The sequence below is a fragment of the Bicyclus anynana genome, chromosome 23 (genome assembly GCF_947172395.1).
Source record: "Bicyclus anynana chromosome 23, ilBicAnyn1.1, whole genome shotgun sequence".
NCBI lineage: Eukaryota > Metazoa > Arthropoda > Insecta > Lepidoptera > Nymphalidae > Bicyclus > Bicyclus anynana.
Genome location: NC_069105.1, coordinates 5,305,816 through 5,449,994, shown reverse-complemented (window position 1 = coordinate 5,449,994; position 144,179 = coordinate 5,305,816). Strand labels below are relative to the sequence as shown.

General features: G+C 38.1%; 6 protein-coding genes across 10 annotated transcripts; all 6 read right to left on the bottom strand.

The window, feature by feature from the left end:
• Positions 1-25,827: 25,827 nt before the first annotated feature.
• On the bottom strand, positions 25,828-70,503 carry LOC112056294 (neuropeptides capa receptor-like). Of its 2 annotated transcripts, none has more exons than XM_052888695.1 (7): positions 69,726-70,503; positions 54,559-54,649; positions 44,199-44,398; positions 39,714-39,873; positions 29,600-29,712; positions 28,248-28,431; positions 25,828-26,746 (listed from the first exon to the last, which is right to left on the bottom strand). In XM_052888695.1, exons 1-7 carry the CDS (start codon positions 70,018-70,020, stop codon positions 26,356-26,358), a joined length of 1,434 nt encoding a protein of 477 aa, XP_052744655.1. In that variant the 5' UTR covers positions 70,021-70,503; the 3' UTR covers positions 25,828-26,355. The 2 variants fall into 2 exon arrangements, with proteins under 2 accessions (XP_052744655.1, XP_052744656.1); XM_052888696.1 differs by having other exon boundaries at positions 39,726-39,873.
• Positions 49,226-49,553, bottom strand: LOC112056667 (histone H4-like). The gene is given in 1 exon segment (XM_052888697.1): positions 49,226-49,553. A coding segment is annotated over 1 exon segment (312 nt). The 3' UTR covers positions 49,226-49,241.
• A 14,090-nt stretch (positions 70,504-84,593) lies between the features above and the next one.
• On the bottom strand, positions 84,594-99,109 carry LOC112047002 (chymotrypsin-like elastase family member 2A). Its single transcript, XM_052888740.1, has 8 exons — positions 98,314-99,109; positions 96,046-96,219; positions 95,002-95,209; positions 93,673-93,782; positions 91,801-91,968; positions 91,162-91,318; positions 90,285-90,325; positions 84,594-86,131 (listed from the first exon to the last, which is right to left on the bottom strand). Exons 1-8 carry the CDS (start codon positions 98,575-98,577, stop codon positions 85,949-85,951), a joined length of 1,305 nt encoding a protein of 434 aa, XP_052744700.1. The 5' UTR covers positions 98,578-99,109; the 3' UTR covers positions 84,594-85,948.
• A 9,643-nt stretch (positions 99,110-108,752) lies between these two features.
• Positions 108,753-124,756, bottom strand: LOC112047013 (chymotrypsin-like elastase family member 2A). Of its 4 annotated transcripts, XM_052888741.1 has the most exons (11): positions 118,274-118,299; positions 117,426-117,478; positions 115,046-115,384; positions 114,070-114,243; positions 113,181-113,240; positions 112,665-112,869; positions 111,804-111,913; positions 111,162-111,329; positions 110,562-110,724; positions 109,956-109,996; positions 108,753-109,182 (listed from the first exon to the last, which is right to left on the bottom strand). In XM_052888741.1, exons 3-11 carry the CDS (start codon positions 115,307-115,309, stop codon positions 108,997-108,999), a joined length of 1,371 nt encoding a protein of 456 aa, XP_052744701.1. In that variant the 5' UTR covers positions 115,310-115,384; positions 117,426-117,478; positions 118,274-118,299; the 3' UTR covers positions 108,753-108,996. The 4 variants fall into 4 exon arrangements, with proteins under 4 accessions (XP_052744701.1, XP_023939703.2, XP_052744702.1 ...); XM_024083935.2 differs by lacking the exons at positions 117,426-117,478; positions 118,274-118,299 and adding an exon at positions 116,220-116,489; XM_052888742.1 differs by lacking the exons at positions 108,753-109,182; positions 109,956-109,996; positions 110,562-110,724; ... (3 more) ...; positions 113,181-113,240; positions 114,070-114,243 and adding exons at positions 118,971-119,130; positions 120,228-120,392; positions 121,571-121,686; ... (2 more) ...; positions 123,016-123,186; positions 124,029-124,756 and having other exon boundaries at positions 115,248-115,384; positions 118,274-118,314.
• A 947-nt stretch (positions 124,757-125,703) lies between these two features.
• LOC112047028 (plasminogen) lies at positions 125,704-132,775 on the bottom strand. Its single transcript, XM_024083931.2, has 9 exons — positions 132,522-132,775; positions 131,183-131,480; positions 130,879-130,938; positions 130,347-130,542; positions 129,467-129,582; positions 128,843-129,007; positions 127,170-127,329; positions 126,326-126,366; positions 125,704-125,956 (listed from the first exon to the last, which is right to left on the bottom strand). The coding sequence occupies exons 1-9, from the start codon at positions 132,773-132,775 to the stop codon at positions 125,774-125,776; spliced, it is 1,473 nt and encodes a 490-aa protein (XP_023939699.2). The 3' UTR covers positions 125,704-125,773.
• Positions 132,776-135,491: 2,716 nt separating this feature from the next.
• LOC112047025 (ovochymase-2) lies at positions 135,492-143,581 on the bottom strand. Its single transcript, XM_024083926.2, has 9 exons — positions 142,711-143,581; positions 141,112-141,297; positions 140,687-140,743; positions 139,256-139,454; positions 138,654-138,760; positions 137,935-138,090; positions 137,126-137,279; positions 136,118-136,158; positions 135,492-135,970 (listed from the first exon to the last, which is right to left on the bottom strand). Exons 1-9 carry the CDS (start codon positions 142,969-142,971, stop codon positions 135,767-135,769), a joined length of 1,365 nt encoding a protein of 454 aa, XP_023939694.2. The 5' UTR covers positions 142,972-143,581; the 3' UTR covers positions 135,492-135,766.
• Positions 143,582-144,179: the final 598 nt, after the last annotated feature.

The window sequence follows — 144,179 nt, the reverse complement described above, 5'->3', positions numbered from 1 at the left end:
GGAGTGTTACGAACGTATTTGCCAAGCTCTATCGTATTTAGGCGTATAAGAAGATACAAAATAGTATAAAATATTGGAAACCTTTCTTGTTATCTTGTTTCATGACAAATGGAAATAGAAAATCAATTTTCTGCTCGCAAATTGGGTCTCCATGCCATGCATAATGTCATTATTGTTGACAAAGACAGTTTGAAATTAGAACGCTAATTTTCAAAGTGGATAGTTTTATGCAACAAAGTCGCGTTGAGACAAATAATAATAATTAATTATTGATCAAGAAAATATTAAAAAAATTAAAATTATTTTTAGCGTTTTTGTAGTATATAAAAAATAATGTTTATAACAACATATTTTGGATGGTTTTGAAATTAAACTGATTTTTATGGTCACATATTTTTTTCATTACATGAACTTCTTTTCTGACTGAATTTGTAAGATTGTTTTTCAGAAGGGTTGCGATTACATTGGCGTAACTATATAAAAGACTAATTGCAAAACGAGTGTTTTAATGCGAGTTAGTTATTAAAGTCAGAAGTATTTTAGTAATACTTATTTATAAAATCATGTATTAAAAATAAATACGTGCATAAAATGATTTACAAAAAAAATGGACCGCCTTCGATTTAAATACCTACTTTTCGCGTGAAATATGCTTTAATAAAACGAAAACCTCATCCAAATCGCATAAGTTGTTTTGAGAAAATCATGAACAAACAAATAAACATACGCCTTGAATATGGAACTCTGAAACTTTCTATTGAAAAGTCTTTTTAAAATAAATACAGGCATTCTTCTATCGTCAAGTTGAACATTTCCGATGTCTACTTAGTTCGTCTGTCGGTACAAAATAACATTAATTAAATGCAGCCTCCGACCTCGAGTTGGTAACTTTTAACAACTTCCCATCTTTACAATACACACATACCTGAATTTTAATGGCGTCTTTCCACCGACGGATTGCGATGTCGCATAAGTGACCAGAATAATTTACTTCCAGTCTAGCTACTGACAGTTGAGTTTTTGGGCAATTTTGCCAAATTCTCAAAGAATAGACCAATATTATTTTATCATAAAAAATATTAATACCTATATCGAAGTGAATCTATTGGCTCGCAATTAAGTAAACAAGGAATACAAAAAAAACAGGTGAGGACTGAGCCGTATTGCACGCGACTTTAAGTCGTGCTAAGTAAAACATGGTTAAGCGAATGTAGAAACTAGGTTCATCATCATCATCATCATCATATCAGCCAATGGACGTCCACTGCTGGATCTTCGTCCTCGACCACCGCGATCTTGAGCCGCCTGCATCCAGCAAATACCTTGACGTCGTCAGTCCATCTGTGGGGGGTCGACCAACACTGCGCTTTTGCTATACGTCCGCTGCCTTATATTTTCTTATCTCGCTGACTGGCTTTGAACTTACTAACATAGTATAAAACAAAGAACCTAGCTTCCTACTTTTAGATCGTTAGACCACGAAACGGATTTTCATACGGTTTTCAAAAATAAAGTGATTCAAGAGGATCGTTTATACGTAAGTAATGTATATATGAAAATAATGTTGTGATGCAAAGTTTCCACGCGCTACCAATTAAATACATAATATGCTTGTATATAGAGAGATAGCTTTGCTGAAGTAAGTGGTACGCATTTAGCTTCGCTTGGCTGAGGAGAGGCAGCCCAAAAGCCCGCTTACAAATAAACTGCTAGACTATTCAGACAGCTCCGGAAACTTTGTTTTCAATAATGTTACTTTCTCGTTCCTTTACCAGGAACCAGGAACTTTGTTGTGTCGGTATGTCTGTCTGTAGCGACAGAATATTATATAGGTACGTACTAGTAGATGCCTGAACTATGTTCGGTTAAAATTTTGATTTTTGTTTTTAAAAAAAATTTTTTTTTTTTTATTCTTTACAAGTTAGCCCTTGACTACAATCTCACCTGATGGTAAGTGATGATGCAGTCTAAGATGGAAGCGGGCTAACTTGTCAAGGAGGAGGATGAAAATCCACACCCCTTTCGGTTTCTACACGGCATCGTACCGGAACGCTAAATCGCTTGGCGGTACGTCTTTTGCCGGTAGAGTGGTAACTAGCCACGGCCGAAGCCTCCCACCAGCCAGACCTGGACAAATTAAGAAAATCTCAATCTGCCCAGCCGGAGATCGAACCCAGGACCTCCGTCTTGTAAATCCATCGCGCATACCACTGCGCCACGGAGGCCGCGTGTTTTTCCAAGTTGATAAAGTGGTTATGTTCTTCCAAGTACAATTTGTAAATGAATTAGATATTTTTCAAAATAGGTACTAAGAAATTGAACAACTATAGACCTGTGTATAATCGACCATTCGACGCGATGTGCCGATAGATGGCAGTGTATGTGAAGTCCGCAACTTTGTATCGCGATATCGAGTGGTTCGTACGAAAGATATATAAAATCTCAATCTCTAAAATATAGTTCAAAACATTGTGTTTTCTCTTCTCGGACGCGACGTTAGAAATGTCGTCTAACGAAAATGGGGAATTTTTTTTTATTGTCATCAGTGGACGAAGCGAGCTGATTAAAAATAGTATAAAACTACCACCAGAGACACGTGTATGAATTACCATTTTATTCATGAGTAAATCCAGTTTATTCCGTAGCCTTCAAAGTTCTTTAACAGCCCTAAAAACAGTTACGTAAACCCGATTCTAATTAAAACTTGTTCAATTATTACAAAAAAACAATACGAAACGTATTCCTTCAGTGTACCTGCCGCTAACTAGGTTCTAGTGGTATGTTGTACAACTTTACCTTATTACTGTGCACGAAAAGTTTCCCTTCACTGCATTCTTTCAAAGTGAAACCTTTTACTTTGTGTTTTCCACTGCAATTATTTATTTTAGCGTGTGTTTAATAAACTAATGAAATTATTGCTATAAAGCATACATTTATTTTACTTCCAAGGAAGTCTCAGTAGCACTAGCAGCCTAGAGTTGGAAAGTTGTTGGTATACGTCCACACATCGGGGAGCACGTTAATAAAATAATGACGCACATCAATAAGCCGTTGTTTCCAGTAATTATCATTAACAAACAATCAAAATTCGCTAAAAATTTACAAGCGCTTTTGAAACGAGTTTGACTTTACTTTGTACAGAATCTACCATCGGCAGGTTCTGCTTAAAAGAGCAGAAATTAAACAGTTGCTTTTTTAAAATCATCAATCTATACAATAACGATAGTTAATTCTACTTCTTGTGGGAAAATGAAAGACGATTTTTTTTCTGAAAATCTGTCATTCACAGTGTTTACTTATCCATAATATAATAAATTAGTTTAAACACTTATTCCATTTTAACCCCCGTTACACTTTACATTAGTAGTTGAAGTTTATGTAACACTACTAAAGTGGATTTGAGGGTACAAGTATCTAAACATATCTATAACAACTGGTATGCAATGAAATTTCTCAAAAGACATTCCGTACAAGTAGCCGCTGGATGCTGGAGGTTCGAAACCGTGGCAACCCAAGCATGTGGCCAATGTCTAGCAGTGGACGTTTATCGATTTTGATGACTGAATGACGAAAGTTTTCATAATTTTCGTGTATAAATGAAGGTAAACATTGAGAAAATCTTCATTAATAATTGACTTGGTTATTAGTTTTTTTTAGGGCGTAAGAAAAATTACCGAATAATAAACTGATTCCATGCTGTTGAAGCGATAGCCGGTGTTCACGTGTGTAATATATTTTTTCAAGTAAGTGTTGTCCCGTACCTTGGAAAGCCTATCAAGTTTTGACTGGAAGAATTGCTTTTAATTTTAAAAAAAAACTTGCTAGCAATACGTACCATCGAAAATAACCTTTGGCTATTAGAAGCAATTTGTCAACGTCAGCCGACCGGTCACAATTCAAATAAAAAAATATATTTTATGATCCCACAAATTGGCGGAGGACCTTTCTGCCGCTTACGAGAATCTTGTGGAGACGACTGTCACTAACATTAATCTACTTGTACATAATTCTTTAAGTGACCAACTGACAGATAATAAAATCAAATATTTTTATAGTCCAGTTTTTGAACCTAGAACCTCGTGATCCGTAGCAGAACAAGTTAACCATTGGAACAACGAGGTAATTTACAGTTTGTTATGTTTTTTCTTTAATTCAAAAATTGCTCAACCGATTTAAAAAAAATTCTTTCACCAATTCAAAGCTTTTTGATATTCAGACTATTTTACTTCCAAGTAATTCTCAGTAGCACGTAGCACTAGCAGCCCAGAGTTGGTAAGTTGTGGATATACGTCCATACATCGGGGACCGACAAAGACGTACCGCCAAGCGATTTAGCGTTCCGGTACGATGTCGTGTAGAAACCGAAAGGGGTGTGGATTTTCTTCCTCCTCTTAACAAGTTAGCCCGCTTCCATCTTAGACTGCATCATCACTTACCATCAGGTGAGATTGTAGTCAAGGGCTAACTTGTAAAGAATAAAAAGAAAACATCGGGAGCACGTTATTAAAATAATGTCGCACATCAATAAACCGTAATTTTTAGTAATTATCATTAACAAACAATCAAAATTCGCTAAAAATTTACAAGCGCTTTTGAAACGAGTTTGACTTTACTTTGTAAAGAATCTACCACTGATTCGGAAGAAAGGTTCTACTGAGAAGAACCGAAATAAAACTTAACAGTTGCTTTTTTAAAATCAACAATATTTACAATAACGATAGTTAATTCTACTTCTTATGGGAAAACGATTTTTTTTTCTGAAAATCTGTCATTCACAGTGTTTACTTATCCATAATATAACAAATTAGTTTAAACACTTATTCCATTTTTAACCCCCGTTACACTTTACATTAGTAGTTGAAGTTTATGTAACACTACTAAAGTGGACTTGGGGGTTGTAGAAGTATCTAAACATATCTGTAACAACTGGTATGCAATGAAATTTCTCAAAAGACATTCCACATGAAAAGTATTAGAAAATGGTTTTTCTATATACCTACATTTCTTTTTCTCGAATTTTTCCAATGTCTTGTATTCTGCTTTCTTCGTGATATGCCTCTATTTGTTTTGTTTATGTAACTTTGATGTACAGATAAATGTTGTAATTTTTATTATGCCAAGACAAATTTCAACAATCAAGGAGCACAAAAATCAGTCCAGCTGTTCCTCAGTATGTTGTTAATAACCGAATTTGTTTTAATTATAAGTATAGATTTCGTTTCATTTCATTACGCTAAGCCCCTTGTTAATGTAATTAATTTGTAAGCTTGTTAGTCGTTTGGTCCTTTTTGTTGTATTAGGATTTTCTGTAGCTTGCCGTATAATAAACAAAACTTCGGGTTGTATTGACTAATGTACAAAGTCTGTTACCCGGATCTCATATTATACATTATAGGTATCTCTAATATTGTACTCAGGTTTAAATAGGCTCCATTAACAATTTAACACCGTACGCGGTTTTGCCTGTGTAAAATTTAGCTTTTCACAATTTTCTCCTAAAATATGGGTTTTACAAATAAGAATGTGGTAACCCAGAGTATAACCTATCTCCAATCCTCCTCTCCAATATATTCCAAATTTCGGCAAAATCGATTCTGTAGTTTCGACGTAAAATATTACCAAACATTCACGTTTTTAGATAGTTTGACAGGATGGGATGGGACGTAGAAGGAAGCCTTATTTAATTTATTAAATATTATGTACATCACTGTTTGTATCAGAATAATATGATATTACTTTTGTCTGTAATATAAACGTGTACCTAATAACGAAATAATTTTTGATGCAAACATTCTGTTCATACAACATTTATTACTAGTTCCCCGAAGGTACGGTTTGATCGAATCAAATCAAATACACTAAACTTATATTCAATAAACAGTTGAACTGTAATAAAATGCTCCTATCCTAATAAAAACCTCCTACTGACTGACAATAGACAAATATTTTTTTTGTTTTACTTTTTGTACGTTTGATTTGAAATTCTTATCTAGGAAACTCGGTACCTAATCTATTTTACGGGCCCTCTGTAGGTCTAGATCTTTCTATAGAAGAGGGTGGGAGGGGGATAGCTTAGACCCACAATGCTGCTTAAGTCTCTAATGCGGGATGGCGATTCACTTGGAGTTTCTCTGCGTGATCGAATTAGAAATAAGAAGAACCACAGAAGTACCGGCGTTTGTGTTTCCTGACACTTATAATTTAAACATCTTCAAAGCAAGAGTGAATAGGCATCTTATAAGAAAGCACGCTCCAAGTTATTTAATGCTTCCCATCAGGCTTAATTTGTGGTCAAGCGCAAGCCTATATTGCATAAAAAAATAAACCAAACTTACCGACATAACTCAGTGAAGTGTCAAGACATTTATAGTTCAAAAAGCCAATGGACATTGGGGTCTCAAAGTGCTGGAATAGCGACTCTGGAAAGCGCTCTGATGACCCCTCCATTAGGTGGACTGATTACATCAAATGGGTTGAAGGTAGCCGCTGGATGCTGGAGGTTCGAAACCGTGGAAGCCCAAGCCCGGTTTTGATGACTAAATGACGAAAGTTTTCATGATTTTCGTATATAAATGAAGGTAAACATTGAGCAATAATTGGTTCTTAGGGCGTAAGAAAAATTAACGAATAATAAACTGATTCCATGCAGTTGAAGTAGTGTGAAAAAAAAAAGTGAGGCCGATGTTCACTTCCCATGTTTTTTTTTTTTTAAGTAAGTGTTGTCCCGTACCTTGGAAAGCCTATCAAGTTTTGACTGGAATCATTGCTTTTAATTTTAAAAAAAATTCGCTAGCAATACGTACCATCGAAAATAACCTTTGGCTATTAGAAGCAATTTGTCAACGTCAGCCGACCGGTCACAATTCAAATAAAAAAATATATTTTATGATCCCACAAATTGGCGGAGGACCTTTCTGCCGCTTACGAGAATCTTGTGGAGATGACTGTCACAACATTAATCTTTGTACAATTTTTTTTAAGTGACCGACTGACAGATAATAAAACCAAATATTTTTATAGTCCAGTTTTTGAACCAAGAACCTCGTGATCCGTAGCAGAACAAGTTAACCATTGGAACAACGAGGTAATTTACAGTTTGTTATGTTTTTTCTTTAATTCAAAAATTGCTCAACCGATTTAAAAAAAATTCTTTCACCAATTCAAAGCTACACTAGGACTAAGACAATATTGTGTCGAGTTAATTTAAATTCAGAAAAACCCTCGTTTCTCTTGAATTTTGCTATAATAACGAACTGTATCGCAGAGTTATTTCTGTCATAATTCCTTGACGTCCAAAGTAACCTGTTTTCAGGAAAGTCCAGGTTATAATCTATTTCCATTTACAATATTAGCTAATTCGGTTCAAAAGTACATCATAACAGTTTTTCACAAATCTCGGGAAACCACGGATTTTACAGCACAAAGAGTAGCCTATATGTTAATCCAGGTTATTATGTATCTTCATTTTAAATTTCAGCCAAATCGGTTAAGTACTTCCGGCGTTAAAGAGTAACAAATATCGATATAAACTTTCGCGTTTAGAATATTAGTAGGACAGGATAATAGGATAGGATTTGGTGGATAGACAATGATGCTCGAGTTTGCTGCGTCCTTTTCACATAGGGACCGAAGGTTGTAGGGCATGGTTTCCCAACCTGTGGCCCGCGTCCTGAGGGTCCGCGAGTATATGTATGGGGGTCCACGGTGTCATCTCTGGACCATACTAATTATAATGTCTCGTATTTGAAATACTAATTTGAATATTTAGAGGGTCTGACCTTTTAACACGGATCTTACTGATAAGAATAAGAATAAGAATCATTTATTTGCAAGAAACATTACATTTAGTTATACAAAGATGTTCTTATGTATTAGGTAACAATGTTTCACCATCAATAGGTATACAAATGTTTATTGTTTAATTAATTAAATTAAAAATTAATGACATTAGGTTTAAAAGAAATATAATTAATACTATTTTTTGAAGCATCAGCAAAGTACTCTTCTATGGAGTAGTAACATTTTTCTATTACTTTTTAAGATTTTCTTTAAGTGTAGGTTTGCTTATGCTTCTGATATTAAAGGCTTAACAGCGACACAGGAAAGCCAATTAATAGAAATATCCTGTGATTCAGCATTGAAATAAATTTCAAAGAATCTTCGATATCAAGTTTCTGGGTGTATGTAAATTCAGATTTTAAGGAGATATCGAACGAAGTACTGAAACATTTACTTTTTTCATTTCAACCACATACTATGTGAAAAGCATTCTCTACTCTTGTATATAAAAAAAAAACAAATACAGAAACAGATTACAAGAAGAATGTGATTTGAGGTTATAACTTAGAAGCAACACCAGCCTTCATATTATATTTTTTTCACATTTTTCATAATAAACAGCTAATAAGTATAAATAAGCACCTATTTTGTATCTGTCATAACGAAAATATCATATTTATCAAATACCCAGTCGGATGTTTTTGTTACTGTTAATATTATTAAGGGGTCCGTGAAAACTGTGCTTGATTTCCTAGGGCTGAAAAAGTTTGGGAAACGCTGTTGTAGGGCAAGGTCGCATTATCTCGAGCAGTAAACCACGGTCGAGTTGTTCCAGAGATGGTTACCCGATACCCCGGGCGAGGCATCGCACGTTTCAATTGCTTCAAAATAAATAGACATTTGGTGACCTTCTTTATTGTCGCAAAAGACTGGGATAGGTTTGTCGTGTATATTTGTTTAGAATCAGAGCCTGTGAAAGCTTATGAAAGATGAAAATTTCTCAGTTCATGCTCTTAATATGTTCTATGTCGACCTTTGAGTTTGATCTCTAACGCTGTTTTTTGTAGGAGTCGCGAAGTGACTGGCGACTGGAAATTTGACATCTCATATCATGCCGAATCATGCCGAAGAAAATGTCTAAAGTTAAAATTAAAAATTTTGACAAGCCCCCGAAGTTCACAGAGTTAGATTAACGACTTTTATGCCACAGATTCTCATCACCATATCAGAAAAAATTAAATGGTGCTGCATACGTGAGCTGGATTTAAGAAAATTATTTAATTATAATATAAATTAGAGATATTGACAGTGCTCTTTTTAATTGGACGGTTAGGGTTTTTGATCTTTGAAACCTACCACCTTTCAAAACCACCACCAGTCTAAACTTCATAATTGTCTACGGTATACTTACCTATGGTAGGAGCATCAGCTGTTTAATAAGGTGTGACTATCGCAGGCGTTCAGTATAAAAAAGTTAGGAACTCTCTACTTGAAGCAACCGTAATCTTGAGACGGTGAATATTTGATAACTTTTATCATATTACTGGAGACATTCGTCATGATACCCGGCTATGAGTCGACATTGTAAAGGAAAACGCGCTCAACTGTGCCTCTGGAGAAACGGCCGGAAAACATTGTCATTCCGCGAGACATAATCATATTCCGCGATGATTGTTGTCAGAGTAAAATATAAGCTTCAGAGTGACAGCCTGAAAGATCTAGACATACTTTATTTTATGATCGTATACATAAGTAAGTCATCAAACCATCATCATCACCATCACGACCCTGAGCCGCCTGCATCCAGCGAATCTCTGCGACTCGTTTGATGTCGTCAGTCCACCTGGTGGGGAATCGACCAATACTGCGTTTTCTAGTGAGGAATAAGTAAGTATGGTAGCCAAAAATGGAGTTTGTGCCTTAATGGCTTTGAAATATAGCAGGTTTCAAGTGTCAATCATATCAAAGGTTAAGGTATAAAGTGTTTTTGTTTTTCATTTTCCTCGGTTATATATTAATAAAAAAGAGTTTTAAGCAAAGGGTTGCCACGAAGATACCTATCTCCTTTGGATAGGCTTGTAGGTTTAAAGGTCCCAATCTTTAATTATTATCGCCCAAGTAGAATACGTAACTTCTACAGGATATGAAGAATCATGTTCTGACCCAAAGGGTCTGACCCTTCGCTAGAGTTTAAAGTTTTCTTCAAACAATTCTTCAACAGTGTTTCAACAGTGAAGCTAAGTAATTGCAAATTGCGTATACATGATTCGACATGATATATTTGTAAAAAATATAAAAATAAAACCTTTTGTACATGATCATACTGAGAAATAAAAAAAACCGCCCTATAATTGGACGATTGAGGCTTGGGATACTTGAAACCTGTTACCTTCCAAAGCCACCACAGTCCAAGCTTCTTAATGGGCTTCATTTCAAATAGAAGAAATGGGCTGACACATTTACAATCTTCCTACAATAAGGTATGTCTGGCTTTGCAAGCTCTCATTCTATAGTCATATCCCGCGATGATTGTAGTCAAAGTAAAGTTATATAAGCTTGTGTTTCGCTTCAACACTAAAAAGGGTATCTCTGAAACTTCAGTTTGAACTTGTTTGGAGTTCTTCAACAATAATAAACGCCCACAATTTCGTATCTACGTATGTTTGGAATTCAATTGGTAAAAATCTTTTTATAAGAGTACGGCGACGAAGGGTTATGATTTTAGTAGTGTATTTTTAGTATTTAGCGCATTTTCATGAATAACGTGCCAACCAATTTGTTATTATGACCAGCTGGCCTAGTCACTAGCTTTGGTCTATTAAATTATTAGTATTAGAAAACTTTTTTATTTAAAAACTTAAACATACTGTCTCTGGCTGTTTGTTGCCATGTTTTACCTGCAACCCTGTCTATATCGTCACTCCATCTTCTTAATGGTCTATCTCGTTTGCGTTTTGAGTCTCGTGGGTACCAGTTTGTAACAATTTGGGACCATCTATCGTCTGATGTTCGCAGTATGTGGCCTGCCCATTTCCATTTAAGGCGGAGAACATGTCGACCAGCATCTATCTCTTTGTACATTTGACGGAACAAGTAGGTTCATAGTCGTGGAAAACCATCTTCTAGCTGGACACGCTAAGTATACGTTGTATTTATCTTCTCAACTTTCTTCATTCTGAGGTAACTTTCTAGGTAGGTATAGATTTATTATCTGTATTTTCTCCGGAATCCATACATTCTAAACAAAAAATTTTAATAAAAAAAATTCAACCGACTTCCAACTCAAAAATTAACCTAAACTAAAAAGCAAAAAATAACATCTTACCTATGTGCTACCTTCTGATCAGTTTGAAGGCGGTGCCAAGCCAGTGATGTTTTAATTCAAGCCGTTTAAATTACACAATTTCTGCGGTTCTTTCAGAAACGGCTTTAATTAAAACATGACACTGGATTGGCACCGCCTTCAAACTGATCAGAAGGTAGCACATAGGTAAGATGTTATTTTTTGCTTTTTAGTTTAGGTTAATTTTTGAGTTGGAAGTCGGTTGAATTTTTTTTATTAAAATTTTTATTTTTTAATTTTTAGTGTTAGCACACCTAACTGAGTGTGAACAAAAATGAATGAGCAATTAGTTGAAACGTTATTTTCTTATGATAAGTATCTAACTCCTACAATCCCAATTTTAAAAATACTACCTTAACTCATATACAAAATTTCACCCCCCCCCCCCCCTTTATGCACACGTAATATGAATATTCAGAAAAACGTGAAAGGTGACTATCCTCCGTCTTTATCATCAGACCCCCTGTGCAGTCACAGTCCATATGGGTGGAAAGTTCTCATCAATACATATAAAATGTATCAAGTTCAAACACAAGGTAGCTACTGTGAACCGTCGAGGAGTTCCCTTAACTCTCCTTCATCTTCATCACCAGACCTCTAATACAGTCACAACCTATCCAGGTGGAAAGTTCTCATCAATACAAAATTATCAAGTCAAAACTTAAGGTAGCTACTGTGAACCGTCGAGGAGTTCCCTTAACTATCCTTCGTCTTCATCACCAGACCCCTAATACAGTCACAACCCATCTAGGTGGAAAGTTCTCATCAATACAAATTCATCAAGTCCAAACACAAGGTAGCTACTGTGAACCGTCGAGGAGTTCTCTTCACTGTCCTTTGTCTTCATCATCAGACCCTTAATACAGTCACAACCTATCTAGGTGGAAAGTTCTCATCAATACAAATAAATCAAGCCCAAACAAAAGGTACCTGCTATAAATCGTTGACGAGTTCCATCGTCTGTGTATCAGCTCCATCATCAGACCAACTCCAAACCTTCATAAAATTGTAGTGGTTTAAAATCCCTTATGGAAACACTAACAAACGCACTAGCCGTCTCTACGATTTTCGAAAGTTCCTCTCGATTTCTCCAGGATGCCATCATCAGATCCTGACATGAAAAAAATGGGACCACCCTGGAATCAAACCCTTTAAAACAAAAAAAGAATTTTCTAAATCGGTCCACAAATGACGGAATTATCGCTGGACATACATAAAAAAAAAAAAAAAAAAAAAAAAACATACATACAGCCGAACGTAGAACCTCCTCCTTTTTGGAAGTCGGTTAAAAAGACAGCGATACTGTTTAGCAGCAGCAGAAATAAGCATATTATCTTAGGTAAATATAAACAAATGTTTATTTAAATATCAATTTACTTATATGATGGATTATTTAATGTAAAGAAACTAATGATTGGAATATCTATTACTTTACTGAGGATTCTATAGCACACATATTGCAAATAAAGAACACACCTGTGAAATTTAACTCATTTATTACAAATTAGAGGGTAGGGTAGGGGTAGGGTAGGGGTAGGTAGGGGTAGGGTAAGGGTAGATTGGGGTAGGGTAGGGGTAGAGTAGAGGTAGGGTAGGGGTAGGGTAGGGTAGGGTAGGTAGGGATAGGGTAGGGATAGGGTAGGGGTAGGGTAGGAGTAGGAGTAGGGGTAGGGTAGGGGTAGGATTAGTTGAAAGTTTACATCCAATTTCACGCGGACGAAGTCGCGGGTGTCCGCTAGTTATAAGTATAGATAGATAAATATAAATTAAACGTAGGTATTAGATGTAGCAACTCAAGGTTACAATCTTAGTGAAACGGTTTTATGAGATGATAAATTTATGTAAAAATATATTATTTACCTACAATTTAGGTAGAAACTTTTCTCAGTATTTCACAACTTATTAAAAACATTTTACTTAATAAAACGCCCAACAACATTAATCACAGCAGCTAAATTTAATCTCCATTCAAGATAATTCTAGTAAATTGTATTAATTTTCCTAATCATGTTCATCTGGCTACTGTTAATTAAGAAATTCTACATTTAAATCTTTTTATTACTTTTAATAATAACTCTGATACTTTTGATAATAGTAAAAAATGTACAATTCAAATTAATTAACTATTGAAATAATTAAATAAAACCTTGACAAATTATAAGTCTAAAACGTTCTCATAAATCACTCTATCTTAATATATAATTGCGAAAGGTACAAAGATGAAATTTGGCAGGGAGGTTAGTCTATAGTTAGTAGGTATCCGCTAAGAACAGATTTTGCGATAGGGCAGGATTAAAGAGGTCTAAAGGCAGACGAAGTCGCGGGCAGCCGCTAGTCTATTCATAACTGCGTGACAATTCCTTTCTTTAGCTATTCAGTTTATCGTTAACCAATAGACATATAAACATGCCCAAGGACTTATGTATCATCATTAAAATCCAAACTCGGCTTACTGTTGAGCACGAGTCTCCACGCGGAATGAATGGAGTTAGGCTAACAGTCCACCACGCTGGCCCAATTCGGATTGGCAGACTTCACACACGTACAGGATTAAGAAAATTCTCTGGTATGCAAGTTTTGTCATGAACTTTTTATTCAAGATCAAATTAAAAAAAAAAAACTGTAAAGTTAGAGGTGCTTACCCTGGACCAGATTCAAACCTACACCCTCCAAATTTAAGGCGGTGGTCTTTTGACAAAGAATATTTAGCTCCAGTAATATGTAGGATCCCTAAAACATTTAATAAAATCATGGTCGCCGCGAGGCAACGCCGTCCACACAAAAATGGAAAAATATAAAATAAGATTTTCAATTTTGAATTTCATAAAGTAATGCCTTTCTCGTTCCAGCAAACAGCTTTATGTAGAAGCAATATAAATGTTAAGCAGTCGTATGAGGAACCATTTTTGCGTGAAATTACATTAAATATAATATGTACTAGGTATCTGAGTATGTAATAAGAACTCTTCATAGAGTAAATATGTATGGAAATAGAAACATCTAATAAACATTCTGTTAGTGAAATACTTAAATTAAAGATGATATTTTATTGTAATATTAGATGGAAACTCGGCTTTGCTCGGGTGAAATGTGTCTCAAAATACACCATGTAGTTAGGTATATTATAGGACTCTAAAGGTGATTACAAATATAAGGAAACTATTGTTGAACAAAGGTTATGATTCACAACACTTGTCAGGATAACTTAATTAACAAATCAAACTGTAACCAAAATAAGTCTCTAGAATGGCAGAGAATGATCTTGAGTGGAGTCACGTACTTGTGGACGATGTGTGTAGGGTTAAAGGATCCTTTGACTGTATACAAACACTCCCCTTTTCCACTCAAGTCACTCTCCCCGCCTATCCCAAGTAACCCATAAAGAATTACACAACAAGAGATGTGGACGGCTCGAACGCCACGAGCACACTGAAGCCAACACGAGATCGAGCGACGTCATATCCGTCACAGACTACTATTTCTAACACTAAACGGCGATAACAGGTATATTTCTATAGTGATCAGTTCTCAAGGAATATTAAAGGCAAACCAAGGAATAAATTCTTAAAGCACGATAGTTATGTTTAATAAATATTGTAAATGAAAACTGCAAAGTTTTAACATCAATAATTTTAATATTAAATAAACTAACTGTAAGCTTAAAATACAGTCTTATTGTACCTATAAAATTTATAGTCAGTATTAACCACAATACAAAAAACGCAAAAACTAACGCTTGTGGTAGTATACTCTTTTACATATTTTATTTCCGCAATCCTACAAATTAAAGCGGGTGAAACCGCGGGGCCTCAGCTAGTTATTGAAGTACTCGTAAAGTTCTTTTCATGAAAGAAGTCCCCCAGATGCGGCGCTAATATCTTAATGGCGCTCATTATCATTTGGTAATGGCGGTCTTATTGACATTTGTGTAAGGCGCTGTCAATTTTAGTTCAGGTTTTAGCCGCGGGACTTCTTCCATGAAAAGGACTCTACACGTGATCTCACGTGAAACAGACAACACCGCAGTTTAGAAACCACATATGAACGTAATGTGATTCACTTAGCGCTGAATTCTTCAAAGGGTTCGCTCTATTTGCATTCGGGGGTAGTTTTAAATTCAATTTGCAGGAGGTTCAGTTCTTTGGATACACGTTTAAATGTTTTATTCTTGTTAGCGGGGCTCAGGTTGTAGTGAATAAATATACGTATTTAATTAACTGTAGCAGGTTATTTCATATTTAACTTTCAGTACTTCAGTTACTCGTACAAGTTTAATTGTTTTAAATGCTCTTGTTAGCAAGTTCATAGTGTTAACGTGTAGTTTATTTGATACCATCCGACGTCCACGGTTTCAGTCGTATATTTCCCGTTCCAGTGAGTATATGGGGATAAAATATAGCCTATGACACTCACAAATAATGTAGCTTTCTATTGGTAACATAATTTTCAAAATCGGTTCAGTAGATCCAGAGTACAATTACAATAAATAATTAAAGTAATTGAGCTGGGCAGTCTTGTTGATTCAGAGGTTAGCTTATTTAGATAATGAGGTATTGGAATTTGAATCCCGGACCGATCTATAAAGTATCTATAGGCCAATAGTCCACCGCGCTGGCCCAATATGGCGGATAGACAGACTTCACACACGCGGAGAATTAAGATAATTCTCTGATAAGCAGATTTCCTCAGGATGTTTTTCCTTCACCGTTTAAGACGCGTGCTATTTGATTTCTTAAAATGCACACAACTACATTCCCGGACCGTATTCGAACTAACACCCTCCGGGATCGGAGGCAGAGGTCATATCCACTGGGCTATCACAGCTCTGACTTAGGAAGTAGGATTACATTTTGATTGAACGGCAAGTTATTGCTCACTGCTTCAAGAGTAAGCGCCAGTCGTGCGTGTCCCACAATTTCTCCCCACTATACAATATTGTTTCGCCAATTCGCTGAAATAAAAGCAATTTGGTAAACTGCCTCAATCAGCCGCGTGCGAGCGGGTCCCCGTCGTTATTTGCAGCGCACGTCCGTATACACCATCGCTGTTCATCGTAACAGTTGTAACATACCGAGAGGATCACCAATAAACCATTTGTTAAAATAGGACAAACAAACTAGAGAAAATTCTTTAGATTTTTGGCCTTATTGCACGTCGCAGCTACGAAGTTTGAAGTCCTGGAATCTAGTGTCAGGAAGGGCTATAAGATATTGGTATATCCTAAGTCTTCTTATCATCATCATCACCGATAGACGTCCACTGCACACAACGACATTCCATTGTGCCTATGCATTTACGTCGTTGGCTGGACAAAGGCCTCTTTCATGGACTTCCAAGCACAACGGTCTCGAGCTGCCAGCATCTAGCAGCTTCATGCAACCCGCTTGATATCTTTGGTCCATCTAGTAGTGGGTCGATCAACACTGCACTTTCCGGGGTGCGGGGTCGCCATTTCAGCACCTTGGGACCCCAACGTCCGTCGGTTCTTCGAACTATGTGGCCTGCCCATTGCCACTTCAACAGAGCTATGTATAAGCAAAGTTTTTCAAGATCCTAAAATTGGTATTCCTTTCATACCGTTCATGATGATGTAACTGTAGAGAAGATTGACGAGGACCATTGTAATGGCTGTGAACACAATTCGTGGATAGACTATTTTCAGATATTTTGATTTTAAAACCAAACCTACTTATATGTGAATATTTTATAGGTCATATGTGAATATTTAATAGGTCATATCTGAATATTTTATAGGACATATGTGAAAGTTCTTTTTAAAAAAAAACAATTAAATTAGTCAATAAATAACGTAGTTATGACGTAATATCAACCAATTAAGTTCAGAGTGAGAGTTGAGAATTGAAAAGACACCTTACATTTTAATTTGGTTCAAAATGTTAATTTAAACTCGACTGGAATATTCCTGCAACAGAACAAAACATCATGGTATCCCTACCGCAGTTTTATTGCGCGTTCAAGGATTTAACGTGGCTGTCATTTTGCACGATCGTTGGATTAGAATGAACGACAGCTGGAAAATGTGTGAATGTACACAATTACAGACATTTTCTCTCCCAAGAAAAGCCTTATTTTAGAGTAGCTTTGATTTGAATTACTTTTTCTGTTTTTTTTTTCGTATCTGCCGGTCAATACGGAACCGCAGAGCATTTCTTCGTACTGACTTTCTATTTTTACATTTCTCTTTCTCTTTCTTTTCGGCCCGTTCTCTCCTTATCGTGATAGCTCTCAGCATCTGCGAGTACTTTCTCCATTCCTCGTCTGCTAGCATGCGTGCAATGAGGTTTTGCGCCGATTTGAATTAGTAGTAGAGCTTTTAGTGACAGGACTGATCCGGGGAAGCACTACTGCCTTGGTTACTTGCGCTGCCAAACAGCATTGCTGTGTACCGCTGTGAAGGGGATTACGGGTGTAATTGAGGCTTAAAATTTACGAGTGCACCTTTTTTTAGTTTCTACAAGTTACCCCTTGACTACAATCCTAATTCCTACTTGATGGTAAGTGATGATGCAATCTAAGATGGAAGCGGGCTAACTTTTTAGCAGTAGGATGAAAATCTACACCCCTTTCGGTTTCTACATCGTACAAACGCCTTTTTAACCCTGCAGGGGTAGAATTAAAAAAAAAAAATTTTTAGTACTTTTCTGGTAGTACACATTACATTTGAATTCATTCAGTAGTTTCAGCGTAATGCCCGGTCAACAAACGTACGGACAGACAGGCAAAAAATATATTTTTGGCTTTATTACCGATATTACGAGTATGCCCTCAAACTAAAATTTTCAAAATATCTTCAATGTACAGAATTTGACCTGTTACAGTTTTATTTTATGTAGGTATAGATATATATAGATTAGTAAAGGTATGTGATTTCGTTTGATGACTTTACGATTGATTACGTTATACCCACAGAAAAAAGAATGATCCAGAATGAGTCTTTACAAGCAGCGTGGTTAAGACGGTCACGCGTCTCCTTGACGTCCACATAATACAAACTTTTTTCATAATTTGTATTTCAAAATCTAACACTAACAACAATTACGTAAATTAATATAATAATCAATAATTACCAATAAAAAATACTCCATCTTTTTTCTTTAATTTTTCTGAACTGTTTTAAAGTATTTAAAACCATATTGTTCGCGCCAAGCTCACGCTTCCCTCTCCTACTCCAACGCATCCTCTATTTACCTCTCTGTCCCGCATAAACTCCCGTTATCTTCGTCCACGCCGCTGAACACTTGTCAAAATTATAGTCGCAATTAAACCACCAACTTACGTATGCGCGCGCGCACCGCGACAATTCGCCTGTTCGCTTAAATTATGTGTTTTTATGGTGAAAAGTGAAGAGAAGAAAAAGAAAGAAAAGCAGTGTCAGTAAGTCCTGTTCTATTTTTTCCCTTCCTTAGCAAAGCCGAACGCGAACATATTTTTGGTCCTTCGAGCCGGATTGAACCCCCTTTTTTCTCTTTATATAAACGCTAATTTCATTATTTCAACGCTTATTTTATTATTTCGCAAGGTCCTTCGAGTATACGCTATATTCCTATTCATATTATTTCCATATATTTCTTATATTACGCACTTTTTCTTCGCTGACGTGTTACGGTGAATTGAATGTACCATTAAATCATAGTTACGTTTAGGTATTATACCTATTTCAAACGCATTTTTAGAATATATACGCTATTATCAACTTATTATTACAAGATTTACGCTTAAACTCGCTATTATTTTAAAGCTGATGCAATAAAATAGTTGTCGGTGCAACTCGTAAATCGACATCTTTTTTCTTTGTCTCGACCACCAGCTGATGTGGCAAATAGTATTAAATTGAAAATATTTGGTGCCTATTACTTACGCTTGACTTTTATTTGAACATTTTACGCTTATACGCATATTAAATATTATTTCAAAATGCCACGTCGTACGCCTGAATCATTACCTGAGGTAGGCCAGGAAGTTTTAATTTTAGAGGCTCAGGTTCGCGCTTATTTTGCTAATATGCAAGCTATATATAACGCTTCTACAAACACAGGCGAAAACCCAGAGGGCTTTTTAAGCAAGGCAGCTAATATAAATACCTTACGTACGGAGTATTTAAGCTTAGTTAAACAGCTCAATGTAGCTCGTTTACAGGAAGATACGAATTACGAACCAAACTTTCAATCTTTAATCGCCTTTGAAGAATTGTTCTCAGCAGTTCAATATAGAATGAATGAACTATCACCTTCGTCATCCAATAGTCCGAGAAGCCCGGCTAAATTTCAAACCCCGGTACAATCTAAGTCACGAATTAAGCTCCCTGCTATAAATTTGCAAAAATTTGATGGAAACGCCAGGGATTGGACGGCTTTCTATGAATGTTATAATAACGTCATTCATTATAACAAAGATTTGTCAAACACCGAGAAGCTACAATACCTATTAGGGCAAATTTCAGGCACCGCTCAGACGGCCATCGCGGGTATCGAACCCACGGGTGACAATTATCAGTTAATTTATTCAACTCTTGAAGACAAATATCAAGACGTACGAAATTTAGGATGTTTTTATTTAGATCAAATTTATAATTTCAAACCGCTAATAAATTCGCAGAACCTAAATTCATTTTTAGACACATGCGCCACTTCTATTGCCGCATTTGAAAAGTTAAAAATTAAAGACAAAACCGATTTTATTTACCTGTATCTGTCATTAAAGAAAATAGATCAAGAAACCGCTCGCTTATACGAATCGTCAATTCGGTCCGAAAAACTACCTTCATTTGAAAATTTTATTACATTTATTAAAGAGCAAGCGAAAATTAATGAGCGCATTCCGTCTAGTTCATATACTAACGTCACAGATAATCGGCCACGAATGCGTAGGATTCCTGTACCTAAAGAAATGCCACCTAGGACGAAGTCTTTCGTGACGTCAGATACATATGAATGCCCTCTGTGTAACAATAAGCATCATAATCATTTTTATCAATGTTCGGAATTTTTAAAGTTAACGCCGCGAGACAGATATGCTGCAATAAAAGCGAATAACGCATGCACTGCATGTTTGTCTGTTTATCACACAAAGGTTTCTTGTAACAGCTTAAAAAGTTGCAACTTTTGCAATTCTCAGGTTCATCATTCTCTGTTATGTTTTTCACACAAATCTGGGACCGATAATGCATCTACCTATAAAATAGATAAGAATAAAGCTACCTCGGCGCGGGATATTGGTGATACGCAAAACCATACGGCAGCCGCTGTATCTTTATGCTCAATAGAAAAAACGAGGCAAACGACTCGCACGTCTGTTTTGCTTGCTACTGCTTGTGTACGCACTTTAAATAAATCGGGAATTGAATTTACGCTTAGATGCTTAATTGATAACGCTTCGCAACATAATTTTATAACGAACGAATGTGCTACCCGTCTTAATTTAGATATAAACCAGCCGACATACCCGATGTCGGTCGATGGGTTTGGAGGTAATTCTAGTAAAATAAAGGGTGTTACACATTTAACCATTTTTTCGAAATTTAACAGTAACAACTCGTATACATTTAACTCGTTGATAGTAGACAAGATAACACATCAATTACCGACATCGCACATAGATAAATCGTCGATCACTCATTTGACAGGCGTGCCGCTAGCGGACGAGACTTATTACCTACCTGGCCGAATAGATATGATATTAGGCGCACAGATGTTCACGCAAATAATTCGGACGGGTCGCATATACTCGCCGCCAGGGGCGCCACAAGCCTTCGAAACAACACTAGGATTTGTTCTGATGGGTGAAGCACCGATATCACAAAGTTCATATAACTCGCAGATTCAAATCTTTTGTGCTATTACTAACGAGAGACTGGATAGTTCTTTACGCAAGTTTTTTGAAGTAGAAGAAATACCAAAACCAAAAAATAAATTTCTTAGCCCCGAAGAGCAAGAGTGCGAAGAAATTTATAAAAATACAACGCAACGCGATTCGCAGGGTAGGTATATAGTAGCTTTGCCTTTTAAGTCAGATCCTAATATGTTAGGTGACGCATCACAGCATGCACTAACTAGATTTAGAATTTTAGAACGGAAATTGGAGTTGTCCCCTAATTTACGCACCGAATATAATAGTATTTTTAAAGAATATATTCAACAAAACTACTTAGCTCCAATCAAACATAAATCAAATATTCAATACGTTATTCCGCACTTATGTGTAAGACGGGAGGATAAGGTCTCTTCGAAAATAAGACTGGTCCTTGACGCTTCTAGTAAGAGTGTAGAAAATAATATCAGCCTAAATCAGTTGTTACATAAGGGCCCTAATCTACAATCAGATTTATTTATAGTACTTTTAAATTTTAGATTATTTAAAATCGCAATATCTGCCGACATAAAGCAAATGTATTTGCAGTTAAAAGTTCATCCAGAATTCTGGAAGTTTCAACGCATTTTCTATCGCTTCGCTAAAACTGAACCCTTGCAATTATTTGAATTTAACCGTGTTTGCTTCGGTCTGAGTTGTAGTCCGTTTTTAGCACTTAGAACGCTTAAGAAACTGGCAGAAGATGAAGGTAGAAACTACCCTTTAGCAAAAAAAATTATAGACGAAGGGCAATATTATATGGATGATGTTCTATATACAACGCATACAGTAGGCGAAGCCATTAATTTAGCAAATCAATTATCCAGCATGTTATCACTAGGCGGATTTAAACTTTTAAAATGGTCGAGTAACTCTTCATTATTTTTACAAAATTATCCTAAAGAAATATTGCATCCTTCGATTTTGGACCCAAAAACAATTAATTTCAGTACCGCCGCGGGTCAAAAGGTATTAGGTATTGAATGGGAACCTGCGCACGATACATTTACCTTCAACTTCACACCTAACGAACTCAAATGTACTAAAAGGAATATGTTGTCAATTATAGCACAATTATTTGACGTATTGGGTTTGATCGCACCTGTCATTTTATACGCTAAGCTATTAATTAAAGAGCTTTGGTTGAAAAAAATAGATTGGGATGATGACCCACCTCATCAAATCACGCAGTCTTGGTCGAGATTTCAATCGGAGTTATCATGCTTATCCCAGCTTTCGATACCACGGCACATAGGTATTACAGACAGCTGTGAAATAAGTCTAGTGGCCTTTGCTGACGCAAGTGAGAAAGCTTATGGTACAGTCTTATATATTCACACTAAGACTCCAACCACGACTACGGTTAAACTACTTTGCGCCAAATCGAAAGTAGCACCGGTTAAAATAATCACGCTTGCAAAATTAGAATTTTGTGCGGCTTATTTACTGTCCAAATTAGTTAGCGTCGTATTATCAAGTTATTGTTCACGTATAACGGTGAAACGCATTTATGCCTTTTCCGATTCTACTGTAACACTAAATTGGATAAACACTAGCCCACATAAACTTAAAACATTCGTCGCTAATAGAGTTTCAAAAATTCAAACCAATGTAAAACCGGAAAACTTTTTTCACATCGCTGGTAAAGAAAATCCAAGTGACTGTTTGTCTCGAGGACTGACACCAGCACAATTAATATCTCATCCTTTATGGTTTAGCGGCCCATCTTGGTTGCAATCAGATTGTAACGAATGGCCTATTAAACCATTCGCTCCTACGCTAGATAACTTACCGGAAGTTAAATTAATCGCACTACCCGCTGTCACTGAAAAACAGCCACTCATAAATACTATCGCACAACGCACGTCTAATTGGAACAAATTATTACGCATATTTACGTATCTACTACGTTTTTCTAAACGCATAAATACAAGCGGATCGATAACCGCAGACGATTTAAATACATCCGAAATGTTTATTGTTCGCGTACTGCAACAAACCTATTTTTCTGAATACATAAACGCAATAAAAAATAACCACGCAATACCACGGCTGCTTAATAAACTTAGACCCATACTTATAAACGGAATCCTACGTGTTGGCGGACGTATATCTGCAAGCTCAGAGATCTCCTTTGACCATAAGCACCCAGTATTACTACCTCGCAAAGATCACATTGTTAACTTAATAATAGACCATGTTCATAGTATGAGTTGTCACGCCGGCCCACAACTAACTTTGTCATTATTACGAAAGAAGTATTGGATTTTATCCGCTCGGACAGTAGTACGTGCACGCATTCATGCTTGTATTCCGTGTTTTAAAACCCGTCCTAAACCATGCCAAACGCCATTAATGGCAGATTTACCCACTTGTAGATTAGATATATCTAAAGCCTTTTCTAATACAGGAATCGACTATTGTGGGCCCTTTTACACGACGCTCGCAAGAGGGCGTGGCATAAAAAGTCAAAAGGCTTACGTCTGCATATTTATTTGTCTAACCACACGGGCAGTACACGTAGAAGTAGCCCCAGACTTAACTACACACTCCTTTTTAAACGCTTGGAAAAGGTTCGTAAGCAGGCGAGGGCATGTGAATTCAGTCCGAACCGACCAGGGGTCCAATTTTAAAGGTGCTAAGGCATACCTCAGTGAATTATACGAGTTTTTAAATTCAGAGTACGATGAGGCATTTAAAAAAGAACTTGCAAATAGTCGAATTTCCTGGGTTATGAACCCACCTAATGCTCCCCATTTTGGAGGCAGCTGGGAGTCCGCCGTAAAATCTTTTAAAACTCACTTGCTAAGAGTGATAGGCAATCAAATCTTAACTTACGAGGAATTATTAACAGTATTGTGTCAAATTGAGGCTGTTCTGAACTCTCGCCCGCTGGGATTGCTTAGCGAAGATCCCGCAGAACCAAGTCCTATTACGCCCGCGCATTTTTTAAATACAACCCCTCTCAAATTATTACCCGCTGCCGACGTTCTTAGCGAGAAATCCAGTTTACTATCTAGGTTCTCGCTCTTAGATAAACTAGTTCAATCATATTGGAAACGTTGGCGCGACGAATACCTACACACTTTACAAGTTCGAGAAAAATGGAATACCGAATCACGCCCAATTCAGATTAACACGGTCGTACTAATAATGCAGGATAACGCACCGCCACTACACTGGCCTTTAGGCATAATAGAGAAACTATATCCAGGTATAGATGGTCGCTCACGCGTCGCTTTAGTTAAAACAAAGAATGGTACATTCAAACGTCCTGTAATGCGTTTATGCCCACTTCCTATTCAGTACTAATTTTAATTTAGTTTAATATTTAAGTCTAGTTTATTTTTTTGTTTTAATATTTCATTTTTATTATTATTGTTATATACTTCGCTATATTCGCTTCCTCTTTTGAAAGCTTTTCAAAGCTTTCAAAGCTGGGCAGTATGTTCGCGCCAAGCTCACGCTTCCCTCTCCTACTCCAACGCATCCTCCATTTACCTCTCTGTCCCGCATAAACTCCCGTTATCTTCGTCCACGCCGCTGAACACTTGTCAAAATTATAGTCGCAATTAAACCACCAACTTACGTATGCGCGCGCGCACCGCGACAATTCGCCTGTTCGCTTAAATTATGTGTTTTTATGGTGAAAAGTGAAGAGAAGAAAAAGAAAGAAAAGCAGTGTCAGTAAGTCCTGTTCTATTTTTTCCCTTCCTTAGCAAAGCCGAACGCGAACACATATGACGACATTTTTCTTGATTAGTCTTGATAATTACTCATGCAACGCTTCGTGTCGTACTTACTGAATTTTGTATTTGGAACGGCTACGATATCGTCGTGTTTTGTGCGCTCTATCTGCCTATTATTCCTTAATCTATGGTTATACCGTAAATGATCATTTTCGGTTGAACAAGTCAACGACAAGAGCAAAGTGTATAAACAAAATGAGTGTATTGCGTGTTTCCAGTTTCTTGGCGAGTTCGGTAAATTAAGTCAAGTAATTAATCACTTTATGTATAAGAATGTAACCCGTACAATTTGCTGCCGACACTTCAAAGTATTCTTTATTATTAATGATCCTCTAGGGTACGAGCTCGGAATAGCGAGCACGAAGGCTGTCTCGTCACTCTGTAGACACTTTGTGACATAAATACATTAATGTTTTGTGGAGTGAAGATTACTGAGGTGATAGTTTTATATATTTTTTTTTATACTCTACAAGTTAGCCCTTGACTACAATCTCACCTGATGTTAAGTGAGGATGCAATCTAAGATGAAAGCGGACTAACTTGATAGGAGTAGGATGAAATCCATTTATGTATCATCACTTACCATCAGGTGAGATTGTAATCAAGGGCTAACTTGTAGAGAAAAAAAAATTAACACAAAATAAAAAACGACGGCCTCCGTGGTGCAGTGGTGTGCGCGGTGGATTTACAAGACGGAGGTCCTGGGTTCGATCTCCGGCTGGGCAGATTGAGATTTACTTAATTTATCCAGATCTGGCTGGTGGGAGGCTTCAGCCGTAGTTACCACCCTACCGGCAAAGACGTACCGCCAAGCGATATAGCGTTCCGGTACGATGCCGTGTAGAAACTGAAAGGGGTGTGGATTTTTATCCTCCTCCTAACAAGTTAGCCCGCTTCCATCTTAGACTGCATCATCACACTTACCATCAGGTGAGATTGTAGTCAAGGGCTAACTTGTAAAGAATAAAAAAAAAAAATTAAAAATTTGTGATTAAAGAATTTCACTAATAAAATATAGTTTATAATAAAAACTTTATTTTATTCAAAAATTATTTGACAAATACAATTTTTATAAATAATTTACTTCATACAGTTAGGAGTTTCTATGTACAATGTTCATTACGTAATACGTTATATATACAAAATGTATGTTATACATATAGACGTAAATAATTAATTTTTAGTTAAATAACTTACAGAACATTACTTAATTGTAGATACATTTGAACAATAACCCAGTATTTAGATACAAAATCAAGTTGAATGGAACTACAAGTCAGATAAAAGCCTTTTAAATCTTCATGCTTATTACTTGTTGAATTGTGACTTTGTTTTTGTGCGAAACCTTAACTTTAACAATTGTGTTTTAACATAATATTTAAGAGTAAAATAATTATAAGCTATTTTTTAAATTGTACCTATCTGCTTGTCCGTTACTACAATTACATTCGAAGATACACATTTTTATGCGATTCATTCAGGAATATATAAAAAGTGAAGAAACATAACTTTGTTTCTTCTAAATAAAACAAAAAAAATATCTATCACATAGTCTCAAAGAACAATTGCAATTATTAAGGACTAAGAATTAAGTAGACAAGAAGTTTTATCTAATTTTTACAACTCACAGTCATATTTTCTAGTATAACCTCTCAACATCAGCTGACTGGCTTCAGTATTATTTTGGCGCCAAACGCCATTCTCCCGTCTGTTGTATTCGCGCCATCTTTCGCTGTAAATGACGCGTGTGTCATTGGCATTGTCTCTGGCACAGCTTTCTCTGGCACAGCTATTTCTGGCACAGTTTTCTCTGGCACAGAAGCTGTTTCTTCTTGCACGCTCGGTCCGGCTCCTACGCTCGTGGCTGTGTGACCGGATCCGCACCGAATGGGAACCGTCTGAAGTATGGTTGATCGTGGTCTCCCTGATGCTGGACTGGTCCCTGTAGCGGCTCTTCTTTCTGCGGACCTTCTTGCAGCACAAAGTTTCTTTGAAGGCTATTCTGTACCTGTGAAAAGCGTTTTATCAACGGTATTTTTCATAAATTTAATAAACATGTATTGGTTTTAGTGCTTATAAACTATAATCAGTTTTGGTCCATTAGTGTGACCAATAAAGACCAGTGCCGTCTATAAAATGGATAAAGTTTAAAAATAAGAGTGACCACTCAACCCGCAGGCGACGTCCGGGATGCGACGAATTCTACAAAATTGGCTGTATCTTAGACCAGGCACTCTTTGAGAAGTTTTACTCTCATAAATCCCTTATCAGGACGTACAGATCTATGTACTGTACTTTAAGTAACGCTATTGCCTCGGGCTTTCTCGCAAAGTAGATTTCGCTTGCAACTTTGTGCTTACAGAAAACAAAATGCAACATATTAAAATTTGATATATATTTTTTTATTTTTAAGTAAACTCGTGTTTGTTATGCAGTTTTTCAAAGGTACTTAATGTTACCAATGAATACAATACAATACAAGTCGAAAGCTATTATCAATAACTAGTGGACGCTCGCGACTTTGTCTGCGTGGAATCCAGTATTTATCACAAATCCCACGGGAACCATAGACTTTTCCGAGATGAGAGTAGAGTACCCTATGTGTGAAATCTATTTCCATTCCCAATTTCAGCCAAATCGCTTCAGTAGCCGCAACACAAAGGAGGAACAAACATACAAACTTATTATTATATAATATTAGTGTAATAATTATTCTACGAAATTGCTGAAAATCCTAAATCTTTGACTTATTGGCAACGAAAAGAAAAATAATGAACAATATTTCTACATTTAGTGTATGCCAGCCATATCACACATACTCAGAGGAGACGCCCTTAGAGACAAGAGATTCGCTAATCTCTTCTGCTTCTGCCTTCGGGCTCCGTCAGGCGATGCTTCTGAGCTCGCCCAAAACCCCAGGTGACGCTGCTGAGGTACCATTAAAGAGCTCACGGCACTTCAACAACGAGAGTTCAGAGGTACGAGATAAAACCCAGCGCCCTGGCCCATTGGCATATCTAGGATTACTTACTGGGGTGGGCCTGGGGTGGGCTCATATATTACTGAACACTTTAATTTTTATATTGAGTGTCGAGTCGACACTCAATATAAAAATTTCGTTAACAATATTTGTGGACGCAGAACTCTGATGAATCGACTTATTTTATTATTTTTTCTTTGTATCTAGGGTAGGTATCCGAAAAAGTCTTAATATATTTTTCAAAATCTTTATTATAGGTTTTTCTTTATTATAAGTTGTAATGGTTATTATTTGATACTTTATCGTCTATCAAAGAATTTCAAATCGGTAGCCCAGTACCTAGGGTGGGCACTGGACCATTTTCCCGACCCACCCGGCCCAGCCGCTATACATATATCTATGCCCTGGCCCTTGATCGACTACAAAATGTCGCTGACTTTTCGGGATCGAAACGTTCTGCAGATGTTCTGATGATCTAGATGTCGAAAGAGAGCTGGGAAAAATGAAATTAGAAAAACCAAAGTGATACCTGTGGCTCATGATGTTGTAGAGGATAGGGTTGACGGTGGCGGAGATGTAGTAGAGCACGCCGGCGGCCAGGAACAGGTACTCGTTGATGGTGTGGTAGTGCCGCACGCCGCTGCCGTAGATGAAGAACAGCCGCTGGAAGTGGAAGGGCGCCCAGCACACGAAGAAAGCCACCACCACTGCCGCTGTGCAAACAACGAATTGTTTATTCAACAATTAAGCCAACTCTTTACTGATATCTCACCTTTAGGCTGATCATACGACCAACGATATATCTAGTGAAGAGAAATAGACACATGTTGCGCAGCTGTTTTCCATTTCTTATAACGGAGTATGTCGTTAATCGCATGCTTGCGTATTGTGCCTAAGATAATTTGTCAACATTTGTTTTCATACCGCTGTCTCTTTTTCGTACTATCGCAATTATGATAGCTAACATTACGTGTCAAATACGCAAAAGTCACAATGCAATTGAAGATGGCAGATACTAAGAAGAGTTACTCTCAGTAACATTATCATCAGCATATCTTTAAGCAAGCTTTTTTATTTAAGGAAAGAAAGTTGCAGCTTAACTAACAACACTTCAAATGTGGTGTGGCGGGCTCGGGATAATATTTAACGATGTTGATGCTAATGTTAATACTAATATTACGGAGCAAACTGCTTAACAATTAAACAACGTAAAAGCTACACCTACACGCGTAGACTTTATTATATTCACTATCGTGTTTCATCACGTTTCGAATATAATAAAATCGAATTACTTTGCCAGCGTAGGCAGTGTAGAGTGTCCATAGTAATATGAAATCATAAACCAGTTGAACAGTTAACAATGATCGATAAACAAGCTTTTCTTTGCTCCCTTAACATTTTTAAGCAAGTGAGATGATTATATTGTAGGGAATAGTATTCTGAGACGGATATGACGTCGCTTAATCTCGTGTTGGCTCGTGCCTACGCTAGGTGGCGCTACGTGTTTGCGCGAACACGTAAAGTAGGGACTATTAAGTGGGGGCTGTTGGGCGGGAACGGATTATGATATAAGGCGCTCGCCGTACGGTCGGCTTCAGTGATCTCGTGGTGTTCTACTAGTCCACAACTTTTGTTGTGTAATCCTTCATGGGTTACTTGGGATAGGCGGGAGGAAAGGCTTGAGGAGTCACAAGCCTCTGGGACTGCTCAAAGCATCCTCTGCCATTCTAGGGTTTGTTGTGGTTACAGTTTGATTTGTTATTTAAGTTGTCCTGACAAATATTGTAAATCAGACTTTGTTGAACATAGGTATTCTTATTTTTTTTAATCCACACCTGAGTTTTATTGGTAAAAATATCATTATTTATGAGTATGTATTACCCAACATCCTGATGATATTCTTCCTTGATTGTGCCTGCCGTGCCTCGCCATGCACGCTGCCGTTGACTCCATTCAGAGTCCCGGGGCTGCCCGGCGTGTGAGTGTGCGTTGACCTGGACACAGATCATTCACATAAATCTGACCAGTTAAATCACAGCCCAGCCTTGGATCGAACCCAGGACCTCCGTCTTGTAAATCCACCACTGCGCGTCAAAAACATATTTTCAAAAGAGAGAACACTGGGGCAAAATGTATTAACCTCATTCTATGTAATTGGACGGAGAGAATAAAGTTATTTAGAACTCGAATTTAACTCTACGTGTAAAATAAAAAATAATAAATCTCCAAAGAAAGCTTAGTTTTGATTAACGCTTGAAAAGTTTGAAGTAATAAATTTCAACACAAAAAATGTAGCCCAACTGACAGCTGTAATAACAAGTTTTAACGTCTATAGTAGGGGAGTCCATGAAGCGAAAAGTGTATCTATTTGAGCGTCGCAATTTTCGCTTTCAGTGGTGGGAAAGTCAGTCTTTATAGACATTTTTATTGCCTCGTCATGCCAAAATCGTTAGTAATTATCAGGGATTATAATATCTTTAAAACAAAACCGAGCTTGTAACTGGAGCTGGGAACAGAGAACAGAATACAAGGGTTTTTGAAGTGATAACTAACTAATGGGAGGGTAAACCGTAACGTAACGCGTTACTGCACCACCCTATCTAGCTTTCCTTTTTATTATGCACGTATCAGCAAGTTTAAGTTATCACTTATGTCAAACGTTCTTTTTGCAACTTTGTGACCCTCAGACTTCCTTAGATAACGCTCATATTTCCAAAACGCACTCTAAACTCTCTCTGACATGATGGTGTAGGTTGTTTTAAACATAACTACCAGTAGTAAGGACTCATACGTGGGGAAATACTCAACAACATACAAGGTATCCTCCCGTTATCTGCCGCGCTCAAGTAAATCCAAAAATCCCTTGTTCGGCTCCCGACTTATACATTTCACGAATTAGATTTTTTCTTCTATAACATTCTTTAATCTTCTTTTTACTTCTACCCCTCCGCCCGCTAACTCCATAATTCATGAACTTCCATTACATTCCGGAATACATTTGCATCAGATCTCGACGCCTTTTCCCCTTTCGTTTTTCAGCCATTTTTCTTTTTTTAATAAAACAGTATTTAATAAATTAGAATTGCTCGGATATTAATTGCTCGAGACGGGTAAGCCTAAAATTGAGTTAAATAAGATTGAGTTTTATTTATTTAATATATTGCGTTGCTTCATTATTAATGACTAACGGAAATCAATTTTTTACAAATCCCATGGGAACTTTCAAATTATCCGGGATAAAATGTATCATATATTTTACTCTACAACCTTCTCTTTATTCCAATGAAAGTTACATTAAAATCAGTTCAACCGTTCCACAGATTAGCCCGAAAAAACTGACAGACAAAAATCTGTTTCTAATATTCTTGTCTACAGGATTTTCATAAGGTTTTTACAATTATATAAAGTTGACCAAGTTAACTGAACAAAATAAGTATTATTGCTTATGCCAATAAGATTTGACGTAAGAAAAAAAATTATACAAACTCAAACTAATTTCAATTAATAATTTAAGACTATAATGTCTTAAAATAAAATGATTATTTTTCGAAAGCTTGTTTTAAATAACGACTGATGAAAAAAAGTGCCATTATACATGAGATTGAAAGTATATAGATAACTTAAATGTCTCAATGTACAGTTCAACAAAAATAAAAACTTAAGAATTAAAATAAATTTTCATTATATTTAATATGAAATATAGGTAGGTCCCGCAAACCCACGACTATATAAGTGTGATTATTTATCACCACTACAATTAAATTAAATTTAATAAAACTACAGCTATGAAAATGAAAACAAAAACGGACGCGGATAAAAGGTCTGTAAGTTCTAAATAATTGACTTCAAAGAGTTGTGAGTAACAAGCCTGAAGCGCGTGGTTCAGCCTTTAGAGCAGTGGGGTAACAAGCTTTGTATACAGTGAGGGGTTTTGCACGTTTATTTCGCGTTCTCTGTTGTGACGGTTGACAGTTAGACACACGACACAGTGTCAGCCTTGTTAAAAACAGGGTTACGCACTATTTTTAGGGTTCACTACCATTCAATATTCGAAACGAAATGAACGGAATATATATATAGGATTACTTTGTTCTCCGTCTGTATCCGAAGAGGTACTTATGCCGACCTTTGCTTTCTAAAGCTCTACCAGTCCAAAACTGAACCAATTGAGAAAACGTTAATTCCTACACTTAACTAGTGAACTTAAGAGTGAACGTAGCCCGATGCGTTAGACAGATCAAGTCAACGCCACTGTCGACACCAAGGTACACGAGGTTCTGCAAGTCGCGAACAGCCAAGCTACATGGCGCGTCATCGTCTAGAAGCAAAATTTGTGTTAGAGGTCACGACCCTCAATGTAATGAAGAATACGACGTATATACAGGAATTCGTAGACTGTAAAAGTCAGTCATAGACTAATAAGTAAACAAAGAGTCTATAAATGCAGTCCATGCATGGATTTAATAAGACTAATAAAATCCTTGAGTCCATGTCAAAGAGATAATGGAATCCAAAGATGGCCGCCGGATGCATCACGTGACAAATACGTAGCCAAGGGTAATATGTTGTACAGACTACTTTAGTATTTTTAGGTAAAACCAAAAATTGTTCGTGCTCGACTAAAACACTAAAGTAGTCCGAACTAGGCCTAAAAAACTGACACCCAGCGAGGCCAGGGGGAGTCTGAGTTCCTACATTGACCCAAACTGAGAACCGAACCCAGGACAAACTCGTATCTGTTGAATACTGCACCAGAGAGATCAAAGTTTATATTACACTCGATCGATGATTACACTCACATTTTTGAACCATTTTCAACTCCTCTGTCAATAAGTCAGGAACTATTAGAAACAAACCAATTTACAATTCAACTTGTCTATAAAACCCAAAGTTTCATGAATAAACTTACCATAGTTCCTGCCGTTAACGCAAATTTGATTGAAATATTCATTATTCTTTATCATCAGCTTGTTTGAATAGCTCATTGAGGCCAGACCTTGTAGGAATTATAACTCGACGTTTCTTCCTTCTGTTGTTTTTTATTGAGAAAGAATACAATAAGGTACTTAAGCTAACTTATCCTAATAACTGTACAAATCATGCCCACGTGGAGTGATGGCAAAAATACTGGCTGCATTTCCGCAAAAAATGAGCCAGCCCTTCTGTCTTTCTTTCAGTTGTTTTTATATATTGGAATAATATGTAACTCCTTCAGAAGAAACTACCCGTATAATTAGGATAGAACTTTATTTCAGGTAAGTTCATTTAATCTTAAAATATATCGAGCTAAAGATACCCGATAACGGTCTAACATTTTTGACAAACTTGCTAGTCAAACTTTGCTTTTTATCATCATTATCAACCCATGTTCGGGTCACTGCTGAGCTCGAGTCTCCTCTCAGAATAAGAGGAGTTAGGCCAGTAGTCCACCTGGCTGGCCCAATGCGGATTGGCAGACTTCACACACGCAAAGAATTAAAAAAAATCTCTGGTATGCAGGTTTTCACAATGCAATTTTTGAAACGGAGGCAAACGTTATATCCACTGGGCTATCTTTGTTTTTATGCGATGGAAATTTTTATGTAGCTATCTAACTAACACTTTCGCTGCGGCACTGATTTTTCTGTACTTTCCTCTGGTGTGGTACGAGGTCCATTGACCTCGTAACTCTTGTACACGCTAGACGTACAAAGTCAATTGACCTCATACCGTAGCGAACGTGTTAAACGGAGCACAATTAGGTATAAAAACACTGAATACGGCAAATGTAAAGGTACAGTAATAGTAATACAACATATTTGCAAAGCGTATCTCTGCAGACGACAGCAGCGACCGCTAATATGTCATGCCGTCATGTCATGACCTGTCCGGGCGAGTGTCCGCATGTCCACGTGATGACTAAATTACCCCTGCAATTTGCCAACTATTTGACCTTGGTTTGACTAACTTGAACAAAGTAAAGTGAGAAATGAGTCCAAGCAATGCTTTACATTGCATGGACTTATTTCTCACTTTACTTTGTGTATATCTATACTTATACTTATAATAAGACCGGTCGAATTCTATACACTGAAGCTAAAAATATTTTTATTTCGATTTTTTGTCTGTCTGTCTGTCGATCTGTTTGTCCGTGTTTTTTTGTTATTCGGGCATCACGCTGAAACTACTGAATGAATTCAAATGAAATTTGGCACGATTTAAGACCATAATACGAAAAAGGTTATAACATACTTTTTTTGCGAAAATAAAATGAAAAGGGGGTGAAATAGGGGTTGAAAGTTTGTATGGAAAGTCCTTCATTTTTAGAGTTTCAGTTTCAAAAATTTGTTCATAAATCATAAAAAAAATACGAAATATAATATAATTCAAAAATTCTTAAAATTCAACCCCTAAAGTGGTGAAATAGGGCTTCAAAGTTTTACATACAAGTCGCGGGCGTCCGTTAGTTTAATCATATTTTTTAATGACCCAATGATGTTAGAAAAAAAGATAGGTTATACGTGGACCGCAAGTGGCACGTTAAAACTATGCTAATTAGCAAACCTGAGTTCAGTCACCGCACTGTCATCGCGCCGACAACGTCGCTGAAATAATTTTTGTGTGCCAGTTGTAAACATCGAATGGGGTGTTACCTATCTACCTTTTTTTCTTCTAACATCATTGTAATGACCCAAGCTAAGCCTATCTGTGTAATATAAAAAAATCGAGCTGAGACCCATCATACTGCACCGATGTGGATTGGCGGACTAGCTGTGATAATGTTTGATTCCTATCAAGTGTTATTTTATAATAATAATAACTAGAGATGGCTTAAAACACTCTCCGAAGCATGAAGGGTGACACAACTAATTCCAGATTGATAAAACATTTTTTTAATGTAAAATACCTACAGTATTACACGCCACAAATCATAACCCAGAACCTAATGATCCCAAGCCGCAAAGGTTTACCACTGAACGAGGCAAATTGTTGTCGGGTCACCAATTGTTCCATCTATTTGGGAACTAGGATGTCATAGAAAAACAGGCAAACGCACAGATACACCCTGAAAACTTACGTTACGTTGCATAATGCAAAGGACTCAAAACTATTGTACGTATTTGACTAGTCATGGTTTTAACAGTCATTCACACGAGAGGTTTTTTAACGGACGTTAAAAAGCGTCCATATTTAAACGCTTTTTTTTTAGTATGAAGTTAAATGAAGGTCTATTTGCAACGCTCAAAATTGAAAATGCTACACTGCTCGAAAAAACTTAAATCGCTGTCGTGTAAACAATAATTATACTTGGGAATGCATTTGTTGTATTTGAACGTTTTTTTAACATCCGTTAAAAACCTCTCGTGCGAATGAGGGCTAAAACCATGGCTGGTCAAATACGTACAATAGTTTTTGACAAGTCATTAAGCCCTCATTCGCCCTCATTTCAAGATCCGGGAGGGTGTGGGTTCGAATCCGGTCCGGGGCATGCACCTTCAACATTTCAGTTATGTGTATTTTAAGAAATAAAATATCACGTGTCCCAACCGGTGAAGGAAAACATCGTAAGGAAACCTGCATACCAGATAATTTTCTTAATTTTCTGCGTGTGTGAAGTCTGCCAATCCGCATTGGGTCAGCGTGGTGGATTATTGGTATAACCCCTCTCATTTTAAGAGGAAACTCGAACTCAGCAATGAGTCGAATATGTCATTAAGGTTTTGTTATAATAAGATTTTTCAATTAACCAGAATAAACCCTAACCATAAATTAAAAATGGAACTACGCTTTCTCAAAAATAACTGCGAGCGAGCAAACGCAATACAATATCATTCTATCAAAGCAAAAGACTTTTATTTTAAACCACAGGCTCTAGCTCATTGTTGAATAATTTAAAACAACTTTACGACTGTAATGTAATGAAGCTGCACGTCTTTAATACAATTAAAGTATAAACGTTTAACTTTTGACTTCCTACAAAACGAACGGTTCGAACGATCTAAAGTCTTCTTTGTAAGTATTGTTGGACGAAGAGTCTGCTACTGCCAGATACACCCCATTTTAAAATCTATACTAATATAATAAAGCTGAAGAGTTTGTTTGTTTGTTTGTTTGTTTGATTGAACGCGCTAATCTCTGGAACTACTGGTCCGATTTGAAAAATTCTTTCAGTGTTAGATAGCCCATTTATCGAGGAAGGCTATAGGCTATATATTATCCCTGTATTCCTACGGGAACGGGAACCACGCGGGTGAAACCGCGCGGCGTCAGCTAGTAATTAATAAAATCTGTTTATTTAGTTGCTGACCTATTATGTTAAACGTAAAAGTGTGTTTAGAAAATAATCATCATGACTTATTATGCTAGTACCGTAAGAGATACAAAAAAAATCTATACTAATATTATTATAAAGTTTGTTTCTTTGCTTGAACGCGCTAATCTCAGGAACTACTGGTCCGATTTGAAAAATTATTTGAGTGTTAGATAGCTCATTTATCGAGGAAGACTATACAATATATATTATTTCCGTATTCTTACAGGAACAAGCACCATGCGGGTGAAACCACGCAGCGTCAGGTAGTACATACATTAATTTAGGCACATACTTAGATTTATTTGTGTCTACCCAGTGCTTCAATATAGGCGTATTTTCAAAATACTTTCTTAAAAGTAAAATGAAATCAGAGAGAGCCGTGATAGCTCACATCTACCTTCGAGTCGGAGGCATGCATCTCCAACTTTTCAGTTAGGTATGTGTATTTTAAGAAATTAAACATCACGTATCTCAAAGAACGAAGGAAACACATTTTGAGGAAGACTGCACGCCTGAGAATTTTCCCTGATTCTCGAGTGTGTGAAGTCTGCCAATCCGCATTGGTCTGGCGTGGTGGACTCTTAGCCTTAATTCCAAGAGAATACTCATGCTCAACAGTGAGCTCAATGTGGGTATTGCTGATAATGAGACTCTTAGTTCAACAGTTTAGCGAAAACTCAAGACCCAATCTTCATAATTGGTTATCGTACTTACAGGGCTTTCAAAATTTTATTTAATATAATTTAATGTAATATAACTAATTTGATTTTATTGTAATAAAATATTTACATTTTTACAGAACATCTTTGTATATAAATTTTGACAGCCTCTGTGTCATAGTTACAAGACGGAGCTCCTGGGTTCCATCCCCGGCTGGGCCGATAGAGGTTTCTTTAATTGGTCCAGGTCTGGTTGGTGGGAAGCTTCAGCCGTGGCTAGTTACGACCCTACCGGTAAAGACGTTCCGCCAAGCGATTTAGCGTAAGTTAACCCGATTTCACCTTAGATTACATCATCAGTTACCATCAGGTGAAATTGTAGTCAAGGAATAACATGTAAAGAAAAAACAAAAAAAAAATTTGATTCTGAGTCTGAGTCTCCGTCATAAAATAAAGCATGTCTGGTCACGGCAGGCTGTCGTTCTATGCATTGCAACACTCCTCCAAACTATCCTATTGTGTTCCGTGCCGCTCAAACTTTGCTATCAAAAGAGGTAATTAAATTAAATGACACAAAAGTGTCTCAGTCGCTAGCTTTGAACAACTGTTGTTATTGTTTTCAATTCGAAGTATTGGAAATATACCCTTACTTACAAACACGTGTTGGTTTTCGTTTGATTCCGAACGTTTTATTTATTGGTTTGGTCCAATTTTCAGTACATTATAGCGAGCTTACCTTGTCATAGTAGGTAAAGCTGTAATAAGGTAAACTTGTGTAGCTTGTTTCTGTAAAGAGTGGGGAGTTAGAGAGGGGTTCGATATCGGTTGGCGGGACTAACTTGCGATATAAGGCGGTCGTCGTGCGGTCGGCTACAGTATACTCGTGGCGTTCGAGCCGTCCACATCTCTTGTTGTGTAACTTTTTATGGGTTACTTGGCGGGGAGAGTGACTTGAGTGGAAAAGAGGGTGTGGGTAACTGTCATTGCGCTCTTAATTCTACACACAACGTTCACAAGTGCGTGACTTCACTCATGGTCATTCTCTGCAATTCTAGAATCTTATTTTGGTTACAGTTTGATTTGTTAATTAAGTTGTCCTGACAAATGAATGAATTTTGTTTTCTTATTTATGTAATCCACTTCTGAGTCTGCCAAAACTTGTGATTTTAAAGTTTGTGAATTTTTGAGGTTGTAGGGGATAATCTCTGAAAATACGCGGGTAAAATCGTGGAACGTCGTCTAGTCCATACTAATATTATAAATGTGAAAGAAAGTGTGTGTGTCTGTCTGTCTGTTTGTTTGTCCAGCTTTCACGACAAAACGGAGAGACGAATTGACGTGATTCTTTAAGGCTACTTTCTGTGTCTTTCTAACCCCCCACTATTTATGACTAAAAAAAACAGAGTATAATTAAAAAAAAAAAGTGAAATTTTATTTGGGACTTTTCACAGTTTTAAAGGTAGGGTAGGAGTAGAGTAGGAGTATATAAATGCGAAAGGTCATACATACGAAATCTCGAAAATCGTTTGACGTAGAAAGATAATTTGACAGGGAGGTAATCTATAGTTAGTAGGTATCCGATAAGAACGGATTTTGTGATAGGGCCGGATTAAAGAGGTCTAAGGGCGGACGAAGTCGCGGACGTCCGCTAGCATTTACATAATAATAAGCGATTGATACTGTTCGTAGTCCAATGTACCTAAACGAGGTCGAGATCGAGTTCTGGATTCGAGTCCTGACTGTCATAAAATACTGAGCTGATGATTCTTTTTAGAAAAAACTAGCTTTTGACGGCCTCCGTGGCGCAGTGGTATGCGCGGTGGATTTACAAAACGGAGGTCCTGGGTTCGATCCCTGGCTGGGCAGATTGAGATTTTCTTAATTAGTCCAGGTCTGGCTGGTGGGAGGCTTCGGCCGTGGTTAGTTACCAAAGACCGGCAAAGACGTACCGCCAAGCGATTTAGCGTTCCGGTACGATGCCGTGTAGAAGCCGAAAAGGGTGTGGATTTTCATCCTCCTCCTAACAAGTTAGCCCGCTTCCATCTTAGATTGCATTATCACTTACCATCAGGTGAGATTGTAGTCAAGGGCTAACTTGTAAAGAATTAAAAAAAAAACTAAAGTGTGTCACTAATTTGTAACTAAAAATAAATACTATAATATATTTACGAGTACCTTTTACGAGTTCTTTAGCTTAATCTTTGCTCTGCCTTAGCACTACGAGTCATAGCTTTTATATCTACAGGCCCAGTCTCTATAAAAAACTCTAAACGTGGACCCACGAGAAACGTTTTCTCAGAATAAACGTTTGTTTATTCTGAGAAAACGTTTCTCGTGTTGTTTATACTCAAACGTCTGCAATTTCCGTCTACATAGACTTACTTTGGATGTCCGCAAATTATATACACAAACTGTGCATTTGCTAAGACCTTTACCGTGTAAGTTTTGCAATAGTCTAAGAGCTAATGAAAGCTATAAGTCCACCATTTTATAAAAGCTGAAAATTTTATTGACCCTTGCTCATAATTCTTAATTTAAAAAAATGTCTGAGGGTCATATTTATAAACATGGTTTTTTTATATTTTTTATATTCTTTATAAGTTAGCCCTTGACTACAATCTCACCTGATGGTAAGTGATGGTGTAATCTAAGATGGAAGCAGGCTAATTTATTAGGAGGAGGATGAAAATCCACACTCCTTTCGGTTTCTACATGATATCGTAATGGAACGCTAAATCGGTTGGCTGTACTTTTTTCTCGGTAGGATGGTAACTAGCCACGGCCGAAGCCTCTCACCAGCTAGGTTGAAGATTTAAATTCTCTTTACTTTGAAACAAATTCTCAATTTGTTTCTTTACTTGTTTATAAACATGCCGTGACAGTTTATCAATTTATTCTTCTAACAAGTTAGTTAGATGTATATGGTGTACAATACGAACGACGACAACTACAAATACAACGACGTTGCCATGGCAACGAGCGATGTCCCATCGCTGTAACTATACAGAATGCAGGGGCAGGAGTTGGTACATAAGATACGTACCCCATGACGTACCTGATGCGCAAGCCCATGCGCACGTAGAGGCAGAGGATGACCACGCCGGGCAGGATGAAGAAGAAGAAGCTGCTCAGCTCGCAGATGTGCCACGACGGCAGCTCCAGCATGGCGCAGAAGGCTGACTCCAGCGACGCGTTGCCGGATGCTGCAAGCACAAACGTCTTAGTAATCTGTATCTATACAGGTATATTGTAAAATCTGAACAGATTTTTTGTTTACTGTTTGGAGTTATTAAGGAGGGTAAACCACTGTATCTTCTTGATAAACTCACTTGGGCGGCTGATGATGAAACCGTGCGTCGCAGCTGCCGACATCAATTTCGGGTTCCCCCTTACCGTACTGCCGCGTTTAGAGGGTCATTTACATACTCCGCTACTAAATGCTGGAATAATATTCCCCCACCAATAAAAAAATTCAAGTCTAAATTTAAATTTAAAAAATTATTGAACCGATTTCTCCTCGACAAACAGATGGAATTCCAGCATCATGTGACGGAGTTTTCTTTCTTATAGCAAATATTTATATATTATACTATGTGTAACTTATATGTGTAATCAATATTATATTTAATAATATACAAATTTAGTAATTATTCATTCATATTACATTTTTATATAAATATTCTTTTTCTTTATTATTTATTATGTAGTTATAGTAAGTAAATATAATAATAATAGTATAGTAGATGAATTTAAACTTGGGAATAAATTTGATTGTTGGTTTTAATACTGTAGGTACTTTAATGTTATATAATTTTTCTTTTTGTTCTTTTTTATATTTTTTAAACTAGTTACAAGTTTTAATATGGTTTTGCTTTTAATATAGGTTTATGTTGCCTGTTTTCGTGGTGGCACTTAGAATTGGGTCCTAGCTGAAAATCAGCGCTGTATGTTCTTTGTTTATGGGGAGCATACAGCAATATGCTGAGCTAGGACCTTTTTCTAGGTTATGCCACATATCGCAGGGTATTATTCTTAAATAATTGTGATGTGTGGCATAATGTAGTAATAAATATATTTTCTTTCTTTCTTTCTTTCTATTTTCACGCGGTTTTCACCAATCGATGGAGTGATTTTGAAGAACGTCTCTGTGTACAATTTGTCAAAATTTCGTGTAAATTGAATGAAATATGACGACCATTGTCGGAAAAGTCAAGTCACTTCCTTTAGAAATGTAAAGAATATAATATAAACATTAAACATGCATGGTAAAATTTTCGTGTTTTGTAAAAGTACAAAAAGTGCTTGATAGCATAAAAACTATCTTTGAATGATGTGCTATAAAACATTTTACCTTTTCAAATTGGTCACGTGCAATAAAAGTTTACATACATCTCAAGAACATTGATAGATATTTTTATATTTATAGAATACGGGGTTAAAATATAGCCTACCACACTCACAAATAACGTGGCTTTGTAGTGGTAAAAGAATTATCCAAATTGGTTCTGTAGATCCAGGGATTACTCTAACAACACAGCCTTACATCTCTAAAATATTAGTTTAGATTTAGATAATAATCACCGAATTAGGTAGGTATAAGTTTGAATTAACAATCTTCCAAAATTGCCTTAAATGGTGTCACCCTACCAGCTTGCTCCGATTTTCGGTACCTCGGGTCGATTTTTTCAAAACGATGCCAATGTGGACCGAGACGTAAAAAGTAGAATGAATGCGGGATGGATGAAATGGTGACAGGTGACAGGTGACCCGCGAATGCCTCTTAGACTTAAGGGTAAAATATACAAAACGGTTGTAAGACCTGTCGTGCTGTATGGATCAGACTGTTGGGCGGTGAAAGGGACGAATAGTAAACGAATGCATGTGAACGAAATGCGTATGTTGAGATGGATGTGTGGTGTGACAAGAATAGATAAAATAAGGAATGAGTATATAAGAGGAAGTCTGAAGGTGGCGCCAATGACAGAAAAATTGAGGAGTAGAAGGTTAGCTTGGTATGGACATGTAATGCGTAGAGAGGAAAGTCATATTACTAGAAAAATGTTGAATGTGCAAGTGGAAGGACATAAGAGGAGAGGAAGGCCAAAGAAGAGATGGTTGGATTGTGTGAGAGAGGACATGTGTGTAAAAGGAGTGGATGATGAGTTGACGAGTAATAGAGACGAATGGAAAAGATTGAAATATTTTTCCGACCCCACTTAAGTGGGATAAGGGTAAGGAGATGATGATGAAGAATTAACAAACTCTAACTTATTTGATGAGCAATTTCTTCAACTGCATTCCGAATTTTAAACTAAATTTCAATCTCAACATCTGAACAGCTCCTGAGATTTTGAACTAAATCAAATTGAATACGCGCTTTGGAAATGTAATACTGTTTCGTGGAAGATGTCATTATAGGAAGCACTGTATCAATGAGATACAGACAGTTAAATTGACAAGGTATATATTAGTACAGCGACTACGTACAGTTTGTTTGGAAGGTCATTATCTCAGCTTCCAGCGTCGCTTTCTGACGATATTGGAATAGTTGGTATTGAAGTTGTATTTATTGAGATGGGTTGGAAGACTACCTATACTAAACATCAAAATGAAGGTAGAAGACGCATGTAATTTTATATCTAATTAATTTGAAATTATTTATTGTTTTTTTTTATAATGTTATAAAAAAATAGTAATAATTTTTATTACGGAAATTATTTTATTTAATTTACTGATCGTTGTAAATAATTTTCTATCTTTCTTTTTTTCTACTTATATAATAAACGCGAAAGTTTGTGTGGATGTATGTTTGTTTGGACATTTGTTACTCTTTAACGCCGCTACTACTGAAACAATTTGGCTGAAATTTGGAATGAAAATGGATTTTACTCTGGATTTGCGAAAACCTGATGATTTTGATGGTATGAATATTTGTTACACTTTCACGCCTCGGCTACTGAACCGAATCACCTGTAATTTGAGGTAGAGAGAGATTATAGTCTGGATTAACACATAGGCTACTTTTTATCGCGGAAAATCCATGGTTCCCGAGGTATTTGTGAAAAACTAAATTCCACGTGGACGAACTCGCGGGCGTCTGCTAGTTATTTTTAATATTAGTATGGATTCGTTTCGATTAAACTCAATAGCGCATTCTGCGTGAAATTAACTAACTTTCCTTGGTGACGAAAGTTTTCCCCAAAATTGTTTTAATAATATTTGAGGTACCTAATTTTGCAAGAAGTTCCAAGTCTCAGTTCATAAAACTTTACTACTTTAGTCATATAAACTTCAGTCGATTAAACTAATCTAGGATTAGAAAGCGTCTTATCATCGTTCAATGCCTGTCGTCGATGGTTTAAATATTAAAGTTTTTAGGGTACCGTAAATTTTAATACAAAAACGGAACCCTTATTGGATCGCTCGTGTGTCATAGTAAATTTTTTAAATGAAATAGTAGTGACTTCCAGGCATCACGATTCTGAACCACCTGCATCCACACTGCGTTTTCTAGTGCTGTATCGCTATTCCAGCACCTTGGGACCCCAACGACCATTGCCACTTTAACTTAGTGACTCGTTGAGCTATGTTGGTGACTTTAATACAAAATTGTACATGTGTGAGCTCAGTGAAGTAGCTAAATTACAATCACTTTTTGCGGTGATTTTGTACACAACATATCTAATAGTAATAAAATCGTTGGTTATTGATATATTATAGACAAACGTATTTCCTTACACGCCCGCTAGGCAGATTGAATGTATTAACATCAATACAATGAATCGTCAAAAGCCCGCACCTGTCGGCCGTCGTAAGACGGATCTATCCAATTAGTGGCTCCAAGCGTTAGCAGCCAGCGATGCGGGAATCCATTGTAATATTACACCTATGTCGGTAGCTTTCAATGTTGTACAATCACATGCAGATAACTATTGATGTTGATTGTTCTACTGCCACAACACGATTTGACTATGGCTGTAGCCTGTAGAATATTGAAGAACACATTGATATCTGTAATTATTATTAACATCTGCAGGCGTTTAATATAGGTGAATACTATAGCAGACAGTTATCAGGCTGGTTGTATTGGCAGATATCAGGCAGTTACCAGGCAGGTAGTATCGGTAGATAGCAAGCAGTAACTGGGTAGGTAGTACCGGTAGATAGTGGGTAGTTACCAGGCAGGTAGTATCTGTAGATAGAAGACAGTTACCGGGCGGGTTGTATTGACACATAGCAAGCAGTTATCGGGCGGGTGGTATTGACACATAGCAAGCAGTTATCGGGCGGGTTGTATTGGCAGATAGCAAGCAGTTACCGGGCGGATAGTATCGGTAAATAGAAGACAGTTACCGGGCGGGTTGTATTGTTACATAGAAAGCAGTTACCGGGCGGGTAGTATCGGTAGACAGCAAGCATTTACCGGGCGGTTAGTATCGGCAAATAGCAGGCAGTTACCAGGCAGGTAGTATCGGTAGATAGCAGGCAGTTACCGGGGGGGTAGTATCGGTAGATAGCAGGCAGTTACCGGGCGGGTAGTCGTGGTAGTTGACGGTGGTGTAGTGCGCAAAGGGCGACGCGGCCAGCAGCGACAGCGCCCACAGCGCCAGCACGATGCGCAGGGCGCGCCGCAGCCCCGCCACCGCGTAGATGTGCAGCGGGTGGCAGATGGCGAGGTAGCGCTCCAGAGTGAACGCCACGATGGTCAGCACCGACACGTATGATGCCCTGTTGGACAAAATGCACTATGAATGCATGTCATCCTCATAACAAAGTTTGGGGGTCAGTATGCTAAAAGCTTTTAAGGTATCGTTCACAATACGCTTTAGTTTTAGGTAGTCAAGTCCTGTCCACATTAATGAGTTTGTAATCCAACCATGAGCCATGTGGATATGACCTCTGCCTGCGATTCCGGAGTGTGTGTGTCGAATCCGGTCCTGGGCACGCACCTCCAACTTTTCAGTTGTGTGCATTTTAAGAAATTAAATATCACATGTCTCAAACGGTGAAGGAAAACATCGTGAGGAAACCTGAATACCAGAGTATTTTCTTAATTCTCTGCGTGCGTGAAGTTTGGCAATCCGCATTTTGTCAGCGTGGTGCACTATTGGCCTAACTCCTCTCATTCTGAGAGGAGACTCGAGCCGAATATGGCTTGATAATGATGAATCCAAACTTTTTACCAACATTGGTAGAACAATTACCAAACGGGAGCCCTCTATATAACGAATTTCTTGCAAGTCCTGCAGGCATTGGCGCTTATGACAAATGCAAGCGCGAGATTCCAACAACCGGATTTATCGGATAAAAATGCCACACTTAGATTTGACAACACAGCTTACACTGTTAAGCTGTGTTGTGGTTTTAGCCCCCATTCGCACGAGCGCTTTTTTAACGGTCATTTGAAAAAGCGTTCAAATAGCAAAAAAATGCATTTCCAAGTATATGTTCACACGTCAGCGTTTAAAAACGCGACGCTTTTTTTCGAGCAGTGTTGCATTTTCAATTTTAGGCGTTGGAAATAGACCTTCATTTAACTTCATACTATATTTGAACTCATTTTTAACGTCCGTTAAATAAAACGCTCGTGAGAATGTGGGCTTAACCTTTGAAGGTCATGGATTCTTACACCGGAAATGTTAAGTCTTCCCGAGAGGATTTGCCCAGACAAGAAAACAATTCTCGAAAACCGTTCCCCCACCCAGCCTAGTGCTATATAATAACTATAATAACTTAAATAATAACTTTATAGTAGTATATAATAACTTGCTGTCGTCAATTTCGGGTCTCCCACTGGACACTTTACCCTTTAACTACGTAAGCGTTCTAGCTACACTTTTCCTAATGACTGTAGTATAGTTTAATACAAAATAAAGTATCATAAAGATAAGAATCACCCTTTTGTAAGCTGGTTAAATTGTCAAAGCATATTAAGCATACAGATTGACAGAGAGTTAATTAACATAGCTTAATTGTATAACTTAAGGACCGCATGACGGTATCCGATGGGAAATTGCGCGGCGCATTCAAAGGACAATGGTCTATTCCCAAACAAATTTTTGCTGACATTTTTTTCAAGCGTCTATGAATGAAAAAGATATAAAATGATAGATAATTATTTTCTTAACAATTTATTCTTAAGGTTTAGTATTATGTCAAGCCTGGAATTAAAGATATTTATGTTTGAAGTTTTAGAGGTTATGTTTTGTCAACAACAAATTGATACCTACTTTTTAAATAAAAGTCTTTAATTATTCCATGATTATGAAGCCGGGTATTTAGGTTCGATCAAAGAACATAAAAAGTAGGTTTGATCCCCATTTTTCTCTTAGACATTGATAATATACATACTTTATAAAAATTAATCTTCCTAATTAAATCTAAAAACCAACGTGGAATTTAAATACATTAATATTTTAAGTCAGTAGTTAAGCGGGAGAATCGGTGTCCATAAACAGAAGCGGTCGTTAAAAAGGATGTATGTAAGTACGGAAAATCAGTTGATATCGGAAAAATACAAGATTTACAAGAAGCATAGGTAGGCAAACAACGAAAATACGACGCGATGTGACATCTGAACTGACAGTTCATAGTGGAATTGTTAGTGCATGTACCTTTATTTAAAATCATGTTGAATATACTTAAACAATAAATTCGTTTGTATACACTTGTTCCCTTCCTTTCATTATTAAAATATATCATATGGCTTAATGTTGGTAATAATTGTTATTAACATGTTTGACTATTATATTTTGTTTATTTTATTAGTTAAATGTAAAATGCCGTCAAGTAAGAGTGAACTTTAGCTGTATTTTGTCATGATTAGAAATAAGTAATTTAAATGCAATAGGTATGTACATACTCGCTTGAAAATCAAAATATTTATTAATATTTCAAAATGATTATATTAACTAGTTATAAATATTAGTTTATATGTTTGTTCTACTGAAATTAAACTGATGTCATTGAATATTTACGTGTAGTTCGATTCGATACTGGCTTTTCGATACCGTGCGCGTCCCTAGTTGTCCAATAGATGTAATATTGGTATAAATAGTGTGGTTGCCATACTCAATTATTTAAATGTAATTGATGTGATTATATTTTACTTTATCGACATAATTAGACATTGTGCACTTTTTAAAAAAATTAAATAAATTATTTTCTACGAACTGTAATAGTTTACATTAGTAGACGCTTATGAATTCTTTCAACAAACACCAGACCATTGTCCTTTGGCGTGATTGTCTGTTAATTTAATAGTATATATTCATAGGTGACGAATTTACGTTTATATACCTATATTATCAATGTATATCTAAATACAATTTAAATGTCTGTCTGTGATTTCAAAACAACATAGTTTACTCAAGTGCTTATATTTATTTACACTATAATAATACACAAACAAACCATTACAATTTTTGTCTGTCTGTCTGTTTGTGCGGGTTTATCTCTGGTATGGTAAGGCTGGACGAATTTCACTGGAATATACTATAACAATAATATAATATAGTTATATTATACCTTTGGTGGCTTCATTTCAGGTGCTAGTAATGTTTTTTTTTGAACAGACAACATGAGTAGGTATATTTACCTAAAGAATAATTAGTATTAAATAAATGTAAAGTAAAAAAATCTTTTTAACAAAAAAAAATTCCCGACTTCAGAATCACAAAAATAACTAAAAAGCAAAAATAACATCGTACGTACTACCTTCTGATCACTTTGAAGGCGGTGCCAACACAATGATCAAGCCTATTCAATCTTAAGGTTTTAGGATTCAAAGAGAGTTCTCTCCCGTGGTTCTTTCAGAAACAGCTTTAATTAATACGTCATTATTTTACACGAGTTGTGAACCTCCCCCTTTTTATTGAAGTCGGTTAAAAATTAAATGCAGAACATGCATTGCGATTAAATAAGACACTATTTTAAAATAAAGATTAATTGCAATTCAATAAGATTCTATCACAAGAGTTATTATCTGTAACCATAAATATAATAGGGTCTACCCAGTAGATACCCAATTGAAATTCGCTCACCCAGAAAATTAATAAGGAAACTTATATCCAAAAGACACCGCGAAGGAACTTTGCCTACTGACGAGTATAATCTACTAAAGATTTCAATAAAGATATTTTATACTCACATGAAATAAAATAGGTACGAATACTTTTTATATTTTGATCCAATGTCCCATTTATCCCTATATCAAAATATCGAAATTCATATAAATCGGTTCAGCAGCTTAGCTGTGAAAATGTAACAGACAGATGGAATTACTTGCGCATTAACAGTAAGTATTAAGTATATAGATTACTACCACTGTTTCACAGCGTAGCTCCAATTTCCGTGGTAACAAAATATAGCCCATAACACTCACAAATAACGTGACTTTGTACTGGTAAAATAAATTCCAAAATTGGTACAGTAGATCCCCTCGCTAACTTATACCTTACAACCTCAATAAATAGACCTCTTTATAATACTAGTATAGATTTGGAGTTTTAAAAGCAACCTAGAAGTGGTGACTATCGTGAAATAAACAACTCATGGGTATATTTGTTTGTCACTCCATCTACCTATTAATTAAGAAACTAATACCTTTAAATTTAAAAATAACTAAATCAAAAGCTTTTTGACCCAAAGCAAAGAATAAGAGTGCAGATAAATTATAAAGAATAAAAGAGCGATCAAGGTCAAGCTTCGATTTGACTCATTTCCTACCCCTATTCTTTTCTACTCCCACCCTACACCTACCCTACCCCCAACTACCCAAGCTACCCCTACCCAACCCTACCCCTTCTCTACACCTACCCTACCCGATTTTCAGACTTAATATGCATAAAACATTTCATAAGAATCGATCAAGCCGTTTCGGAGAAGTATGGGAGCGAACAATGTAACATAATTTTATATGTTAAATATTATGTACAGGAGGGCTCCTATGTGTTTAATTATTTACTTAAAATGCTTGCGAATCTGTACAATTATAACTTTAAAAAACCTTTGCGGAAGCTCATGTATAAAACACAGTCTGACATGGAAGCGTGCCTACTTGGAAATGGTCATACTGAAACACAACAAGTCGAGGAATCTCAGAGAAATCTGCGTACACGTTAAATAAAAACACACGAAGACATTTTTCTCATATGCGTAAGCGACAGTTGAGAAAATTGTACATCATTATACGATACTTTGGCTTAAAATCTTTCATAAACGATTAAGATTAGCGAGACAAGACCGTTTGATCAAGCGAGTTGAACACTTGAGCAGTCTTCATTGAGCTGCAAAATTGTATGAAGAAATAATGGTACTGCGACTGAGTGCTTTTACCCTATACCTACTTATATCTCAAACTGCCTTAATGTCTCACACGTTAGCCAGTTTTACTACAAGTAATAAAGACCAGGTTCATTATTAAAGGACGGTTTCATAATATTAATTGGTAACTTTTAACTAATTAACTATAGCGAGCTTCCATTATATTGTAATTACTATAATAAAATAAATTTCTAATGTTTTTTTTGTTTTTTCATTTTATTTCTGTTTTTTTTTTCGTATGGAGTCATCATCCTCCTAATCCATAAAGAGTGCGGCCTAGACGCTTCAGGGCATAGACAGCGTCAATAGCTGTCACGGTTTTCCTTTTAGCGTGCTCTGTGTATGTGACCGCATCCCGGATGACGTTTTCCAAAAATATCTTCAAAACACCACGGGTTTCTTCGTAAATCAGACCGGAGATCCTTTTTACTCCACCTCTCCTGGCCAATCTACGAATGGCAGGATTGGTTTACCCTTGAATGTTATCTCGCAGGACTTTCCTGTGGCGTTTCGCGCCTCCTTTCCCCAAGCCTTTTGCGCCTTTTCCACGACCTGTCATTTTGAACGTCGAATGTAGACTGACATAATAGGAGTTATCACAACTACTAGGCTATTCTGTAACGACATTTTTATAACTCGCAAGTGCGAGTTTCAAATTCTCCTCTATCTCTCTCTGTATAACACGATACTTTAAAATGAGAAATAAAGCGGTGACTTCGAAACTCGCACTGGCGAGTTATACAAAACATTGTTGGAGAACAGCCGTGCTGTGCATTTTATAAAACGAACGAAGTGAGTTTTATGACACATGAGAGTTTTTACTTAGTTATTATGCGCCGTCTTCATTATCTCATAACAAAAGAACTTTAGAAGATTTTGTATAAATCTTGACAATATATTTTCATTTCATAATAAAATTTTATTATATGTAAAAATAGTTTTAGTTTGCAAAAATACTACTAAAATCTTATCTATACTAATATATAAAACTGAAGAGTTTGTTTGTTTGTTTGTTTGATTGAACGCGCTAATCTCAGGAACTACTGGTCCGACTAAAAAAATTCTTTGTGTTAGATATTCCATTTATCGAGGAAGACTATACGCTATATATAACCCCCGTATTCCTACGGGAACGAGAACCACGCGGGTGAAACATCGCGGCTTCAGCTAGTAGCAGCATAAAGTTGTTATATCCATGACTCAGAGAGTACGTTAAGTCCTGCATCTAATCTTTCTCCAATTTTGACGGCCGCCGTGGCGCAGTGGTATGCGCGGTGGATTTACAAGACAGGTACTGGGTTCGATCCCGTCTGGGTCGATTGAGGTTTTCTTGAAGGTCTAGGTCCGGCCGGTGGGAGACTTCGACCGTGGCTAGTTACCACCCTACCAGCAAAGACGTACCGCCAGGCGATTTAACGGTCCGGTACGATGTCGTGAAGAAACCGAAAGGTGCATGGATTTTTATCCCCATGCATCATGGCTTACCATCAAGTGGTAAATGTAAAAGAAATAAAATATACGAGTAAGTAATAAATCTTATGTAGATAGTCTCACGATAAGATAGGTCACCAGGGGATGAAACTCAATCGGGAGGACATTATTTATGTAACCTAAGTATGATACGCGGTTAGAGCTAATTAGCTACGTCAACCGCAATAAATAATAGCAATTCTCATTTACTTTGTTTTATGGTACTCGTAATCATTGATATACCAAACAGATGGCCCACCTGATGGTAACCAATCATCTAAACTGATATTATATTTAGGAAAGATTCAATTATTTGTATGTTACGAATCAACTAAACTGATTTTAGAAATTATTTTGCCAATGGAAAACTACATTATCAGCAAGTAACATAGACTATTTATTGATTATGAAACAAGGCTAAAACTCACGTGATATTAGGTGGGGCATATTAAACTATTCGGGCATACTCCGACGTAATATCACGTGAGTTTTAGCCGTGTTTCATAATCAATTAATATGAATAACACTCACGATAGTTTAAATTCTAAAATTACATAGACTATATTAATTACCGCTTCAAAGTGTAGGTGGCTTAAAGTAAAATGCGAATTACTAATTCCAATCGGCAGCGAGATGCGTGTCTACAATATAGAAAATTGTTTACTATTAATACTACTACTACTAGACTACGTCATATAATTACATTTACTAAAGGCTGACTTACATGTTTAATTAATCCTATATGTACATGTTACAAGTTATATCCTGGTATTCCCACACCACAGGAATGGAACCTGCGCGGATAAAACCGCGGGGGTCCATAAACGGAGCGACACTTCACACATCATGCAAGTAACACTTCCTACAAAATGCCTTAGTGTCCATCAAGCTGAGGAGGTTTTCAGCCTCATGTGTCTTTAATTAAACCGGCAACCATTTTCTTCAGCCTGGAACACAGCAATACTTCTTGGCAGCAATTAAGCATTATAAGCAATACATCCCCAGACGACTACTAAAATATGCCTTGTAAGACTCAAACGCGCGGTATGCATCGAAGCTTAATATTTCATAGGTCGACTTAGGACTCGAATCCAGGACCTAGTGCAACCACATAGGCTACCCACTAGTCCGATGAGGTTTTTATCGTTTTCAATACCATAAATCGGTATTTAGATGCACAATATTGTCAACATTGAGATTTGAGATCGTAATAAAATGGATATTGAATGGAATGTAAATAGAAGAGTAGGTATTCTACATATCATTCTTCAGACGTAAGCAGATCCGAACGTAGCCCCTACATTTCATGCATCGCCTGAAGGACTAATCGAACGAAATAGCTGAGTAGGGTCACATCATGTTGAGTTTATTTTGGGACATTCTTATTCTTTTTCTCTATGTTGAATAAAAAAAGTACTAGCGGACGCTCGCGACTTCGTCACCCCTTAGACCTCCTTAATCCGGCCCTATCGCAAAATCCTTTTTTAGCGGATCTCCTAACTACAAGCTACGTCCCTGTCAAACTTAATCTTTGTACCTAAAGCGGTTTTCGAGTTTTCTTGATGAATAACTTAAAAAAAAATTCATTTATTTCAAGTAGGCTCAGTATACAAGCACTTTTGATACGTCAGTTCACTATTTGTAAAGATTTTACCACCGGTTCGGAAGGCAGATTCTACTGAGAAGAAACTGGCGAGAAACTCAATAGTTGCTCTTTTTTAAAAAAAACATACAATAATATTATAATTACAATTGATGACAACATTACAATTTCTTATAGTTTTACTTCCTGAGTAAAGGTGGAAGCTGATCCAACGGCCTCCAAGCAACTTTATCATTAAGGAACTCATCGATGGTGTAGTATCGTCAACTAAGCAAATGTTTTTTAACACATTGCTTAAAGCTATGCATTGGCAGGTCCATCACACACACACATCACACCTTCCGCATTTGTATATTAAGATTTTCAACTACGCCTAGCAGCAAAACGTTTGTTATTGGAAGTTTTCTTTTTGGAAAATACCCTCTAATCCGAGTCGGGCGTAAAATTGGTGCTCTCTCGAACGATCGCCGATTCAAATAAAGTGAAATATTTACGTATTCTGCATGCCGCCATCATAACATTCCAGTGTCGCATTCCAGAGAAAAATCTTATAGGTTTTCCGATTGAACATGAAAAAGCAATAAATTTTCAAGTGCCATTCTGTTACGTACTTACATCATAATATAAAAACATTTTATTTGATTTGGATTTTTAATTCAAAGTGTTTTTGAAAGTTAACCCTATCAGTGAGTAGAACAATCAACGGAGAAAAGCCAACATTTAACAGTAAAAAGCTTTTTTTGTACTTTAAATGTTACAATTTATAATTCACAATTTTAATATAGTTTCTGATCCTATAATTAGAAAAAGAGGTAAATAAATGTGGGTTATAGGCCAAAAGAGTGCTGGTAGGCTTTTTTAGCGTGGTTCTAATAATGATACGAAAAAACAAAACTAGCTGTGCTCTTGCCACCATAAACATGTCGGCGCTAGACGATCCATCTTAAGTTAGGAAGATGGCAAAAGATAGGAATTTAGGTGGGGCCTAATGTGACACAATACATGCGTTGATACATTGACTTTGTCAGTCATATCAGGAAGTCAATCAAGACCGCGAGCCGCAGCAGAAAAAGCTGACACCGGTAAGTGTAACAGGTATGCCTCTCTAATCGAAACTTACATATTTGTTCCTTTTGCCGTGGAGACCCTTGGGCCATGGAGTCACTTATAAAGATATCGAAATCCTCCGCTAAATAACAAGTCAGTAATTAAAAAAATAAAAAACCGGATCACCTAACCTGCTTGCACATACTCATCCGTCTCACGTACTTTGTATAGCGATAAATAACGTTTTTCAAATTGTAGTTTTTTTTTAATATGGCCATGATATACCACTTTGAAAACCTCTTGATGAGCCCTTGAATTTGATACCCATAGCGCAATGTTTGAAAATATAAATTTTATTCACCTCGAGTCTAGCGCCTCACAATCGTGTTGGTTTTTTTTAACTTTACCTATCTAATTACGTAAATCAACGGTTTTCAAGATATGAGGTAATATAATATACGAGCACATACAAACATACATACATACAAGATACGCGCAAAAATATAACCCTACTTGCAGTCGGGTAAAAAGACTGCTAGAAATGCCTATCGTTGTCAATAGGGCAGTGTACCTTAGACCTCTAAAGTCTAATGTCCTCGGGCTGACATTAAATTTTAGAGGTCTAGGGTAAACTGAGGAATCACAAGGTTTGATTAAAATTGAAAGCTCAAATACCTACGTATGTAAAAAGATTAATCTTCATACATAAAAATATTGCTATGTATTTTTCATTTAAGAAACTTGTTGGCAAAGCGTGCAGGTAATCTGTATCGTATAATATACAGAATACGTTTGGATACACTTGGATTACATATAACTTAGGTAAAGGGAAACGCAATTTCGTGAGAGCTTTGCCAAAATTTTTCTACAATAAGTGACTTAGCACGGAGTAATATACGCGAATGAAATTCGTGCCGTTCTGTACTATATTGCCATATCCAATTCTATCTTTATCTTTCTATAGCCTCCGTATTTATTTTAGGAAAAGGGGACTTTCAATTTATTGTATTGAATAAATAGAAGAAAATGCTACTTTGATACATTTTCTTCTATTTATACCCAGGCTGTAGGGGTACTGGTGCCAGTACATTGACAAGAACTGTATAACAATGTAAAGAGTACGTACGCTTCTGGGATGAGTGCGCGCAGCTTGCTTGCACTACCCCCAGGCTGTAGGGTTACTGGTGCCAGTACATTGATAAGAACTGTATAGCAATGTAAGGGGTACGTACGCTTCAGAGATGAGTGCGCGCAGCTTGCTTGCACTACCCCCAGGCTGTAGGGTTACTGGTGCCAGTACATTGATAAGAACTGTATAGCAATGTAAGGGGTACGTACGCTTCAGATATGAGTGCGCGCAGCTTGCTTGCACTACCCCCAGGCTGTAGGGGTACTGGTGCCAGTACATTGATAAGAGCTGTATAGCAATGTAAGGGGTACGTACGCTTCAGAGATGAGTGCGCGCAGCTTGCAGAACACTACCCCCAGGCTGTAGGGGTACTGGTGCCAGTACACTGACAGGTCGTTTGGCAGACCTGCGGACGAAGGAAGATTAGGTTAGTTTTTATTACTAGGTCTGTAATAAATTGCGTCGCAGAAGGCTTAACATTGCGAGTACTAATATCTAATGCTATTTTGTAACGATGTTTTTATAACTCGTAAGTGCGAGTTAGAATTCACCTCTATCTTTCTCTATTATTGTGGTTAACAGAGAGAGATAGAGGGTATTCGGAAATTCAAGATTTTCAGTCTGGTGTTGGGAAATTTGTTGTGTTACACCCGTGCCTTGGAAAACTATTTATCAGCCTATTATAGCGGCTCACTACAGTGCAAGGCCTCCCTCCATATCATCATGATCATTCGTCATTATTAGCCGATGGACGTCCACTGCTGGACTTAAGCCTCTTGCATGGACTTCCAAACACATTAGTCTCGAGGCGCCAGCATCCAGCGGCTCCCTGCAACCCGCTTGATGTCCTCGACCCATCTAGTGGGTCCGACCAACACTGCGCTTTCCAGTTCGCCATTCCAACACCCTCCTTTTAGAAAAAGGAATACGAATAAAAGAATAATTACTCCCAAGTCCCAAGACACACTTTCAATGCAGGTTGGCAGGCTTACAGTGACAATGTTTCAAATTGTAACGCAAGGCTGAGAAATAATTTCTTTAAAGAAAGAAAAAAAAGCCCAGTATATAGGACTTTGTAATCCTTAGCGTCACAGACTAACCACTGAATAAAAGAGGAAGTTATACCATATCATAAATCACATGTTCATATAAGAACAAGATTTACGTGGGAGTCATAAACACAGCTCATAATATTATACTTTGTACGCTGTTATTTATAGATATTAAATTGATATTAATACATATCTCTGAGATTCTGAGAAACTTAATATACACTAATTAGTAGTTGAATATTTTGTTATAATAACACAACTCACACAAATCGTCTCACAACACACACACATAACAATACCAGTAACGTCGGCACTAATAGAGGGGCCCTTGTTAGAGAAAATTAAATTTATCGCCGCGTCGTCACTGAGAGGTAATTCGTAAAGAAAACTGAACATCGCACCTCGCACCATGTATAGATATGCCAACTGACTTGAATTCCTGTCTGTTGTCTGTGTCCTTTGATGTCTTGTTAAAACCACAACACAAACTGCTTTATGGTACCGAAGTTCTTATAGGCGGCGTAAAATAAACTAAACTGCTAGCCTATTCTATACTTTGGTCTATAATGAATCAATTAACAAAATGTCATCTACCTACTGATATCCGCCGGCCAAATGTCATTTTTATATAGAATCTCAATTTCGTATAATATCTCAACCAACATAAAATATTTCCTCTTTGACTAACTTATGTCAATTGTTTTGGTGACAGAAAGGCTGGTTCATATTTAGCGCAAAGGATCAGCCTGGCTGTCCAGCGCGGAAATGCAGCCTGTATTCTTGCCACCATTCCACGTGGGCATGATTTGTATAGTTATTAGGATAAGTTAGCTTAAGTTCCTTATTGTATTCTTTCTTGATAAAAAAGAAAATAAAAAAAATAAATTTATTTGGTGTTTATTTTAATATCTTGATAATAAAGATCAAAATAGTAAAGCCGGCTGGCAGACATCGTCATTTGACACAAAAGTGTTTAACAAAGTGCCAGGATAACAGAGAGTACCTATTTAGGTTTAATTTCCATTTATAAAAACACATAAAAAAGCGTAAAAAGACACACAATCTCATGTCCCAAGGTTAAATAAACTTTTAGGAGGTCCGCTGCCGACTTAAATTGGCTATCTATTCGAGTCGACCGTGGAAGTTGGCGTGTCTATAGAGTTTATAAAGACTACTTCATTATTGTAAGACGGAGTAAGACAAGTTCAATATAGATCAAATCTGAGATATAATGCTTTGCTCAAATAAAGACGTATCTATTGCTAAATGTGTTTATTTAATTATAGTATGTAGCTGTGCGTCATAGGACTATAAGCTCAAATGTATGTCAAGACCGTTTATTTTAAAAATGCGTGGAGGTATCAAGTTCAAATTTAAACCGTATACTGTGGTTTATGGGCCCATGAAGTTGTGAAAAAAACTTATCACTACGTAAAAAAATGATACAGCAGAAAACATATATTTTGACATTCTAGCAAATAAATGATATGATTTGATTTGACTTTGACTACAAATTCGCCAAGAGGCACCGTCACAGATCACAAGTACAAAAAAATATTTCAAAAAATTTAATAAAATTAAATCCAATCTAAAGAACAGGGGGTTCATAAATGAACTTCTGTACCGAACCATCGGTGGGCGAGTCCGACTCGGACTTGTCCGGTTTTTTTTTTTTTTACTTTTTCGCTAATAATATTATAAAGATGTATGTACAGTTTGTAATGTTGTAAGATCTCTGAGGAAGCTGGCTGGGTTGCGGTAGTTTATGAAATGTTCCCGTGGCTCAGTCATCAGGCGGTGAGTCGGAACACCGTGGGGTTTTAGTCGGTTGAAGTCCGACATAACCTTCTTGCCTCCCCGTGGCGAGAAGGTATCCATGAGGATTTCCCCACGTTAAAAAAAAAAGGATCTCTGAGGAACCGATTTTGATAATTCTTTTACTTCTTCAAAGCTACGTTATTTGTGAGTGTTATAGGCTATATTTTATGCCCGTATCCATATTGGAACGGAAACTGCGCGAATAAATCACAGGGTGTCGGCTAGTCGCTTATAAATTAATCTTTTAAAAAGTAGTAAGTAGTAGGTATTGTCCATTGACTAATGACCCGCCGGCCAATAACCACGCCTTTTCCAATAATGCTTTCATTACTTCGGATAATGTCCGTCGGTGCATGCGGTACGTCCATAAAATGAAATGACTTCAATATTGGATGAATCTATAATGGCTTTAACACACTGTGAAGTTAATATGACTATTGTTTTATTGGTCTAGCCAGTACATACGTGTTATTAGGTTCCGAGTTTATAACTTTTAGGGTTCAACAACAGGAATAATTTTGCTATATACGTCTTTCTGTCTATTTGTCTAGAAAGTTCTTGCTACTAGAAACTGCAAACGACGGTGAACTGAAAGACGGTACGAACGTAGCGCAGTGGGTAGTAACCCTGCTTTCTGCATCCACGGCCTTAGGTTCGATTCCCACAACTGGGAAATAATGGTGTGTTTAGTATGGTTTCCTATGTCTGGGTGTATTTATACATTTTATGAGTATTTAAATAATATGTAGTTATTATGTGATAAAATCTCAGTACCCATAACATAGGCTATACGCATACTTTGGGGCTAAGTACAGATATATGTGTTGTGTAAGTACAGATATATTTATAAAAAATAAACAAAAAGTTAATTTAAATTAAAATCTACCGTTTATAGCAAAACGTTAAGTTAGTGAGAGTTTTCAATATTTTCATACTGTTACTATCACGTAGACGTAAACGCAATTTTCAAGGAATTGAAACAGTTGTTATTCCTTAGAAATTCACGTTTACGTTAACGCGATAGTAACAGTATCAAACTGCCACTATGCCCTCTGATACAAAAGTTTTGAACGACTAACAACTGAAGAATCGTTCAAAAGGCGATACTTAATTACAAATCCTAAACTTTTCAAAATGACGTCCTTATCTCGTGATTAGATACCTGCCGGTTCCGAAACCTTTTGAACTTGACAGAGAAAAGTTTTACGTTTAATAAATCACCAATTAACTGAAGACGAGTCAGTGAGATTGAACCTTATCTTGACATCCGACGCTGGGTGATGATTAATTTCGGAATTTGATTTATTACTCCAAGAAGCTTATACTGTTTTTTTTATTCTCTACAAGTTAGCCCTTGACTACAATCTCACCTAATGGTAAGTGATGATGCAACTTAAGATGGAAGCGGGCTAACTTGTTAGGAGGAGGATGAAAATCCACACCCGTTTCGGTTTCTACACAACGCTTAAAACGCTAAATCGCTTGGCGGTACGTCTTTGTCGGTATGGTGGTAACTAGCCACGGCCGAAGTCTCTCACCAGCCAGACCTGGACAATTAAGTTGTTTGTTAAAATTTCCAAAAATCCTTTCTAGTGTAGCTGACGTATTATGTAAAACTAGCGGACGACCGGGTTTTAGTTTGCATGAAAATCCTTTTACCCTTTTAGACTTTTTTCGAAATTCTTTCTGAATTTTTTCAGGGGAACAATTTTGGGTAACTAACCGTTTATGCAACGCACGCAACGGAAGCTTTCAAAAGAATAATTTTCCCCGTTTAACATTATTCACAGACACTCCGCTTTTGTTGGTCGCAGCGTGATAGAGTGATAGCATGATAGTGATAGCATGATAGAGTGATAGCATGATAGAGTGATAGTATGATAGAGTGATAGTATAATAGAGTGAGAGCCTGCGATATCAACACATTTGTACTAATATTATAAAGAGGAAAACTTTGTTTGTTTGTTTGTTTGTAATGAATAGGCTCAAAAACTACTGAACCGATTTTAAAAATTCTTTCACCATTCGAAAGCTACATTATCCACAAGTAACATAAGCTAAATTTTATTTTAGAAAAAATAGGGTTCCGTAAGATATTTATGTTTTTGGGACACAAGGTGTAAAAAATCAACCAGAAAAGTAGTGTAGGGGTAGGTAGGGGTAGGATAGGGGTAGTTGAAAGTTTACATCAACCAGAAAAGTAGGGTAGGGGTAGGATAGGGGTAGTTGAAAGTTTACATCGAGTTTCACGCGGACGAAGTCGCGGGCGTCGGCTAGTACCTTATATTATGAAGGATGAAAGCTTGTCAGCTCAGACTCCCTTGTTATATGTACGTTAACCAATTAAGAAGTTTGCACTGTAGTGGATCCAGTGGCAGGTTTTAAAAGCCCAGACTTGAAGGTGCGTCCAAGTAGAAAGCGTATTTTTTTGAATTTAATACTTCACGAGAACCCTCCAAAAATCTCGTTAAAGTTTTTCTTAAAGAGATCTTTAAGCGTATCTAGTTTACAAAGCTAAGGGTCGTTAGAAAATCGAAAATAGATTAGACACAAGATTCTTTTTTTTATTCTTTACAAGTAAGCCCTTGACTACAATCTCATCTGATGGTAAGTGATGATGCAATCTGAGATGGGCGCGGGCTAACTTGTTAGGAGGAGGATGAAAATCTACACCCCTTTTGGTTTCTACACGACATTAAACCGGAACGCTAAATCGCTTGGCGGTACGTCTTTGTCGATAGGGTGATAACTAGCCACGGCCGAAATCTCAATCCAGCCAGAACTGGACCAATTAATAAAACCTCAATCGACCCAGCCAGGTATCGAACCCAGGACCTCCGTCATGTAAATCCACCGCGCATACCACTGTTTTATATTTGGACAATTATTTGAGGATCTAGCTGAACCCTAGAAAGCACAAAGTTATACATTTCAAATATCATAATTGACTACCTTACTAACCTTTGTTAGCAGCATGACTTAACTTTGTCATTGTGCTCGTAAATAACGAAAGTCTAGCTATCGCAGATTCTTAGTCATCATCATCATTAGCAACCCATATTCGGCTCACTGCTGAGCTCGAGTCTCCTCTCAGAATGAGAGGGTTTAGGTCAATAGACCACCACGCTGGCCCAATGCGGATTATCAGACTTCACACACGCAGAGAATTAAGAAAATTCTCTGCGTGTGTGAAGTTTCACGTTCACGATGTTTTCCTTCACCGTTTGAGACACGTGATATTTAATTTCTTAAAATGCACACAACTGAAAAGTTGTAGGTCCACCGACCAACCGGAATCGAAAGCAGAGGTCATATCCACCGGGCTATCACGGTTCTTAGTACATATACCATATTTATAGTACGCTCGTTGAAAATAGCAAAATAAATTACTCACAATGTTATTCATATGAATTCTCCCGATGATTGGAATCAGATATGTATGGAAGTAGCAATGAAATTCGCTGTGACACCTTAGCGAGCGACGGTTCCATCGGCACATCAAAGGGAAACGAGAAAACCGCGCGTTTTGATAGCAATCGAATTTATTTGGCGTTTATAATACTGCGGGTAATTGGATTTCTATTCACTCCGTATAAAGGAGTTTAATGAATTATAAACATGCTGAAATATAAAATGGTTATAAATCTATTCATAAAACCAGCTTGAATACTAACCCGTTATTTGTAAAGACGAAATATAAAAACATACGAATTATAAAAACATACGCAGAAGCTCGCGACTTCATTTGCGCAAAATTATTTTTTTACATGTCCTATAAGATAGATAGATAGGATGAAAATAGTCTTCATGTTACTAAGCAACCTCCTCTATCTTCCAGTGAAAGTTCCATGAAAATCGGTTCGGTCGCTTTTAGAGATTTTCCCAAACACTTCAAATTAAAAATCAAAAATATTGATAAATCTAAAACTACTATATACTATAAACTAGAATGTTATGTTTTGCTGGCAGTAGTCACTGGGTGTTATGGTTAATACTCGTATTTTAGTCCAATGAAATGTTACACTCTAAGGACCGAATATTGCAATTTTAGAAGACGTAATTTTATTTTTGGGACGTGTGTGGGGGGTTAATAGAAGCTTAACCTCAAGTTTTTGGGATCGCCACCCTTGTCCCCCGGCCGCCATAAAAAAAAGAGGTGCAAGCGCTTTTTTGCGGTATATTAATAATATATAAATCAATAATAAATATATCTATACTAATATTATAAAGTTGAAGAGTTTGTTTGTTTGTTTGATTGAACGCGCTAATCTTAGGAACTACTGGTCCGATTTGAAAAATTCTTTCAGTGTTAGAAAGCCCATTTATCGAGGAAGGTCATAAGCCATATTTTATCCCTGTATTCCTACGGGAACGGCAACTACGCGGGTGAAACCGGCGTCTACTAGTATAATAATAAGATAATTTCGTATTTGGAGCGGCTACATCACCGTCGTGTTCCGTACGTTCCATCTGTATATTATTGATTAATCTGTGGCCTAATACAATAAAAATGGATCAGTTGTACCTATATTCTAATGAATTATTTTCCGTTTCGCCGCCGATGCCTATCAGTTACCAGTTAATATTCATTAAGGCATTTGGGAGCCGATTTACTGTAATCGATTCCGTGCCGCCTCTTGTCAAATATTCTGAATACTAATTTATTACGGTTTTGTATTTAATCCTGGATGACTGATCTTTAGAGGGTAAGTTTCAACATAGATAAGAGGATTTCCGCTTACACTTATATTAGCTGCCTCGTCGGTCTAGTGATTAGCCTATACAACTTTGGATCAGGAAGTCGTGGGTTTGACTCCGGGGTCATACTTCGTGGTGTTGGATTTTTCTCTCTAAAGACAAATCCTCAGTAGCAGGCCGGTGTTAGAAGGTTGGAAGAGTCCCTCGTGTCAACATGGGAGAGAGGGAGGGAGGGGTCATTATCATTAATATCTAACAGTGATAGTTATCGTTATCTAATAGTGCCGATGGACGTTAGGGTCCCAAAGTGCTGGAATGGCGACCCCGCACTAGTAACCGCAGTGTTGGTCGACCCCCTACCAGATGGACTGTCGACATCAAGCGAGTCGCAGGGATTCGCTAGATGCAGGTGGCTCAGTATCGTGATGTTTGGTATTCCCTACAAAGGGCCTATATCCTGCAGTGGATGTCCATTGGCTGATATGATGATGATGAGTGATCATTATAAAGTCAAACTAAGACGTTAATCATCTTAAAGTTACCAACCAGCATAGGTAGGTCGAACTACTTCTTCTCTAAAAAAGAGGAAGATGTAGCATTGTAGTGAGCTATTGGAATGGGTCATATGATTGAAGGTATATTATGTACCACGATAAACGAAGGGTATTTTTCGTTTGATATATCGCTCCAATCCCCATCGTAAACACGGTCCATGGAATTGGGTCACAATTATGAAACATGTATCAACAAATAAAAAACACGTCGTTTTATCGTTCAAAAATACGAACATAATTAATATATTAACCAATAGTCCTTTTAGGGCGGGAAATCATTTAGACCACGCCGATGTTTGCTAGGCTTAGGCTTATTTATTTATTTACTAAATAAATAAAAAAAATCCTACATTATGTGAACTACTACATAACTTTAAAATATGGTGTATGGCCATGGCTATGTACACTCTACAGGGATCCAAGAAAGATAAATACATCGATATCTTCTGTGACAAGATACATAACTTCAAATCTAAAATAACAAATACTTTTAAGAGCTCTGTTCAATAATTCGCCCTACATTAATAGTTTTAGTTTTTTTCATTTGTGGTTGTAACCTAATCATCATAAATCTATACTAATATTATAAAGCGGAAGAGTTTGTTTGTTTGTTTGTTTGTTTGTTTGTTTGATTGAACGCGCTATTCTCAGGATCTACTGGTCCGATTTGAAAAATACTTTCAGTGATAGATAGCCCATTTATCGAGGAAGGCTATAGGCTATATTTTATTTAAAAAAAGTTAGGGATCCTTCCTAAAACTCCAATAATGTAACCCAAGGTGTACATGGCGCCTTCCCAACAGTCTGCTAATTCCCTCAAGCATTGTCATTGCTATTCAAAAGGCCAAGGGGTTGCAAATACAGCAGCGTCATTCAGTCGCAGCACACATCATTTTCTACAAAAAATGTCGCGACAGCATATATCTATCTATCTATACTATAATAAAAGAGTAGAAATCGAGTGTCTGTACTTTGACCAAATTTAACTAAAATCAAGTTAGGGCGATTAGAAATGAGCAATAGAATACAAAAATGTATTTTTTTATTTTTTTGCCTGTCTGTCTGTCTATCTGTCTGTCTGTCTGTCTGTCTGTCTGTCCTTCTGTCTGTATGTTCGTGCTATTCTCTGGTTCTGCTGAACGGATTTTGACGCGGATTTCACAAATAGATTAAGCAAAGTTTAGGGCAACATATTGGCTTTGTTTCATTAAAATCGGACAGATAGAAAAAAGTTATCTTGAAAAAATTGGATTGCTCAAATTGATTCGCAGGCGTTATTTGGAGAAACGAGTTTTCCACTAAAACTGTGTAATATCGATATTGAGGCACATATTCTATACTCAACTGATCAATTTGTTCGTTTATTTGGTTGAACGCGCGAAACTAATCTCAGGAACTACTTAAAAGTTGAAGTTCAAACTGAAATATCCTTTTTGTGTTTAAATAGTCACATTGTCTACTTTTTTATCGTATAATGTTATGCAAGATTTATTACTATAAAAAGAGCACGAATTTGGCGCAATAGCTATTAAATACTTATCTATACTCTATACTTATAATGAAACTGTAACAGGTCAAATTACAGAACTTTTTGATTAATTTAAAAAAAAAATATCATAGGGCATTATACAATCGATACTGAATTCAAAACCATTTTTTTTCGATTATTTGTCTGTCCGTCCCGTCCCGTCCGATGCATGTAATATGGCCTCTGATCGTGGCTACGGCTGGGCATTTTTCCGATGCACAAAAAACGGAACGCGTGGCTTTCGGCCGCGCACCGTATTGTAGCCCGGCCTTCGGCCGGGAGTTTGTGATACAGCCTTCGACCGTAACTACGGCTGGGCATTTTACCCAAACACAAAAAATGGAACGCGTGGCCTTCGGCCGGTAGTGTATGATATGATACAGCCTTCGACCTTGACTACGGCTGGGTATTTTACCCAAGCAAAAAAAAATCGCAGCCTTCGGCCGGGGGTTTGTAATATGGCCTTTGATCGTGGCTACGGCTGGGCATTTTTTCGATGCACAGAAAACGGAACGCGCGGCCTTCGGCCGCTCACCGTATTGTAGCCGTATTGTAGTTTATGATACAGCCTTCGACCGTGACTACGGCTGGGCATTTTACCCAAGCACGAAAAACGGAACGCGTAGCCTTCGGCCGCGCACTGTATTGTGGCCCGGCCTTCGTTCGGGAGTTTATGATACAGCCTTCGACCGTGACTACGGCTGGGTATTTTATCCAAACAAAAAAAAGCGCGGCCTTCGGCCGGGGATTTGTAATATGGCCTCTGATCGTGGCTACGGCTGGGCATTTTTCCGATACACAGAAAACGGAACTCGCGGCCTTCGGCCGCTCACCGTATTGTAGCCCGGCCTCCGGCCGGGAGTTTGTAATAGAGCCTTCGCGCACTGTATTGTAGCCAGGTCTTCGGCCGGGAGTTTATGATACAGCCTTCGACCGTGACTACGGCTGGGCATTTTACCTAAGCACGAAAAACGGAACGCGTAGCCTTCGGCCGCGCACTGTATTGTGGCCCGGCCTTCGGCCGGGAGTTTGTGATACAGCCTCCGACCGTGGTTACGGCTGGGTATTTTACCCAAGCACAAAAACGGAACGGGCGGCCTTCGGCCGCGCACTGTATTGTAGCCCGGCCTTCGGCCGGGAGTTTATGATACAGCCTTCGACCGTGACTACGGCTGGGTATTTTACCCAAGCAAAAAAGAAGCGCGGCCTTCGGCCGGGGGTTTGTGATATGGATCGTGGCTACGGCTGGGCATTTTACCGATGCACATAAAACGGAACGCGCGGCCTTCGGCCGCGCACTGTTTAGTAGCCCGGCCTTCGGCCGGGAGTTTGTGATGGGGCCTCCGAACGTGGCTAAAGTTGGGCATTATACCCAAAAAACGGAACGCGCGGCCTTCGGCCGCGCACTTTGTTGTGCACCGGCCTTCGGCCGGGGGTTTGTGATGTGGCCTCTGACCGTGGCTAAGGTTGGGCATTTTACCCAAGCACAAAAAACGGAACGTGCGACCTTCGGCCGGGGGATTGTAATATGGCCTCTGATCGTGGCTACGGCTGGGCATTTTACCGATGCACAAAAATCTTCGGCCGGGGGATTATGATGGGACTTCCGACCGTGGCTATGGCTGGGCATTTTACCCAAGCGAAAAAAAACGCGCGACCTTCGGCCGGGCACTTTATTCTACACCGGCCTTCGGCCGGGGTTTTGTAATAGGGCCTCCGACTGTGGCTAAGGCTAGGCATTTTACCCAAGCACAAAAAACTTCGGCCGGGGGCTTATGATGGGACTACCGACCGTGGCTATGGCTGGGCATTTTACCCAAGCGAAAAAAAACGCGCGACCTTCGGCCGGGCACTTTATTCTACACCGGCCTTCGGCCGGGGTTTTGTAATAGGGCCTCCGACCGTGGCTTAGGTTAAAACGCGCACTTTATTGTATAGGGGTTATGATTTTGTATTTTTCATATATAAAAAAATCGAAAATGTAAATAGAAGGGGCGAAGGGTTCGAAAATGTACATCGAATTTCACGCGGACGAAGTCGCGGGCATCTGCTAGTATTCTTAATATTAGTGTTATACCTCAATAGCTCAACGGTAAGAGCGGTCGGATTCATCACCGAGGGCTGGTGGTTCGATCCCCGCCCCGTTGGTCTATTGTCGTACTCACTCCTAGCACAGTTTTTGTCGACTAGTTGGAGGGCAATGGTAATATTGGTTATAATATAAAAAAAGATATAGCAAATACTTAAAAACAAAAGGAAAAATAAAAGTTTCAAATTGAACAGTTTCTTTTGTATTATGTTTTTTCTTCTTTTTAAATTGACGCAATTTCATGTAAGTTTATTTTTATTTTTTTCTACTATTAATTCTAAATATTATTACAACCTACCCTTTAAGCATGATGTCCGTTACTCCGCTAACGTTAAGTAAAATGATATGTTTAGTATGATATGGTTGGTGGTCCAAATCTATACTAATATTATAAAGCGGAAGAGTTTGTTTGTTTGTTTGTTTGTTTGTTTGTTTGATTGAACGCGCTATTCTCAGGATCTACTGGTCCGATTTGAAAAATACTTTCAGTGATAGATAGCCCATTTATCGAGGAAGGCTATAGGCTATATTTTATTTAAAAAAAGTTAGGGATCCTTCCTAAAACTCCAATAATGTAACCCAAGGTGTACATGGCGCCTTCCCAACAGTCTGCTAATTCCCTCAAGCATTGTCATTGCTATTCAAAAGGCCAAGGGGTTGCAAATACAGCAGCGTCATTCAGTCGCAGCACACATCATTTTCTACAAAAAATGTCGCGACAGCATATATCTATCTATCTATACTATAATAAAAGAGTAGAAATCGAGTGTCTGTACTTTGACCAAATTTAACTAAAATCAAGTTAGGGCGATTAGAAATGAGCAATAGAATACAAAAATGTATTTTTTTATTTTTTTGCCTGTCTGTCTGTCTATCTGTCTGTCTGTCTGTCTGTCTGTCTGTCCTTCTGTCTGTATGTTCGTGCTATTCTCTGGTTCTGCTGAACGGATTTTGACGCGGATTTCACAAATAGATTAAGCAAAGTTTAGGGCAACATATTGGCTTTGTTTCATTAAAATCGGACAGATAGAAAAAAGTTATCTTGAAAAAATTGGATTGCTCAAATTGATTCGCAGGCGTTATTTGGAGAAACGAGTTTTCCACTAAAACTGTGTAATATCGATATTGAGGCACATATTCTATACTCAACTGATCAATTTGTTCGTTTATTTGGTTGAACGCGCGAAACTAATCTCAGGAACTACTTAAAAGTTGAAGTTCAAACTGAAATATCCTTTTTGTGTTTAAATAGTCACATTGTCTACTTTTTTATCGTATAATGTTATGCAAGATTTATTACTATAAAAAGAGCACGAATTTGGCGCAATAGCTATTAAATACTTATCTATACTCTATACTTATAATGAAACTGTAACAGGTCAAATTACAGAACTTTTTGATTAATTTAAAAAAAAAATATCATAGGGCATTATACAATCGATACTGAATTCAAAACCATTTTTTTTCGATTATTTGTCTGTCCGTCCCGTCCCGTCCGATGCATGTAATATGGCCTCTGATCGTGGCTACGGCTGGGCATTTTTCCGATGCACAAAAAACGGAACGCGTGGCTTTCGGCCGCGCACCGTATTGTAGCCCGGCCTTCGGCCGGGAGTTTGTGATACAGCCTTCGACCGTAACTACGGCTGGGCATTTTACCCAAACACAAAAAATGGAACGCGTGGCCTTCGGCCGGTAGTGTATGATATGATACAGCCTTCGACCTTGACTACGGCTGGGTATTTTACCCAAGCAAAAAAAAATCGCAGCCTTCGGCCGGGGGTTTGTAATATGGCCTTTGATCGTGGCTACGGCTGGGCATTTTTTCGATGCACAGAAAACGGAACGCGCGGCCTTCGGCCGCTCACCGTATTGTAGCCGTATTGTAGTTTATGATACAGCCTTCGACCGTGACTACGGCTGGGCATTTTACCCAAGCACGAAAAACGGAACGCGTAGCCTTCGGCCGCGCACTGTATTGTGGCCCGGCCTTCGTTCGGGAGTTTATGATACAGCCTTCGACCGTGACTACGGCTGGGTATTTTATCCAAACAAAAAAAAGCGCGGCCTTCGGCCGGGGATTTGTAATATGGCCTCTGATCGTGGCTACGGCTGGGCATTTTTCCGATACACAGAAAACGGAACTCGCGGCCTTCGGCCGCTCACCGTATTGTAGCCCGGCCTCCGGCCGGGAGTTTGTAATAGAGCCTTCGCGCACTGTATTGTAGCCAGGTCTTCGGCCGGGAGTTTATGATACAGCCTTCGACCGTGACTACGGCTGGGCATTTTACCTAAGCACGAAAAACGGAACGCGTAGCCTTCGGCCGCGCACTGTATTGTGGCCCGGCCTTCGGCCGGGAGTTTGTGATACAGCCTCCGACCGTGGTTACGGCTGGGTATTTTACCCAAGCACAAAAACGGAACGGGCGGCCTTCGGCCGCGCACTGTATTGTAGCCCGGCCTTCGGCCGGGAGTTTATGATACAGCCTTCGACCGTGACTACGGCTGGGTATTTTACCCAAGCAAAAAAGAAGCGCGGCCTTCGGCCGGGGGTTTGTGATATGGATCGTGGCTACGGCTGGGCATTTTACCGATGCACATAAAACGGAACGCGCGGCCTTCGGCCGCGCACTGTTTAGTAGCCCGGCCTTCGGCCGGGAGTTTGTGATGGGGCCTCCGAACGTGGCTAAAGTTGGGCATTATACCCAAAAAACGGAACGCGCGGCCTTCGGCCGCGCACTTTGTTGTGCACCGGCCTTCGGCCGGGGGTTTGTGATGTGGCCTCTGACCGTGGCTAAGGTTGGGCATTTTACCCAAGCACAAAAAACGGAACGTGCGACCTTCGGCCGGGGGTTTGTAATATGGCCTCTGATCGTGGCTACGGCTGGGCATTTTACCGATGCACAAAAATCTTCGGCCGGGGGATTATGATGGGACTTCCGACCGTGGCTATGGCTGGGCATTTTACCCAAGCGAAAAAAAACGCGCGACCTTCGGCCGGGCACTTTATTCTACACCGGCCTTCGGCCGGGGTTTTGTAATAGGGCCTCCGACTGTGGCTAAGGCTAGGCATTTTACCCAAGCACAAAAAACTTCGGCCGGGGGCTTATGATGGGACTACCGACCGTGGCTATGGCTGGGCATTTTACCCAAGCGAAAAAAAACGCGCGACCTTCGGCCGGGCACTTTATTCTACACCGGCCTTCGGCCGGGGTTTTGTAATAGGGCCTCCGACCGTGGCTTAGGTTAAAACGCGCACTTTATTGTATAGGGGTTATGATTTTGTATTTTTCATATATAAAAAAATCGAAAATGTAAATAGAAGGGGCGAAGGGTTCGAAAATGTACATCGAATTTCACGCGGACGAAGTCGCGGGCATCTGCTAGTAAATAATAAATTTGACGGCCTCCGTGGCGCAGTGGTACGCGCGGTGGATTTACAAAACGGAGGTCCTGGGTTCGATCCCCGGCTGGGCCGATTTAGATTTTCTTAATTGGTCCTGGTCTAGCTGGTGGGAAGCTTCGGCCGTGGCTAGTTACCACCCTACCGGCAAAGACGTACCGCCAAGCGATTTAGCGTTCCGGTACGATGCCGTGTAGAAACCGAAAGGGGTGTGGATTTTCATCCTCCACCGAACAAGTTAGCCCGCTTTCATCTTAGACTGCATCATCACTTACCATCAGGTAAGATCGTAGTCAAGGGCTAACTTGTAAAGAATAAAAAAAGAAAAACTTACACTCACCAAACAACAGCAGCAACAAGTCGCTCAACGCCAAGCTGAACAGGTAGTAGTTGGTGTCAGTGCGCATGGCGGGGTGGCGCACAATGACCACGCACACGGCCACATTGCCCACGACCCCGGTGGCGAAGATGAGCAGCAGGCAGGCGGTGATGGGCACGATGCGCGCGAGCGGCAGGCGGCGCGGACCCATCATGCACCACAGCATCTCTTGCTCGCTGCAGTCGAACGCACTGAGGTTGGTGCAGCGAGAGTAAAAATGATAGGACGTTTCGTTAACACGTAGGAACTCCTCCATTTTTTTTTTCTTTAGATCATTGTCCACACTAATGTTATCAAAATTGTTGTTATTATTTTTATTGTTGTTATTATTTTAATTGTTGTTATTGTTGTTAAAAATTTTGTTTTTTTTTTTTGTTTTTATCTTTCATCTATGGAAAGCTGCATTTTCAGTTAGTAACTTACACTCTATTTTATTCCCATATTAGTACAAGATGAGAACAACACGGATGAAAACACACATGGTCTGATAATCTTACGTATGTTGCGATTTTTCAATACACTTTATTTCTCCTAAAGCTGGCGAAACCGCTAGTTAACACTGCTAGTTATTAATTAAATCCAATCTATTATAAATTATGTTTATAGTTTTATACTATATCAAAATATGAACATCACATCGTTATATGTTATTTCTTAAAAATATTTGTATTAATATTCAAATCTTGTCATTATCGTAAGAGCAGAAAGTTTTATCACAAAAAAACAAATATTTTATGTTTTAATTTTGGTTTTGTGAAAATTTTGTTAGCCAAATACTATCTACTCAATAAGTATGAAATTATTCAGAACTGTATTTTTATTTTTTATTAAATTTTTAATTTATTCTAATAGTGCGTTAGAACGGTTAGAACATTATCGTAATTAAGTAGTAAGTATTCAAATTTAAAGAAGAAAAGTAAAATTATTTACTATTTTTACATGTTGTAACAAAAAGTTTTAAACTTTTTTTTTTAATATTAACACTTTAAAATTAATTTTGAATTGTTATCAATTCCCAGTTATTTTACAGAACTTGTATCAAAAATTCGTAAACTTTGTAGCGTTTCGTAGCTCTTCGGGATGTCTACGAGGTTACAGGCGCTACGTCCGTAGCGGCTCGCGCACACTCGCACACTGAATTCTGCGTTCCATTAGGAGAAAAGTAATGAGAAAATTTTTCTTGTATCCGTCGATTTTTCCTACCAAAGGATCCAAAACTTTTACTGCTAAAAAAGGTCTGGTTTCGTATTTTACTTTGAACTTTTATTTTCTTTTGAATATTTAAATAGATTTTTGTACCACTTTAGTACTATTTGGATACTTATATATTGGGGTTGAGTAAGGTATGTCGTGTCCCGGGTAGCGGTTACGGGTGATAAATAATAGTAGGCTCAACTGATAAAACACTTATATTGACTATCAGTTACAACGGTTAGGTAACGACTGGCGACAAACCGCCCGTATTGACTTCGTCATAATTACGAAAATGCTTAAGTAGCATTTTCATTTACAATGTATGTGTGTGTGACCACCACATCATTCCACCCCCTTTTTTTTTTTTTTTTTTTACAGAAAACAATGTATAGGTAGTATAGGGGTGTTTCATTCTTAACACTATAAGCACAATGCTGACAAAACGTTTCACGAGGAGCATACACTTGTTACACTTAAACTAATGAACTCTGTAAAGCTAACAACAAAAAAAATTTTAAACATATAAATGACAATGTAAATTTTGTATAAGTGTAATATTATGTAAACAATTTTGTAGAACACCTTCAAATACAATTACTTTAAACAGAATATGGTTTTTACTTTAACATTGCACAACTAATTTCTTAAAATTATAAACATGACGAAACAATTAACAATAATGCAACTAAGCATAACGTGCAGGTACGCGGCTGACGCGACCACTGCTCGTTGTTTTGCATTTTACACCGTTGGTATTATAAGGGACCGTACACACTGTGACTTTCTTTTTTAAAATCGGTTCCGTAGTTTTTGACGACATAGTATTTTGGGGATTATCGTTTTCCTCCAAAATATAAGCTGGTTTCAACCGATCTATAGAAACTATAACCTGACGTGTGGGTAATTGGACCTTAAAAACTTTCTCTGTCCTGCTAATTACTCGGTACGGACCGTCGTAAGGCGCTTGGAGAGGCTTACGCACCGCGTCGTTCCTGATAAATACTTTGTCACAAGTGTGTAAATCCTGGTGAACAAAAATTTTTCTCGAGTCTTTATTGACCCTTTTAACAGGTTTTAAATCATTAATTATACTTTTTAATTTGCTTACATAACTAGAGCTATCTAAAATATTATCCTTACTTATATCATAAAATTCACCTGGCAGCCTAATACTTGTGCCGTATACCATTTCAGCACAACTAACATTAGTGTCTGCCCGTACAGCGGCTCTTAAACCTAGTAAAACGGTTGGTAGTTCTTCTACCCAACTTTTAGTTGACAGTCTAGCCATAAGTGCTGCTTTTAAAGATCTGTGCCACCGTTCTATCATCCCATTACTCTGCGGGTGATAAGCGGTAGTGCGGATCTTTTCAATACCCATAAGATTCATGAGTTGCTTGAAAAGATTACTCTCGAAACAACGACCTTGATCGGAAGTACACTTAAAAAAATACTCCGAAACGCGTTATATAGTTTTCATAAAGAGCTTTGGCTACTACTTCAGCTGTGATTTCTTTAATTGGGACAGCTTCTGGCCAACGCGTACCTCTATCTATCATAGTCAAACAGTATCTATATCCCTCGGGTGATGTATTGAGAGGGCCTATTATGTCAATCATTAAGTGACTAAAACGATCTACTTTCTCGAAAGTACCTAAATCGGATACAGTATGTTTTTGAATCTTAGATCGTTGACATGGGATACAGGCCTTAGCCCATCTTCGGATATCTTTATTCATACCTACCCAAAAGTATCTATCTCTAACCATTTTGTTGGTAGCGCGAATACCCGGGTGACTTAAACTATGAATTGCATCGAAAGCGATACGTCTAAAACTTTCCGGTAAGTATGGTCGGGCCTTATTAGTCGATGTTTCGCAAACAACGCAACTATCGGTGCCTGGCATCACGATGTTTTTGTATTGTATTTTTTTCTTTAGTTCGCTTAACTCTTCGTCATCATTTTGTACACGTGCGAGTTCCGTGAAATCAATGACCGTAGGACAAACAATTTCTTCCACGCGGGACAAAGTGTCAGCTACTATGTTATCTAACCCGCTCACGTGGCGTATGTCCGTAGTGAATTCGCTAATGAACATTATCTGTCTAGCTCGCCTAGGTAGCTCTTTCACGCTACCTATCTTTGAAAAAACATAAATTAGAGGTCTATGGTCAGTATACACAATAAAATTACGACCTTCTATCATATATCGAAAGTGAGCTATCGCCGAATAAATGGCTAATAACTCTCGATCATAGGTACTATATTTCCTTTGTGCTTCCGAGAACTTTTTAGAAAAATAAGCAATAGGTTTCCATACGTTACCTTCTCTTTGCTGTAGAACCGCACCCATGCATGACTCTGAAGCATCCGTCATAAGCGCCAAAGGTTTGTCTATTGCAGGATACGTTAACGTCGCGGCGTCACTTAGGCTCTGTTTACACTGCTCAAACTGAGCGTTTGCTGAATCAGTCCAAGCGATTTTTGACTTATCTTTTTTTTTTGTATTCGTTAAATAGCGATCCAACTCAGACTGCTTTTCAGCGGCACCTGGTATGTGTGATCTATAGAAATTTAACATACCTAAAAATCTCCGGAGTTGGTCCACAGTAGCTGGCCTCGGAAACTCGGTGATGGCTTTCACCTTCTCATCGAGTGGACGAATCCCTTCCGTTGTTACTTCATGACCTAAAAACTCCAATTTTGTCTGTTCGAAACAACACTTTGATATATTCAGAGTAATACCGAACTTCTCTAAGCGACTAAATACTTCCTCTAAATGTTTTCTATGCTCGTCGACGTTGTTACTTGCAATTATTATATCATCTATATACACGAATAAACAATCTAAGTCTGGGAGTACGCTATGACACATAAAACGCTGAAAACTTTGGCCAGCATTTCGAAGGCCAAAAGGAAGTCTGATGAACTCGAAAGCCCCGAAAGGGGTTGACACAGACGTCTTTTCAATGTCCATCTCGTTAACTGGTATGCAATTGTAAGCTCTGTTTATATCTAACCGTGAAAAAATTTTCTTACCAGCGAGTAAGTACGTGAAATCGCGTAACCTGGGTATAGGGTAACTATCAGGCTTAGTAATAGCATTTAAGCGCCTATAGTCACCACATGGCCTTATCTGCCCATTTTTTTTAAGCACTATATGCAGAGGGCTTGCCCACGCGCTTTTACTGGGTCTGCATATTCCCATTTCACACATTAACCGAAATTCCTCTTTAGCCTTAGCGTATCGGTCTGGCGGTAACGGTCTTGCTCGACATTGAACAGGCGGACCGTTCGTCTCGATGTGATGACAAACGCTATGCTTAGGAACTTCCTTAAAAGATACCGGTTTAGTTAAATCTGGATATTTAGCTAACAAACTATAATGTGGGTGTTGATTATGAATTGTAGTTATTGAACTTTCCATGCACTGTGACATACTAGCAATAACATTAAAATTTGTTACCTGATCCACTAGTTTCCGTTTACTAAAATCTACCACTAACTTATACTTAGTTAAAAAATCGGCTCCTATTATAGGCTGTCTAACGTCAGCAACTATAAATGTCCACCGAAATGCTCTCCTTAACTTTAAATTTAATACTAAACTATGCAACCCAAATGTCTTAATAGGTGTACCGTTCGCGGCATACAGTCTATAGTCCTCGCACGCTCTATTTTTCTCGCGCACTGCCCACCGGGGTAACACCGACACATTAGCCCCACTATCTATTAAAAACCGTAATTTACTGTTTTCGTCAGTTATACACAAGCGGTAATTTATCGATGGGTCACAGCCTCCCGCCGCAGACAGGACCGAAGCTAGTTTTCCGCACTGCCAGTAGGCTGGTTCGATGTCTTCCACGTACACGGTTGAACACATTTGTGTGCTCGGGCTCTAAACTTATAGTGGTAGTAGCAAAGCCAGTCTGGATCTGCCGGTGTCCTCTTCCTGCTACCGCTAGTGTTGCGCGTACGTGGCGCGCCGTGTGACCGTGATCGGCTTCTCCCACCGCTACGCTGGGAATTTTCAATTTTTCTTAGTCGTTCGCCTAGCTTGTGGATCTCCGCTATGACATCTGGAGAATCACTCCTTGCACTCCGTACTGCGGCCACCCCCTGTATAGGCATTGCATTTTCTGTCACCTTGTCTGCCATTCTGGCCAAAGCGTTAATATCGCTTAAACCTGATGCCGTGAGTATTCCTCTCACCCATCCCGGCAAATGGTTTTGCCAAAGGATGGTAAGGGTTTCATCTGTAACTTTGCCACTTGCCAGCTCTTGCATTTTCCTCAGCAACTGCGATGGCTTCTGGTCGCCAAGCTCCATTTCAGATATCAATTTTTGTACCTTTCTATTTTCTGACTCCTCATAAATGTCAAGTAATCTTGTTTTTAATGTATCATATTTACCATTTTCCGGCTGTTTGACTAATATGTCTGTCACTTGTTGTATAACGTCTTTTCCTAATTTCGATATGACAAACTGAAATTTTGCCTCGTCAGACATCTTCTGCGGGTGTAGCACTGCCTCCGCCTGTATGAACCAGTGTCGCGGCAAATCCGTCCAAAATTCAGGAATTCTCGCCGATACAGACACGCCGGAAACTGACACCTCTGGTTGAGCCATTTTAAATTCCAATGTGTGAGTCGTTACGTGTTGCTACCCGTGCAAAATAACCGCTAATAAAACCGAGTCGGGTCACCACTTTTGTACCACTTTAGTACTATTTGGATACTTATATATTGGGGTTGAGTAAGGTATGTCGTGTCCCGGGTAGCGGTTACGGGTGATAAATAATAGTAGGCTCAACTGATAAAACACTTATATTGACTATCAGTTACAACGGTTAGGTAACGACTGGCGACAAACCGCCCGTATTGACTTCGTCATAATTACGAAAATGCTTAAGTAGCATTTTCATTTACAATGTATGTGTGTGTGACCACCACAAGATCTTACGTGAGTGCGGATCTCTAATTGAATTCTTGCATTATGGGTATAGATTAGATTGGGTACATTTGTGTTTGGCTTAGAGTTAGTTTTTGTAAAGAAGACGTCTCATTTCATTTATATACAAGGACCTATTTTTTTTTATTCTGTGACAAGATAGCCCTTGACTGCCAATTCACCTGATGTTAAGCGACAATGCAATCTAAGATATAAGCAGATTTACTTGTGACATTTAACATTAAATTGTGATTGGACAAAAAAAACTTCCCTGGAAAAAAATATTTTAAATCTCAAATAAAACTACAAGAAATGTTTTATGGAGCTATATAATTACAAAATATTAGTGGACACCCGCGACTTCAGTTTTTTATAAATTTCGCGGGAAACATGGCTTTTTATCGGGATCAATACGATACAATTGATACTAATTAGAAGCCTTGAAATAAAACATAATTTTACTCAAAAACTACTTACAAAAATTCTTTCCTTGAAAGTCATTTTCATCAACATTTTCACCGAGTAACATGAGTTATATATTTTTAGCCTCGTATTCCCATAGGAATGAGAGTTATGTAAGCAAAACTGCGAGATATCTACTAGTCCAGCAAAGAATTTAAAATCGGCTTATCAACGAGACAAACTCAACAGCGACGTTATTATTTATACACAAAAAAATGCGATGTAATAAGAATGGCATTATTTTCAAACGAGCTTAAAAATGTAATAGCTACGAGTTTAACATGACCTACATTAACGTACAGGTATTTTAGGGTTCCGTCCACCAAAAGGTAAAACGGATTGACTTTGTGGTTGATCTGTTTAATTTAGGTCCTTTTTGGGTGCGTGGAAGTGGAAATATTTTTTAATTAATACAAAGACACTCAGAAGAATGCACACAGAAGAACAGAAATCTACGGGACAGTAAAGTTTGTAAAACTCAGTAAGTAAGAAGAATCAACATGACAGGTTGTCTTTACAGGCACTTACTCAAAAATGTTAGATGAAAACTTCATACGTGACGACATAATGACGTCAGCGACGTATTGACGACTGTAATGACGTATTGCTATGGTTACTCATGGCACCTCAATTAACGTCGTTGTTTACACACAAAAGTTTGTGTTACTGCGCATAGTTCAACTTCTAGGCAACTTACTAAACTATAATGTAATTTATATTTTATTTAACTGCTCAATTACGCAGTTATTAGTGCTGTGGTCCTGGGTTCGATTCCAAGCTCGGGCGAGTTTAGGATTTTATGTTTTCTAAATTAGCTCAGTTCTTACCTTGTTGCATCGGCCGTGGCTTGTATCTCCCAGCAATCACACAGAAGACACCAAAAATGAAATTAAAATAAAGGAAACTAAAATTTAGGTAATTTAGGTACGATTTTACGAGAAACTGTCAGATATATGGGTACTATGAACATAAACTAGTATTTCTTCTCAATCACAGGTGAGATCGTGGACAAGGTCTAACTTGTCATAGAATAAAGAAAAAAACCGGGATTATCGATGTACGGAATCCTTGGTTTGTACGTGCTGACGCGCTTGGTCATATTTTTATTATTATAAAAATATTTTCGTTTCGTCGGGTCCGTATGAATGAGAGCACTACAATTTTGTGCACCGGTAAATATTTAAGTACCCTCATAAATCTGTTTTTAAACTTATTAAACAAAAAACTACGCAGTTCCAGCTTTTTATTTTAATTAATTTTGGTAGCATTTTTCCTATTGTGTATGCGTTGCTTTATGTTTTATAGTTCGTGGGTTTGATTCCCATCCTAAGTCGAATTTGAATGATTTTGGTTGAAGGTCGTACTGCTTACATTCAACCTTCTGCTACGAATAGAAAACAGTTGGGCCTCTTTACAGTAGTCAGCCTGAGGTATAGGCCCTAAGAGCCTATGCCGTACTTAAAATTTTTCAGAATGAACTATGATGTCCCATGGCGGTAGTACATCCATATACTTTAATTTGAAAACGACCTAACTTATCGAAATGTTTACAATTTCGTCGAAAGTGTTAACAATAAAACCAAAATGCGAGACAAAAATCTATACTATTTACTAATTTACTAGTATATACTAATACTAGCTGATGCCCGCGACTTCCCGCGGGAACCATTAATTTTTCTGGGATGAAAAGTATGTGTTAGGTTAGCCTATAGCTAAAACCTATGCGTTATTCCAGAGTAAAATCTATTTACGGCGTTAAAGAGTAACAAAAATCCATACAAACTTTCACGTTTATAACATTAGTAGGATATAATAGGATTATAAATATGTCAAGTTGGTGGTATTCTAGGGGGTAAACTACTTAACTGATCATGGACAATATTTTACCACTGGAAGGCCACGTTATTTGCGAGTCATCATCGTCATCTCATCAGCCGATGGTCGTCGATGTAAAACTTCAGTTATAATTAGCTATTATTTTTGTACAAACTAAACATTTTGGCACATTGAACCTTATGGAGTAAGCCCAGCAACAAGTAGCTACTGTATGAGGAGTTCTCTTAACTGCCCTTCGTCTTCACCAGACCCCTAATGACAGTCATAACATATCTGGTAGGTGGAAAGTTGTCATCAATACAAACTAACCAATACCAAACACAACCGAACCTAAACCGATAAGGAGTTCCCTTAATTTAAAAAAAAAATCATCTCTCGTCTTCATCACCAGGCGTGCGTGTACTCCTCGTAAGCCTCGTCGTTATCAACCCATACGGCTCATTGCTGAGCTCGAGTCCCCTCTCAGAATGAGAGGGGTTAGGCCAATAGTGTACCACGCTGACCCAATACGGATTGGCAGACTTCACACACGCAGTGAATTAAGAAATTCTCTGGCGTGCAGGTTTCCTCACGATGTTTTCCTTCACCGTTTGAGACACGTGATATTTAATTTCTTAAAATGCACACAACTGAAAAGTTGGTGGTGCATGCCCCTGACCGGATTCGAACCCACACCTTCCGGAATCGGAGGCAGAACAAAATGAAGGTGTTTGACAGGTAACAAACCAATGAACAGATTTTCTGGGAAAATGTTTTTCCTTTATTATAATGTTTCGTAAGTTTACTAATGTCTTAAATAGTTATTCTGCTGTTTGAGACGGATCTAAAACATCAAAACCCACAAATATAGGTCTAGCCGTTTTCGTGTTATAAGTGTTCGATCTAACCCAATTTGTTTTATATTTATTTATATTAAGATATATTTCATAACACAAATAAGAGATCATTATTATTTTTTTTAATATTCGATGAGTGTGATATCGTATACACTTCATATAAATGCACGCAAATTTATACATGATTGAAAATGAATAGCCTGGATTTTCGTGAAATAATCGACTATGAATTTGAACAAGCTGTATTCAAATATCCCTCAATTATTGCTCTTTTCTCTCCAACTAACCGAAAAGCTCGTGTGGGTGTGTGTGGTCAAATTTAAGGAAGAACTGCAAATGGGAAAACGTTTTGCGTTGTGAATTATTTATTTTGCAGTAAAATAAATAAAACTGAAACTAAAAATCCATGATTTAAATCGTTTATACAACTATATGATCTTATCTATCAAATCTATACCTATACTGTACCTACCTACGACGCTCGTAAAGATTTTCAAAATACTATATTTAGACCAGGCGCGGTGAGGATGTGAGTATGCAAATATCGAGGAACGCACATATTTTGTCGTCGAGTATATGGACTGAACAAATATTATAGGACTCAAAGGTGATTACAAAAATAAGAAAACTAATGTCGAACAAAGATTCACAACACTTGTCAGGGCAACATATTTAACAAATCAAACTGTAACCAAAATAAGACCCTAGAATGGCAGAGAATGACCTTGAGTGGAGTCACGCACTTGTGAACGATGTGTGTAGGGTTAAAGGATCCTTTGACTGATATCAAACACTCCCCTTTTCCACTCAAGTCACTCTATCCCCAGTAACCCATAAAGAATTACACAACAAGAGATGTGGACGGCTCGAACGCCACGAGCACACTGATGCCAACACGAGATTGAGCGACGTCATATCCGTCACAGACTACTATTTCATACAGTATTTATTAAAAAATCCGTCCAGCGGTTTAAAAGATATGAGGTAATAAAGAATATTACATACATACAAGATACGCGCGAAAAACATAACCCTTCCTGCAGTCGGGTAAAAACATGTAAATTTAGAAACGGTCAACGCGGCGATAACACAAATTATTTGTATCCGTTTTATTGCTTGCTTTATTTTATTGCTGACGACCTCCGTGGTGCAGTGGTATGCGTAGTGGATTTACTAGACGGAGGTCCTGGGTTCAGTCCCCGGCTGAACCGATTGAGGTTTTCTTAATTGGTCCAGGTCTGGCTGGTGGCTTCGGCCGTGGCTATTTTTTATCATGACATTACCACACTAACAGCTAATCTTTTAAATAAATCACAAAAAAGTTAAAAATAACTCATCACTCCGAAACTAGTGGATGAATTCAATTGAAACTTGGCGCGATTTGAATGTATTTTATTTACAAATGTTACAAATAGTTAGTAATACTTGCTTCTCGCCTATTTCGTACGTGTTGCCGCCTAGCGTATAGTAGCGTCATTCTATTTCATATATACCTTTATGACTTCCGGTTATTATAGTTAAATTTAATTAATTAACAATGATTATCAATCCGAACAGTGTAAAGGTTATTATTAATGATTTATATAAATATAATTATTTATTTTACATAATATAAATTCAGCACAAGACAATCTAAAGTTCTAAGGTAATATTACAAAGATGTAAGATTTGATTTTATGTTTGTAAGTTATAAATAGGCTCCGAAACACCTGGACCGATTTTAAAAATTGTGATACTAATTGAAAGCTGTATTATCAGCTAGAAACACAAGCTATTTGTATCCCCTTGTTCCCGCTACATAGTAAATAATATAATTCATTGAACAAGGATATAAAAAGATGACCTTTTTGGTATTTTTTTTTTGTCACAGAAGCGGTATATTCTAAAACGGTGCGAAACCTTTACGGAACAAAGCAGTTAATTTTAAATTGGGGAACAATGATGGAAACGAACGCCTCTGACCGTTTCATTGTAATCCGGTCCGAACAAATTGGTTTATATTTCTGCGAACTGTATTGAAGGTCTACACTTTGTAGGTTTTCCGTGAAAATGATGATATTATCATTACATAGTAAGTGTTACAAGTCGTGAGACCTGATAGCCCAGTGGATATGACCTCTGCCTCCGATTCCGGAAGGCGTAGGTTCGAAACCGGTCCGGGGCATGCACCTCCAACTTTTCTGTTGTGTGCATTTTAAGAAACTAAATATCACGTGTCTCAAACGGCGAAAGAAAACATCGTGGGGAAACCCGCACATCAGATAATTTTCTTAATTCTCTGCGTGTGTAAAGTCTACCATTCCGCATTGGGCCAGCGTGGTGGACTATTGGCCTAACCCCTCTCATTCTGAGAGGAGACTCGAGCTCAGCAGTGAGCCGAATATGGGTTGATAATGATGACTCGTAAAATGAAGTCGCTTCGACGTTTTAAAAAGTTACATGAAGGTTGCATTTGTCAGAGGACACAATTTTGATATAATGATATGAGAAATATTGTTAAAAAGTGCGGTTTGTTTAATCCAAGTTTGTGAGCTTGCAACTTGCCATAATGGAAAAAAGGGTAAATATGGTTTTTGTGGTATATGTGCCAATATTTAGGACTCACTACAGAATAGAGAATGATGACGGCCTCGTGGCGCAGTGGGTAGTGAGCCTGCTTTCTGCATCCACGGCCGTGGGTTCGATTCCCACAACTGAAAAATATTTGTGTGATGAACATGGGTGTTTTCCAGTGTCTGTGTGTATTTATACATTATACAAGTATTTTTATGTAGTATATAAATGTATATGAATATTATAATATCAACTATCTTAGCACCCATAACACAAGCTGCTCTGTATGCTTACTTTGGGGCTAGATAGTGATGTGTATTGTTTAAGTATATTTATTTATAAAAAAAAAAAAGAGCAAAATTTTTAAATTGGTAACTTTATAATATTATAATCGTTTAACGAAAAAAAAAATCAAATATTTTTATAGAAGTTATGTTTAAGGAATATTTTTCATGATTAACTATGTTATTTTATCAAATTAAATAAGACAAACGAATTCATCGCGAAAGAAGCCACAATGTTCCACTAGTATCTACAAAGTAACAAAAAACAAAGAGCACAATGTAAATTGCTTTCTTGGCGTAAGAATCGAAAATGCAAACGAAACGACGAAAGCAGACTATTTCATAAATGAAAATATTAAACTAAATATGAAAACTGTTTGAAAATTTACATTTAATATTATATTTTGTTTCATCAAAAGATGAAAGCATTACATGAAGGTCATTTTCATGTTATTCAGCAAAATTACGTACGATAATTATAAGTAAAGAAGTCACAACAGTATCACATATCAAAAAGATTTTTTGTTGAGCAATTAGTTCTAAAGCCTGTCTTTGTATAAATACGTCATTACGTTATGTCTATGTCCTCAATAAATTACAATATTATCAAACCCTAAATATTGAGCGTGTATTTGTTTAAGGCTAAACAGAAAAATAATATTTCGGATACAAGATACAGTCTCTTGGTTTCCTTTATTTTTTATTCTTTACAAGTTAGCCCTTGACTAGTCTCGCCTAATGGTGAGTGATGATAATGATGTTAAATCTATGATGGAAGCGGACTAACTTGTTAGGAATAGGATGAAAATCCACACCCCTTTCGGTTTCTACACGAAATCGTACCATAACGCTAATCGCTTTGCGGTACGTGTTTGCCGTTAGGGTAGTGACTAGCCACGGCCGAATCCACTCTTTAAATATGGGTTGATGACGTAAGGCAAGGAGATGGGTGAAGGATATTCAACGTAGCAAGCATCGTGTGTACCTGGGTAATGACGCGTGTGTGGGATCGCTGGAGGGCGTATAATTCATTGTTTGGTGTTCGGTTCATTACACTTTGGTATGCAAATGACTCCGTCGACAGGGGCGGAGGGACGGAGGACCGACACGCATGGAGGTACAAGGTATTGTGTATTATTAATGTATTTTGAAACTGAAATCACTAGCTATAGGAAAGGAGGAGAATGCATCGTGTCCTGGTTCTGAAATGGTGTCTACGTATTTAGCTTAGTTACTAAATTATAACTAAAAATGCTGCTTTTACCTATTTCAGAGCAGAGTAAAAGAGACTATTTGGACTATTTGGTCTAGCCCTTATCATTTAGAGAGAAAACTCGAGCTCAGCAGTGAGCCGAATATGGGTTGATATTGATATAAACGTTGATTTTATATTCAGAAATTATTTTTAAATAGTTGTTTCAACTTTTGTAACTTTAAATTTACTACTACAAAGTATATTTTTTCCAAATTAACGGGCCTAATTATTTTTCAGGGGGCCTAATTACCTGTAATTGGACTTAGAAAACAAATTCTCAACTCCAGGCTGCAATTGATAATTTTTTAGCTGAAAGTTTTGGTTGAAAGTTAGCCTCTTTACTGCAATAACGTGATATCTACAATATAGCCTCGTATAACACAATTTTATACGAGGCTAATTTTTAATTAAAAAAAATTGTGTCAAACTAATATGTTATTCAAGTGAATTTTACATTATATAACTAGGAAAGCACATTAGTTATGACACGAAAAAAAAGATTTGTAAAAATTTGTGTTTTTTGTTTTGTGGACACTATACCAACGATGCAGTTTCACGTAAATATAAAATAACATTACAGCTCGCAGGCAAAGTCATGAGAATGAACTCTCAGGCATGAACAACAACTAACAAATAAAAAAATATTACATAAAATGTACCGAATTGTTTGTTGATTTATATTCTAATAATACAGAACCACGAAAAAAAATATCCGCACTAAAGACCGAATCATCCTGTATAATACTTAAGAGAAAGCATTCTACGCGGGTTGACATCTGCCCGGGATACAATATATTTTATGGCGAATCCGGAATGCCGGGATATCGACGCGTAAACAACTTCGCGATATATAACTACGGGCGTGGATATTGGAAAACGTATGTACAGTGAGGGATTTCAGAGTACTGTTGTACTAAATAACCCTTTTAGTGACACTTTCAACATAAAAAAAGGTTATTCGTCCTTTGCAGAATACTAAACCGCTTTTCCTCGTAACAAATATTGATTTTATTTTAGTAAATAGGCCTGAGTTTGACTACAATCATGCCTGATAGAAAGTATAAGACGGGACGCGCTTGCCTAGAAAATGAATATTGCCTATTGTCTGGTGTTTAGATAATAAAGTTGTTAAGGTATAAAAACTCTGGATCCAATGCCACACAGGCTAACCACTGGACAAATGAGTCAATGAATGAATGTACAGAATGAATTTACCTGTGTGAAATTCGGATTTTATTGATGTTGTAGTTCATCTCAACCTCATTTATAATTTGTTCGTTCTCCTAATATATTATTTGATACTATTTTAATGAAATAAAACAACTAATATTGAGAATTCATTAATCCCAAGAATCTGAAAATGTAATAAACTTTGTGGACACCATTATAATAAATCAGTAGTAACCCCTTCTTTCGAGCTAAATTGACGGGGTTATTTTTATAAATAAAACCAACATAATTAAAATATAATTTATTTCAGTTTATCATCAAAGTACATTAAATTAACAAGCAATTATGATATTTTACAAATATCATAATAATTACCTCAAGGTTATAAAGCTTTAAGGTAATTCTAGTCTGGGCGGTAAGTTAATCAAATCGTATGTTCTGTGGATCTGAGCCTAAAGCCATGTTACACATCAATTCTCTTTCTACAAAAGCTAACGCTTCGAAAAGCAAAAAACATGGGCATGAAATTCGTTATCGATGGTCTGGTCACGTGATCAAACTGTCGATTGGATATGTCATTCCTATACATTTATTAGTTTTCGATGCGTTAGAAAGTTAATCGATGTGTAATTTGGATAGGAGGCCCTGATACCAATAGGTACACAGTGATTCCTCGTATGTAAACTCAAAGATGAAGACAATAATTCATCAAAGTACTTCGGACTATCTTCTTTCTTTTTCGGACTATCTTCTTTATTTTTCGGACTATTTTCTTTCTTTTTCGCACTAGCTTCTTTGATTGGTAAAACGAAAAGACAGCAATCAGACAAATCTGTTTGATAGTGTATTTGTAAGATGGTTGATGGCACTATTATGTGTTGCCGTACGTGGTAACCACGTGTCAACGGCACAAACCACCTATAGGAGTTTTGTGCGTCTCCGGCGTCACCGGCTGTGTGTGGCTAGTCCATAAAACATTTACAAAAGGGGGTCGATCAGTAACTTTTTGTGGCTGTCGCGTGGCTCCCGTGTGCGGGGATACTTAGTGTCTAGGTGTTTGTATTTATGGCGTGTCGTGTAGCTGCCTAAGAACGGTTTCAGACTGGCGTTTTATACGCGCGTGTGAGCTGATTTTGGAAGCGTATTTAGGCGCGTATAGGCGCGTCACATACGCTTCCAAAATCAGCACACGAGCGCACGAGCGTTGACGCGCTTCTGAGCTCGTATATGTTGATACTGACACAACACCACCGGTTTGAGCGAACACGCCGAAATATGCCCGTTTACGCGAGTCCGGTTTTTTGAAGTCTACGCGCAAAAAACACGCTAGTCTGAAATGACTCTGAGCTGCGTATGATAAGCTAGGGTTAGGGAAAATTACTCTCTTATAGGTACAGGTTTCTATTGAGTCCTCAAGGTATGCAGTGCTTTTTGGCTCTGTAAAGTGCACGCCAGTAACGGTGCCCAGTTAAAATAATCCCGAGCTGCAGTATAGCTTGGCAACTTGAAGACACTCCCATGATATGCGGGCGACGGGGGTGTAAATACTGGAACTGAAGTGCATCAGTTGAGGGTTTATCTGTCATCGCTACCCTTCTCCCGCCCCCCGCGGAGTGTTACGAACGAATTTGCCAAGCTATAGTCTAGTCGTCGAGGTGGCTGTCGATCCAGTCCCTGTACTTCTCCACGTCGGTGAACACGACGTACTGGTTGGGGTCGCAGATGGGCGCGTCGAGACGGGCGATGGTGTTGGACACTATGCCGCGCACGTGCCACGCGCCGGTCACCTTGCCCGGCACCAGCTGCTTCTTGTCCGGTATGAACACCTGCAGGACAGACACCTTGGACTGAGAGTCTGCGATATTCAGACAAACCTCATTCAATGAAGGCTGAGAATTTGTCAGGCCATGCTCCTACTTTAAGAGCGCGCAGCGTGTCGGTACGATATGGATAAAATTAGAAGCGCAAACGAGACGCCGAATTATGACTTTCACGTGGGTGAAAAGCACGGAGCGATTGACGCGCGACGTAAATTTTATGACGTGAGCGCCAAAACCATTTTTACCTCATTGCAAGTAAATTAAACAACATAACGAAAAACAAAATGGCCATGTTCAAGATATATACCTAATTCTCTATACAAAACAAAAATTTAAGAAAATAAGTATGCTTTTCCTGAGATTGAAAGCAAAATGTGAGCAAAACATGTATTTTTCAAAAAAATAAACTATCGGGAAAAGTTTTACAAATTGTGTATTTTGTATAGTCATAACGAAGCTAACACTTTGAAATATCATTTACCCAAATATCAGGCTCTACTTCTCCAGAATCTGAGATCCAGAACCATTTGTAACCATCAAATTACATATTGCACACTCTTAAGTAAGTAGGGTTGCTAATTATGGAGTTTGGACAGTGGTGGTTTTGGCCATCTAAAGACATCCTCAATTGTCAAAAAGCCGTTTACTAGGCCATATAAAGTTTAAAATCCCCGGCCTATGAAGAGACAAATCGGCTCGACCCTATAGGTCAGGGATTTGAAACTTTCACCACGCTGCCCAAATGCGTATTGGGCAAAAGCACAGAAAACATATATATAAAAGGTTAAATGTACTATACGGTAAACTACTATAGTATTTTTTTCCTTACATGGCAAAAAAGGTAAACAAAGATCCGTCGTCACGACATTCACATATTTCTCACAAACCGTCCGTTTAAACTAAATCATTTATATACACATCACTTCATTTAACGCGCACACCGCGAATTACATAAAAACTGCTTGTAATTAACTATTAAATCACATTTATTTCACTAAAAACGAAATCACAACAAGTTTTATTTCTACAGATTAACGAAAATGTTGCGAATTTGACATTTCGTAATGCTAGATTGTCTATGCATTGAAGAGACGGGAAAGATACATGAAATTATAACTTGTCGATAATTATGTACATATTTTTTAATTTTAATATTTGTGTCCTTTGTGGCTTATAAATAAAATAAATGTGTATCTTTATTAACACAGCACCAAAGAATATATTATACTCCATGGAGAAGAAGTAAATCTACATACATGAAAACGTTGGACATAGCAGCGACATTATTTCCGCATACGAATATTTTTTCATAAAGTCAGTGGCAATTTTAAATGGAGATTTTTGATTTTAAAATAGTTGAAGGATCTAATTGAGAAAAAACAAATAATAATTTAAAAAAATATATACAACCGACTTCAAAATATTAACGTACCCACGAAATTAAAAAAGGGAAAAATAATATCATTATATTTTCTGCCAAGCCAGTGTATTCAATCTATTAATTCAAGGTGTACCCTATCGTAAAGATTTTTGTTTCTCAGACATTATTTTTGTCTGTCATGTGTTTTTTTCAGTAACGACTTAAGTCAACATCAGACGGGCTTGGCAGCGACTTCAAAATGATCAATAAGTAGAAAATATATTAACATTTTGAAGTCGGTTGTATTTTTTCATAATATTTTTTTTTTTATATTTTTAATATACCTAATAAATAAATCAATCCATATGAAATTCAACCTAAAATCCACCCATCTGAAAGTCGGAATTTTCGGTTAGTTATATTATTGTTAGTCATACACTACTCAGCAATCAGCAATAATATAACTACCAAACAACAAATAAATAACAAGACTAACAATTGCAAACGAAACAAATAAGTAATGATGATATGGAACAAACATTGACACGACCTCACTGTGAGCATGGAAGCGACAATGTGGCACTTTTTGCTGGCAGTTAACTCATCCTAAACCGAGCTTAACTGATCGCGGCGCGAGTGCTCCCGAATGTTTGTAATTATATAGCACGATCAAAAATTATTAAAAAACCGATAAACCGATTCTTCAATCACTTGCAAAATTTTTAAATTAAGAATAAAGAAAACAATACACAAATACGACTTGAATATTATGATTGCTGGATCAGAAAAATAAATTATTAATAAATATTAATAATATATTAATAATTAATATATTAATAATTAATAAATTAATTAAATATTTTTCTGGTATACATCGTGATAGTCAGAGTTATTAGGATATTATATAAAGAAGTTTGAGAGATAGTGATGTACAAGGGGCCGAAACTTTAGTACAAAGATTTTTGAATATATGACATTATGCGGTAATAAATTTAGTAGGTTCTAGAGCTAGAAAAATGTTACGAATTATAATTAGAGACAGACAGTAAGTGTACATTAAATCCAATTATGTTCTACATAGTCATTTGGACTAGTGGTGTATAACCAAGGTAAAAAAAGAAAGAAATAATAATCATTAATTCAATAGAAAAATATTTTTGTCGCTTTTTTGTTTTTCTCAATTGTTTTCTTCAACAATTTAAAAATTAAAAATTTCCATTATAAATTGCCACTGACTTTATTTCAAAAATATTCGTATGCGGAAATAATGTCGCTACTATATCCAACAAAATGAAATGAAATGTTAATGTTTTTTAACTTTTGTAACTTTTGTATCTTTTGTAATTTTTAAAAATGTAAACTGTAAAATTTTTGTAATTTATGTACTTGGAAATAAAGGCTATATTATTATTATTACTATATCCAACATTTTCATGTATTTCATGATTCACTTCTTCTCCTTGGAGTATATATTCTTAAAATTATATTTAATTTCCTTAAATGCACACAACTGAAAAGTTGGAAAACGAAACGAATATGGAACGTATTCGTTTTTTAAGATGACGTATAGTAACGGATATTTTAGTTTAGTTATTTCAGATATAACGATACCTACTTGATATCGTTACGATGCCCGCGGTTAACTTCTCAACCCTACTGATTGTCTTTGGTTCATAGTCAGCCATTATTGTTGTTTAAAATTGACATCTAAGAAAATTTCAAGTATACCAGTAACTACTGCAATACTGTAAGCCTCCATTCTCACGAGCGCTTTTATAATGAACGTTAATAAAGTCAGCGTTTTAAAAACATAGCGCTTTTTTTCGAACAGTGTTGCATTTTCAACTTTGGGCACTGGAAGTGGACCTTCTTTTGACTTCATACTATATTTGAATAGTTTTTAGCACCCGTTAAAAAAACGCTCGTGAGAATGGGAGCTGAGGATCACAATTAGATGTCAATGGCAAATGACACGGGATGTTAGATTTCTAAACGTGATATCCGAGGAACATAACTGTAAATCCTTTGTCTTAACTGTTAATGAGAATTCCTTGAATGAAAGAAAAACTAATTATGTATGAACCCAACCTGTAATCGTAAAGCCGTGATAGCCCAGCGGATATGACCTCTGCCGCCGATTCCGGAGGGTGTGGGTTCGAATCCGGTCCGGGGCATGCACCTCCAACTTTTCAGTTGTGTGCATTTTAAGAAATTAAATATCACGTGTCTCTAACGGTGAAGGAAAACATCGTGAGGAAACCTGCATACCAGGGAATTTTGTGTGAAGTCTGCCAATCCTTGGCCTAATTGGCCTAACCCCCCTAAATCTGAGAGGAGACTTGAACTCAGCAGTGAGCCGAATATGGGTTGATAACGACGACGATTAACCCAACCCAGAACTTCAGAATCCCAAGATTTCATGACATATAGCTGACTAAGCTCGGGCTCCTACTCCTTTGCTCGGATTGAATTACAGTAAAGGATCTGAGTACTACTGGATGCAGGTGGCTCAGTATCGTGATGTTTGGAAGTCCCTACAAAATACCTATGTCCTGCAGTGGACGTCCATCGGCTGATATGATGATGATGATGATGATCTGAGTACCTGTAAGCCTTCACTTATTGGGTTAAAAGTATTTTATATCAAATTAAATATACTGTTTACGGGTATGGAATTGGTTAATTAACATTTATTTTTAATCAAGGACGTAATTAAAGGAATTAAATATCAGTAATATCATGGTAGTTGTGTAACATAACTCACCTACGAGGAGATACCTACTTAATTCGAAGGCTTACCTGGAACCCGCCTCCGCTGTCACCGTTGCATGCTGAAGTTCCTAAAAAATAGAAAAAAAATCATACAAAACAAAAGTCAAAATTAATAAACTTGCAAGAAACGGCAATCCATAAATGACTACCTGTTTTAGGTGGATAGGGTAATTTATAACGCCTACCACCAAAACAGTTCCAATCAAGAAAATATTAAATCGAACATTTACTCTAGCTGGGAATTAATCAGCTGGCCTATTTACTAACTTTGGTCTATATTAGCTACATATTATATTTAACGTCAAAACAATAAAGTTTTTTTTCGTATTCTCTAAAGAGCTTTGTTAACGAAAAGTTAACTGGGCAATATCCACGAAGGGTTGTAGATAGTCATCGGATGACAGTTTTGTGATTTTATCTTAATTCTCATGCCGCAAATTTTCCATCTCACTTTTTATACACAGACAATGGCAACAATTTTGTAATTTTTTTTAACGTGTGTTTTTATTGAAATCGCATAACATAATTTAGGTATTTGCTTATATTTTGATTATGTGTATTTCAATCAACTCGTAAACCAGTCTAAGCTGATACTATTTAATGATACTTATTTGTAAAGGTTCATTAATCTAATCTGTGCCAAGCAATGTATGAAAATGTCTGTTTATCCACTACGTTACTCAAAGTTAGTGAATAGGCCAGCTGGAATGAATGTTACAGCTTGACCAATTCCGCGCGGGCCGGGAGGGGATTAGCGATGCCCCGCACGCACGACTTCATACCCGAACAGTCCTTCCTTCTGCCCCGCGCGTTCACACCCTCGCAGTCCTTCCCCCGTCACCCGCATATCATGGGAGTGTCATCAATGAACTTGTTGAACTTGGCAAGCTATAGACCGGCATACCGTTATGGAAGCCCGCGCAGAACTTCTTGCCGTTGAGCGCGCGGCCGTAGAACAGCGGGTTGCTCTTGATGCAGGTGCTCTCCGACACCATCGGCATGCTGGCCTGCTTCAGGGTCTCCGACAGCGTGTCGTTGCTGTTGAAGCCCCAGCCCACTATCTGCAGACAGAACAACGCTGTCAGAACACTATGAACAGCACTTTTGAGAACGAGTCTTCCCTCAGAACGAGAGCATTAAGGCTTCAGTCCACCACGCTGGGCCAATGCAATTGACAGACTTCGCACTTCACTTCTTCGTTTCCTCACTATGTTTTTCCTTCACAATTTGTTGTGTGAAGCACACGATACTTCAGATGTTAATTTCAGTTTTTCTAAATCACCTTTAACAAAGGTAACAACAATAAATACATGACAACTAGGCCGTGTAGCGAAGGCACGGCCTAGTTGTCATAGTAGAAAGAAGATTGCAGAACTTGAAAGTTTGTGACTCTTCAGAAGAAACCTGACAAACATGCGATATTACTGCAGTTATGGAGAATTTGAAATAAAGACTACGTCACCACTTTTACCTTTTATCCTTCTACCGTAAGGACCATTTCATGGGGATCAATTCATAGAGCTGGTATTGTGATGATACTCACAGTGCCCAGTATAGTGGTAGTGTTGAACACGTCTGCCGCGCGCCGGTACCACAGGCAGGCGGGCTGGATGTAGTCGGTGAACGCCACCTCCGTCCGCAGCTTCAACAGAGCGATGTCGTTGGCCAGCTTGCGGTACTGGTAGTGCTCGTGGATTATTATCCTATGAATCTGCAATTGAGGATGACGTCAGATGGTCTCAACTAGACCTATAAGTGTCTCTGTAACTTGGAAATTAGAAGCTCGGTTCCGTATCAACACTAGGAACATGTCCGTTCTTGTCAGTACATGCTCATCAGTTTGAAAGCGGTTTAAGCCGGTGTCGTATTTATTTAAGAAAATATGACCAATATTCCCTTTCTCTTCCAATTAATCGGATTTGACTCTGTTAGGAGTGGGTTTCACAATATACCAGCGACTGTTAAACGAATCACCACCTCTTATGTAGTGAATCCAGCCCCTTTTAACACTGAACTATTGAGGCATCAGCCACACAATCGGCTTTTTGACAATATAACATCTTAATAATAATAATAATAATAATAATTTATTTGCTGAAACTGTGGGTTACAATGGTTCTTACACTATAGATAAAAATTCCATCACAATTTACTGATATATCAGCGTGCAAATATTTACAGAATTTTACAATAATTTATTATACCTACAATTATAAAACGTCAATATTTATACATTACAAAATTTCATGTCATTCATGTACTCGTCAACACTATAATAATTCTTATTATTTAAAATGGAGAAGATTATTCGCTTAAACTTTATTAGGGGCATAGTTTTATATGATTCTGGAAGCTTATTGTACAAAGAAACAGCCATACAGAAGCAATTATTTGAGAGAAGAACCAGCCGTCTCGGTGGCACACAGATTTTATTTGGTTGCCTGCCCCGCCAGTCTTGAATATAATATGAGGGGATGTTACTCCAACATTTTGTGGCATGACTGGCAAGATATTTAAAACTGCCACAACATTCTGCCACATCACAGTGTGGCGTTATTAGTGGTGGTGCTCTCTCTGTATGAATATGGAGGTTCTTTAGTACACCTTCCTGACACCTAGCGTTCTTCACAAAATTTATTATTCTTTAGTATTCTAGTTATTAATTTATGCGTATAGTATTGAAGTTATTCTAATATTATGCTAGTTATCTGTGAGATTGAAAGGTTCAGAGCTGTTTGACCCAAGAACGCTTGATAGCGTTGTTTATGACTCAATATCTGCTCATAGGTATGTCTGTATGTTTGCGTAAATAAATCTTGAATTAGTTTGTTTACATTGAATATTTGTTAGTTAGATAAAGGTAAAAATATATGGATAGCTACACGTTTAATTCTAAAACATGCTTTCAATTTAAACAAGAAATCAATTCGTGCAAGCTTCAAAAAGGATTACAATACCAAAAGACTAAATGATTAGGAAAACTCACGTGGTAGAACGTCTGATTGTGCCGCGTTGCAAGAACCAGCTCATAACTAAGGTTCCCGTAAGGGTTTGAAACTATTCGTGCATACTGCGACGTTGTTAACGTGGGTTTTAGCAGTGTTTCATAATCAATTAATAAGAACAGCACGCACGATAGTTTAAATTCTAAAATACCAACAGATGTTACGTTTTTCTGCGCATGAAGATGCACATACCTTGTGAACCTCATCAGTCATGTGTGTACTTTATGGTGCTCTTTAGCGTAGCTCAAATGCTCTATTTTCTGTAGTAAGCCCTGTAAAACTGACTCCAATCATCCGAACAAATAAACACACACTTTTGTAAGTCGTACAAGCTGTGTATGAGTGGAAACGTTAATATCCCACGAGCGGAAATCGAACTGGGGATCTATTGAGGCTGAGGCTACACTTACCTTCCTCTCCACTGACTCTACGTCACCGCCTTTCAGGTTGTATTTGCCCAACACCACGCTAAGCACGTCGGAGGAGTAGGGGGTCCCCATCGAAGACGTACAGTGCGCAGCTGTGAATAAGACTCATTATCAGTTTATGGGAACCATGAATGTACTGCTCTAAGATCCAATTTATTTCTATGGCAAATTTCATTAAAATCGGTGCATTGGTTTAACCGTGAAAAGGTAAGCCGACAGACAGACTGACTTAGGTACTTTTGCATTTAAATATCAGTCTGAAAGTATGGATATTGCAAACAAAGTCGCTTCCACTGTTTGTATTTTTGAAAGTACGCAATGGATTTAAGCTTTTTTCAAGAGGATGGTTTATAAATAAAGCTTTTAAAATAATATGTAGGTACATACGAGTCGATATAGATGTACTCGTGGTATTTACGACATTTTAATTACTTTTATATTGTTTGGCGTTTGGCAAAATTGATGAATATTGTTATATTTATTTAAAGTACTCCAGATTTATTCAAAATATTTTCCAGTATTTATATTTATAGAGCCGTGATTGCCCAGTGAATATGACCTCTGCCTCCGATTCCGGAGGGTGTAGGTTCAAATCCGCGGGGCATGCACTTCCAACTATTCAATTGTGTGCATTTTAAGATATAAAAATATCACGTGCCTCAAACGGTGAAGGAAAAATATCGAAATATTTAATGCCAGAGAATTTTATTAATTCATTGATTATAAAATACGGCTAAAACTCACGTGATATTAGGTCGGAGTATGCCCGACTAGTTTCGAACCCATACGGGGCCCTTAGTCATGAGCTCCAAACTAATAGTTTAAATTCTAATTTTATTAATTGTCTACGTGTGTGAAGGCTACCATTAGGTCAGCGTGGTGGACTATAAGCCTAACACCTCTCATCCTGAGAAGAGCCTTGAGCTCAGCAGAGAGCCGAATAAGGGTTTATAATGACGATGACGATGGACCTGCTAATGCATAGCTTTAAGCAATGTGTTATAAAACAATTACTTAGTCGATGTTGCGCTTGGAGGCCATTGGATCAGCTTCCACCTTTACACAGGAAGTAAAACTATAAGAAACTGTAATATTGTCATCAATTGTAAAATAAAATACTGTATGTTTTTTTAAAAGAGCAACTGTTGAGTTTCTTGCCGGTATCTTCTCAGCAGAACCTGCTTCCGAAACGATAATAGAATCTTTACAAATAGTCAACTGACGTGTCAAAAGTGATTGTAAACTGAGCCTACTTGAAATAAATGATTTTTGATTTTGATCTTATTATTAGTTGGATGAACGATCTTTTACCTGTCAATACGAAGTTCTTGGAGATAAGGGTGCCCCCACATATGTACTTGGAGACGACGCCGTGCGCGCTGTACAGTGCCACGTGCCAGGGCCAGTCGCCGGGCTTGGTGCTGGCGCCGTTCACGATCAGCTCGGTGTGGTCCACCTTTGCTTTGCCGCAGTTCTGGGGAGCGTTGCCGGTTTCCGCTGCGTATTCGTGGAGGAAGCCCTGGAAACAGAGATCAGCACTTTCAACTGGGAAAATTAAAGGGATACCTTATTGTCACAGATGTTTGGTTGACAAATTACAACCACTTTCTGGTTCATGGTTGACACGTTGTCTTTCTGGCACAAGTGGTTCAACGCAGAGGTTCTATGTTGATCCCCAGCTCCTTCAGTATAGAATTTTATATTTTCTAAACTGGTTCAGGTCTGGTCTGGTGCTAGGCATCGGTCGTGACTAGTTACAAACCACTGACAAAGACGTACCACTAAGCAATTAGCGTTCCGATACGATACTACTTAGAAATCATCAGACGTAATGGTAGAATCAACTTTTACCCCTTCCAAGTTAGCCTGCTTTCATCTTGGACTGATATGGTGAGATCGCGCTCATTTGTTATTAAAATAGCACTTGTCATTGGCAGACTATTGGTCATTAAAAAAGCGCTGAAACTTCTTCTGGTCTTGGCAAACATGCACAACATAGTTTTTTATGGTTTCAATCTTACAATCATGCCTAATAGAAGCAATGATGAGGACGGGACGCACTTGCCTAGAAAGCGCCCATTTACGCTTGCCTTGCCTGCCACCTACAATCTAAACACATAGTTTACATTGTAGGTGGCAGGATATACAGACGTTGGAAGGGCATTCCACATTTTAGTAGTTCGAATAGAAACGTTGAAGCAAATCCTTGATGCGGGTCGCCTGGATGTCGACGATATAGGGATTCTTCAAGTGCCTCTCCATTATTGCAGGTCGGTGGTCAGCTTTCTAACTTCTCCTTGTAGTCTCCTCGGCTTGCCTCACTTTATGGTGTCTTGCTGTTCTGTGGGTACTCACGACGTCGGGGTCGTTGCAGTACTCCACGTCGTTGATGGTGAGGCCGATGAGGTAGGGCGTGAGGCCTGGCACGGTGCCCTTCACGATGAACCCGAGGCCTGCATGCTGCACGAAGAAGCGAAGCGTGAAGCTGTCACCGTCCGTGAGAGAGAAGCGTTGGAACTTCTTTTCATCCTGGCGACAAAGTAACGATATGCTACTATTTTTTTTTAAATAAAACTTTCTTAAGAACGCATTTTCTTGGGAAGTAAGGTGCTGAATGTATTATCAAAAGTGTGATTCACTAGCGGATACCCGTGATTCCGTTCACGTGTAATTTTGTAAAAAATCCACGGAAACCATGGATTTTTCTGGAGTGAAAAGTAGTGCTCAAAGGTTTAATTTATCTCTATACTGAATATTATCCAAATCGGTATAGTGATTTAGCCGTGAAAAGGTAACAGACAGACAGAATTACCTTTGTAATATTAAGTATGGATCGAAGGTGTAGAGTATAATAAACAAACTTATGTCAAACAAGCTCGGTTGACTTATCCTTTGACGAACTCCGTGGCGCAGTGGTATGCGCGCTGCATTTACTAGACGGAGGTCCTGGGTTCGATTCCCGGCTGGGCCGATTGAGGTTTTTCCTAATTGCTCCAGGTCCAGGTGGGAGGCTTCGACCGTGGCTAGTTACTACCCTACCGGCTAAAACGTATATTTAAATAATTGTATTTTGTACAAAATACAATATAGGTAACCTAAAAACGGTAAAATTTCGGTAAACATATATTGCGTTATTTTAGTAGGCCTTGTAAAGTATGTTGTACTATTTACGGAACACCCTGTATATTACAATCACAGTCTAGTCAGACTTACTGTAAGACGATGTTCAAACTTATCGGCGACCTTGGGGTATATTAATTAGAAACATAATTTACCTTAAAAATTGCTACAAGCAAAGATTTTATACCTTTGCTTTATAGAAAACCTTTGGCTACAAGGAAAAACAATTCGTTATGGTTGGTATACCCACGTAATATTTAATGAGTCATAATTGTTACATATACCTTATACCTATACATCATCACTTACCATCAGGTGAGATTGTAGTCAAGGGCTAATTGTAAACAATAAAAAAAAACACATAGATTTCTTAAATGTATGTTTGTTTATATCTCTTTTAAGAGTGTGTATCTATTCTTATCTATACTAATATTATAAAGCTGAAGAGTTTGTTTGTTCGTTTGTTTATTTGTTTGATTGAACGCGCTAATCTCAGGAACTACTGGTCCGATTTGAAAAATTCTTTCAGTGTAAGATAGCCCATTTATCGAGGAAGGCTATAGGCTATCCTCGTATTCCTACGGGAACGGGAACCACGCGGGTAAAACCGCGCGGCGTCAGCTAATGAATATAACGTAATGTATATAGTAACTTTCTAATTGTGACAGTTTTACAGAAAGCCAGCTTCTTTTTTTCTGCATACAAGAACGTTATAGAATTGCAATTCAAAATTATGAATACTTTCTTTAAATGAGCAGTTTTCTTTAACTGAGCAATAGCTTCATTCTTCTTCTTCTTCTTCTTTTCTTCTTGTTTCTTGTCTTGTTTTTAAACAAATTACTATGACAAATGAGAAATTATATCTGTTTGTCTCTTACATTTCCACGGTTAAACCGCTGAACCGGTGAAATTTGGTAATTATAGTGATGAAGAGCCGTGATAGCCTAGTGTACTTATATGACCTCTGCCTTCGATTTGTAGGGCGCAGGCTAGAGACTCGTGCTTAATAGTAAATTTGATGATGATAGACATAAAGTGGAACTTTGTTTGCAAAAAATTGACTTTCACACAGACGAAGTCGCGAGCGTCTTTTGGTTTCTTAAATAACGGTTAAGTCGTTTAGAACGAATTAGGTAATAAACAAAGTAGAGAAGAATTTTCAATACATATTTCATGTTTCATCATCATTATTAACAACCCATATACGGCTCACTGTTGAGCACGAGACTGCTCTCTGAATAAGAGAGCTATAGACTAATAGTCCACCACGATGGCCCAATGCAGATTGGTAGAATTCACACACGTAGAAAATAAAATTTCAGGCATGTATGTTTCTTCACGATGTTTTTCCTTCACCGTTTGAGACACGTGTTATTTAATTTATCAAAATGCACACAACTGAAAAGTTGGAGGTGCATGCCCCGGACCGGATTCGAACCACGTCACGTATCTATGTATATATCTATCTAACTAACAGTGATAAGACTAAGGTAATTAACTCACCGATCTAACAGTGAAAGTGATGTTCACTTCTGCGTCAAAGAACACTTTTGTGACGCTGTCGGCTGGAAAGTTTTTGTTGATGTACACGTAGAAGCGATTGTTGTCCTTGGGTGGCAGCCCTGGCTCGAACCACACCACGATGTCCTTCGTGTTCTTGCAGGGGTACGCGCTGAGGATAGGGCTGCCTACTGGCATCCACACCCCACTGTTGCACTCCACCGCCAACAACAAAACGAAACTCGCTAACAACAGCAATCGGTTCATTGTCGTATTTGTTGTTGGATATAACTACACCGTCCGAAACATAAGTTTTAATACCCTGTTTATTTTACTTTGCACACCAAATTTGTTTCAGAAGATCTTCTAAGATATATAAAAAGTAATAATGCCTTTACCCTAGAGATATAAACAGGTATTATCTTAATAACTAAAAATGGTTTTCCGTAAAAACAATATCACATATTATTACAATCCTATCCTATTATATTAACACGAATAAGTTATGGCACTGTTTAAAAATAATTTTAAATTTTCCGCAAGATCCTCAATGTCTCACAATGTCTAAGCGTGTTGTCTACATACGAGTACCAGTCCCTACTGTGCACGAAAGTAATGCAAATAAACAACTAAACAGACTCAGTTTACACATTTCAGATGAACTGTTGACCACATCTTCGAGGCACTTAAAACGTTAAATTTGCACACATTTGAAATTATAACTTAAAATAATATTGGATATAAAATTAATAGGATGCACGGTTTGCACGACCAGTTTGTTTTGCTCGTGTGAACTTATGACTGGACAGTGTGACGCGTGTTGCTAATGATATAAAGGCCTGTATACACCAAGCGGGCAGCTGCGTTTTTTAAACGACTGCCGGATGATTAGTTACTGTATTTGTTGTTTCAACGATATATTTAAATCTTAACTAAAAATGTAACCCTAATCTAAATTAAAAACTTCCTTGGATTTAGGAGATTAAATCTTTATTTATCTAATTTAATTATAGTCTGTATTTGTAGCCGACAAAACAACTGCCATTTGATTTTTTTTTGAATTTGCTGGTGGTGTGGTATTTTTTGCACTAACAGTTAGAGCCTCCCGGAACCAGATCTGAGTCAATTTAGAAAATATAATCATTATTTTAAAATTTATGTTAATCAAATCCAATACCTCCCTATCATAAACAAGGCTTTACCAAATGCGCTGGCATGACATTCAAAATCAAATTACTTATATGTCGACTGTATAAGTATTTTACCATAAACAACGTAGTATATGGATGCAGAGTTTCTGTGTAGATTCTATAAACTATACAAGCGTTAATCTGCCGCGTTTTAATCGCTTCGTCTATCAAGAAGATATAAACCGGTCGGAACCGAAGAGTGGTCGACCTCTCGTATTACTTGTAAATAATCTATTCTGATATAAAAAGCCATTGTAAATATATGCATATCTAACGGACGCCCGCGATTTCGTCCGCGTGGAATTCAGTTTTTTACAAATCCCACGGGAGCCACGGATTTTTCCGAGATGAAAAGTAGCCTATGTGCTAATCTATAATCTATCTTTACTTCTAATTTCAGGTTATTCGGTTTAGTAGTCGAGGCGTGAAAGAGAAACAAACATTCCAACTATCAAAATCATCAGGTTTTCGCAGATCTCGGGAATCCATGGATTTTTTCGGGATAAAAAGTAGCCCATGTGTTAATCCAGAATAAAATCAATCTCCATTCCAACTCTCAGCCAAATCGCTTTAGTAGTAGCGACGTTAAAGAGTAACTAACATCCAAACAAACATACACCCATGCAAACTTTTATAATATTAGTAGGATTAGAAGCCGGTATCTATAATACGAAGACTATAAATTTGCCCTTTAGAATGACTTTATAGTTTTAACTTTGCTTGTTTTGGGATTTTTTAAAACCAGTTACAGCGTGCTTTGTGCTTTTTAGTATGTATGATTCTATGAATGAAACTTATCCAAATAGTGTTTTTAATGTATTATTCAGTTTAGTATATCGTAATGACAAATGTGTGTCGAGGATTTCCTCGACACACATTTGTCATTACGATTTTGTCATTAGTTGTAGTATTTACTACAACTATCTCGTAAGTCGCACATGATTTGTTATTGTGTGTTTGTTGTAGGCATTTATTATAATGTCATGTCGGTTTGTTCTTAAAATAAAACATGTTACCATTTGTGAGATTTTTGCAGAATGGATAAATATCGTCAAAGTGGTAACCTTGTCGGAATATAGGAGGCAATGATTTTATACCAATAGATATTATATCACTAGCGCATCCAAACTGAGGCTAACACAGGTGGCTAATTGTATTCATTTCATTTAGTCACATATTATACAATGAAAGGAGATGGTCAATTTCAGGTCCACTCGACTTGTACCCCGTATCATTAATATTTAAAAATACAAGGAAATTATTAAAATTTATTAAAGTGAATAAATCTAAATAAAAAGAAATAAATAAGATAAAAACCCAAGTTTTTGAGTTATATCAAGATGGCGCTCATAGAGCAACTATGACATGACAGTTGACAGCAAACGTCAAATCGATTAATGCATTGAAAACGTCATCTATCCGCCATTAATACACATATTAATGTTGCGTTTCTTGGGAGGTAATGAATATTATTTCGAAAGAATTAAATTCGTAGATTTGTATAATCCAAAATAGTTAAAAATAATATCTTCTTTTATTTCCGCAAGGGTACAATGACTGGACCTGGGCTCCATACAATTTTAGACCATATCATTTATTAAACAAACAAACAAATTTGAGCATATGCTCGCTCAATGGAGTAGTTAGATTCGGATTACTTATCGCGGTGATTTTGTAGGCACGTAACATATTCAAATTCAAATTCAAAATTAATTTATTTCAATTAGGCTTAGTTTACAATCACTTTAGAAAAGTCAGGATTATGTCTTAATTTTATTTAATCTAATGGCGGTAATAATAGTCGAAAACTTACAATTAAAGTTACGAGGGTTCCAAATGCTTGGTCCGAGAAGAGCCCACAACAAACTCAGCCAAAAAAAAAAAAAAATCAAAAATCATTTATTTCAAGTAGGCTCAGTTTACAAGCACTTTTGACACGTCAGTTGACTATTTGTAAAGATTCTACCACCGGTTCGGAAGGCAGGTTCTGCTGAGAAGATACCGGCAAGAAACTCAACAGTTGCTCTTTTGAAAAAAGTCATACAGTATTACAATTTACAATTAATAACAATTACTGTTTACATTTCTTATAGTTTTACTTTCTGTGTGAAGGTGGAAGCTGATCCAACGGCCTTCAAGCATCTTTATCATTAAGGAACTCATCAATGTTGTAGTACCCTCGACTAAGTAAATGTTTTTTAACACATTGCTTAAAGCTATGCATTGGCAGGTCCATCACAGTCTTGGGGATCTTATTATAGAAGAGTACACCCAAACCTACAAAAGATTTGTTTACTCTTTGGAGACGATATGCAGAAATAACTAACTTATGCCCGTGTCTAGTAAGACGTGGGTTTAAATCTCCTTTTCGTTTGTACAAATTAATATTTTGTCTTACATATACTATACTGTTATATATATATTGACAGGCTACTGTTAGTATACCTATTTCTTTAAACTTTTGACGAAGGGACTCGCGTGATTTTAATTGATATATTGCTCGAATTGCTCTTTTTTGAAGTACAAATATAGATTGTATATCGGCAGCCTTGCCCCACAATAAAATACCGTAAGACATTACGCTGTGAAAGTACGCAAAATAAACAAGCCTAGCTGTATCAACATCAGTAAACTGTCTTATTTTTCTCACGGCAAATGCCGCTGAGCTAAGTTTACCAGACAGTTTTTCTATATGAGCACCCCACTGAAGTTTACAATCCAAGGTCACTCCCAGGAAAACTGTGGAACTCTCCATTTCCAGTGTTTCACCATCGATCATTATAGACTTATCTAATTTTTTAACATTTGGCAATGAAAACTCAATACATTTAGTTTTCTTGGCATTCAAAAGTAGATTATTTGCAGTGAACCAATGCGACACATGCGATATGGCACGGTTTACGTCGTCAGAGTTATCTTTATTTCTGTCGGACTTAAAAATTAAGGATGTGTCATCAGCAAACAGTACAATCTCACATATGCCGCTGACATGGTATGGTAAATCATTTATGTACACTAAAAATAGAAAAGGACCCAGAATTGAACCCTGTGGGACGCCCATTATGGTAGTGGAACCGTGCGACTTTATATCATTTATGCATACCTTTTGTGTTCTATCACTGAGATAAGAGGCAATGAGATCGAGTGCAAAACTTTTGATGCCATAGTGGCTTAACTTGAGTAGAAGGGTGTTATGGTCAACACAATCGAACGCCTTGGACAGATCACAGAACACACCAATAGCATTCTTAGAACCTTCCCATGCTTCATAAATATGTTTTAAAAGTTTAGCCCCTGCATCAGTTGTATTGCGACCTTTTGTAAAACCATACTGTTCAGGATAAAACAAGTTATTTAAATTAAAATGACATAAAAGTTGATTTAATATGATTTTTTCAAAGACCTTGCTAAGTGTTGGCAATATTGTAATCGGTCTATAATTATTAAGATCTGACTTGTCTCCTGATTTAAAAAGTTGTATCAATTTGCCATGCTTCATTAGGTTCGGAAAAATACCTAAGTCCACACATTCATTAAAAATAATGGCTAAGTGGGGAGCAATGACATCAATTATATTAGATATTACTTTCACTGACATGCCCCACAGATCTCCGGTTCTTTTTAATTTTAACAAATTGAAAGATTTTTTAATGTCTGATACAGTTATGTGGTGAAATTCAAAAAGAACGTTGCACTCTTTAACATTGCCTCTTAATAGTCTCTGGGCTTCCGTAGCAGACGAATCTAGTGAATCAGTTAACAAGATAGGAACATTCTGGAAAAAATCTTCAAAGGCATTAACAACCTCGATATCAGTGTTTACCTTTTTGTCATTGACAATTAATTCAAAACTGATATCCCGCGGTTTGATTTTTCCTGATTCTCTATTAATTATATTCCAGGTGGTTTGTATCTTGTTCTCAGACTCAATTATTTTCTGTTTGATGTGTAACGATTTCGCAAGAATACAAACACGTTTGAAAATTTTTGAGTAACTTTTTACATAATCTAAATAAGTTCGCGTTTGAGTATATTGTTTTTCCTCGTACAACTCGTACAGTTTGTCTCTACTTTTGTAAATGCCTACAGTAGCCCATTCGCTAAACTTTAATTTTTGGCTAGCATTAATGCGTTTAAAGTTAAAAATTTTACTAAACTCTCTGTCTATTGTCTTGAAAAGTGTACCAAAGAGCATGTCTGGATGATTATTTTTGACAGTACCAGGATTGGTACTGCGGTCAGGTATAGAAATATTTGTACTATTAGTACAGGTTGTAAAAATGTCAAAAGACTGCGTTACAATACTTGTAACTGGATCGGTTAAATTACAATTAACAATTGAGACAGTACTATCATTCGTACTCTGGTCAATAGAAACATAACTACTATTATTACATGTCATATTAATGTCAATAGATGTTACAACACTTGTAACTGACTCGTTTAAGTTGTAAGCCAACAGAGAGGCAACATGCTGCTTACATTTTTTTGGCAGATATAAATTATCTTTAGTCAACGAATAAGATGAGATAAACTTATTCATGTCAAAATAAAAAAATGCATCGCTGTGATGGTATGTCAAGTTGTATAACATAAGATTCAAGTTATGGATATGCTTATTTTCTTTAGCAATTTTTTTATGTTTACCACCATTTTACAAAGTTATTTTTAACTAATAACGCCATATGACTGTAATTATAATAACTTATGACTGTAATCGTTGACAAGAGCCATATGAAATAAACTAGTAAAAAAAACATCCCCACTTTACATGTGGTACGGAACCCTAAAAAGGCAATTTTCCCTAACTAGGAAATATAGAAATAATGTAAAAATTCAAACCAACAATAACAAGTGAACAAGTAGCACGTAATTGTTTCCGAACAAATAGTACGGAACCCAACTTTTTGGTTAGATCGTAAAAGTTGTACACGCCGCCGTGCTGTTGACTGTTCATTAATAGTTTCTTCCCATGAGCCAATACATACAGGACAATTATAGGACTCAAAAGTGATTACAAATATTAGAAAACTAATGTCGAACAAAGGTTATGATTCACAACACTTGTCAGGACAACTTAATTAACAAATCAAACTGTAACAAAAATAAGACCATAGAATGGCAGAGAATGACCTTGAGTGAAGTCACGTACTTGTGAACGATGTGTGTAGGTTTAAAGGCGCCTTTAACTGTTAACAAACACTCCCCTTTTCCACTCAAGTCACTCGCCCCGCCTATCCCAAGTATGAAGTAACCCATAAAGAATTACACAAAAATAGATGTGGACGGCTCGAACGCCACGAGCACACTGAAGCCAACACGAGATTGAGCGACGTCATATCCGTCAAAGACTACTTTTTCCTACACTATTTATTAAAAACATGTAAATTTAAAAGCGGCTAACGCGGCGATAACAGGACCTTACAATTAGTTTTTTTTTTTAATGTGACCAATAACGGAAACATTTAGAAGATATACTTTTATTTGTGACCAATATTTCCGTTTGGGGGCGTTCATAAATTACGTGAGATGTTTTAGGGGGGGAGGGGGTCGAGTCAAATCTCATCTAATCTTACGTTGGAAGGAAGGGGGGTCTCGGCAAATATCACGTATTTTTTTTTCTGAATGAAACAAAAAAAAAAATACTATTTTGGTCAATTTAATCCAGATTGTACATGCTTAAGATTTAATCTTAAGCGTAATCGTAATACGATTAAGATCATTTCCTAATTCGTTCTAAAAAAAATAATTTCATTTATACCTCGACGACGACTATACATTTACTGACTGTCCAATCACCATCCCTCATGAAAAAAAATGTAAAAAATATATATTTCGAAGTACAAAAAAAATGTATTTTAAATATATTAAAAATCTATAATAAAAAAATATATAAAATATGTATAGTAAATATATTTTTAATAACTAATTTTTGGCCGGTTTTCATATCTCGTTCTCCATGGACAGAATTAGAATAGATATTCTTTTTAAATTACAGTACTTACGATTTAAGTATTCTATTGTTAAATTTTTATTATACTTATAATTAAACTCTCATCAATATTGATTACTAGTCTTAACTAGTCGTAAATAAAAACACGAAGCAAATTTTTTTGTCTTTTTACAATAATAATCTAACACATTTACGTAAGAAACCCACATTTTGTAAAATCTCACGTGAGATTGGGGGATGGGGGGAGGGGGTTGAAAAAAATCTCACGACATCTCACCAAGGGGGGGGGGAGGGTCAGAAATTTCGAAAAAACACCTCACGTAATTTATGAACGCCCCTTTTCCCGTAATACAAATTATTCGGAAAGATCATGTTAGCAGTGGGTACGACAATAGTCAAGCGGACCGGATTCGAAACTATGACCAAAAATGTCTGTCTTTATTGACCAAAAAAATATACAATTTTTCAATAAGTATTTTCATTAATTTGGGCTTCTTCTTAATACAAAACTCCTTTTCCGGAAAAACTTACCACAAAATACTTTTTTACAGCACAAGTTGACAAACACACAGCTTGAAGATTTTCTTCTCTTAACAGAAGAATCTACCCAAACCGGTGATAATCTTCTGGCTCTTAAAACCTACACAAAACGGAGATAAAAACACCACCTACACACAGACTTGGCATATTAAAGGTATACCTACTTTTTAACTAAGCTTTTTTATATGGAAATAATAATAAATGGACCAATCGAAAAAGCCTACAGGTTGTTTTACTTCAGCTTCAGGATGGGCTTCAAAGTGTCCATTAACCTCAGGCTTAGATTTTAAAGCAAGTAATTAACCACTATAACCTTCTGACTGGAAGACAGACAATTTTTCCTTTTTTTACTTTTTTTCATTGGTGGTAGTGCCACCCCATTCTCAAGTTCTATCTACTTGAAAAACGATTTAAAAAAAACAGCAATGTAATAATTCTATTTTGCAATAACGTCTCGTACGTAAGTAATAAATTCTAATGCAAACAATCAGCTTGGAAAATGAAAATAAAATGCTTGTTAAAACTCCGTTGTTTGCTAACTAAACAGTAAACAGCGTACAGAAATAACAATGTCGTAATTAGAATATATTTTTCTCCTCCCATTTCGTAATTTTCTCAATATAAAACCTCAAACCATATTCCTACAGGTCGTTTTACTAACGGGTAAATAATGAATGATGAGAGCCGTGATAGCCCAGTGGATATGACCTCTGCCTCCGATTCCGGAAGGTGTGGGTTCGAATCCGGTCCGGGGCATGCACCTCCAACTTTTCAGTTATGTACATTTTAAGAGATTAAATATCACGTGTCTAAAACGGTGAAGGAAAACATCGTGAGGAAACCTGCATACCAGAGAATTTTCTTAATTCTCTGCGTGTGTGAAGTCTGCCAATCCGCATTGGGCCAGCGTGGTGGAATACTGGCCTAACCCCCTCTCATTCTGAGAGGAGACTCGAGCTCAGCATTGAGCCGAATATGGGTTGATAAACGAAATAATGATTAGATAGTTTTTAATTTTTAAATAGTTCCATGCCATTGGCTATAAAAATTCAGGTTTCCTTAAAAGAAACAAATCTGGGAGGCCACTCCGAGACCAAATGTAAGGTATGATTTACTAAGTTTTGTTATTTTTTTTATTTCTTGTATCATGGTCGTAGTATATGCCACTGCACGTAATTAGCGATTGTAACTGAGATAACTAAGTATTGCAAATCACTTACTGAACTTAGAATATCAGCTGCCTTTCTGTTTATCTGTTAGTTACGATGATCAAAATGTTGAACGGGTGAAACCGGGTAGCGTCAGCTAGTGTTACAATACAGTTGGCTTAAATTTTCGGCAAAAGCCTATACCCACACTTTTTTATTATTTCCTTACTTTAGAATGATTATAACTATAGAAGATAGGTACTTAATCTAGGTGAATCATTAGTTCATAAATTCGTAGCATTATATAAATTACTTTAAAAAAAATCATACATACAGCCGAACATAGAACCTCCTCCTTTTTGGAAGTCGGTTAAAAATAAAAGTCTTATAAATCGGATTTGATTTCCGCCGTTACGCGGGGCAGCCTCATTTAAACGTGAACATCGTTATAAACGGGCTGCTACTGTAAAAGTAACTGAACAACGAACAAAGGTACTCTCATTGATACAATTTTCTAAATGGCGGCTGTTACCTTTTATTTAATTTATTAGAAACAACCTACCATTGGACTCGTAAATGGACGACCGGTCGTCCATCGTATCCGTTACGTGACATGTAAATAATATAAAACCCCGGGCAAAAGGCGAGCACAGTATCATGCTCCGCGCGATAGAGGAATATAAAGATTTTTTTTAAATGGCTCACAACGGTAGATTAAAACCGCATTCCCTGACTGTCGGCTTCTTCAACGCAGACGGGCTCACCAATAAAATACTCGCGGGCAGCGAATGGCTAGTTAACGGAATAAGCAAATGACTTTTCGATTTTAAGATGAAAATCATCTTCTAGAAGTAGATAGAGGGAGAGCCTGCGATATGGCCTCATTTTACTGAAACTAAAAGGTTGTCTAAGACTCAAAGTCTTCGAACAGTGCGTGTTGCCAGTGATGACTTACGGACATGAGACTTGGTCGATAACTATTGGCCTCATAAGACAGCTCAAAGTCACTCAGCGGGCGATGGAGCGAGCTATGCTAAAAGTCTCTCTGCGTGATCGAATCCATAAATGAGGTGATCCGCAGAACCAATGTCACAAGAGTCGCAAAGCTAAAGTGGAGAATATAATTCGAAGACCCGATGGACGTTGGGGTCCCAAGGTGCTGGAATAGCGACCCCGCACCGGAAAGCGCAGTATTGGTTATTCCCCACTAGGTGGATAGAAGACATCAAGCGGATTGCAGGTAGCCGCTGAATGGTGGCAGCTCGAGACTGTGGTATTTGGAAGTCCATGCAAGAAGCCATGTCCAGCAGTAGACGTCCGTCGGCTATTAATGATGATGATGGAAAGTTTGTCAGCCTATGCTCTTGCCACAGGTAAGTACGGTAGCCAATTATGAAGGACCGAGGTGCCTTGCTGCTATCAGATTCTAAGGGTACATACAATCCACATACATAAATAGTATTTTTTTTTTGATAATTTCTTGGGATATCATGAGAATACGATGAGATCATGAGTCTCCAGTCGCCAGACCAGAACCAAGTCCAGAAAAAAGACCCAGAGCAGCACAGAAATTGCAAGGAACACTTTCCAAAAAAAGAACAAACAAAAACATCTTTTTAAATAATAATTAACATTTTGATTTTATTTTAATTTTTATCTCTCCTCCACACCTCCGCACTCCTTTGGAATAGATCGTTTTGACGTTATCAAATTTTATAATGGACATATTTTGTGATTTACATACGCTGATTAGTTTACAATTGCCAATAATATGCCAGTTGTCCATTGATCAGATAATGTTGATAATCTAAAAAGCTCGGTATAAATATGTTCTATTCTCAAACTACGATTGACATCAGCCTTCTAAATGTCCATGCTCCATCCAATCCCTGAAGTTGTTCATATCTATGAACACGCTGTACTGGTCCGGGTCGCAGACTGGCGAACCCACAACAGCTAGACTGTTGGACTGGACGCCCCTGACGTGCCAGGAGCCTGACGTCTTGTTGCCGTTCGCTTGGTCCTTCTCCGGCAGGAATACCTGAAAAACAATAAAGTATTGCAGGAAATAGTAGTCTGGGACGGATATAACGTCACTCCATCTCGTGTTGGCTCGTGCCGACGCTAGGTGATGCGACTTGTTTCCGTAAAGAGTTTTTTTTTTTTATTCTTTTTCTATTCTTTTTCAAAGTTAGCCCTTGACTACAATATCACCTGATGGTAAGTGATGATGCAGTCTAAGATGGAAGCGGGCTAACTTGTTAGGAGGAGGATGAAAATCCACACCCCTTTCGGTTTCTACACGGCATCGTACCGGAACGCTAAATCGCTTGGCGGTACGTCTTTGCCACCACCAAACCACCACCCCTCGGTGATGAGTCCGAGCTCTCTTACAGTTGAGCTATTGCGACTTTTTAAGAATGTTCTTGTTAATTATGCCATCATCATCATCATTATCATCAGTATATTTTTTAATAGATAACAGGCTTAAACCTTCTCACCTGCAGACGGGAGATTTAGAACTTATGCTACCCCGATAGCCCAGAGCCCAGAGTGGTAAGGGTGGTAATTGACTGGATCACAAGTAGAAATTGAAGACAAAGTCCTGAGCCTTGAGGAATGAATACCGTGCTCTCCGAGTCACTACTATTGGTATTTTTCTTCACGCTACCACGTGATCCTAAACAAAAGGACTTTGATAAACAAACAAACAAATGTATTACAACAGGTGATCCTATAAGAGACGCATTTGTTTCTTTCATATACGGAACCCTGAAAAGATTAGAGATACTTAGTATGTGTGAGGAAACATACCATTAAAGCACCTCCGGAATCTCCATTGCAAACTCCCGTTCCTATAAGATAACACAAATGAACATCAATTATCTTGTAAATGAAAGTCATCATATCAGACGATGGACGTCCACTGCAGGACATAGGCCTTTTGTATGGACTTCCAAACATCACGTTGCTGAGCCACCTGCATCCACTACTCACATCACCACGTGCCCCGCCCATTGCCACTTCAGCTTCGCAACTATGCTATGTCGGTGACTTTGGTTCTACTGCGGATCTCCTCATTTCGGATTCGATCACGCAGAGTGATGAAATGAAAGTAAAGTATCTTATTGTGCAGATAAACTACGTAGTTGACCTTCTGAAGGCAACTTAACGAATAGTAAAAAGTCAGTAGACAAATTAGTCGATCCGTTTGCGACTTTTGCACTTAGCAACACTTTTATTAATGTTTACTTAGATGACCCTCCATTAAAAAATCCTTTTGATACCATACATACCATTCTCAATTTTACTTGAGATCAAACTTTCCAAGTTCTGTCAAGCCGCTCATTGATTTGACGCTGTATTAGGCTAACTAATAGTCTAACAAAGCACGTTACCAAGTGCCGAGAAAAAAGATACCTTTATTATGATATCCCGCGCAGAAGCTGCTATTCTCATGCACGAAGTGCGGAAAGTACTTTGGATAGCTCCGGAAGCAGGTCACCAGTGACACGATTGGCAACTGCACCTGCTGAAGCTCTGAGGCTTGACGGTTGTCATTGTCGTAGCCCCACCCCACCATCTGCAAAAACAATAACATCAAATTCATTACCACAACACTGTTCTTGTTGACGAGCAGACACTCAGCAGACCCCGTTTCAGAATTGTGATTCCCCTTTTTAGCAGAACAACAAGACGCCAGTAGCGGTGAAATCCTCACGTTGTTGACATATACGCATCGAATGTTTTACATCTTTCATATTTAATAAACAGGAAAAGATGTAAGGGACAATAACCTGGTCGTTGATCTTGGCCCAAGAATTTAGGTCATTGGTTCAACATGAGTACCAGATAACTGTTTTGGGCAGCAGGGAATAAAGTTAAATTAGCTTTAACGATTCCTAATATCATATAATATAGAAGAAGTACAGCCAAAGTCTAAAATACTCTTCCGGTTTCCTCCTATGATATGGACGCCTTCAGGGCAAGCGATATTGCAATAAAGTGTAAGTCACTCACAACTCCTACAGTGTTGTCATCCTCCAGCGCGGAGTACGCGCCGAGCGGCCACAGACACGCGGGCTGGATGTGTTCAGAGAACGTCGCCGCAGAGCTCAACTTCAACAGCGCGATGTCGCTATCGTAATTGGTGTAGTTGAACTTCTCGTGAAGAAGTATTGATTCAATCTGTAATAAGTTATAAAAGGAGAGAGTAAGAAACAAAAATATGACATAATATTACATATGAAAATATGACAGTATGAAAATATGGGAAACAACAAAACTGATGGATATAATCAAAAGAATCCAATGTTTAAAATGGAAATGGGCTGGGAATATTCCATGCCCATTATAGATTAGATAACGAAAAATGTTATAATTGGTGCCTAGGGGGCGAAAAAGGAAAAATAGGACGTCAGAAAAGGAGACGGAGGTGACGTCTTCTCATAAACGAGTAGTCGGTCTGAATGAGTATTGCACGGAAGAGAAAACTATGGAAAAAGCCTTAGAACAGTTTTGTACTTACAATTACATACCCAAATTATTTCTTTTTTTTCTTATAAGACTATAAGACAAATAGTAAAGCACTAGAATAAAGGATTTTTTTTTATTTTCAACACTTGAACAAGAGTTGTGCAGTGCCACTGTCGATGTACTTACTTTCTTATGTTCTGATTGCTTTTCAATTTCATACAAATTATGTTTTCCTAATTCCACAAACATCCTGTTCGGCGAAAGGGCTCTGCCCTTGACCGCGACACAGTGAGCAGCTGTAAAAATATAAATACAAAAGCAATCAAACCCTGTACTGACTGACTGACAACATCCTACATTATTTCAATGTTCTTGCTACCGTTACATATCGTCTTGCCATTGAAAACAAGACTGTTCATATAAATGTCAGCTCGCCAGCATTGAAGTGTCAAGTTTTTTAAACCAAGCTTCTTTACCGGTGAAATATGGTGGCATCGGCGTGCGATCGGAATGCGTCCGGCTTTTCTTACCTCTGTGCTCAGTACAAAAGAGCTAAGTTCTCGTATTCTTCATTTCAATTCTGTTTGCATAATCATGCCACAGAGGTTCTAGAGAGTTTATTGAGTTGAGGAAGGTCAGATGTCCCAACATATTACAAGTGCTTAGATCAAGCCAGCTTCTATCTTTATCCGAAAAGGAGTCTGGGTATTGGCTTCACGCTTTGCCATCGAAAAATCTTGGCACTTTATTAGATAATGAAAGTGTTCATGTGGCTCTAGGACTCAGACTCATAATGATATAATAAAAAGGGCTCTTGCCACCATTGCGCTAATCGAGCCTTAGCTAAGTTCCTTATTGTATTCTTTTTCAATTAACTAACCCACTAACCCACCCCACCACTAACCCACATTGGAGCAGTTTGATGGTTTTATGCTTCATATCGCCTCTCCTGTGACGGGAGAGGTCTGGCCTTGTAAGTAGCTGTTAAAATGGGCTGATAATGATGATTTAACCCTGTATATATGAATACTAAGAAGATTTTCTTACCTGTCAATACAAAGTTCTGAGAAACAAGCGTGCCTCCGCAAACGTAAAACATTCCTACATTTGGGTAATTCCTCAACCTATATACCCCAACATGCCACGGCCAGGCGCCGCGCTGTGCAGGCCCGTTCTCAAAGCCCGTGTTCAAATTCACTTTTGACTTTCCACAGTTGTTACTTCCTATTTTTGATCTTCGTATCACGGCATTCTTTATATAAAAAAGAAAATAAATATTTTGTTCGCAAGTAAGTCAAAAGTATGTTCATAATTAGTTTGACGTTTCACACTTCTCATCATCCCTTTCAAACAAGTTCTTCGGTACTCTTGACCAGGTAAGGTACTCTTTATTGAGAATGTCTAGGCTTTGGTCCAGGAACATTCTAGCAAACCAACGTAATTTTTGTTATCGGCGTAACCGATACAACAGTTCCAACTATTTCCTGACCATTGATAGATTATGGATGTAGATATAGCCTATCCTATATAGTTTACCAATCGGCATGTCTGCGCACAACTCACCAACTTATACTCGTCATCTTCCAGCTTCGTATCATCTGCTTCGTAATGCCGAAGATATTCCTGTAAATATTAATCTAGTATTATGAAACAATAACACCTTCACACAGGAAGTAAAACTATAAGAAATGTAAATTATTAGTAATTGTTATCAATTGTAAATTATAATACTGTATGACTTTTTCAAAAGAGCAACTGTTGAGTTTCTTGCCGGTATCTTCTCAGCAGAACCTGCCTTCCGAACCGGTGGTAGAATCTTTACAAATAGTCAACTGACGTGTCAAAAGTGCTTGTAAACTGAGCCTACTTGAAATAAATGATTTTTGATTTTGATTTTGATTTAACAAATACGGGCCGTGATAACCTTGTGGATATGATCCGGCTCGTGTTATGCACCTCGGCCTTGACGCCATCCGTGGCGCAGTGGTGTGCGCGGTCGATTTACAAGACGGAGGTCCTGGGTTCGATTCCCGCCTGGTCTGATTGAGGTTTTCTTAATTGGTCCAGGTCTGGCTGGTGGGAGGCTTCAGCCGCCGTAACGCCAAGCAATTTAGCGGTTAGTACGAAGGCGTGTAGAAACCGAAAGGGGTCTGGATTTTCATCCTCCTCCTAACAAGTTAGTTCGCTTCCATCTTCGATTACATCTGCATTGCATTGTGCATTTTAAGAAATAAAATATTATGTGTCTCAAACGGTGAACAAAAACATCGTGAGGAAACTTGCATACCTGAGAATTTTCTTAATTCTCTGCGGGTGTTAAGTCTGCCAATCCGCATTGGGCCAGCGTGGTGGACTATTGGCCTAACCCCTCACATTCTGAGAGGAGACTCGAGCTCAGTAGTGAGCCGAATATGATTTGAATAATGAAGGTAATTTGGTTTAACATGCATACCACATCAGGCTTCTCGCAGAACTCCTTGTCATTGATAGATAGACCTGTCAAGTGAGGGGTCAGTCCTGGAGAAGAGCCCTCCACTATAAAGCCCAGACCTGACAGGTCTTTGTCGATGCCGAACGTGAAGCCATCGCCGTTAGTCAAAGACACTCTTGAATACTTCCACCTGTCCTTAAACATAATACCAAAAATGCTGTTATTTTTAACATTGATCACACTATGTATCTAATCTAGCTAGCTTCACCAAAATTTATTGTTAAAATAACCGGCCAAATGAAAGAAAGAAAGAAAATATCTTTATTTCTACATTATGCCACACATCACAATTATTTAAGTGCGTGTCGGACCACGCGCTGGGTAGGGTTCCGTAGATTAGGTTAGCATTTTACAGCGCGTACAAAAATACCTATAACGATACCCCACACCATGGGATAGACAATGTACAATTCACCCTCGCTTTGCATGTAGGGAAGGAACCCTTTACAGCTTTCTAATAGTAATAGTCCCTGCGTTAGACCGCAGACAGACGGACGGACGGACAGACAATATGGCGAAACTATAAGGGTTCCATGTGGAACCCAAAGACCACGTTCTGTTCGCCTAGCACGCCACATATTTCGTTAGAGAAAATTTGGACTACTGGCGGCGGAGTATCTCTTTCGTCCCAACGCAATGAAAGACATTTGAAGACAAATGTCAACAAACAGCTGCGCAAATATCATTTTGTCATTTGTCTATTTCCCTTCACTACATACGACGAATGACGATACCTCAATAGCTCATTAGTTGCGTCAATTTAGGCGTTGTATCGTTTTCAATATATTTTTAATGACATACCAAATCAAAGCGTTGCGTAATCGGTTCAGTAGTTTACTTACTTTCGCAATTTTATTATAGTATAAGAATGGATAAATATTAGTAAATATGGATAAAAAGGATTCCCGACATTTTTTACATTAGGGGTTAAACTTACCGATCGAAGAGTAAAGGTTACATCAACGCGAGAATCGAACGTCACATTCATGACACTGTTCGCGGGTATGTGCGTGTCGACGTGCACGTAGTAGCGGTCGGTGCGGGCGGGCGGCAGGCCGGGCTCCAGCCACAGCGCGACGGCGCGCGAGTGCCGGCAGGGGTGCGCGCAGGCCAGCGGCAGGCCCTCCAGCGGCGCCCACGCGCTGTCGCCGCGCGCCAGCTGCAGCCACAGCAGCACCAGCGCCAGCGCCAGCGGACTCATCGCTACCGCTTGTATATATTAAGGATTATCACTGATGCCTTTCGGTTTACTCGCAATGATGAGACCCACCAATATCTGGAAATGCCAACCGGAAATCAAAAACAATTGTAATGAATAATAATAATTGTATTCCGCGGCACGCTAGCCTGAACGACATCATACGTCGTGCTCTTGTCACCGCCGGCGTGCCAGCCGTTTTAGAACCTAACGGTTTGGCGCGTGACGATGGTAAAAGACGAGACGGCATGTCTTTGATGCCATGGAAGATGGGTAGGCCTTTGGTGTGGACGCGACTTGCGTAGACACCCTTGCGCCTTCACATCTTCCTGGCACGATGGGATGTGCGGGCGCTGCTGCTTCATCAGCAGAGACCCTCAAGCGGCGCAAATATAGCATTCTCGTCGGAGATTACATATTTGAGCCGTTTGCGGGCGAAACACTAGGACCGTGGGGTCCGAGTACTCGCTTTCTTTACAAAGAAATTGCAAAGCGGTTAATCGACACCTCCCGTGACCAGAAGGCTGGCCTATATTTAAGCCAAAGATTTAGTATTGCCATACAACGTGGCAATACTGCCAGCCTTCTGGGCACTTTACCTATGATCGTCGATTCGGACGAATTCTACGACGCCTGAGCCTTTAGATATAATTTAAATTTAGTATATTTCCTTTTTAAAATATGTAGTTATAGATATGTAGGTACGTAGTTTTAATATTATTGTAAAATTGTATAAAATTGGATAAATAAATTTTAACAATAAAAAGTTCAAAGAACGACTCCACATCCCAATCGCTCACTGGTAGCTCCGTAAATCAAACGCCTGAAGCGAGCTGACGTGCTCGATCAGTAGTTGACGGCAGAGTTCTCTACTGGTTGCTGTCAGAAACCGCTCCAAAGACACACAACTCACCTGATGGCTGATCCCTAACTGACTGACTGAACGAATAATTTATCTGAAGAAAATAATACTGTATATACAAACTGAAACAGAGCTTGCACAAGCGACGCGTTAACTGAGATTATTTAAAAAAATATTCGAATAATACACGAGTACAAGTTATTGATCAATAAAGTGGCTACTCAATTCACTTGTCTATTTTCCTTATTCGCCATTTTGAACTAAGTATAACACGACCGGTTTCTTGTGAATACGAAACAAAACTACGAACATCAAAACATAAACAGAAGCTGGCCTGAGTGATAATGACCGGCATATCATAGAACTGGTTTGCGTTTGCTACTGAGTTCACTTGGTTTAGCTAGGTATTTGATGTATTTGTTTTTTTTTCTTTATTTTTTATTTTTTTTTTATTCTTTAAAAGTTAGCCCTTGACTACAATCTCACCTGATGGTAAGTGATGATATAGTCTAAGATGGAAGCGGGCTAACTTGTCAGGAGGAGGATGAAAATCCACACCCCTTTTCGGTTTCTAGATGACATCGTACCGGGACGCTAAATCGCTTGGCGGTACGTCTTTGTCAGGAGAGTGGTAACTAGCCACGGCCGAAGCCTCCCACCAGCCAGACCTGGACCACTTAAGAAAATTTCAATCAGCCCAGCCGGGGATCGAATCCAGGACCTCCGTTTTGTAAATCCACCGCGCATACCACTGCTCCACGGAGGCCGTCAAAGTTTATTTCTTTATTTTTCTTTATTTCTGACTCCTCTACTAAACATTTATTTAACATACAACATGCTTAATGACGTACACGCAAGCTTATATGGGAAGGGAAATGAAAAACTGGCATTGTCATGTTTACAGACATAGGTAATTAGATTGAAAAGCCATTAATTAAGTCAATTTATAATTATTTATTAAAAATCGAATTAATAAATAAATAAATCAAAATAAAGTGATTCCCCACGTAAAAATTTATACAGTTTTCCTTCCCAAGAGCTCCTTGATTAATTGCCTTTCTTCTATTAATGCAATTTAACGCTATTAAATATATTTGGAACTATGTAGCCAGAACTTCTCGTCCGGTATCGTTCCAAATTTGGTCATCAATCCACTTCATATATTTGTACACGTCCATATACACGCTATAATAGTTCGCGTCGCATATCTGAGTGTCATCAACTGACACAGAATGAGATACGATGCCCCTGACATACCAGGACCCTGACACCGTCCCGCTGCCTGACTCTTTCTCGTTGGGAATGTTAACCTGGAACAAGACAGATGCTAAACTAGCTTATATCGGTGGACCAGTGGAAGTTACGAAAAGATCTACTAGTAGCTTAGCATGGATTCATCGTGCCGGTGCCGGGTCCATCATGTGGGAGAGACAAAAACTGAGCGAGCTGCGGCTCAGGTTTTTACATTTTTAGTAGCACCCGAATTGTTTTGTTCTTATTTGACAAAATTATACTTATAAAATATCAAGATTTTACTAATGAAAGAACAGTGTTTAAAATTAAAAGTTATAAAATTAAGAAACGCACTGGCCAACCCTCCAATTTTCAAAAGTTCCCCTCGACCAATTATCTTCAGGATTCCATCATCAGATTCTGGTTTCCTTATCATGGTACCACCCTCGAAACACATCCTTTCCAACAAAAAAAGAATTATCAGAATCGGTTCATAAACAACGAAATCACAAAATTACTGTTTTTGTTTGAAAGAGTATACTTCCAGATACATCTAAAAGTATATCTAGAAGTATACTGTTTCAAAAAAAAATTAAAATTGGTTAATAAATTCCATTTTCCATCGGATTTTCATGAATATTTCATGAAAATCCGTACAGTATTTTAGTGTTAAAATGAAAATAACTGAAATAAATGAATGAAATATCCCAAACTGTGGCGCTTTCGCGCACAACTAATCACAAGTAGGCTTCCTTGTAGTAGTTGTAATAGTCTCTGCGCTAAACCGTGGACGGAAGGACGGACGGACGGACATGGCGAAACTATAATGGTTCCTTCTGCTCAACGGAACCCCAAAAACGACGCAAACTCACCACGAGACCCCCTCCGCTGTCTCCGTTGCAAACTCCCGTTCCTGCAAAAAACATTAAAATGTAATTATTTACTAGATTTTAAGTTTTCATTTCTGTATCGTTCTGAAGAGTGAGCCCCATTTCAAACTTCTCCTTTGGCAAATTTGTGAAAGAGCGCTTGGCTTTATTGATTTATTTACGGGTATTATGTGGTGAAGACCGCCTACCGGCACTTGGACGGTGTAGCGTACTATAGCTAACCGAGGGGAGGGTCGTATTTCTACTCTATTTTCAGAAGATTGTATATGTCATTGCTCCCCACTTAGCCATTATTTTTAATGAATGTGTGGACTTAGGTATTTTTCCGACAGAATGGATGGAAGACAAATCAGATCTTAATAATTATAGACCGATTACAATATTGTCAACACTTAGCAAGGTCTTTGAAAAAATAATAATAAATCAACTTTTATGTCATTTTAATTTAAATAACTTGTTTCATCATGAACAGTATGGCTTTACAAAAGGTCTTTTAACGTCCTTTAAAAGTTTTTTAAAGGATTCTACGAAAGATTATTTAATTCTTGGAGACTACAGGCTACAGGATACTATATTTCACACAACCACATTTGTGCTGTCTCCCCAATACATCCACAGTCAAATCTTCTTCCTGCAATTAAACTATTACTAAATAAAAAAATAAAAAATTAAATATTACCGTTATTATGATATCCTGCGCAGAAGCCGTTCCGGTCTAAATTGTAGGAAGAATAGGGCGGTTGGCTGCTGACGCAGGTCTCTGCCGAGACTATGGGCAGCAGCACTTGCTGTAGGGAGCCGGACAAAGTGTCGTCGTTGCCCAAGCCCCAGCCCGGTACCTGTGGCAAAAATAGCCCTTTAGGGTGGCCCCTCACTTACAACTTTTAGTTGGCCGAGTTATTCGGTAGAACAGGTATAGCGATGTATAAGGCCCTACTCACACATCTGCCGCAGGGGCAATCTAGGGTGTAGGAGTGGGGATGACCCTTAATTGCATCCTTAATTGTGATGTGTGTAGGCATGCCGGGGCAATTTGGGAGGATGGCCCTGCGGCAGGGCGGCAGGGGCGCGAGACTATCCTTGATCCCTAAGTCGTCCCTGCCGTCGGTGCGTGTGTAGCGCGAATGGGGCAATTTCTCAGTCAGTTTGTCAGCAGCTGTCACACGGAGTGCACGTACAAACAGCGTAGAATCAAAATGTGTACTTTTATAATATTCATGTGGCATAACTGACTTCTTTTCTGTAGCCATTTCTTCACCCAGTATCTCCTTTTCCTTTTTTTTGAGGTAGCACCACAGAAAGCGCCAAGGCTACTCCAATCTTTTGAGTGGTCGATAATATGGGTGCCATTCTCAATACGTGTGCTCAGCTCGGCTTATTCTGGAACACTGCACGGCAGGCAAGTGTGTAGAGATACTCCCGATATCGCCACAACCGCCGTGCACCCTAGATTGCCCCTGCGGCAGATGTGTGAGTAGGGCCCTTATGGCAGCCCGCACATTTGTTCAACTAAATACCGTCCAATTAAATAACGCAAAATTAAAAAGTCGTCCAACTACCGGCAAAGACGTATCGCCAAGCGATTTAGCGTTCCGGTCGATGTCGTGTAGAAACCGAAAGGGGTGTGGATTTTCATCCTCCTCCTAATAAGTTAGCCGCTTCCATCTTAGACTGCATCATCACTTACTATTGAGATTGTAGTCAAGGGCTAACTTGTAAAGAATAATAATAATAAAAAAAAAAAAATATCGGCCAACTAAAAATTGTCAGTGAGGGGCCACTATAACAAGTGAGAACTGAGAAATAAATAAAATATCATCATCGTCATCATCATCATCATCATCATCATCATCATCATCATAATTTTATTTACGCGACGAAAAGTATCTTACGAACTTCTTTGTGATTGAAGCGGACCGAGTCCCTAGTCACTCACAACTCCTACGTCGGACGCGGTGGGCGCGGAGAGCTCTCCCCCGCGCCGCAGACACGCGGGCTGCACGAAGTTCGTGACTGACACCGCCGACGATAACTTCAGCAATGCTATGTTGTTAAATAGTTTTATGTTGTTATAACGCTCGTGAATAATCACTCTCTCAACCTGGAAGAAATTAGCGAAATTGAATCATAACTTTTGGGTAAAATGTACTGGACTACCTGTTAGACCTGCCATGTTGTATGAATCAGAAAGTTTTCAGTAAAAGGAAAAACCGTTTCCGTTCCGTTAAAGAAAAATGGGTATGTTTACATGGATGCATGGTATGACTAGGATGCATGAAGGAATCCTACTAACATTGTAACCGCGAAAGTTTGTATGGATGTTTGTATGTATGTTTGTTCGGATGTTTGTTACCCTTTAACGCCGCAACTACGGAAGCGATTTGGCTAAAATTTGGAATCTAAATAGATTTTACTCTGGATTAACACATAGGCGTACTTTTTATCCCGAAAAAATCCATGGTTTCCCGAGATTTGCCAAAACTGATGATTTCTGATGATTTGAATATTTGTTACTCTTTCGCGCCTTGACTACTGAACCAAATCAGCTGAAATTTGGTATTGAGATATATTATAGACTGGATTGAAACACAGGCTACTTTTGATTCCGGAAAAATCCATGGTTCCCGAGGGATTTGTAAAAAATAAATTCCCCGGACGAAGTCGCGGGCGTCCGCTACTGAATATATAAGGGGAAGGCTGAAAGTGGCGCTAGTGTCTGAAAAGTTGAGGAGTAAAAGGTTAGCTTTATATGGATATGTTATGCGGAGGGATAAAAGTCATATTACTAGAATAATTAGAAGAAGAAGGCCAAATAATAGATAATCGAAGTTTTGCAAAAGGATTAGATGATAAGTTGACGAATGATAGAAGCAAATGGAAAGGATTGAAATAAGGAAAAGAAGATGGTAATGAATCTTAATAACTTTTAACAAATTTCAAAGTAAGGACTTTTTACAGTAATAATATTGATGACCAATCATTCAGAGAAACACCGTCGTTTATAAAGATAATATTACTTCGTCGGGTAAGCAAAGAACACTTCCTACAAAATGCTGCCCTGTGTCGTGTCTAAGTTTAATGTTGCTTCGCTGCAGAAATAAAAGTTGCAGTAATACTTCCACGAAATCTCGGTCACGGCTACAGCTACTAAAAAAGCTACTCGAAAGCGTGGAAATCTTCCTGCAAAACTGCCTGAATTGGTGTCTAGAATTAACTTTTTTTATAAATTTTCATATAAATGTCAGATGAGAAGTGCTTCTAGTACAGTAATATGCCTACCTTCTTGACTTGAGAATGGCTACTGTTTTCATTCAAAACATGTTGTCCTAGACCCACTGTCAAAGTTATTGCTGGAAAAGCCATGCCTGTAGTCCAGTTATAAACGCAGTGCGCAGCTATAAAAAAAGAAAACATAAATGTCCTTTCCAATTAGATGGTACTTTACTGTATATTTTTGAGTAGATCTAACCACCGGGTTAAAGATATACGTCGCGACCATTTGCCTTCAACATTTACCACCACAACCGTAGTCGTTAAATTATCGTTATCACGGCGTGTATCTGAAATAACTAAGGATGCGCTATAGTCAGACCTCCCTGTTTTCATAAAGGTTGAATAGCTCTGGCTCCAGTGAGGAATGTCCTTACAATACACGCCGTCTCAAGGATTACCTTCTTCTATATCCGACCCTTGATCCAACAGTCAAGCGAAAGCTTATTAAGGTGTTGGTCGCAGTATTTCGCTATAAGAATATTGAAACAGTAATATAACGGTTGCTTCAACTTTCCACAAGGCGGTAATCTCGTCGTCCACCACGCTGGCCCAATGCGGATTAGCAGACTTTACACACGCAGAGAATTAGGAAAATACTTTGAAGTACAGGATTCCTCACAATGTTTTTTCTTTACCGTTTGAGACACGTGATATTTAATTTCTTAAAATGCACACAACTAAAAAGTTGGAGGTGCATGCCCCGGACCGGATTCGAACCCACACCCTCCGAAGTCGGAGGCAGAGGTCATATCCACTGGGCTATCACGGCACTGTCGTGTTATATAGCAGATTATTATTAGAGCTTGGGAATGAAAGCACGAAAGGTTTACTTACCTGTTAAAACAAAGTTTTTAGAAATGAGCGTGCCACCGCATATGTATTTGGTCGCATAGTTTCTCAAACTATACAGAGCCGCATGCCACGGCCAGGCGCCGGGCTGCGCGGGACCGTTCTCTATCGCAGGTGTGCTACTTAAGTGTGGTCTTCCACAATTGGTGTTGGATTTTCGGATCACGGCTTTCTTAAAAAGATGAAAATAATAATTGCTTAAGCTTAATTAGATAATTAGTACTGAAGTTTTATTTGGAATGAGAAAACTATTGCAGAAGAAGAGAAAATTGCTGTATATAACTATGCCTGCCCTTGACAAACGTGGCATTTTAAAAGTCCTGTAAACAAAACCTATTTCAAAAACGTACATGGTTCCCGACACCATATCGTTTACTGCGCAAACACCCATAGTTGTTTACTTACCCAAGGATATTCGTTATTTCTCAGCGCCTCCTTTGCCTGGTACTTACGGAGATATCCCTGTAAATACAAAAAATATATTTAGATTGTGTTTTTCGTATTCACTAAACCAAATCTGCATTTTGGCTGATACTAATTCAAAGCCCAAAGCTCAAAGCTCAACTTAAACTAAGCTCTTCTTAATAATGCTGAATGCTCACCACATCAGGTTCTTCACAGTATTGCTGGTCATTGATTGACAGGCCTGTCAGGTTAGGAGTCAGTCCCGGAGTAGAGCCCTCCACTATGAAGCTCAGGCCCGCCATTTCACTGTCGAAGCGAAGCGCGAAGCTGTCGCCATCAGTCAAAGAACCTCTTGAAAACGTCTCGTTCTTGAACGAAAAAAACTATCATTATGGCCGGTGTTCACAGAGTGGTGAATTGTAAGTGAAAATTAAATGTTGGACTTACAGAACACCGGCCATTTTGGGCCCAGCTTGTTATAGAAAAAATGAAAATTCCGAAAAATCTTTTATTTTATAAATATTGATTTTTTATGAAATCAATTACCAAAAATAATTTAGAATGCCCAGCTGTTAACATTTTTTTAAATTTCAAGTTTTTGTTGAAATCATGCATTTTAGAAAGTACTTGCCCTTATATTGATTGTGCAACTGTCAATCCAGCTGAAATTAAACCAGTTTATAACTGATTATTTAAAAATGACACTAATTTGGACATTGTAACGGTTCATTCATCAAATCTGGGACCAGCAATATATAAAAATGATCTTTTTCCGTTTATAAAATGTTTGTGAGGTGTTTTGATGGCGGTGTCTTTGGAGGATAGTTGATTGCTGCTAAAATATTTCAACGCTACGAAATAAACGCAACTAAGGATAATGGTGGACCTCTTGCTAATTATGTCACATTCCGAATGAAACTGTTGTTTTTGTCTCTTTTTAACCGTTATACAACATTCATTGTTATTGAACGAAGATCTTTTTTAGGTAGGACTTTTCAAGATGACTGTTGCTGTCTGTGTCCACAGACTTTCTTTGATCATTTATTGCTATTTACTACAGAGTGTGTGGAGATCTATCTGACGGATCTATGATCTCCTCTCCATAGGTTCTCCCACCTTCTGTATAACACCTGCGTTTACTCAATCTAGCACCTCATACACTATACAGCCTATTGTATTGTTAGTAGAAAACGTAATTATGAGCACTCACCGACCGGATGGTGAGGATGATGTCAACTGCGGAGTCGAACGTCACATTCATGACACTGTTCGCGGGTATGTGCGTGTCGACGTGCACGTAGTAGCGGTCGGTGCGGGCGGGCGGCAGGCCGGGCTCCAGCCACAGCGCGACGGCGCGCGAGTGCCGGCAGGGGTGCGCGCTGACCAGCGGCAGGCCCTCCAGCGGCGCCCACGCGCCGTCGCCGCGCGCCAGCTGCAGACACAGCAGAGCCAGCGCCAGTGGACTCATCGCCACAAAAAGATGATTCAAGAGCCAACTAATTCGCCTATGCTATAAAATAAAACCCTATTCACAAAACCCGCAGAAAGCATAGATTATTCCGGGATAAAAAAGTGATCAATAATAATTTATTGCTCAATAATCTCCACTATCTTCCAGTAGAAATCGGTTCAACTGGTCCAGAGATTAGCCAAAACAGACGAAAATTTTAAATACATAATCGTAGTTTTTGTTTTAGCAATGAGAACGTGTAGCAAACCCTAAACTAGGTACGCATTTACGAAAACTGTTTTTTTTTTAAATCACAAAAAGAAAATACAATTTAATTTATAATCTAGTACCTACCTACTCGTATGTATGGATATAGAATATACAAAAATAATGAAAATTAAATACAGAATATAATACTCAACTGCTTTCCAATTTTGTTTGTTTTTTCTTCAAGCATCACTCGGAACACATTGCCACGTCATGAAGTTTTAGTTATTAGACTAGTTGATAAGTTAAATATGCTTCGTTCCTTAGGACACAAAGCAAAAGTTATCAAAAAATCTCCTATTCACCGTAATTGAATATCTATTAATTTTAAAAATTTAATCAATGAGTGAAACACTGACAAACACGTCTGGCAGGTTACAGAGATGAGGATCAGCTAATCTTTAACCTAGCAGACATCATTGTCAGTGATTAATAATAATAAATCTCCAAAAAATCCGATTTTCCTGTTGAGTTGAATAAATGTGTAACTCTTCAACCTCAAAATTACTTTGGCCTTAGCCTTGGCCACACAAATAATTGCAAATGGTAATGGTAGTTTTTTGCTAGGCAGTAGGTACTTATCTCAGCTAGGAAGTAGGAAAATAAAATCTATATGAATTGAAAACGACGCCTCCCACCAGCTAAAATATGAATATTCTATAACTTTACTCAACGACCTAAATACAATAATTACCAACTAGTTGTTAATAGTAATTAATAAGACACATGGTTTTGTATTCAGTATAATTTTTTTGATAGCTGAATGCAGTGTCTCATGGAAGACAACATTATTTTATTCATATTTATCAACCCATACCCACATTCGGTCACTGCTGAGCACGAGTCTCCTATCAGAATGAGGGGGTTAGCCAATAGTCCACCACGCTGGCCCAATGTGGATTGGCAGACTTCACACACGCAGAGAATTAGGAAACTTCTCAGGTATACAGGTTTCCTTACGATGTTTTTCCTTCACCGTTAGAGACACGTGATATTTAATTTCTTAAAATGCACATAACTGAAAAGATGGAGGTGCATGCCCCGGACCGGATTCGAAAAACATGTCATTCGAAAGCGTGGATACTTACTAGTAGGTGTGGATATTGCCAGTTGACATTGTGATTTTCGTTAACAATGAGCTTTACGGAATAAGTGTAATGCGTTGTTATTGATTTGATGTTAATTTTATTGGGTGGCTAATATACTCGTACAATTTAGTGAATAGGTCGGCTGTTTTGTCAGGCATCCATTTGGCCATCAATCCAGTCCGTGTATTTGTCCACGTCCGTGAACACGCTGTAATGGTCCGGGTCACAGGTCAGCCTGTCAGGTAGTGGCGGGGCGTTGGACACGATGCCTCTGACGTACCAGGAGCCTGACACCTCTCCGCTGCCTGACTCTGTCTCGTTAGGGACGTTAACCTAGAAAAATATCGGTTTTTTAGTCCAGATGATGATGTATTGTGATGTGTGATGATATTCTGAGTTTGGTGATTTGGGCTATAATTATTTAACGGCCTAATACAGGCCCAGGCCTGCCTCCTTTTGGAGAGGCGGTATGGAGCTTCGACCCACCACACTGCTCAAATAGAGGTCGGGCTTAACAAACTTCTCATTTTTCTCAGCAATACCTAATCATAAGTTTCAGTAATTACCGCAAGCATAACTTTAATTTTCAATTTTGGATTTTACTTATCACCGTAATAACAAAGCTTAGTCCGACGTTTCAAAAGTGCTTGAAAACTGGCTACTTAAAATAAATTAATTTTGACTTTGACTTTACAAACTTACCACGAGACCTCCTCCGCTGTCACCGTTGCAAACTCCCGTTCCTGTGTAAAAAAAATCGATTTGTGTGATCATTTTAACGGCCCTATACAGGGGAAGGCTTTATAGGACAGGGGATATGAAGCTTAGACCCACCATGCGTCCCCAGCAGCGGGTTTAGGGTCATCATCATCATCATATCAGTCGGTGGACATCCACTACGGCACCTAAACCTATTTTAGGGACTTCCGTATATCATGATCTTGAGCCGCTTGCATTCAGCGAATACCTGTGACTCGCTTGATGTCGTCAGGCCACCTGGTGCGGGCCAACGCTGCGTTTTCTAGTGCGGGGTCCCTACCACAGCACCTTGGGACCTCAACACCAATCTTCTAGCTATGTGCCCCTCCCATTGCCACGGCTTAGCGACTCGTTGAGCTATGTCGGTAACTTTGGTTCTGCTGCGGATCTCCTCCTAACTGATTCGATACAGAGATACTTCGAGAATAACTCATTCCATCGCCCGCTGTGACTTTTTTAAGAGGCACATAGTTAGCGACCAGGTCATCACTGGCAACACGCACTTAGATGTAGGGCGATAGTGTTAAATTAATCAACTTGTCATCTACTTTTCACACAATTGAATCCTACCGGCAAAGACGTATCGCCAAGCGATTTTATATCCCGGTACGATGTCGTATAGAAATTGAAATTGGTGTGGATTTCCATCCTACTCCTAACAAGTTAGCCTGCTTCCATCTTAGATCATCATCTTACATTATCACTTACCATTAAGTGAGGTTGTAGTCAATGGCTAACTTGTAAAAAATTAAAAAGTAACTTAGGATAGTGTGATGATAATAATTACCATTATTGTGATATCCCGCGCAGAAGCTGCCGCGGTTCAAAGCGAGGGAATAGTACGCCGGATAGCTCTGCCTGCAGGTCTCTGCTGAGACTATGGGCAGCAGCACTTGCTGGAGGGAGCCGGGCAAAGTGTCGTCGTTATCGAAGCCCCAGCCCGCTACCTGAAGCAAAAGCCACCACATTTCAATAATTTAGCATGTAGCTTAGCGAGTTGTAACATGGGGGGCAGCTCCCCCCGCCCCTAGCAGAGCGGTTGGTTACTTAAGAAATAATCGTTGCGGCTAAAAACCGCCCGAAACCGAAACTGAGGCTGAAGCTGAAATTCGGTTTCGGTTTCGGCTGGAAAACCGGTTTGGTCGGACAGTATCAATTACTAATGTGAGATATTCAATATAGGTATAGCTGCCCTAAACACAATCCTGGCTACACCCATGAGCTGTAACATGTTCTTCCAAAGTCGCTAAGCACCTGAGCGCCATCTCCGAGGTACAACGACCACAACTGGCGAAGACAAGAGCCGAGAACTGCTCAAGACGGATCGCACGTAAAATGGCCCGCTCTCGGCGTGACTAAACTGTTGCCAGGATAAAACTATAGCATTGATTATAAAATAAAATATATCATCATGTAGGTTAAGGTAAAAGAAATAAACTTATTCTATAAATACATACCGCAAACAACGGGTGTTTAAGTTCATCACTCCGTCAAAATATCATAAGCAGTAGTTTTTAATAGGCATTTCCGATGTACTTTCACAAAATTAATCAACAATTATGACACTTTTTAGCATACGGTTTTTCAATCTATACTGATATTATAAAGAAGTAAAGTTTGCGTGTTCGTGAGTTTTAGACATGCATTATTTACATAAATGAACATAACTTAAAAGGAGGTGCATGGCCCGGACCAGATATAATCTACCCCCTATGAATCAGATTCAGAGGTCGTGGAGACGCTACCAAAGCATAGCCTTCTCCTGTCGTGAATACGAGCAGGGTCCTTAGAGCGGAATTTACTATAGAGCCTGTGATAGAGATCCTTAGTGACTCAAGAGTGAAAAGAGAATTTCTACCGATACCTCCGCAGGTGGTGCGTAATTTTAAAACCATAAATAGTAAAGTGGGTTGGTACCGGGTGTCCATGGGCGGGATAGTCTTATCTATCACGGGTTGCAAGTCATATCTACTACACTATCACGGCTTAAGGTCCGTTTATATCTACAGACACAGTGCGTGACAGACAAGTAGCGTAGCAGACACCCACAGACACCGTCTATTCACACTGCCCAGCAGGTAGCTGCCTTTTCATGAAAGAAGTTCCCTAACGCGGCGCTAATATCTTAATGGCGCTCATTGTCATTTGGTAATGGCGGTCTAGTTGTCATTTGTGTAAGGCGCTGTCAGTTTTAGTTCAGTTTTCATAAAAAGGACTCTACAGACATGAACCAGACTGACAAAATATTCTTTCCGCAAACACTGGCCGGGTTCGGCCCGTATCTGTCAACGTCTGCGCGGTTGCGTTACGATACATATAAATACGTTAATAAGAATAGAATAATATTATACTGTCTGCCACGGCACGTGTCTGGCACGCTAAATGTCTGTAGACATAAACGGACCTTTATAAGTGACAACGGGTGGTCTCTTGCCCAGTATTAAGTCCCAAGTGACTCACAACTCCAAGTGCTGACGCAGTGCCCCTGGAGTGGACGCCGCTGCGCCACAAGCACGCGGGCTGCACGAAGCTGGTGAAGGACGCGGCCGACGACAACTTCAGCAGCGCGATGTTCGCAAATCGACGTTTGTAGTTGTAACGCTCGTGTATAATTACTTTTTCTACCTGAAAAATAATAGTCTATTTATTATGCACTAAATTGGCGTCGATTTTTTTATACTATCAATCGTAATCATTATCAACCCATATTCGGCACACTGCTGAACTCGAGTCTCATATCAAAATGAGAGGGTTTAAGCCCTACTTCACCACGCTGGCCCAATGCGGATTGGCAGACTTCACACACACGCAGAGAATTAAGAAAATTCTCTGGTATGCAGGTTTCCTCACTATGTTTTTCCTTCACCGTTTGAGACAAGTAATATTTAGTTTCTTAAAAAAATAGGATTGTAGCAAGAATACTGGCTGCATTTCCGTGCTGGACAGCCAGGCTGATCCTTTGCTCAAAAAATGAGCCAGACCTTATGTGTTAAACTAGCGTTGATATGATAAGACTCGGAGAAATACATAATACAATTTATGAAGAGCTATCACAACTATGATGTTCATGATGTTCAAACATACCTTCATTTTTTGGCTATGGTGTTCTTTTACATTCAAATTATGTTGTCCGAGAACCACTTGCAGCTTTTCTGGCGCCATGGCTGTACCTCCAAACCAGGCGACAACGCAATGCGCAGCTATAAAAAAAATCAATTAAAAAAAGTTCAACCGAATAACACAAAATGTGATATAAAGAGAACAGTAGCAAATAACGTACCATCTATAGTAGACTAATTCACTAACATTGACGTATGTTAAAACCGTTTGTGGATATCATACAGTAGGTAGATAATAATAACAAAAAATCGTTATTTTAAACTGTGCAATGATACATTAACGCTATTGTGTTGCTGTGGTTCCAGCTGAATATCTACATCCCCTATTTTTAAAGGTCATGTAGCACTATGAGCTGAGGCCATTTTTTGAACTACACATCAAAGTCAAAGTCCATTTATTTCAATTAGGCTTAGTTTACAAGCACTTGGGTAATAATAATAATTGGTCGAAAACTTAAAATTAAAGTTACTAAGGTTCCTAACGCACCTTGGTCCGGCACACAACAAAATCAGTATTTGTCCTGGGTGTATTGGAGATTTTGTGGTTGAAACAAACGCATTTTTTATTGTAGTGCCTGATACCTCGACCACTTGGGCAAGTCACGACCAAATTAAGTACCTAGTACAAGCATCAGAACCAGTATACCATGTCTGGCGCAACCTTCATAAAAGTTCCAGGTGTGCTTCATGTACCAAGCAAATGTAGGCAATTCGCACCGCTTTCAAACCGATCAGTAGATAGCATGTATGGTGTAATTTTCGCTTCATTAATTTTAATTTCATTAATATCGCTTAGTAGCAAATATTTGAATTTCTAGTATATGTGAAGTAAAAGCTTTAGTTACCTGTTAACACAAAGTAATTGGATATAAGCGTGCCACCGCATATGTACTTGTATCCCACGGGTGGGTGTTTGCTCAGCACATGTATACCGGCATGCCACGGCCAGGCGCCGGGCTGTGCCGGTCCGTTCTCTATCACTCGTGTGCCGTCCACGTGTGCTTTACCACAATTGGTATTTGATTTTCGAATCACGGCTTTCTTTAAAAAAAAACAATTGTTTCTTAATATGTTTTACTTGTACACTTGCGAAAAGTCCATACTTACTTATAAATGAGAAAATTTGTCTGCCTGTCTGTTTTCACGACTAAACCACTGAACCGATTTGGATGAGATTTTGTGAAGTAATAAATTGGACCTTAGAGCAGTTTCCCACAGGATTTATAGAAAACGGTTCGTTAGTTAGATAATTTCAAGATATCTATTGGAAGGGAAAAGCGGAGGCGATAAATAGGACATAGGCACGATGTTATATTTATCGCTTTTTAGTGTTTTATGAAATCGGTTTTTCTTTAAAGTTTAGTTTTAATGACTTACCCACGGATATTCGCGTTTATCTAGCACACCTTTTCCTGCCAAGTACTTACGGAGATATCCCTTGAAATACAAACATAATACACATAAGTAACTAGCGGAAACATGTGACTGTATCCACATGGAACACACACACAGTAATCAATTTTGAACGAAATCAGTGCAGGAACAAGCAATTTCAAAATGGAGACTTTTTTTATTTTTACTTCAGGATCTGTTTTAGCCATTCATGCAACACCCAGAATCTTGAACGTAATCGGTTACACCGGTTTAGAGATAAATAGTTAAAATAATGCTGACTGCTTACCACATCGGGCTCCTCGCAGAACTCCTTGTCATTGATAGCCAGGCCTGTCAAAGGGGTCAGTCCCGGAGCAGAGCCCTCCACTATGAAGCTCAGGCCTGACAGTTCTTTGTCGAAACGAAGCTCGAAGCTGTCACCGTTAGTCAAAGTGTCCCTTGAAACATAAAGTAATATTGAATAAAAGGAGGGTTTATTTTGTGAAAGTTCATTATAAACAGTGACTTCGCTGCAACCAGCTTCCCAGCAACACTCCATGACACTAGGTGACATCTTAAACTTCTGGAACTCATCACTGTGTAGCCTCAAATAAGGAATTTCATCATGAACAATCCTTTGATGTCATTCTTGTTGTTTCAGTCGACCAATGTTTTCCGTACGACGTCGTACATACACCACAATGCCTAAGGACTATTGTAGTGTCCGATGCTCAACCAACTGGGCAAGTCAAAAATAAAACTCAGTTAGTAGAAATATCTAATACCACTCTGTCATGATTCGTTATGGACTATCGGTATATTTTTTTAATGTAAATATTGACGGAGAGCCAGCGACCGCTAGACCTTCGTCATTTTATAAAAGCAATTTGAACAACAGGCTGGTGAGCACTGCTCATTCGGTTGGGTCAAACTTTTACAAAACCCACCGTACCCAACGTAAAAGACCCCAGAAATTCTCTAATCAAACACTTAAACTCATGAAAAAACGTCAAGGAATGAGATTGCAGTCTTCCGGGGATGCGTTGAGTTACCTTCGGATAAATAGACAGATCTCTAAGTCACAGACAAGGGATTTGCGCTTTAACACCGAGCGGATCAAGACCGCAATAGAGAATAATCGGGGCTCGAAAGTGTTCGCGAGAGATCTGTCTATTGGGCGAAGACAGTTGACGCGTTTGAAAACCGATCAGGACAATATCATTTCTTCCAAGCCAGAGATCTTGAGTGAGTTCGAGAATTACTATGAACAGTTATACACCACTACTCAAAAGCCTCTTGAAAATTTGGCTAAAGATCTTAGAGCCAAATTGACCCGACACTATACCGAAGATATCCCGGACGTCAGCCTATACGAGATTAGTATGGCTCTCAAACAACTAAAGAACACCAAGGCACCAGGTAAAGACGGAATCACAACAGAACTCCTGAAAACGGGTGGAAAACCGATACTAAGGTTGAGGGTGTGGATCCTTAAAGCCTGCTAACTCCCAAAGCCACCATGGTCCAAACTTCATAGTTGGCTACCGTTCATGCTTATGGTAGGATGCTAACAAACTTATAGATTTTATAAAATGATAAAGGTCTGGCGTTTACGGGCTCTTAGTCTAATAGGAACACTTACCGACCGGATGGTGAGGATGATGTTAACTGCGGAGTCGAACGTCACATTCATGACACTGTTCGCGGGTATGTGAGTGTCGACGTGCACGTAGAAACGCATGGTGCGGGCGGGCGGCAGGCCGGGCTCCATCCAAAGCGCGACGGCGCGCGAGTGCCGGCAGGGGTGCGCGCAGGCCAGCGGCAGGCCCTCCAGCGGCGCCCACGCGCTGTCGCCGCGCGCCAGCTGCAGCCACACCAGCGCCAGCGCCAGCGGACTCATCGCCACCACAAGTTGCAAGAACCAAATCCTTACTACAATATTTGTAGAGTAGAAACTTTGAAGAAAACTATAATTCCAATCGATTTTTTAAACTATCACTTTACATGTTCATAACAATGATATAGTAACCAGTCATCAATAAATAGGTACGTAAGTGTATTATAATTATAAAGCAGCCAAATATGGATATTAAAACAAGATACCAGTATAGCACACCATTTAAGAAAACAACTCTTTTGCACTGTTTTTGCGGGTAGCTTGAACTAACACAGTTTAAAATGATGTAAAGAAAATAAAAGTTATGTGAAAGCAACACCGAATTCTACGTACAATAACGTAAATTGAGAATTAAATACTTAATTCATTGAACACTGTGATTAATACGTCTGTTAGGTTAGATGTCAGGGCAATCATTCAACTAACGGTGACTCACATTCTCGTTTACCTTATTACTACTATGCTATTATAGTAATAAAAACTATTTATTTATAATTATATGTACATAGTCATAATATAGTCATAAACGCCTATGATTTCTGGTATAGTGCCACGAACTTCTTTGACGTGGAGGCCAAATCTGGAACTAACGCAGAGAGTATTATGAACTAACGATGCAGCAGTCGACGATTTAATAGTACATATAAGTGCGGTAAATTGAAAATTACAGCCGAGGCGATATTGCTGGCCCGAGCGGTAGGCGAGGGTTACAAGTAAGCAGAGGCTGTAATTATCAAAGCGCACATATATGTCATTGTAGCCATGATAGCCCAGTGGATATGACCTCTGCCTCCGATTCCGGAGGGTGTGGGTTCGAATCCGGTCCGGGGCATGCACCTCCAACCAACTTTTCAGTTGTGTGCATTTTAAGAAATTAAATATCACGTGTCTCAATCGGTGAAGGAAAACATCGTGAGGAAACCTGCATACCAGAGAATTATCTTAATTCTCTGCGTGTGTGAAGTCTGCCAATCCGCATTGGGCCAGCGTGATGGACTAATGGCCTTGCCCCTCTCATTCTGAGAGGAGACTGGAGCTCAGCAGTGAGCTGAATATGGGTTGATGACATATATGTCATACGACGTTTTATTTTGAACACACTTTCTGAAAATTAATTTGCAATTTTGCTTGTTTTCCATAATACGATGAAATTTTTATAGGCTTGAAGTATCTATCTGTAGATTTTTCGGGCACGTAGCTTTTTTACACTACCTTTGGGACTTCCAACAGTATCGAATTAATAAATTCATCACTACTTGATATTTTAAAATTAAAACAATGCAGCGAAAAGAAAAAGCGCGCGGAATAATTTTTACTTTTTCACAGATAGCGAATTGCGCGCACCAGCATTTTTTGGCAAATGCACGAAAAACAGCCAGTATTTCTAGTAAATTAATACTCAACAGTTGCTCTTTTAAAGATCTCATTTACTCTTTTAACTCTTTGGCTCACTTAAGGTCCGGTTTATTATTGAAAAATTCGTCAAAATGAAAGAGTGTTACCCAATACATTTATTCCTACAAGAAGAATAAAAAATAAAATGCTGCAATCACGTTAGTAGAATTTTCGATAGATCATAAAATACAATATTTACTAGATAAACAGGAATTTCCAGAGGTAAAGAAAAAACTTCAAATTTGACATAATTATTATAATTTATTACTGAGTATAAAATACGGCCACATTTACACAAAATGGTGAAAAACGAAACAATACCACAATTACAAAATTGTTAAAATTTGTAATGTTTATTTCTGAACTTTTGCAACTGAATTCCAAAAATAAATTGATATTAATATAGTAATAATATTTTAATTTGTTGTTGGTTTAAATAAATACTCGCAGGTTTTCCCCAACTAATTATTAAACGGAAATGATACATCCTCGTACATATCTATTTAAATACGCCAGTCTAAATACCATATAAACCATATAGTTTCCTTCATCTTAAGCCGAAATCCCCACATTATGTACCTAATTTATATTATCCATTAGTGTTATTATAATAAAACAAAGTACAATTCAATGAGTTACGATTGAAACAAACTTTCAAAAATCGATTTTTTTTAAGATTATTCGCTGCCACGTCGCTATGCGACTCTTTGGTCCCTTTGAGGTCGTTTACTTTAGCCTAAACTAGGTCAAGTTCAATGACTTCAATACTTAAGAAATAGAATTAAACAGGATGTTTAAATTTTTTCATAAATTTAATATTTTTTCTTGCTAGCGTGTTAGCGCAAGCGTCATTTTTAACCGACTTCCAAAAAGGAGGAGGTTCTACGTTCGGCTGTATGTATGTTTTTAATATTGTTAAAGGGTTTCTTGTATTGGACTAATAAATGGCTTACAGGCGGTGAAACTTGCACGGTGTACATAGGACGGTAAAATACTGAAATTACTTCAAGAATATGCTTATAAATTTTGAAGAAATCCCTAAATTTTTCCGGTTTTATAATGTTATGTCATATCTTAATGGCATAGTAGGGTCCTATTAGGACCATCTGAGGAGTACTCATACCTACCCTTTTAAATATAATAGTTTTCGAAATCGCTTCTCAGACAGTCTTTAATCCCACCTTTATTTAATATTAGGTTAGGTTAGTTTTTGACAATCGGGAATCATACATTTCCATTTATTTTTAAGTTATTTACAAAAAAATTATCTTTCTAAGTTTTTTTTTGGAGAATGGCGGGTAAAGGAAGAATGAAAGAAAGAAAATATATTTATTAATATATTTATTAATAATTATGTCCATAAGACTTTACCCTACTTGCCCAAGAAGTAGAAAGAACTTTCGACGGATTCCTTTTTTTAAATACCCTCTGTTTTTAAATCGGTTAAAACAATATGAATATTTATTTACTTATTATTCAAATCTGTTTATAAGGTATAATCTAAATCTGATACTAGTTTTTTTAATGTTTAGGTTAGGTTTGCCAATAGGTTTAGGATAGCCAATGAAAAGACGGCATTTTGGAGAAAAATAACTGGTGTTACGAATAACTAATTTTATCAAGTATCCAGTCAATGTAGGGGGTCGTGTCGGTGAATATCGCGTATTGGTTCTCGTCGCACATCTGATCGGGGGTCTCGGGCGAGGGGTTGTCGCTGCGCAGCCCCTTGGACAGGACCCCCCGCACGTGCCATGTGCCGGTCACGTGCCCACTAACATTCTGTTCCATATGTGGAACAAATATCTGAAAAACAATAACAAAGTATATTTAATTGTTACAGTTCACGCACTCCACGAGTGGTGTGAGAAGTGGGCAGAGACATTTAAATAAAAATAAATCTAACAATATTCAACAATGTCCTCGCTAACAAAACCGCATGAGAACCCTTACCTGAAATGCACCCCCGCTGTCACCAGTACATGGAGAGGTTCCTGTAATTCAATATTATTATTAATATTATAACTTTAATTACAGCCACAGTAAATAATAAGTTAACGAACGCGGCATCGCCCGCGAATAATTATTTTTTTTTACAAATTCCATGGAAACATTTGATCTATGTTATGTTGCTCAATTGCTCAATAACATCCTCTATCTCCTCTATCTTCCAGTAAAAGTCTCGTTCAAATCGATTCAGTCTTTTCAAAGATTAGTCCGGGAAACTTTTATAAAGTCCGTTTATGTTTTTGTATCGTGTAAATAACCATAAAAAATTCAGTTTAATTTTAATTTATTATTTATTAATAAATAAAACAACCTGTATTATACAAGAATATACTTTAATCCGGCGCTGTCGCAAAATCCGTTCTTAGCGGATATCTACTAACTATATCAACTGACTGGCCGCGTGGTTCCCGTTCCCGCAGGAGTACGGGGATAATATAAAGCCTATAGCCTTCCTCGATAAATGGGCTATCTAACACTGAAATATTTTTTCAAATCAGACCGTTCAAACAAACAAACAAACTCCTCAGCTTTATAATACTAGTATAGATAAATAGATGGATTGATAGATAGAAAGACAAATAGGTAGATAGATAGATCGATAGATAGATAGACTTACCGTTATTATGTTGTCCTTCGCAGGAATGGTGCTGATATGAGATGGTGTGATAGATAGACCGACATAGAGAGAAAGATAGATATAAAAAAAGTCAGCCAGACAGATAGATAGATAGATAGGTGGTTAAATTGATAGATTGCTTGATAAACATATATACTATTGTTATGGTACTCGATGCAATGTGATAGTGATAGTGCGATAGATAAATAGTAAAACAGATGTATTATAAATAGTAAGACATACATACATACATACTGATAGATTGATATTTATATGGAGTGATAGATAGACGGGTGGATGGATGAATCGATAGGTGGATCGATAAACTGATTTACCATTATTATGGTACCCAGCGCAGAAGGCATCGTGCAGGTGTACAATGGCGCGCAAGTTGCTCAGCACGCACACCTCGTGCGCCACCAGCGGCAGGTTGACCTGCTGCAGCGTCTGCGACAGGTCTTCCTCGTTGGTGGTGCCCCAGCCCACCAACTACGACAAACGTTTGCACTTGACATTATCAGTATCACTGCGAGCCATCTTCGGTTCAGCCACACCAGAAGTTTGACAGTACGCGATACCTCTCTCCTACCTTTTACGATTCGCTTCAGTAGATGGATAGTTGAGTCCGGTCCACTGTCCATCTGCCTGAGACTATGTCGTCTAACCAAAACGAAAACTGAGCGCCTGTTTACAGTTGTCGAAAAGAAAACTGAGCGCCTCTTTACAGATGTCCAAAGAAGCCTAGCTTTTTCTGTATGATGGTGGATTTATGGGTGGCATTCCTCTTTCATTCAATGAGGTCCTGGGTTCGAATCCTGCGTCAGGTCAACAAGATAATACGTTACTGGGATTTTTCTTACAAGAAAAATCTTAATTGGCCTAGAGTTGGGAAGCTGGCGGTGTTAGAACATTCCCCGTCCCTTGGAAAGCACAAAAAGTTCTCGGTTTGCACCTCAACTCTCAACGGTCGTGTCGGTCTACCGTCCCATCGGACTACGAGAGTGCACCTGTGCTTGTGCCTACACCTGTGCACTACAACATCTCCTGCGTATATGGTTAATCTCAACATGAGGTTGGCCACCGTGGTCGAAAAAGTCAGCTAGATAATCTGTTTTTACCGTCAGCTGTTCATCTGTACACTTACAGTGCCTGTCACAGCGTCGTCAGCTGAGAGCGTCTCCGTCCGCCACAGACACGCGGGCTGGATGTAGTCGGTGAACTCCACCGGCGACTTGAGCTTCAGCAGAGCCACATCGAAGGCCAACAACTGGTAGTTCTCGTGGATGATGATCTCTTCAACCTACAAACAAGCAAAATTTAAATGAAGAAGACGTGGAAGTTAGGTGGTAAGTGAGTAAGGACGGCAGAATTAATAAGTGTTTAGGATCGGTAGAACTAAATACTTTATCGAAGTTTTTTTTTGTTGAAAAGTTATCTGTGTGCCTAGTGGCAGTTTTTAATGTTTTCATACTGATACTTAAACAGCGCCATCTAGTGGCGCTACTGCTCAAATATTTCAATTCCTTAGAAATTTGCGTTTACGGTTACGTGATAGTCACATGTAAACTGCCACTAGGCACACTGGTCCGGTAAGGGAACGATGTTGTTACGCTATTAGTATTTGTTTAGCAAAATGGCAATCACAGTAACGTTAGTTCCAGTTTTGGCCGCCGGATCACAAAAAGTATGTGGCACTCGTGGCACAGCGCTGCATAGATTTAAGAGTCGGTACAGAGTACCTAACAGCGCTGCGACATCGGTCATTTTCATGGCAACTTAACTGTTAGTGACATTTTAATTTTGGTATCCTAAGCATGAAGTTCAAATTCGATTCGATTCAAATTCGTGTAAAAGTGTACTTACGTCCATTTCCACGGAATTTTCATCGCCTCGCTCCAAATGATATTTTCCGAGTCCCACCAACGCATTCAACGTTTTAGACTGTTTGATGAGCACAACACAATGAGCAACTGTAAATTATCGAAGTAACCATTATAAACTACTGAACGGCTTTTCATGCTATTTTAACCAGTAGAGTGATTCAGTAAAATCCATTATATTTTAACAATATGAGAGAGACGCGTATCTTAGCATTCCATGGATTCATCGTGCGGATGCTGGGTCCATCATGTGGAAGAGAAAATCCCCAAACAGATCCCCGGACATGTGACCGATGGTGTAGGGTTAAGGACGTCCTTGACAGATAACTATCACTTCTTTTCCGCCCGTGTTGTTCTCCCTGCCAAGCCAAATTTGGTAAGATCCTACTTGGGCCGCTTTGGATACCCTTTCTAATAAAGAACTTGCTGCTGTTCTAGTGAGGCCAAGGTCTTTAAGCAAGTTATAGAGAGATTTTGCTGGTATTTAATTACCTAATCATTTACATGAAATACAAATGATCGTGAATATACAAATCGCTCAGTATTTCCCCATCTAAGCACCAAAAACCCTTTCTTATAATTTACCTGTCAAGACAAAGTTGTTGGCGATCAGGGTTCCCCCACAGATGTACTTCTGCGACACGTGGCAGGTCCCGTTGGGCACGGGCCCTACCTCGTACACGGCGGCGTGCCAGGGCCAGTCGCCCACCTGAGTGGGCCCGTTGACTGGCGGGTGCGGACTATACCCTACTTTGCGTCTCCCGCATTGATTTTGTAATTCTTCCTAAAACAGAAACTTAGAGTATGAGAAAAGAGTTTTTTAAAGTGAGGGTAAATTTTTGTCGACCTCTATGAGTGCAGTTGGTAGTGTAGTGGATCTCAACAGAGTCTTCTGGGTTCAAAATCAAAAAATCAAAATCAAAAATCATTTATTTCAAGTAGGCTCAGTTTACAAGCACTTTTGACACGTCAGTTGACTATTTGTAAAGATTCTACCACCGGTTCGGAAGGCAGGTTCTGCTGAGAAGATACCGGCAAGAAACTCAACAGTTGCTCTTTTGAAAAAGTCATACAGTATTATAATTTACAATTGATAACAATTACTGTTTACATTTCTTATAGTTTTACTTTCTGTGTGAAGGTGGAAGCTGATCCAACGGCCTCCAAGCATCTTTATCATTAAGGAACTCATCAATGTTGTAGTACCCTCGACTAAGTAAATGTTTTTTAACACATTGCTTAAAGCTATGCATTGGCAGGTCCATCACAGTCTTGGGGATCTTATTATAGAAGAGTACACCCAAACCTACAAAAGATTTTTTTACTCTTTGGAGACGATATGCAGAAATAACTAACTTATGCCCGTGTCTAGTAAGACGTGGGTTTAAATCTCCTTTTCGTTTGTACAAATTAATATTTTGTCTTACATATACTATACTGTTATATATATATTGACAGGCTACTGTTAGTATACCTATTTCTTTAAACTTTTGACGAAGGGACTCGCGTGATTTTAATTGATATATTGCTCGAATTGCTCTTTTTTGAAGTACAAATATAGATTGTATATCAGCAGCCTTGCCCCACAACAAAATACCGTAAGACATTACGCTGTGAAAGTACGCAAAATAAACAAGCCTATCAATTCCCAGTTCGGATCAAATTAGGATGCTTTTATTTTCTAAATTGGCTCAGGTCTGGCCTAGTGATAGGCATCAGCCATGTTTATGAGTACTTATCACCAAAGACGTACCGGCAAGCGATTATATTTATATTGACAATTATCACCACATTTCATTGGGTAAGTCACAAAAAGTTACGATACTATACCTAATAAAAAAATTACTAAAGTGACAGAAATTTCACCCACTTTGATATTCATTCTGAAAATCAAAGTAAGTCAAATTTGGGATGCCCGCCCTTCTCGGCCAGTAGGCTTCGGCCAGGGCTAGATTTCATCGTGCAAACCTATGCCGAGTACAAACAACTGCCAAAACATGAGTATATTAAACATACCTTCGTTTTATTATTGTTATGTTGAACGAGTATATTCAGATAGCCATCGAGGTATCCCTGAAAACACAAAAGTAATGTTAATTGTACCCACTCGATGAATACCCTTAAAATTATTTTGTTTTTCTGTTTAGGGTTCCGAAAAGTAGAGTACAAACACAAAACCCTTAAAAGATCACTTCATAAATTGACCGTTAAATTGAAAAGTGATCGCCCCGGCCTGGATTCGAACCTTCGGATCAATGGCAGTGCTCATAGTCACTGGGCTGTCTATATAGTTATACATAATAAATTGTAAAATACCTTAGCTTATAATCTCACTCGCGATATTGTAATCTGTTGATATATTGTGAACTGAACATACTGATTACAATTTAACGTGTTATTTTTCGTTATATTATAATCTATCGATGAGTACTTATACTTACCGAGTCGGGATAGTTGCAGTATGGCACGTCATCTATAGAGAAGCTGGTTAAATAGGGGATGAGCTGTGGGGCTGTGCCTTGCACCTTGAACGAGAACCCCCTAAGTTCTTCTGAGAATCTGATCGTAAAGCTGTCGCCTTCTTGGATTTGACTTTTGATATATTTGCCCTTGCGAATCGCAATAGTCTGAAACAGTTATAAAAACATTTCATCCTTTGACATCTAAATAATATTATTAACTGCAGGACAAAAAGATAATTTTTTTAGGGAATCCGTATCTTAAACCAAGTGTGTGTTGGGCCACGCGCTGTGTAGGGTTCCGTAGACTAAACGAGTAGTTTAGTCCCATATGTAATGCACAAAAATGCCGATAACGATACCAAGGGATAGAGGATAAAAAATTCATCCTTACTTTGTATGGAGGGAAGGAACAAATGTTTTTTTATCTAATTTTCTTTTTATCACCCTAAAGACGTAATTAATATGTACAAACCCATACCAAATTTCAGCTTTCTAGATTTAACAAATAAAAAATCTCAAAAAAATCCTTTTACCCTGCATGGAGTCCTTGTCCATGGAAATGCTAACGATATCCACGAAAATGCTAGCGGCGACCATACCAGGAAATACTAGCGGTGGTCCGGTGGTTTCCACGAGTGTTTTCTGCTATAAGTGTTTACGTCAATGTGCTGTTTGTGAATAAAAGTGACTCTGAGATAAATGACTGATAACTGTATCTATTTAATTAACATCGACATAAGTATGCAATTTTCAATTTACCTGTTTTAGTTTAAAACTTAAATTTTTTTTAGAACCAGTAGAGGATGGAGACACTTGACTTTATATTTCAAAGGGTTATCCAATAAAACCCCACACTATGAAATAAACAAAATTCATCCCAACTTTACATACCCTAAAAAAATATTTTCACGATTTTATATTACGACTTTATTCACATTTTTAATGTATATACTCATGCTAATTTCCAGTTTTCTAGTAGTAATAGTCTCTGCGCTAAACCGCAGACAGACGAATGGACGGACAGACATGGCGAAACTATAAGGGTTCCTTGTGAATTACGGAACCCTAAAAACAGTACCCATATAGGGTCACTTTCTTGTCAGACTGTCTGTTTGACATCAAGATCTTTAAACTCAAAAACGCGTGTGGATATTGAGTAGAAATTAAAACCATATCATCAACTGACTTTATACGTTTTTTTGAATTTGTCAAAAAATTCAAACTTATAAATGAATGTAAAAGAGATACGGCCGATAAGCCACAGTAAACGTATATTTCGACATTCGGTCTTCAGTCTGTAACGTTTGTAATGGTAAATAACACCACGGATGCTTGACGATTATATTATTTAATAGGATAGATACGTGTACAGACTTTAGGACATAACAGTAGACAATAGACAAGACAATTAGACAGACAAGTAACATAACGTTAATATAAATATTATTAATGTACGTAACACAGACAAGTGCGCGTTGTTCATAATTAAGGTTTCTTAAGTTAACCTGGTTCTATAGCCAAGTTACACATCAATTCTATTTCTACAAATGCTAACACTAACGCAGTTATAGGACTTACCGTTCTGACCGTAAAAACAATGTTAACATTAGCACTGAACGATACTTCCACAGTGCTGTTCGCTGGTACGACTTTGTGTACCACCATATAGTAGCGGTTCCTCTCATCCATCGAGAAACCAGGGTCCAGCATCACTGTGATGTCGTTGACATCTTTGCAAGGATATTCGGTGATCAGCGGCATAATTAGCGGCATGCCCGGACCATTGTCGGACCCGGCTACCGCTAACAAACCGCAGAGTGCCAATACAATCTTTACCATTGTCTTAATTTTGCTAAACAAACACGATTTCTTATGATATTTTTGAATTTAATTATCCATTATGTACTTTATCTAAAGAAAGTGGCTATTCAAACGTAAATGTTAATCGAATCCTAGACTTTATTTAATTTTCTTATGATATGATACGGGATATATAATTTTTTGATATTTTCTATACATCGATATAATTAAGTATGTCTGGCTATGCATACTAATATTATATTTAACTTTTTAGTTTATACAAACACAAGCTTTTGGCACAAAGTTCAATAGTAAATAAATAAAAACAGAGCCCAAAAACCTGTTAAAACATTTTGCCAATCGATCAACTAACTCCAAGCGAACAAAACAAACACAAACTGTTTTTTTTATAATTGCCAATGATTTATATACAAACACTTTTACAAAATATCACGCATGATTGCAACACTATTACACTGTCTCTACCTAATTACACTGTCGAAAAGAAAAATAAAATCATAAAGAACTTATTTCATACAATATTCATTTTGAAACTTAGCTTTTCCGCTTACAATTACTATATTTTAGCATAAATTTACTCGTGGAGACCTAACACGATCAACTCGCGAGATGACTCGCGTATTATGAATACGATAATGTATACAAAATATAAATATATCGACGTTAGTCAACACATTTTGCAGTGTCGTTTCTCAAATCTGTGAAAACCCATCGTTGACTATCATTACCCATACCGGTTCTTTACGTAGCGACTCACTGTAAAAGTCAGTATCAACTTCTTTTTAGGGTTACGTACGTCAAAGGGAAAAACATTATCTATACTAATATTATAAAGCTGAAGAGTTTGATTGTTTGATTGGTTGAACGCGTTAATCTCAGGAACTACTGGTCCGATTTGAAAAAATATTTCTGTGTTAGATAGCCCATTTATCGAAGAAGGCTATGTGCTATATATTATCCCCGTATTCCTACGGGAATGGAAACCACGCGGGTATAACCGCGCAGCGTCAGCTAGTAAGTTAATAAGACTGTGTCTATCAATTTGAGGCATAGGGTTAAGGCTCATTTAATTTATAAAACAACAACGCTAAAAGACATATCTACATCATCTTTGAAAATGTCAACTGTCTAATACACGGTCTATGAGATATAGGCTTATTAATATAGCAAAGTCTAGTAATACCTGTTTGTCTGTTTTACCCATTGGGTACGGAGTACGGAACTCT

Coding starts and splice junctions, on each gene's coding strand:
- LOC112047028 (XM_024083931.2), bottom strand. CDS start 132,775: ATGAGTCCGCTGGCGCTGGCGCTGGTGTGGCTGCAGCTGGCGCGCGGC. Junction 129,583..130,346: donor CAATTACTTTGTGTTAACAG/GTAACTAAAGCT, acceptor TTTTTTTTATAG/CTGCGCATTGCGTTGTCGCC. Junction 125,957..126,325: donor ACAGCGGAGGAGGTCTCGTG/GTAAGTTTGTAA, acceptor ATATTTTTCTAG/GTTAACGTCCCTAACGAGAC.
- LOC112047013 (XM_052888741.1), bottom strand. CDS start 115,309: ATGAGTCCGCTGGCGCTGGCGCTGGTGCTGCTGTGGCTGCAGCTGGCG. Junction 111,914..112,664: donor TCAGAACTTTGTATTGACAG/GTAAGAAAATCT, acceptor ATATTTTTACAG/CTGCTCACTGTGTCGCGGTC. Junction 110,725..111,161: donor ATGACAACACTGTAGGAGTT/GTGAGTGACTTA, acceptor TTGTTTTTGCAG/ATGGTGGGGTGGGGCTACGA.
- LOC112047025 (XM_024083926.2), bottom strand. CDS start 142,971: ATGGTAAAGATTGTATTGGCACTCTGCGGTTTGTTAGCGGTAGCCGGG. Junction 140,744..141,111: donor ACTGCAACTATCCCGACTCG/GTAAGTATAAGT, acceptor TTGTGTTTTCAG/GGATACCTCGATGGCTATCT. Junction 138,091..138,653: donor AAAATTCCGTGGAAATGGAC/GTAAGTACACTT, acceptor GCTTGTTTGTAG/GTTGAAGAGATCATCATCCA.
- LOC112047002 (XM_052888740.1), bottom strand. CDS start 98,577: ATGAACCGATTGCTGTTGTTAGCGAGTTTCGTTTTGTTGTTGGCGGTG. Junction 91,969..93,672: donor TAGAGTCAGTGGAGAGGAAG/GTAAGTGTAGCC, acceptor CCTCAATTGCAG/ATTCATAGGATAATAATCCA. Junction 91,319..91,800: donor CTACCACTATACTGGGCACT/GTGAGTATCATC, acceptor TTCTGTCTGCAG/ATAGTGGGCTGGGGCTTCAA.
- LOC112056294 (XM_052888695.1), bottom strand. CDS start 70,020: ATGGAGGAGTTCCTACGTGTTAACGAAACGTCCTATCATTTTTACTCT. Junction 44,399..54,558: donor CGCGCACTCATCTCTGAAGC/GTACGTACCCCT, acceptor TTTGTCCAACAG/GGCATCATACGTGTCGGTGC. Junction 29,713..39,713: donor CGCATCAGGTACGTCATGGG/GTACGTATCTTA, acceptor ATCTGTGTCCAG/GTCAACGCACACTCACACGC.